This window comes from Pogona vitticeps, chromosome 5 (genome assembly GCF_051106095.1).
Source record: "Pogona vitticeps strain Pit_001003342236 chromosome 5, PviZW2.1, whole genome shotgun sequence".
In the NCBI taxonomy this organism is placed as follows: domain Eukaryota; kingdom Metazoa; phylum Chordata; class Lepidosauria; order Squamata; family Agamidae; genus Pogona; species Pogona vitticeps.
This window is the reverse complement of record NC_135787.1, coordinates 12059405-12180135: the sequence shown is the minus strand read 5'-3', so window position 1 is coordinate 12180135 and position 120731 is coordinate 12059405. Positions and strand designations below refer to the sequence as shown.

Sequence of the window (120731 nt, the reverse complement as noted above, 5' to 3'; positions counted from 1 at the left end):
TGAGGAGGATTAGCCCGGAGGGAGGCGGTTGAGGGGAGGCCTGAGGCCCTGCGGGCGGCCTCCGAAGTTCTCCCCCACCTACCCACCCTCCAGACGTGGCGTGGCGGATCGAGGCCAAGCCTCGGCTAGAGCCCCGTCTCCACCACAGCCAGCAGGGCCAGCCCTGGCTGGCAGGGCGGAGCTCGGTGTGTCCCGGAAGCCGGCGGCATGGAGGCGGCGCTCCGGCTGCCACGTCGAAGCGGAGCGTGGAGGAGCGCCGGGCCCTAGCCAGAGGAGGCCCGCCGGAGCCGCCGGCCAAAGGAGGCCGCAGCGGAGCCTTTCCTTTCCCGAAGAGGGGCGACGGGCCGGAGCCACCCCCCGAGAAGGTGAGGCGGGGACGGGGCGAGCAAAGGGCCTCCGGCGATCCTCCTTCCCGGGACTCCCTCCCCTCTCAAGCCCCGAGGCGGCCGTGGGGAGGGCCGCTTCCCTTTCCAAAGAAAACTCCCGGGCTCTGCATGGGTTGTTGTTGTTGGTTTTTGTGTGTGTATATTTTGCTTTCCGGCCAATGTGGGGCTTCTTTACTCAGCAGGAAATCCTCGTGAGCTCCGTGGGGCTTGTTGTTCCCAAGGAAAAGACTGCGTGGATGAATCTCATGAATTGGGTTATTCGGGGCGGGGGGGGGGTTTGGAGAGAGGCGTGATTTTAATCTTCTATTATTATTTTTTTTTTTTTTTGCATCCAGGAGTTCCTCTTTTCGAGTGTTTCTGGTGGAGGGCGACCTTATGCATTTCCCACCTTAGGCGAAGAGATTAGGTCTTTGCCTTATTAGCCCGGGATCTGTCCTTTCCCGGCCCGTAATGGTAAAGAATGGGGATTCATTTCAGAAAGGGTTGTCTTGTGTTGGAAATTGACAGTTTTTTTTGTTTTTTTTTTTTGGTAAGGCTGCAACCTCCTTTGTTCCGTGGAGTTGGGGGGGGGGGGCGGTCTGGCTGACTCGCCCGGTCCTTGAAAGTGTAAAAAAACTGGAAAAGGCAAAGCCTGGGGTCTTCCAGGAAGGTAGCATCAATCAAGTTTAATATTTGTAAACTTTCCATTTCCTCTTACTATATGGGTTTTGGTTAGTCGAGTGTGGCTATAATGGTAGAAAAGTGGATGCAGCATATAGGCAAAATCATACTGCACTGTACCTCTTTTGCATTCATAAATTAGAGAGAAAGATTTCTCCCTACTGGGCTTGCTAGTTCCAATTTAGGATCCCTACTTAAACTCCTACACATGCATGGAAAAACGGTCTGAAGCATGAACTCTGTCCCTGGTGTTTTAATAGAGAATATGAGCTCTGTATTCCCCCAGAAGGGAGTGGTAAACCTCTTTTGAGTATTGTATACCTAGAAAACCCTGGAGGGGATCACCATCATTCGGAATTGACTTGACAGTACACAGTTGTTATTGTTATTATTACATAATTTTAGCCTATCCTTTGAAATATAGATCTCACCCATCTCTGTACAGTATTAAGAATCCTTTGTAATTATGAGTTCTTTGTCATTTCTCCAAGGCATTGATTGATGTTTTCTTATAATACCTGCAAGCCTGAACTTTTTACTCAGGATTGGTTATTGAGAATAATTTCTGCCTGTTGAGTGCACACAAAAGGTAGCTCAGTGCAAAACAATATGTTCTTGAGGGCTTTCGTGGCTGGGATCTGATAGTTGTGGGTTTGTGGAGCTGCCCTCCAGAACACAGCCAAATAGCCCGAAAAATCCACAGCAACCAGTGCGAAACACTTACTGTACTTCCTTATCCTATGGCTTGGACTCTTGACCAAACTGGTTTAAGTGCATGCATATGAGTATGCAGATATAGGTGAAGACGAATTCTGTTTCTGCAGCAACTCAGACAGTGATGACTGTTTTCATTTAACTTGGCATAGCATAACCAGTATGCAGCACAGGTTTTTCACTTTTACTCAGTTACAAGGATCATTATGTACATTTTGCATTAAGACTTTTTATGATGGTTAGTAGGAAGAATCCACTCCTTCCCCAATTTATTATATGGTGCTTTAAGAATAAACCAGGCATCTGGCTGAATACGTGTCCTTTTGCCTGCTGATCTCACTTGAATGAGAGGCGGTTCTTTATTTGATGCTGTGTCAGTATCAAAGGTTCTCCACTTGGGTGGATCCTATGGAACATTGCAGGCTTTCTAAGTTAGCTCTGGGAATAGCAGGAGACACAAGGTTGTAATGAACGTGCCCTAGTAAAGTAGTAAACTTGTACCATATTATTTTCTGGGCTCTGTTGCATTTTTAAAATATGTTTTGCATTACGGAAACACTCTCTTCTAGTAGAAAGAAAAACAGGCATGCGGATGAATTTCTTTTTTTAAAAAGTGAATATGTGTTTATGGCATGTTACAATTCCAGATAAGCTTCTATATATTTTTTGTGAGATAGACATGCAGCCAACACCTAGATTCCTGTTGCATAATCTGTTAAGCATTCTTATTTCAAGAAATATGATGAAGTTTTGCTAACTGACTTGAATACATGGTGTGCAGAGTTGGGCTCCGGTAACATAAAATAGGATTTTCAAAACTGTAGACGTATTAACTTGTTTCAGCATGTGCAACGAAAAGGAAACAAAAATAAAATCAAAGTGTTATGGTACCTTAAAGACTAATAGATTTATTTCTATGTGTGGGCATTTGTAGATTACAAGCTACTGCCTTTCCTTCTTATGCTTCAGAACATGAGTTGCAGTGCAAAAAAGTTGAGACTGAAATAAATCTGCTAGCTTCTAAAATGCCACAAACTTGTTTTTTAAATTATTTTAGTTTGCTTCTTTAACCCATAAACAGAGTGTACTTGCACTATACAGCTATAGCAGTTGGATACCACTTTAACAGCTTACGACATCATCATAAAGAAGTTTCTTGATATAAGAGCACACAAGTTTGGGATGGATCCTGTCTGTTTGCAAGCTACTTTTAAGAACTCTGTCAGAAGGTAGACAAATGAGAGAAATGCCCCTACTGTGTTAAATGGTTAATTTAAGTCCTTTTGAGGTTGACTGTTGGCTAACATTTTTTCTCTTTGCGGGTTTGGCAAAAGAACTCAGTGCATTATACGTGGACAGTGAAAATACATTTGTGCTTTTATCATATGACATTGTTTTATTGGCTTATTTTAAACGTTTATAGACAATACTTTATCGAAAGATGACATGTCATTAGCAAGTAAAAAACACAAGTCCAACAAGATTAGTGCAAGGTGGCTGCTAAAAAAATTAACACTGTTTTTTGCTGCATGAAGGATAGCACAGTAGTCAGATCATAGGAAGTAATCATTCTGCTTTATTCTGTGAAGACCATTGACAAAGCGGAGCTTGTCCAGAGAAGAGGGCCAGGGATGGGGTGAGGGCGTGAAAATTTAGCTTTATGAAGAATAGTTGAGAGAATATTCTGTGTTTAACTTGGAGAAGGAGATTAAAGAAAAGGAGGGCAGTTGTTCAGATATCATAAGAAGTATCAAGCAGAAGATGGAATAATGGTACTGTATTCTCTTTTGCTCCAGAAGGCAATACAGTGGGGTCTTGACTTGAGAACTTAATCCGTATTGGAAGGCAGTTCTCAAGTCAAAAAGTCTGTAGGTCAAGTCTCCATTGACCTACAGTGCATTGAAAACCGATTAATCCCATAACAGGCCGTTTTTGTTCCATTTTGGTTTTTTTCTGGTCTGTAAGTCAATTCTCAGGCTGCAAGTCAAACCTAAATTTTGCGGCCAGAGAAGTCTGTAATTCAAAAAGTCTGTAAGTCAAGCCGTCTGTAAGTCAAGGGTCCACTGTAATAGAATTGGTGAAACAGGGAAACAGTATCTGTTTTGTAGAGAAGCAGATTAAACACCAGAGAGGTTTCCTAATAGTGATGTTTGGCTGTGGAAAAGACTGTCCAGTACCGTGTTCTCCTTCATTGAAGATTTTTAAGCAGAGGCTAGACAGGCTTTTGCCAGGAATGCTGTGGTCTCATCTTGGATTGTAGACTCTGGGGCAGGAGGTTGGACTAGATGATCTCAAAGATCCCTTCAAACTGTGCTGGTTTAGATAAAGAGGTGAAGCAATCATATAGCTCAAAACAAGGAACCGTATAGCACAAATATTTAAAAATCCTTCATAGATGAAATACTTTCAGGAAAACAAAAGCTTGATAGCTTTGCACAGAAGTAAAAATGAAGATTTTCAAGCTCCTCTGGCAGGATGTTCTAAGATTTTAGGAGCCACTGCTGAAAAGGCCCTGTTACTGTCTCCGGCTGTCCCAGCTTACCACATGGATAGCACAGCGAACTGTTCCATCTGACCTGTCAGCTGGCACACAGACTCACATTCAAAGAGACATCCTCTAGGTGTATAGGTCCAACTCTGCCAATGGTATTAAAGATAAAAGCCATCATGTATATTGCATTAAAATGTAGAAGCACATTGATACCTGATTGAACTGACAAAACAGGTTGATAACAAGCATGTATCTGCACAGCTAACAAGTATGTAAATAGATTTTGTGCAAGTTGAAACCTCCAGTTGCCTTCAGGGTTATTCCAGCTTGGTCAGGGATACCATTGTCAAGTCCTGTTATCACAGAAGAACGCCTTAATGTAGCAAAGTGGATAAGAGTAAGCAGACTGAAGTTCGATTCAGACCTTACTACATTCTTCATCAGTTCTGCAATTTCACGTGTTCCTGATCCGACCAGATAGGCGGGATATAAAATAAATAAATACAGTAAATAAATATTGCATTGCTCTTGATGTGGAGAATGTCTTTATGCCAAATGCAAGTACAGAAAACTAGTCTTTTCCAAGGTGTAGATGTTTTTCTCCGGCATCTTTTACGCCTTGTTCGGATTCAGCCTCAGTCTTTTCCAATCCATCTACTTGACTTCAGCTTATAAGTACAACTTCAGGAATGCCTTAAAAAAAAAACAGAACAGGTTCCCCTCGAGATACAAGAACGACAATTAAGTTTAGTGCTACAGGTTATCCTGTTCCATGATCTTATGCTGAATGATACTCTTTTAGGGATAAGAGCAAGCCCTAACACACTTGGTAAAGCTAACAATATCCTTGATCAACACTTGTGCCCCTCTCAGAGGGACTGCATGGCGTGCACTCCAACTGCAGAATTTGTTGTCTTGAAAGTAGTGTGTTCATTGCATTAGTTATTGCAGACTTTATCCCTTTGTCACTAAGAATAATTTTCCAATAATAATTTCAGCTTGTAGAAGCTGTTCTTAGAAGAAACCCCAATGTCTTTGCTAAAAAAAGAGTTTTTTACAGTAGCCAAGTTCATTTAAGACACTCCTTTCCCTTTGCTTTTAGCCTGTGATGTACTGTAATTCCTCTTCCTGTAAGATCATGGTAGTGTTTAGACATCTGTCAGAGAGGCAACATGGTGTAATAGTCAAAATACTGGGCTAGGACATGCAAAAATCCACGTTCAAGTCTCCAGTGAGTTATGAAACATAGTGAATGATCTTCAGTCAGTCATTCCTTCTTAGCCTAATCTACCTTTCAAGCTGGGTGTTTGTGGTGGAGGAAGCTGTGTTTGCTTTCAGTCCTAAGTGTTTCATTTCTAATGCAGGAGACAACTGGAATTTCGCACTGCTCCAATGGGAACTGTAGCCAGTTCCCTCCATGATGTTCATGTTTCTAAATATATACTTGTAAACTTTTACACTTTTAAGTATGTATCTAAAAATGGAAGTATTTTAGCTAGTTGATCTTCTGGTGGATCAGAAATCCAAGCTAGGTCACAGGCCAATGTAGCATGGGCTGCAGCTAGGCACAATTGCCATTTATACATGTGTTCAAAAACATAAGTTGGAGAGAGGGAAGAAAAAGTGAATCACAAAGCTGGTAATATATGGAAGGAGATCTGGAATTGCAGGGTGGTTGGGGGAAATTATGAGAGGGTAGAAATATGTGTATACATGTTTATGTTGATGTTTGTGTGTGAATACAAGTGGTGCCTCGGTAGACAGTTACCCCGCATGACAGTTTTTTCTCTAGACATTGACTTTTTGCGATCGCTATAGCGATTCACAAAACAGTGGTTCCTATGGGGGAATTTCACTGGACAATGTTTGGTCCCTGCTTCGCAAACCGATTTTCGCTAGACGATGATTTTGACAGCTTCCTTTGCGCTCACAAAACAGGTGTTTTGGGGACCTAAGCTTTGCAAGACAGCGATTTAAACAGCTGATCTGCGGTTCGCAAAGCGGCTTTCCTATGGCCGATCTTTGCTAGACAACGACAATTCTTCCCCATTGGAATGCATTAAACAGGTTTCAATGCATTCCAAAGGGGAAATGCTTGTCGCTAGACAATGATTTCGCTAAACAGCAATTTCAGTGGAACAGATTATCATCGTCTAGCAAGGCACCACTGTATGGATTTTGTGTATCAGGGATGGGATTGAAGGCCCTGAAAGACTGAAAAGATTGGCAAGGAAGTTATTTATATGTACAACCAATACAATTACTGTAATTATATATGAGCCAGCAATGGCTCTTTTAGCTGTTGTTGTGGATTGTATGTGGTGGCTTGGAAGGGGAGGTAGAATAATGTAAGGGAAGGGGAAAGAACAGTCAGTTCTTACCAGCTGGTAGTTCTGTAGTTTATGAGAATTAAAAAGAGCTTTGTTGGATGAGACCTAAGGTCTATCAATTCCAGTAGTCTTATTTCCACAGTGGCTTCTGGAAAGCCTACAAGCAGGCTAGTTATTCAGTAGCATCCTGCCAGTTGCATGCTCCTTACTACTGTTATTCAAAGACACATTGCTTCTGAAACTGGAGATTATATCTAGCCATCAGAACTAGAAACTATCCAGATCCTTGCCATTCATGAAGATGGGAAGTTTTTTCTCTTCCCGTAAAGGATAAATGTATTGAATATGGTTGAAAGTAAGTTGGTTTTGTTTCCCCTGTTGGATTTTGGATGTTGAAGCACCATCTTGAACTTTTCCAGAGTGGATTTGATTTAAATCAAATTGAAAAGCAAATCAATCAATCAGTCTGAATTTTTGATGATTTAAACAAAACTGTTTTAACAATTTAAATAAATTTTATTTTTAAAAACCATTTATTTTATCTGCCCTGATTTTAACACATCTACATGTCTTATTCTTTAGCTTTCAAGAATAGCACAGCATATACTTATTTAAAAACCTAACTCCTGGTTTTGTGTAAATCTTCAAAGGCAAAAAAATAAAGTTATACAGAACTTCTGAAGAGGGCATTCTATTGTTATTGTGACATGTAAGCTTTAATAGAGATCATAGCCTCTTGTTTGCTTTCCTCAAAAATATGTTTGGTATGTTTTTTCCCCTGTCAGTTATTTTAGTGAGTCATGTAGCTTTGTGTGTCTTGAGTTTCTGATTTTCATTGAAGCAAGAAAAAAGAGAAAACAAAGAAGGATGATTCAAGCCAGAATGCCATATGCAGAATCTGAGAGATGTAAACATTTCTTGGTTGTTGTTTTAGAAGAAGTGACTGTGTTAGTCTCTGCTAGCATATCAGGCAAATACGAAAGCCTACATTAAAATATAGTAGTTAGTCTTTAAAGGGCCACAAACTTGGCAGGTTGCTCTTATATAATACCTACTGGCTAATGTGCAGGACTGGCTCTTTCATGTTAATCTGCCTGAGTTTGGTCTAAATCGCTTACCCAGCAGGTTTTGATTATATCTTTAGATATTTAAGGTTAGCTGAGTTTTAGCTGATATCTTGCCTTCCCTGATGAAGATGGCACAGGATATTGTCTTTGAAAGCTTGGACTTTTAAAACAATAAATACGTATTGACACAACTGGAAACCCATGAGTTGTTTACACACAGTCTTTATTTTATATGTTTCTTTTGTTTTTGCCTAAAATTCTTATTTTTTCCCTGCTCCCTTTAAAGGTAGGTATGAAACAGAGAAGAACATTGGAACATAGGGATACAAACAGATGCAATACCTTCTGTGTCTCTCCAGAAGAAGGGAATAGTAAAACACTTCTGAGTATTCTAGCTTTAGAAAGCCCTGAAAGGGGTCCATACAAGTCAGCACTGGCTTGACAGCACATTTAAAAAAGCAAGCCCATGCAGACTTGAAGTGATCCCTTTCAGGGCTTTCTAAAGGTAGAATACTTAGAAATGGTTTACTATTCCCTTCTTGGGGGGGCAGGGCGGGAGAAGGCATTGCGGAGTTGAAATGCCACTGATTTTGCGATAGGCAGATTCATAAGTCATACGATCCACAATATTAGGTATCCAGTGCTTGGTGTCACCTCTGTGAAAGGCACTTTAATTGCTTGTGGATTGCTGCAGCGTCTAGGAATATTTTATTCTAATTCTAGGACACGTTTGTTCTAGTCTGTTGGGCACAGCCACAATAGAAACAAGTCCGTTTCTGTCAAAAAAAAATTACTTCATTTAGTTTACTACCAGATCTGTGGTTTCTCCTTTCACTTTTTTCATACTTCTTAGATGGCAGAAACTGGGATGTGCTTAGCAGAAAGTGCAGGAATTTGGACCTCTTTTTGTTGCTATGTGCCATCAAGCCATGTCTGACTTAGAGCAACTTTGTGAATTCCTTGCATCCAAAAAGCCTAGCAATCAACAGCCCTTGCTCAACTCATGTAAATTAAATGCCACAAGTCTGAGGGTGCATTTGATTTAAAATAAATTGGTTTAAATCACAATTTAAATCAAAAAATTGATCATTTTAAATTTAAATTGTGATTTAAATTGATTTCTTTTTTTAAAAAAATCATTGATTTTTTTTAGTTCCTTTTTATCAAATCAATCCATCTCATGTTAGATCTTTTTCCTTTCCTGGCGCAACCGTCATGTTCAAGGTACCATTTTGGCCCTCTGTGTTTTACCATCAAGATATCACCGTTGCCTTGAGACCACTTTCAGCTCCAGTGTTAGTCTCCTGTTTGAATGCCTGGTGTGTTGTAATAAAGTGCATATAAAACTTTTTTAAAAGTAGGTGTTGCAGCAAGGGGTAGCTGGAACCTGTAAGCCCACTTCAGCAAAACATTCAGCTGCTGCTCCCCCCTCCAGGACTCATTGTTCCCTTGCTCCGACCTCTGCACGTGAACAGGATAACCCACCATAATACAACAAAAATGAGTTTGAGAAACAACTAACTGCAAACTGGAAGGGATGTATCTTGGGCTGATTGTCTGGAAAAGCTATCAATCTCCTCCAGTGTCCAAGGGTGCATAATTTGATCAGACTTTCCAGTTTGCAAAATTATTAACTCTTAGTTTTCTAAATACCAGTAAATAGACTTATAAACAACAGTTTTCCTTGCACAGCTTTATTTTAAATTTTGCTTTCCTTACAGTGTATCAAGTTGCCAACTTTTTATTTCTGTCTAGCTCTGTGCCATTCATTTAGTGATGCTTTCTATTATATTCTCAGCAGGATGAAGTTAAAAGAGATAGATCGTACTGCCATGCAGGCATGGAGTCCATCTCACCATCATCCCATTTACTTGGCTACTGGTAAGTTTTGAAGGAAACTTTTGTTAATGTTAAAATGAGAATGTGAAGATATTTTTTGACTGCAGTTTTAGTTCATAATTGAAGACAGTTCCAGAATCACCTTGAAATTTGATAGCAGTTCTGAGCAAACCAAAACTTATATTTTTCTTATTTGTCTGGTTTGTTTGAGTTTTTAATTTAGTTGTTGTTGTTTAGTCATTAAGTCGTGTCTGACTCTTTGTGACCCCATGGACCAGAACATGCCAGGGAGTCTTCTCTTCTCATGAGATGGCCAAAGTACTGGAACCTCAGCTTCAGGATCTGTCCTTCCAGTGAGCACTCAGGGTTGATTTCCTTCAAAATGGATAGGTTTGTTCTCTGTGCTGTCCAGGGGACTCTCAAGACTCTCCAGCACCACAATTCAAAAGCATCAAGTAAAATCTCTCACTATCTCCATATTTTCTCCTTCTGTTTGCCAGGAGGTGATGGGACCAGTGGCCATGATCTTAGTTTTTTGATGTTGAGCTTCAGACCATTATTGCTGTCTCCTCTTTCACCCTCATTAAGAGGTTCTTTAATTACTCCTCACTTTATGCCATCAGAGTGGTGTCATCTGCATATCTGAGGTTGTTATACCTTCCAGCAATCTTGTCTTAAATAAGAATGTCAGGATTGCTTTATTAAATTCAACCAGCATCCACATAAGCTGATAGTTCTCAGTAGTGACAAATAGCTTCTGTTTCTTAAGAAGGATCAGAGTTTGGGAAAATTAACTTTATTTTTACTACAACTCCCAGAATTCCTCTAGCCTCCCTTGCCATGCTAGCTGGGGGATTCTGGGAGTGATTGTTCATCTGTCTGTCTGTCTGTCTGTCTCTCTCTCTGTTTTCAGAGGAAGTTGTATGTTTTTCATGTACAACCATCTACATTTATTTAAATACAGTCATGTCATCATCTTCTGATTGCTGCACAATGGTGGAGGGTGGGGTTTCACTTAACTGGGGCATATTTTGGGGCAGGGCTTATATTATAAGTATTTTGGAAAATCATACTGGGGCTTATTTTTGGGGAAACAGGGTAGATCAAGTGTCAAAGAAATACTACAGAATGGTCAAATGTGTTTTAAAGTAACAAAGAAGTTTAAAAACAATGGCCAAAATCTTACTGGGATTTTACACAATGTTTGTTTGTTTCTATCTGGTCGATATGACCACATACATGAAATTAACAAGACCCTGATCCACTAAGGTTAGGTTCATTTCCCCATTAAGTGTGGAGAGTTATTTTATGTCCATAGTAAGCAATGTCTCATTTCTGCTCAGGTACGTCTGCTCAACAGCTGGATGCCACTTTCAGTACCAGTGCCTCTCTGGAAATATTTGAACTTGACCTAACAGATCCATCCCTTGATATGAAGTCCTGTGCTACCTTCTCCTCATCCCACAGGTATGAGCAGTTGTAAAAACAATGTGTTTGATAAATGAACAATACATAACAATGTTGAGAACTTGAGCTTTGATTGATAGCTTTTTAAGCCTATAGGATGGATGGGAAACCTCCAGCTCTCTAAAAGTTTCCAACTCCCAACTCCTAGAAGCCCCAAAGCCCTGAGGATTATGGGAGTTGTGACTGAAAAAATCTGGAGGGCCATATGTGACCAATCTTTGGGATACACCCTTCAAGACCTAGAGGTTCTTTCTTGTTTATTTTGATTATTTTGTGGGGAGATGTCAGACGGGGACACTGTCCTGCCTATGCTGTTGTTTCTATATCTGGGGGTAAAACATGTATCTTGGCATCTGTTTCCTGGAGGTAGCACACTTTGCCAGTGCAAAGTATGGCAGAGAAAGAACTACTAATAGGGCCCCAAAAGTTGCTGCTGCATTGTATTTACTTTCCAAAGCAGAGAATTAAGAGGGAAAGTGGCAGGATCTGGGCCGTTTGGTGTTGCAATTGCTTGATCAAGGTTAGCCTGTACATGTCTGGCCGGCTTCTTCCTCCCTGTCAACACTGTTGCCTTAGGAGGACAGATTTTAGATTAGGCAGTCTTGAGAGACATGCTCTTGGACCAGCATCAGGTGTGGCTGAGAAGGCCAATTCAAGAGTGACAATCCCTTCCACACTTGAGACAAATACAATCTGTCCCCTGTCCAGCTCTCTGATTTTGCTGCTTTCAGGACTGCCTCTTTGCCTCAGCCTGCTGGACAAGTGTGTCTTCAAAATGGGAGAGGTCCTGATGCACTGCCTGCCTCCAGGCTGAACGTTCAAATGTCAAGGTTTCCCAACTATTGAGGTCCATTCCTAAGGCCTTCAGATCCTGCTTGCAGATATCCTTATATCACAGCTGTGGTCTCCCTCTGGGGCGATTTCCCTGCGCTAATTCTCCATACAGGAAATCTTTTGGACTCGGACTATCAGCCATTCTCACACATGCCCGAGCCAGCATAGACATCGCTGTTTCAGTAATGTATACATGCCAAAAATTCCAGCTCATTCTAGGACTACTCTATTTGGAACTTTGTCCTGCCGGGTGATACAAAAAATGCATCGAAGACAACGCATATGGAATGTGTTCAGCTTCCTCTCCTGCCGTGCACAAAGAGTTAGCCTGTACGTTTCTGGCCGGCTTCTTCCTCCCTGTCAACACTGTTGCCTTAGGAGGAGAGTAGAGGCTGTAAAGAGCCCCTGTTTTTGGGATGCCTCTACCTCCCCAGGCTGGAAATATGCTCTCCTTTTCTCTCTTTATTTATCAAAGCGATCTTGAATTCCTTCCAAGTTTCCTGAAGCTGGAGCTAGAATGATCCTGACTGTATATTTTGCTAACAGGAAGGACTCCCCACTGACTTCATTAGCAGCACATGCATGAAGCAAATACTTGTAGTTTTTCATGACAGAGCAGCCTTGACAGTGCCAATAAAAGCAAGCGTTTTGCACTTCCCACTGTGGCAGAGGAGTTGAAAACTTCCCACTGAGGGTGGATTGAGTTCATGAATCTTTTACAGCAGATACTATGTCAAAAGGAAACGGTGTGCTTCTGTTGACTGGTTATGTTGTTGCCGGAAGCACTTGGCTTGCTTATGACTGTTGCATTGGTTTGGATTATTTTTAACCTCAACAAATCAGGGCTTTTCATCATAGAATCTTAACAAACTGCATATGGAATCTTGTGGGAAACTGGCATGTTTTAAATTGTAAAGCCTATTGACAGAAACCAGCATCCTAGTGGGGGTACTGTACTTGCAGCTCTGCGCTCCCACTTCTGTGTTCTCCCCACATGGGAATGAAGGCATCCCAGACTTCCTTACACCAGTCTACACCTTACACCAACCTCATCATGGCCTCTTCACAAAATGTTAGCACATCCCTCTGCATTAGCCAGCTGACCCCTCTCTCCCTTTTTTGCGTGATCACATGCCAGTGATTATTTGCCAGTGGGTCTTGTTGTTCAACTAGCATTCAAAAGGATCCTGGCCCTTAAGAATTTAAACTCTGCCATTCTCAACTGTTTTATCTTTAAAACACCCCTGTAAGATAGGTAAGGCCACCCAGTTTGGTAAGAAAACAAAGCCATATTCATCCTATGGGACCCTATGAGGAAAGACAGAAAAAACTGGGCACGTTTAGCCTTGAGAAAATAAGACGTGGGGGGAGATAGGATAGCACTTTTCAAATACTTGAACGGTAGTCATACACAATAGGGGCAGGATCTGTTCTTGATCATCATGAGGGACACGTAATCATGGGCTCAAGCGACAGGAAGCCAGATTTCGGCTGAATATCAGAAAAAAAAACTTCTTAACTGTTAGAGCAGTGCAACGATGGAACCCGTCGCCTTGGGAGGTAGTGAGTGCTCCAATACTGGAGGCATTCAAGAGAAAATTGAACAACCATCTGCCAGACCTGCTTTGATTTGGATTCCTGCATTGAACAGGGGGCTTGGACTCGATGGCCTTATGGGCCTTCCAAATCAGTGATTCTGTGATTCTTTCCATTACCTGAGCATGAAATTCATGCAAGGAGGAGAAGGTTATAACCTTTCCCTCTATCAGCAGCTATAGAGAAAAGCTCTCCGAAACAGAGGGGCTCAGCTGTCTAGTGGAAACACTGACTATGGAGAGGCTAGTGCACTTCCCTCCCTAGTGAATTTACTCGTTCCGGTTAAAGAAAATGTGTCACTTGTACTTGATTAAGGCTTCGGAGAGGGACTCTTACTAATAAATTGTAGCTACTGAAGCATGCTAATCATGATGTGGGAAGACTGAACTTCTTTGTAGTGTCATATGACCGGCAAAAGCAATTTTTTTTCTAAAGTTTTCTCTAAACTTTTTATTCCCATTACCTTTCAGGTATCACAAATTGATATGGGGTCCTCACAAAGCAGGATCTGATGAGAGTCTTTCAGGTGTTCTTATTGCTGGTGGTGAAAATGGAAATATCATTCTGTATGACCCTGCTAAAATATTAGCCGGTGAAAGTGAAGTTGTGATTGCTCAGAAGGACAAGCATACTGGGCCTGTAAGAGCACTGGACGTCAATCTTTTCCAGGTTAGATCTCCACTGGTTGCATATAGTTTATACTGACAAAATAAGAACAGTCAAGATCATGTTTAATTCTTATTGAAATTGTCTGTGTCTTTGTTCTCTCTGTTACAGACAAACCTTGTAGCCTCAGGTGCAAATGAATCTGAGATCTATATCTGGGACTTGAATAACTTTGCTACACCCATGACACCAGGAGCCAAGACACAGGTGCGGAATTGAATCCTGTATAATTTTGCCCTGTTGTGTCAAGGAAGTTTAGGCAGGAAGATTGTACGTGTCCATAGATTGCAAACAAGCTTTGTGTCTGACTACTGAATCGAATGCAAATCCCCGAGTCTGCAGCCCCCAGTTTTCGTTCCACACAATATGCTTGCCAGTGGAAATCTGTCCTTCCTAAATTTGCCTGCACTTAGCATCTGAAGCTTGTTGTTGAGGAAGAACTTAAAAAATTCCAGCTTGCCCTCTGCCTCACGGAGTATTTGCCTCGAAATGATTTCTATGGTTAAAGAATGGATTTAACTGCATTTCATGTCCAAAGGCAATTTATTTGGTTAAAGAACACATTCACTCAATTTCTGGTAAGGCATGCACCTCTTGTAAAGAACACCATTGTTCTTGGGTTGTTTGCAAGACGTTCTGGGAAAGAACAGTATGATAAAGTTCTGGTTCAAGGACACATAATGCTTCCTAGACGCATGGATTCACAAAATTGTGGTTCCCAAAGGATCTGCTATGATTTATTCTGTACCTTTACTGCATTTTTGAACCAAGTTCATCAAAGACAATTTGGCAGATGCCAGTCTTCCTAACAACTGCACTTTCTTATCCCCTCCTTCCTTCACACAAACAGCTACAGTCATGCCCCGCTGGATGATTACCCCATATAACGACGAATCTGTTTAACGTTGAAGTTTTTGCGATCGCAAAACGACGGTTTAATTTTTTTTTCGTTTCACGATGATCGGTTCCCTGCTTCGGGAACCGATTTTGCTTTACGATGATCAGCAAACAGCTGATCGTCGGGCTTCAAAATGGTCGCCGGCTGAAGAAAATGGTCCCCCACAGTTTTTTGGACTGATTTTTCGCTTAACAGGCACCAGAAAATGGCTGCCGTATGGAGGATCTTCGCTGGACGAGCAGATATTCAGCCCATTCGAACACATTGAATGGTTTTCAATGCGTTTCAATGGGCTTTTAAATTTTCGTTTGACAACATTTTCGCTCTGCAGCGATTTCGCTGGAACGAATTAACGTCATCAAGCGAGGCACCACTATATATCTCTCCTTTCCTTCCTATTTGCACTGTGCAACCTACTGCTGCATCCCAGAAGCCTTCCTCTCTACTTTTTAATCAAAGTGCAGGCATGCAGATAGTAGGGACATGAAATATAAACAACTGTGATTTTTTTAGCTCGCATTTCCTCAGTTGGAAGTCACATGGCTGTTTGTGGGGGGATGTTGCATTCCGCAGTTGGGGTAGAGTTACGGATAGCAGATAACAATATGTAAAGTTTAGTCGGCCTGTGTGTCTTGTGTTGTCTGTTTGTCTTCCGTGATGCATGATGAGAATCTGGTGGACATAGACAAACAGTTGGTGTATTTTCTGTTTTGAACAGCCTCCCGAGGATATCAGCTGCATTGCGTGGAACAGACAAGTCCAGCATATTCTGGCTTCTGCAAGCCCCAGTGGCCGTGCTACAGTGTGGGACCTCAGGAAAAATGAACCGATAATCAAAGTCAGCGACCACAGTAACCGGGTAATGGTTCATCCAGTCTCTTGCAAAGCCCACTGTTGGTTCGTGATGCTGGCTTATTACGAGAAGACAAAAGTGCTCACTTTAAGATACAGTATCTGGTTGGCCTAGCATTGCCTTGGTTAAAATCCCATGGGTGCCTCCCTCATCTCAGTGCCTTTCTTATTTTATTTTTGCACTCCCTTCTCTTGCCCTGTTCTTTCTCTCTCTTCCTCTTGGTACTCATTCATTATCAGAGGAAGACCGCTCTCGCAGTCCCACAGCCAACATGATTCCTGATTAATGAACACTCCCCCCCTTCATCCATAACCGTGCAGCATAATTCAGAGCATGTACATTTCTGAACTCAACTGACAAAAAATCTTTTAAAAAGATGTGCCACATGATTTTGTAGGGAATGAAAAAGAACTGGCGTGCTGCCAAAGTCCCAAAGTGATCATAAGGCCTGTGTTTTAAGGAAGAACAGTCTGAAGATGCTGAAGATGGTGACAGTCCATCCATCTTTTTAAGACAAAATAATGGAAGTGTCTTTCAGGGCCTCCAAAGCGATTTTTAATGTAGCCTTTATGTCAAGCCAAACCCTCCCATCAGATATACACATCAGATAGGTGGAAAGCCATCTGTTTTTTAAATTTGTAATGCCGCCCAGAGTAGGCTTTTGGTGTAGATGGGCAGGGTAAAAGTTTAATTAAAATAAATACATAAATCTAGCTCTTTAAAGCAGAAAAAATGAGGTCTTCCTGAGGACCTCCAAAAAGGGACGCGGTGGCGCTCTGGGTTAAGCCGCAGAAGCCTCTGTGCTGCAAGGTCAGAAGAACAGCCATCATAAGATTGAATCCACGCGACGGTTGTAACTAGGAGCTAATCAGTCTCATTGCAGTCTTGATGGAAAGAAAGAGGGACCTCCTTGATGAAGACTGCTTATCCTGTTTCAGATGCATTGCTCCGGCCTGGCTTGGCATCCGGACGTTGCTACACAAATGGTTCTGGCTTCAGAAGATGACAGGCTGCCTGTCGTCCAGGTGTGGGATCTTAGGTTTGCATCTTCTCCCCTTCGTGTTCTGGAAAGCCATGCAAGGTATGTAGGTTTTCCTCTGAAGTTTTACTTTGTGTGTGTGTATATGTGTGTGTTTAGAATATAAAATACTGTACATTCTGTAGGCATATTGCATCAAGAAATCAATGTTGCATAGTGTATCATGTGGCTTGCATGCAACAGATAATACCTTTGGTGACTGAGGCCATTGGTCTCCAAATGTTAATGTCATTTGTGATATGCCAAGCAAGAAATCAGAATAGGATTTCAGCCATTGGTAAGGTGTTTTTTTTTAAAATGGCTGATACTCAAATTACTACATGCCCCTTTATCACTACAGCTTTGGGTGAGTTAGGGACGTGGTGGCGCTGTGGGCTAAACCGCAGAAGCCTGTGCTGCAGGGTCAGAAGACCAAGCAGTCATAAGATCGAATCCACGTGACGGAGTGAGCGCCCATCGCTTGTCCCAGCTCCCGCCAACCTAGTGGTTCGAAAGCATGCAAATGCAAGTAGATTAATAGGGACCACCTCGGTGGGAAGGTAACAGCGTTCCGTGCCTAAGTCGCACTTGCCATGTGACCACAGAAGATTGTCTTCGGACAAACACTGGCTCTATGGCTTAGAAACGGGGATGATCACCGCCCCCTAGAGTCGAACACTACTGGACAAAAATTGTCAAGGGGAACCTTTACCTTTGAGTGAGTTAATACTGTCTGTGGTTCTGTTATAATCTCTTCTTTGAAGATTAAAGTTTTTTGTGTTTTGCTTAGGGGTATTTTGACCATTGCTTGGAGTATGGCAGATCCTGAACTGTTGCTGAGCTGCGGCAAGGATGCTAGAATTCTTTGTTCCAATCCAAATACAGGAGAGGTAGGACACACAAATAACTTTCAAGACTCTGGAATGAAAAATTACTTCTTATACAAAGAGTTTGCTCCTACTGACTTTGCACTTAGTAGAATGCAAATAGATGGCCAGGCTTTCTGGATTCAGAATTGTTTATTTTCAGGTTCCTAAGGAAACATAAACATGGCAGTCTTATAAAGAGTTTCTATGCTATCTGTTGCAAATGGTTCCTCGTTTTTAAGCCTAGTTCTATAGTTTGATTATATTGTTTTCTTATGAGTTCATCTAGCAGAAGTCTTTGCATCCATTTTGTTATGGGACATAAATGCTCATATTACTTTGTCGTCAAATTTGGATAATCAGATTAAAAACTACAAAACTGCTTTAAAAATCAGATAGCAATAAGCAGAACTTAGAAAAGTGACTTTATAAAAGCTCATTACAAAACCCAAAATAATTCATTGCTGTTAATATTACGTTGTCAGTGACTCATTACATTACTAGTTATTGTCATTTGCTGCTTTTTCAAGTATTTAAATTAAGTAAACATGCTTAGTATTACCAGTTGCTTCTTTGAGGGGGGAAACAATCATTGCCATGTGTTCGTTACTTCCAAAGGTAACATCTTACTTTTGGGCAATGGCAATAAATCAATCCCATTAAAAGCCAATGGAAGTTAAAAAGTAGGCTTCAAATAGTTTGAACATTTTTCAGTCCAGTCCAACAAAAGGTATGACACAGACTGGCAGACCTCTCTAGACATAGCCTCACTATTAACAGTGTCACATCCCTGCTCATTATTACATAGGCCTAAAGAAGGCAAAATATAGTCTCTAATCTTTGATTTAACGTGTTTTGTGCACAGCAAATACACACATATGCAAATGAACCCATTTCTTAAATCCTGGGTTTGCATATGTGCTTTACAAAAAATTAGTGGAGATCCATGAGTTGGGCAAAAAATAATGATCCTTTTAGGCAGAGTGGTTCCCCCCCCTTGTCCTTAGCCCCCACCATTTTTTCCCTTGGGTTTAAAATCTAGTGCCTTAATGGTTCATTTTATTGGATTTGATTCTGAGAGATTCACTGAACGGAGAGAGGAAAGAAAAAGAGGACATTGATGCGAGCGAACACGATAATAAAATAAAGTGTTGTACGGCCTGCTGGACAAGGGTCTCTTCAAATTGAGATCCAGGCTGAACGCTCAGAGGTCAAGGTTTCTCATCTGTTGAGGTCCATTCCTAAGGCCTTCAGATCCCACTTGCAGATCTCCTTGTATCGCAGCTGTGTTCTCCCTCTGGGAGACCCTGCGCTGATTCTCAATACAGGAAATCTTTTGGAATCCAACCATCAGCCATTCTCACAACATGCGCAAGCCAAAAACGAAATAAATCTCAAAAAAGGAGATAGCTCCTTTTAAACCTTTTTATTATTAATGTCATTGTATGTTCTGGCAGTTTATATCATTTATCATAGCCATGATGGTTGTTCTAATGAAACGAGCTTTATTTTGGTCGCAGGTGTTATATGAATTGCCTACTACGACACAGTGGTGCTTTGATGTTCAGTGGTGTCCGAGAAACCCAGCTCTCCTCTCTGCGGCTTCTTTTGATGGGAGGATCAGTATTTACTCAATCATGGGGGGAAGCCCAGACAGCTTGCGGCAGAAGCAGGCCGACAAGGTATGTTAAAAAGCAAAGCAGAACTATATCTCAGACGCTGTAGGATGAAGGATCTCGTAAGGCCAAATCAAATGCTTTAAAATACCTTTGACTTCTCAAAATGATGGTAGATCTTTACTGCTTGGTTTCCACAGTCAGGATTCAGATGAGGGTATTCTCAGATGATAGTCATCTTTTTTTCTATCTTTAATTTTCCCCTGATAGTTCTTGGGGAAATCTAAAACAGTTTTCTGTAAGGCTTTGAACTTTAAAGACTTTATTCCGGAAGAGAGTACAGCTTTGCTATGGTTTTCACATGAGCTGATGGAATTTTGACATAAGCTTTTGATTTTTCAATTTAGTTCAACCCCAGGGCACCTCTTGACTTGCAAACGAACTAAATACAAAAAGCAAGCTCAGAAATTGACAGAATTGTTTAGTTGGGCAAACAAGCTCTGAAATCTTCATTGTGTGGTGCACTCAGAGCTGAATTGTGATATTGAACAGGAATTGCATGCCCAGTTTTCTTTCTCTTTTCGGCAGCTTTCGTCGTCTTTTGGGAACCTCGATCCTTTTGGAACAGGGCAGCCGCTTCCTCCCTTACAGCTTCCTCAGCAGACACCGCAGAGCACAGTCCTACCCTTGAAAAAGCCACCCAAGTGGATTCGCCGACCTGTGGGTGCCTCTTTTTCAGTAAGTGGAAGCCTTTGTGATGTCTACTGTATAGGAAGTTATTGATGTTTTGGTCAGTTTTCTGAAAAATGCATTGTGGACATATCTGCTTTTTTTATAATGATGCTATTCTGGAACAGGAATGACGAGCATGTGGCCCTCTAGTTGCTGCTGATTTAGAAATGTCAGCAAGCTGAAACAATATAGTCAGTGTAAAACATGATGGGAATTGTAGTTGAGCAACATCAGCAGAGTCTCACGTTTTCATATCACTGTTCTAGAGTTTCCCAGCAGATCCAGATCCATAATCTCTAAATCAGAGGAGAGCAATTTGTGGGCCTCCAGATGTTGTTGGAATATACATTCCATCATCCTTAGCAGTGATCATGGGAGCTGTAGTTCAGCAACATCTGGAGGCTTGCAGGTCACCCACTGCGACAGTGCAATCTTGTTTCAAGGTACATCATTGCTCCTTGTGAAGAAGTGGAGTGTGACTATCTGTTTTATGTAATCAAGGAATATTGAAAAGTTTAACGTTATTTTAATTTAATATATTTCAGTGTCACCGTTTTGTGTATTTTAAATCTCCATATATTTTGAGAACAGAAGCACCTGTCCCATGCCAGTGTCCTTCTGATGCTTTGGGGGAATTGTAGACTTTTAAAGCCAAGAATAATAGTATAGACACAGTCTTACATTATCTAGTATCGACAGAGAGTAGTAGCAGTCAATATTGACTATAACTTCCTTGTCTTATTGTGCCTTCATCTGAAAACTCTGTTGAAATTAGGCCTTGGAGAGTACAATAGTCAAGCAAGCTTCAAACAAAAATGGTACATATTTTCTGCTTTTAATTACTTCCTGGGCAAGGGACACTCTAGTTTTAAAAACTTTGAAATGTAACTATCCCATATTTTTTAAACCAAATAAATACAGATAAACATAGCCCAGCTATGTATCATTTAGTGCCAGTTCTCTCTCATGCTGAATTTAGGAGTACAGAATGATGGAGGAATTTTGTTCCTTGGAAGCAGTACAGTAGGACCCCCATATCCTCAGGATTGGTTCCAAGACCACCATAGATACTAAAAACTGTGGATAAGGGGGTCCTACCTGGTTCGGGTGCATTTTTTCCTAGCCTCCAACTATCTACCTGTCCTACAAACGTTCCTCTCATTGAGCAAGACAGTGCTAAGGCTACCTAACATTATTGATGCTGATGCTAATTAGTTAAAACTGTTTCCTGTATGATGTACTTAATTTCCAGTTTGGAGGGAAGTTAGTTACATTTGAGAACAGCAAGCCTCAACAACAAGGAGCAGAGCAGCAGCAACTGCGTTACCATGTCTACGTGAGCCAAGTGGTTACAGAGAAAGAGTTCCTGAGCCGTTCGGATCAGCTGCAGGAGGCTGTGCGGGCAGAAGCTTTCATCAATTATTGTCAGAAGAAGATTGATGCTGCCAAGAATGACTTTGAAAAGAATGTGTGGTCTTTCTTAAAGGTAATTTTAGATGTTGTCTATGTCTTAAAGCTCCCAGACATCTTAAAAGTCCAATATTCCAAAACGATGTGCTCAATTAGGAACCTAGTTTAAACATCATTCTAACCACACTTCAGTTGGCACAGGAATGGGGCATGTCTGACTTTCCAGAGGTGGTTTTTTGAGTGCATAATCCATCAGCCCTGGCTAATTATGCCAGTGGCAGGAAAATAAGTACAGTCCCCCACCCCAAGGACCATATGCTGATCGTGCAGGTTCTGCTCAAGGACACAGTCTTACATTATCTATGAGCAGAGCTTTTCATTCTTCAAAACAGAAGATAACTAGGACAAGAAACGAAAATGGGCAAGGAATTAGTAGTGTCTCCTATTTTGACTTTATCTAACCCTGCTGTCCCATCTTCTCTCAAGTGACACGCAGACCGGGATTTTATTTTGTTTCCAACCTTGTTTCCAAGTTTTTAATGTAAAGAGCAGAATGAAAATAAAATAGGGCTACAGGGAGAAAGCTGACGTGTAAATGCTCCTGGTTCTTTACCAGGAATGTTCATAGGAGCTCTATGGTGTGGAAATAGAGACAAACATTCAGGGGTTTATTGCTGTTCTGGCAGGGAACAGTGGAAATTGCTGTGCTTTGCAAGTGTGCAAGATCTTTTTTCCCCATCTCACTCTTAGAAACCTTGAGTACATCCACCAAGTTTCAACCTCAGTTGGTGTCAGTTTCCACCTTTCATCCCTTCCCATCATCCCTTCCCATAGCCTAATGTGAGTGCCCACGCATTTCAGAGGAGGCAGTATGCCTTTCACCTTAAGGATAATTTAATTTATCTGTGGATAGCTTGTGGACGTGTAGGCGGTGCTGCGGGTTAAATCGCAGAAGCCTCTGTGCTGCAAGGTCGGAAGACCACCATTCGTAAGATCGAATCCACGTGACGGAGTGAGCTCCCGTTGCTTGTCCCAGCTCCTGCCAATCTAGCAGTTCGAAAGCATGCAAAAATGCGAGTAGATAATTAGGTACCACTCGGTGGGAAGGTCACAGCGTTCTGTGTCTAGTCACGCTTGCCACCTGACCAAGGAAAATGTCTTCGGACAAACACCACCTCTATGGCTTGGAAACGGGGATGAGCACCGCGCTGTAAAGTCAGACACGACTGAACTAAATGTCAAGGGGAACCGTTACCTAATATTTAGAAGACAATTTGTGGGATTGGGAAGAGGCTAGAAACCTTTTCTAAGATGTCTTCCTTCAAATTTTTCATAAAGGTGCATTTTGAAGAGGATTCACGTGGCAAGTATCTGGAGCTCCTCGGGTACAGGAAGGATGATCTGGGGCAAAAGGTAAATGAATAATGGTTAATATGTTAGATGATTTTTAAAAGAAAATGTATTTAGGCAAAGCTCTCATTGAACTACAAATGGGTTCTGGTGCGGGGACGTTATGAGGGTATTAGTGGAAATTTGACATGATAAGCAGTTGAGTTTTCTGTACAGTGGTGCCCTGCATATCGATGATAAACCATTCCAGAAAAATCATCGCTATACGGATTCGTCGCTGTAGGGGACAAAAAAGCCCATAGAAACGCATTAAAACATGATTAATGCGTTCCTATGGGCTTCAAACTCACCGTTCAGCGAAGATCCTCCATAGCGCGGCCATTTTCGATGTTTGGTAAGGGAGGAATCCGTCCCAGAAACAGCGGGCGGCCATTTTGAAACCGTCAGTCAGCTGTTATAAAAGCATTGCTATGATCGGAACCAATCATAGCAAAGCGAATTTCCACTGCCAGCCAGCCCCGGACGACGCCCGGCCTCCTTGCCGGGGCTGTCCCGGGGCGCACACGGGTGGGCCGGAGGGTCTTTCTCTGGTGAGCAGCGGGCTGGAGGGAAGGAAGGGGCGTGCCAGCCACCGCTAGTGAGCCAACCCCGGACTCCTGGTCTCCTTGGCGGGTGAGGAGGGGATCTCTGGCACGCCGCCCCCCCCATCCAGCCACTGCCACCCTGATCCCGGTCCCCGGTGGGCGCCTCCTCCTTTGCAGTGCCTCCCGCTGCAACTGCTCTCTGGCTCGGCGCCCCAGGGGGTGCTGTGCGCAGGGATCGGGGCCAGGCCCTTCACCCCTCCTTCCCTCCCTCCTCCCGAGGCGCCGATCAGCTGTTTGCTTTGCCTTGATCCGTTCCCCAAGCAGGGAACTGATCATCGCAAAGCGAAATTCCCCCATAGGGAACATCGGAAAATGATCGCAAAAGCAATCACAAAATCTTCATTGCAAAGCAATTTCATCGTTATACGATGCAATCGCTATGCGAAGCACCACTGTATATAGAATTGAAGCCCTAGTTGTATGATTTGGTAGAGTCTAGTCCCTAAACCAGCACATCATTTATCCATCATCTTTATTGGTGAGGAAAGGCGAGAGGCATTTACTGCCCTTTGGATTAGGACTTCATGTGAGAAGGCTTGAGGAATAGGCTTCCTTAACCATCCTCAAGTGTTTCATTTTGCATTAGCTACTGTCATATTTTAGACTGTTGGAAAAACACAGAGCCGTAGATGTTTTTCTGCAGAAATTTATCATTCGGAGAAATGTGTGGGCAAGCACGCTGGTGGCCTGTATATTGATGGCTCTGAATCATTAAGGAGAACCAGCTGGTCGCTCTCTCCTTAAATCAGCTATCCTAATAGCTGTGAGAATCAGAAGCAGTGGCCTTCCTGACAGAGTCTTTGATTTTGGATCCCAGCACCTTTTAAACACTTGCTGCTTTCTATTTATTCCTCTTGCTGTCAAAGCGGGCTCTCCTGCTGTTCTGGTTTTGTAATAAGGGGAAGTAAAACGCAGCTCTCTGGCTTTGGCTCACTGTCAGCGTTGTCAAGATTTGCTAGTGTTTTCAAGCAAGTTGGAAGAATTGGCATCATCAGGAATATTTAATGTGGCACGGCAGGGCATTTGCTAACGTGCTTTTTAATCCTGATTAATTTTTCAGAGGGAAACCAGATGCCCTTTTCATAATATCTTCCCTTCTTAATATTCCAGGGAATTTCTAATTCTTTATAATCTCTGGCATAGAGTTGCTAAAATAACTTCGATTTGCAGAAGTTGTTGGTGCTAAAATATACTGCAGGATCCAGTTCTTTTAATTAGAGATACTTGAGGGATTCCTGCAGTTACCTACTGATATGGGAACACTGCTTACAAACGTGATAAAAGGCCCTTTCTACCCTGCACAAAGTATTTTTACCCCACTCATCAGCAAGAAGGGCTTGTAGAATGGCTTATGTTTGACTGATCAAAACAAGGCAGCCTGCCCATGAGCTTATAGTATTAAAGATAGAGCATGAAAGGAAAAAGGGAATGAAGGGGGGAGGCATAAGAAGGAATTACTGCATCCATTTCTGGCATCACTTCTGTCTTGCTTTTGTGGTTTGTTTAATTTTGTTGCATACGGTCTCCTGACTGGTAAAAGTCGGATAAAAAAAGGTTTAAAAGAAATATATATTTTTTGTAATTATAAAACTACTCCATGGAAACTACTGTGTGAATTTGAGATTGGCAAGTGAAAGAATAAAACCAGAGTAGTAGAGAAGTGTCATGTAAAGAACTGAGGTAGCTGATGTGCTGTTTTATTCTTCAAGAGAAAAGAAGTATTCTCTTCGCCTTCCTTTCAGATTTCTTCTGCTCTCAATAAAGAGCGCCTTCACGGTAGAGAACTAGATCAGGTAAGAAAGAAAATATTACCTTCTGATTCATGCAGATTTTATTCATGTTTTGGAGTTAAGCACGCCTTCAACTGAAAACTTGTTTCCGTGGCATTTTAGTGAATTATACATTCTGTATCCTACAGTTACTCAGCCACTCCAATTAACTTCACTTCTTAGAGATATATTCTCTTTGACCCAAGAAATATGATTTTATCTTGGCAGTTTTTACAATCCTGTTCTAGTCTCTATTGTAGCCTTTTCTGTTGCTGTTTAGGTGCCTGGCAATCAAATATCTCTGTGTTACCTTTTTCAGCTTTTCTGAAAAGATTTATTGCACTTAAGTTTCCACTGAGTCATTGATTCTTCAAATAATAAAAGCTTTTTAAAAAGAAGAAAAATATTGTGCCTGATGTTCCAGTTTGTGAGGAACATGAATTGCAGAAACACAACTAAATCTACAAAAGGAAAATAGCCATGCTTTGTATGGCAGGAATGCCAGCCTTTTGATGCAACAGCCAAGTTTTCTTGCATGAGACTTTATCCTTTTTACCATCTCCTCTGGAGTAGAAATGGCAGTTTAAACTCATTCGGACACTTCCTCTTCTCTTTATGATTAATCACAGTTCTAAATCTAATCTTAATTATGGTGAATTTAGCAAGTGAGGTTCAGTAAATCTACTTTGACCTCGCCTTTTTGAATATAACTAAATATTAACCAGCATGCAAATTTAATTAAACAGGGAGCTGTGCATTTGTATAGGGTTATCTTTTGCTAAGGGTTCTCTGGTATTTCTTTTACTTTCATTCCTCTCTGAATACAGGCTGTGCCTGAAGTTCTTGTGGGCAGTTCCAAACTTATGTGCTGGCCTGCAAGGACTCTCCTGCAGTGCTGTATTGTGACAGGCATCAGTCAGTGTCTGTTAAATCATATAGAAAGGGAAGTAGAGGAATTAAAATGGGTACCCATTGTTGGACCATAGGCTTGCTTGTACTAGGGCTTGCACTTGGCCATTGGGGACTGTTGAGTTTGGCTTAACTGCCCTGGTGCCTATCTCTGCTTCAGTCACTGCAATAACCTTTTTTCATCTGTGAGAAAGGCTCTTGAGGAATCTGACCAGCCTGCACAGATGGACGGTGAGGAGAGTCTGGCTTCTGCTATGGATCAGCTCTTGGGAGAGGTATTAATCCTGTCTTGTGCTAAATTTCTTACCCATGGAGGTGCTTACTGGTGTGCTTCAAGCAGTCTATGTTTGCTCCTGAAAGTGGTTTGTGATAGTTAATATGCACTGGAGGGGGTGTTACATTCATATTTTGTCATCAACTTGTGTACACGCATAGGCACATGCATACATACACACACATGTAAATCAAAAACCTATTGTAGATTTATGCCTGCATAAGGGAAGCCACATAAACTTTGACAGTAGATTTCCCCTTGTTGACAAGGTGCATTACTTGAACTCCTCAATCAGACATGCTACAAAGAATATTACCAACACCTTATTAATGAGCATCAGGGTGTTGCCCAGGTTTACACAGGTGTAATTTGGCAGTAGGATTCTTGTGGTACACAGAAAACAAACACAGAGAGAGAGCGAGAGCTCTGAATATAGTCAGTGTATGCTGGTATGTAGAGGATATACCCGTATTTTTCCGTGTATAAGACACCCCCATGTATAAGACACCCCCCACTTTTCTAATCCAAAATTAAGAAATCTAAGTGGGGTTTAGCAAGTGTAGGGGGAAAGGGATCAAAGCACTGCAAGATCGCTTTGATCCCTGCTTTCCCCTCCACTTGTTTATGTTCTGTCCTCAGCTTACTTCCGTGTACTGTGTAAGATGACCCTCAATTTTTAGTCTAAAGATTTTAGACAAAAGTATAGTCTTATACATGGAAAAATAGGGTAGATATAGGCACAAGGTTACATTGATGAATTATAAACATGCATATGTAACTGTATTCATGTGTGCACTAGGATAACATAAAAGCATGCAGTGATACGTCTGCATACTGTATATTCAACACTTATCCAGAAATCCCTGTTCCGGGTACAAAGTAGAACTTTGCAACTTGAGTAAATATGACAGTTAACCTATATTGCTTATATTTCCTGTGATCGAATCCTCTGCTCCACTGCCAGATACCAAGACTCCCCTAAGGTGGAGATAACGAGGGTCCGGCCCCCTGGGGCCGGACCGTCCACTCACCGTTCTGCTGCTGCTGCTGTGGGCTCCACGCTCCCTTCCGATTGCTCCGGAGCCCACGGTGGATTAGCCGCTCCTGGCAGAAGGCAGGATGACAAGCCAGGTCAAAGAGTGGCTAATCCATCGCGGGCTCTAGAGCGATAGGAAGGGAGTGTGGAGCCTGCAGGAGCCGCAGAACGGTGAGTGGATGGTCTGGCCCCAGGGGGTTGGACCGTCGTTATCTCCACCTGTGTGGGGGGTATTTGTATACGAATACCCCCATCTCTAGCCAGGACTGCCGCTGGTGCTGCTTATGGTGCAGTGGAGTTCCTGAACCCCTTTTTGTGCGCATGGACAGCTTTCTGACAGGAGGGGGCTGCAGTGCTAAGGTGACTTAAGAAAGAAGCTCCCAAGCTCTTCAGAATGTGGTCCGAGAGGTAAAATGAACTGGACAAGATTCGCTGGGCTTCCTTGTTATACCGGACAGAATGGAACACTTGAGTTGTGTTTCCTTTTGTCTGTTATAAGTGTGCCTAAGAATGTGCTTAAGCTCAGAAGGTATATATTTAACTGAAAATTTTTGTACTTGCATATCACCTCCATAAGGATTCTCGCCAGTCAAAAGAAACAAGGCTATTTTTTAAGTATTTTCACATGTGTGAAACAAAGCTGGAGTATATGATGCATTGAGCCTGTTATACCTTAAAAGTCTGGCTGTGGAACCGGAGGCTGAGGTTCCCAATCCCAACTGTACCTCCAGGGAGGAGGCTAAGATCCCGTGGTGGCTGCCACCTGTGTAGCCTTGGACGAGCAGAGTCACCCCAGAAGGAGGGACTGGTCAACCACATCTCAGTACTTTGTATCTAGACAACTCTGCAAGTTGGAATGGATTTGAGGGCAGAAAATCACTACAAGTTGTGCTGTAAACTTGGCACGTGCCATCCACTAAGAAAGCACCTGTGGATATTTTAATAAAAGTGACATGCATTCCAAAAGGATGTATTTAAACATGCTCTCTAGACGACATTTGATGCAATTGCATTCTTCTTCTTTTTGCTAGAATGCGGACGACGAGACTGAAGCCTTTCCGTCCTCAAATGAAACATTCAACATTTCTGTCACTGAAGGTAAAAACAACAAAGACATGTTTTTCTCCCAAAAGAACACCCAGGTGACAGAACATGGATTAAATTTGAATGCTTTACATATACTTTGTCAAGCTGCAATGGCAATAACCAGTTTTTGCTCTCCCCCCACCCCACCCCCGATACAGATATCGATGGCTTGATCACTCAGGCTTTGCTGATGGGTAACTTTGAAAGTGCCGTTGACCTCTGCCTCTATGACAATCGCATGGCTGATGCCATCATACTGGCTATAGCCGGGGGCCAGGAGCTGCTGTCCAGGACGCAGAAGAAATATTTCGCGAAGACGCGAGGCAAAATTACCAGGGTATGTAGGCATTTGACAAAAATCTGTGTACAGTGGTGCCTCGCATAGCGAGGTTAATCCGTTCCGGATTAACCTTCGCTATAGCGAAACATCGCTAAACGGAAATAAAAAAGCCATAGAAACGCATTCAACTTCGTTCAATGCATTCCTATGGCTTTAAAACTCACCGTTAAGCGATCTTCCTCCATAGCGCTGCCATTTTCGCGCCCTCGGTAAGCGAGGGCAGGGCGCGAAAATGCGGTGTGGACCTTCCGGCGGCCATTTTGGAACCACCGATCAGCTGTTCTCCCCCGCTTCGTTATGCGATATTCGCTAAGCGAATCGCTTAGCGAATATCGCAAAGCGAAAAAACGCCATAGGGGCCATCGCTGAGCGAATGCTCCAGCGATGGCCCAGAGCCCCTCGTTAAGCAATTTAATCGCTCAACGGGGCGCTCGTTAAGCGAGGCACCACTGTACTCACAAACTCAGTGTTTTATCCACAAGACCAGACAGAAATCTAGAAAAACGGAGTAATCCAGAGATCAGTTCAAGAGAACAGTATCTTTTCCTGCCCATCAATATAAGATCAGTGGTTAATATCATCTTGGTGGATTTTATAACTGTAACAAGCCATTGTGCAAGCGATTCTGATGTTAGAAAAGCTGTGTCAGCTCATACCCACTTAAAGATTCTGCACATGGTGTTGTACAGTTGGCAGCCCTTCATTCATTTGAACAACCACTCTGTGCATGCTCTGCTCTCATGTAATGTCACATCTTGTTCCGTGTATATGGTTATACTGCACGCAAATAGAGTACTAACACATCAGAGTTTAGGGAGATACAGTGAATTCAAGCAATGGACCATTACTGATGCAACAGGCCAGTAGAGAATGATCTGTGAGGATTGCCTCTGAGATGGCTTTAGGATACTTTGGGTTCCCAAATGAATTCTGAATGCACTTATCTGTATGTGCCTTTTCCCCCTTTTTTTTGCAGCTCATCACTGCAGTTGTGACCAAGAACTGGAAGGAGATTGTCCAGTCATGTGACCTACAAAATTGGAGGGAAGCTCTGGCCGCTGTGTTGACTTATGCTAGGCCAGATGAATTTGCAGCTCTTTGTGGTAAGAAATATAGGCAGAAGTGAAGCAGTGTGTTACTCCCTTTAATTTGAATAAATATCATTCATGTCACATTTTCCTTAAGAGAAATCAAGCATAGGTACATCAGTATATAACTGCGAGGCTCATATACTTCCCCCTTCTTCTGTTTCTCACATGCCAATTCTCTCCTTGTTTTTGTGAGTTTTATAACTGTGGTTTGCTACAACCAGGCCTCTAGATGTGACAGTAAACAATAGTTAGATGAAACCAGCTGATGGAGAAAGGCATGTAAGAATAGGAAAGTGTGTGTAAGTTCGTAGCACATTCTGATCAGATGTTTATGTTTAAAAAATTTTAAGGTTGTCTTGGTCTATTCAGATACTCACATCTTGTGTGTTATACCTGTTTCTTAGATTTGTTGGGTGCCAGACTTGAAAGTGAAGGTGACAGTCTTCTGCAGAACCAGGCCTGTTTGTGTTACATTTGTGCTGGGAATGTAGAGAAATTGGTTGCCTGCTGGACTAAAGCTCAGGATGGAAACAGCCCCCTCTCTCTGCAGGTCAGTGTCTTCATCCATTGGTTCCCTGCGGCCGGGTCTCTGGACATCTGGAAGTGCCTTCAAAAATTTCCATTCTCCTTTGGGTGCAAGCTCTTACCCCAGTGTGCTTTAATGATTTGGGTGCAACCCACTGCAGTTTGACATGCCCAGTAATCCACAGTGGAGCTAGTGGATGTTTGCATGGTGTCCGCTAAAGAAGCATCCAGAGCACAAATTTTAAGCGTCCAAAAAAGAAGACCAGGAAGTTGGCTTCCACAGCAGTATATACAGTATGTTTAAAATTCACAAGGGAATAACCAGCCCTTGACCTTTGATTTGGGAAGTCCTCTATACATTGGCTGCTTGTTCCACTCAGTATTAATAGCATAATGGGGAATCGAACTCCCATGCCTAAACCACTGAGCTATTCATTAGATCACTCATAAATATGTTTGAACTTGCTTATGGGTTCAAATGTAGGTTGCAGAGAAAATGTGACATGTCATGGAAAGCCCCCTAGTAATCCCTTTTCAATTTACGCGTGCCACACATTGTGAGTAAAGCTCTGACTGGAGCTTCTCACCCACGGATGGCTTTTATTTATCTTTCCCCATTTTAACCTTGCAGGACCTCATCGAAAAAGTGGTAATCTTGCGCAAGGCAGTCCAGCAGACGCAGGTGATGGATGGCAATGCTGTTGGGGCTCTTCTAGCTGAGAAGATGACGCAGTATGCCAACCTCTTGGCTTCCCAGGGCAGCATTGCTGCTGCGCTAGCTTTCCTTCCTGCTAACACCAGTCAGGTAGATGGGATTCATTTTATTCTTTGTCTTTTTTTCACTTTATGCTAGATGAGTCCACCTTGAATTTAGCAATGGGGGAGGCATTTTGTAGTTTTGTTGATCGTTGTAAGCCAGAGTCCTTTTTTAAGGAGAAAGGTGGGTTAAAAATATTTTAAATAAATAAATGAAAATTTCCCTCGAAAGTGGGCTTGGGTGGGAGTGGGTGGGAGAGACTGAACATTGCATGATATCCTGCACCAGAAATATCAGTAGATTTGAGGGAAGGGCTTGAAATAGAAGTCAAGATGTCACTGGAATTGTAGGACTTGATGCTAGTATGATTTCTTCGCTATCATAGTTGCACAACTGTGGTACATTCCTTCACCCTTGACTTGTCTCTCTTCCCTTCCCTTTGCTCCCCTCCCTCCCTCCCTCCCTGAAGAGCATCTTCCTCTTTATTGATTATTTTGCTGATAGAACTTCTTCTCTCCCTCTTGCTGGAGAAGATGGAAGAATCTCATTTCCTGCCTTTCACCTTGTGTGCATGATGCTCTTAAGTCCTCAGTACTGTGATCATGAACTGTCCTGTTTTTTAAGTGACTTAATAAAGAATGAAGAGTATATGCACCCTGGATTAAAGTGGTCAAAATTTGGGATACCAGAAGGTGCCAAGCTCGCTCGTGGGGGGTCTGTATCTGTGTGGGTTGGTAGCTGATCTGTTGTTTTCAATGGTTTGCAGCCTATCATTGTGCAGTTGCGCGAGAGGATTTGTAGAGCTCAAGGAGAGCTTCCCAGGGGCCCAGAGGCGCCGAAGGCACCTTATGAAAGGCAGCCTGCAGCCAAGGGAAGAGTAGGCCCTGCTGCGGGCCAGATGCAGATGCCACAAGTCCCAACACAGCAATATTATCAGCAGGTAAGGGGCACCTTCAGCAGAACTGTTAGGCCTGTGATTATGTTGTGGAATGGTTCCATCCAGTATTGTGTGCATCATGGTCAATAGTGTCTGTACGAAAAGCTTCTTAAAAGCCTCTAAAGGAGCAACTTGTGTGCGCCTCTTACAGTTTCTGTAAATAAATCTTGTCCTCATCTTTCTGAAAGCGCTTTAAGAAATCTCACCTACCCGTCTGCCTGAGTATACCTGCAATGACAAACAAGCTTTGATGCATGCAAAATGCACTTTAAATGCTAAGTGTTTAATCTGAAATGTTGCTTGGAAGTTTTCTGTCTGTCTCTCCCCGTCGCCAGCATCTTGCTTTAATTCCTTATGCATTTTTTGGTTTCAGTTCAGAATAGGCTGCCTGTTTTACCTCCAAAACTTATGACTCCTTAGTCTACATAATTGCTTGTAGCTGATTTAGCCCATTTTATTGCAGAAGTCTTTTCTCTTGCTTGTCTATGGAGAGCAAGAATCTTCCCACAGGTTACCAAGTAGGGAAGTGTTTATAAACTGTAATATTGCTGTGCTTCATCATTCAAGCTTCAGGGCACAAATGACTAACACAGTCATTTGTGACCATGTGGTAAGAGACTATTTTTATAGTAACCAGTAAGGCTGTTTTTTGGTTGGAGGAATTAAAACTTGCACCTAATTTTTTTTTCTATTCGCCAACTAAATCATGCAGGGCCAGCATTAGAAGGGCTGACTTTGGAAGTCTTGTGTTTTCCTGTTCTTCTTTCCCCATGCACATGTTCTTGCATGTGAGGAAGGGGCACCAGATAAGACCTTACTTCTTCCGTCCTCCCTTCTTGCTCTTATATCCATTGGTTTTGCAGTTGCTTCTGTTGATACTTCAACTCGAAAGCAATGTTGCAAAACCCACTTTTGTTTTTAAACCTTACAATCAAGTCAGGCAGTATATGAGCAATTCAAGAGAAGGTGCATACACAGCCAAAGGCATGGTTGGGATGGTCTTTTATTGTATCATACAAAAGAACGTGCAGATGCAGGAGTCAGGTAAGCAGTGAACTAGAGATGGACAGAAATCCTGTCCCGCCTACTCCATAGAGTCTGAGTAGGTGGCTCCTGGTAGCAGGCGGGGCTGCAAAGTGCCAAACCCCTGTTCAAACGAGAAACAAGCAGAGACACAAATCGGCAATTTGTTCCCATCTCTAGTTCTGTCTGTAGAATTATCTATTACTGACCTGCATGAATTGGTTAGTAGGTTAATAGGAGGCTGTAAAGAAAAGAGGTGTTTAGAGGTCCAGTCCTCATAGTAGGCGAACAACAGAGTGGTCTATTAGATCAGATGGGCGGGATACGAATCAAATCAAATAAATAAATAAATAAACAATGGAAGTGTCATTAAGGTTTGGAAAATGCCATTGTTGAAGACTACTGTGGATGGCAAGAAAAATTTGGAAGCAGTTAATTAGAACCTTGGAATTAATATAGGAATATGCTAAAAAAAATCCCAAGCCTCTCTTCATGCCACACTATTTTAAATGAATGCCTGGTTCAGATCCTGATGTGTAAAAGTACACTAGCATTAAAGAAACGATGACGGTAAGGAAAGAGTTCCAAGGTAAAGGTTCCCCTTGACATTTAGTCCAGTCGTGTCCGACTCTAGGGGCCAGTGCTCATCCCCGTCTCCAAACCATAGAGCCAGCGTTTGTCCGAAGACAGTTTCCGTGGTCAAGTGACCAGCATAACTAGACACGGAACGCCGTTACCTTCCCACCGAGGTGGTGCCTATTTATCTACTTGCATTTGCATGCTTTCAAACTGCTAGGTTGGCAGGAGCTCACTCCATCGTGTGGATTCGATCTTACAACTGCTGGTCTTTGACCTTTCAGCACAGAGGTTTCTGCGGTTTAACCTGCAGCGCCACCACATCCCCTAAAGAGTTCCTGCTTTCCTCCAAAAGCTCACGCCAGTTGCCTTCCATGATTGCACATGTCTTGTGTGAGTCCCAGGAACTCATTGATCACCATCCATTTCCCCCTTCTGGTGATGCCATCACCTTTATACAGTGTACTTTACACAACAGTTTTTTTCCATTAATTAATAGCACCGTAGCTGACTTTTTAAAGCATCAACAATTTTCAGTGGTGATCTTCTGAAGGATTGTTTTTTGGTAGCAGATGGCTGTATTAAGCACGATGACGAACAGGGTAGCAAGGTTCCTTTGTCGGCTTTTGTTTTTCTCCCTGTCAAGTCTGTGATACAGTGGAGGAAGCTGCCAAGAGACTGAGTACCCATTGGAAAGAAACGTGTATAAAAATGAAGCGAAACGAAGATCTTACTTGATCTTATGTGGTTAGTAGACATTAAAGGAGAAGAAATTCCACAAAGGATAAGATTTCTTTCCAAGGAACATTAGAGTCGATCCTTCTTTGCCATCCTCCAAATGGATGGTTAAAGTTGCCCTCCAACTGCTGGCCCCCAATGTTTTTGGACTATAAGTGCTATCATTTCAAGCAATTGCAACTCTTGGCCCAGGTAGTCTTCAGATACGTTTGGACTACAAGTCCCATCATTCCCCAGCTAACACTGCCAGTGGCAATTCAGGGTTCAATAAAAGATCTCTGGAGAGCACCAGTTTAGGGAAGGTTTGTAGAGGACGTACTTATTCTTCCAGGCTGTCAAGCAGCTGTGGATCTTTTTTTTCCTGATTCTGTTCTGTTTTTTTCTGATTTCTGTTTTTCTGAATCCCTGACTTTTAACTGTAACAGTGCTTTTCCTTCTTGTCAGAAAGTAGCTTGGGGGGGGGTCATTTTTAGGGCTAAAAGGTACCCTATCCCTATTTTTATACAAATAAAGTTTTGTCACACCATTCACAAAAGAATCCAGGGAAATGTATAGTCTTTTCTCTGCTTTTCTACCATTTATTACACGGACATTTCAGAGCGGAATGACATTATCTCAGCAAATGTTACATTCAGCCGGCATTTGACAAGATAATGTTTTAATACAGAGGAGGAGGGGAAGAACAGTTGAAAGAGCTGAATACATAGCGCCTGGAGAGGAGGAGATCAGTGAACAAAGTAAGACAGCTGTCTCCACGTGTCTGAAGGTCTTGCGTGGAACAGATGGAGCCAACTGGTCCTCTGTAGTTGCAGAGGCATGGAAGCAGTAAACAAAGATTGTTTGGGGGGGGGTGTGTCAGTTTCAGCCTAACGGTATGGTGGAACAGATTGCTTTGGAAACGGGTGGGCCCTCTCTTTCTGCAGACATTAAGCAGAGGCTGGAGAGCCATCTGCCAGGGAAGCTGTCTTTACAATGTGCATTGTGAACCTTGCATTGTCGCTAGGTGACCCTGACCGAATTAGCCATTCTTTGGTGAGAGTGATGGATCCTCAATGCTTTCACAGATGTCTGTGCAGTTCTAGTTTTGGCCAGATGTTAAGGGATACAACTCTGATGACATTCAAAGCTTCTTTTAGTGTAAACTTATACAAATAGGGTTTAACTGATCAGGATTGTCCCCATGACCATGGTTGAAGTGTGTTTTCAGATCAGGGCAACTGGGGAATCATGGCTAGCTTTAAACATGCTCCCAACAATACCCAATATAAGTGAAAGACATGTTGCTAAAACAAATAACGGGAGGAAAATTCACACAGCAAAGAAAGGTACAGTATTAGGGACCTCTTCCTCCGTCCTGTTATCTCGGTATCTAGGCTGCTAGTTTCCAACGAGGAATGCTGTGATGCTGAAGGGCAAAGTATGTTATTAAAAACAAGTGATGCACTCAATCTTTGAAGTTATGTGTTTATATTCAGGCTTGAAAGAAAGTATTGATTCCGGATTGTGTGTGTGTGTGTTTGAATGTGAAAGGGCAAATTACAGACACATGCATGTGTTTGAGTTTTCTGTTTGCACAGACTATCAACAAAAATGGTGTGATATTTGTGTCTTTGTTTATGAGATTCCCCCTTCCTGTATCTTAATTACATTTTGCACCGTTTCTTGATTTAAAAAAAAGAGCGTATGTGTCTTTCTGTATTTCGATGCTGTAATCCCACTCAGTTCCGCAGTTACAGAGCAGTCTAGTCCACCCAAATCTTAGCATGATGTCTTTGCTGTTCCCCAATTCTTAACATGCATGCTTGAGAGTTAACAGTGCATGTTAGATTTCCATGTTAATGTTTCATATCGTCGTTCCTCTGTAAGCATGAAATATACATCTAATTACTTTTAAATGTTTTAACACTACCAGATTGTATATAATTATAATATTAACCTATATTTTAAATGACTTTGGATATTGAGACTGCAGCTTGCTGTTCATTTGTGTGCATGGGAACTGGTGGCAAAACTTAATCCAAAAGAAATATTATCATCCATCTGACTTTAGCGTGATTTAGGTTTCTCAGTACTTCAAAGCATTGATGAATGTTTGCTGTCCTGCCACTCGCTTCATTCATGCTGTTTGGCTTCTTCCTAGCATGTCGTGATTGTACACTTTGAATTCTAGTATCTGAATGGCATGAAAAATAGAAAAAAACATGATTGCTTTTGATGCATCTTTGAGCATTTTGGCTGTTTGAAACCCTTGGGATTTATTTTTTATTTTTATTTATTTCTTTTTTTTTTTTTTTTTTCCATGATTGGTATCTCTCTGTTCAATTCAGGTTAGAGTTGCCCCTACTGTCACTACCTGGAGTAACAAAACCCCCACTGCCCTTCCCAGCCATCCTTCTGCAGCCTCTCCCTCTGAGACACAGGTATAACATTAATTATTCCTTTTTGAGCAGGATCTGCTCTCCTTCTATATACCTTTAAAATATGCACACTTGCACACTCACCCTTTGTACACCCTCTACCACACCCCAGCACCCTTACCTTTTTTACAGTCTTTATAATTCTAGTCAGTTCCACGCTGTCTGTGATCCAGTCACAATTCAGTCAGGGTTAAACCCCGCCCGCTCACCCATTGTAACACTTGCTATAGTCTAGGTCTCTTGTGGACACTGAAAAGAAATGTTAGCTGGCTTATGAATCAGATCTTGAGTTCAAGCAAGTAAACAGCATCTTTTCCACTGGGGAACAGCTGGAATGAAATAATCTTTATCTTCCTCTACCATTGCCTGAATTTTCCTTATCAACTTGAATAAATGGATTACTGTAGCTCTTGTAAAACATCCTGAAGCAGATGATAATCTCCCTGTCCCACCCTACCAGGAATGAATCCTGCAAAAGTAGGACTGCACTGTTTTTACCCAAGAATTTGCAGATTAAGCTTGCCATTTTGTTGACAAGCTACTGTATAGTCTGCCATTACAGTTCACCGTCCCCGATGTAAAATATATGAAATGGTTATATGATAAAGGTGAGGAATAAAAAGGAGATAGAAGTGGCCTGTTGGCTGCTTTGAGTTCAGAACCTTTGAAAAATGTAAACTAAGGGCAGTCTTTCACTGCTACTACCAACCAAGCCTAACTTTTAAACAAAATTTCCCCATTTATTTCCCAGGGAGACAACCACCCTCCTCCTCCAGGATTTATTATGCAAGGGGCCATCAATCCTAATGCACCATCACATCAGCCTACACCTCCTGGTTACAATATGTACCCTACACGACAGCCATATCCGCAACGTAAGTACCAATAATCTTTCCCTCTGCTTTTTTTTGTTGGCATTGAGTTAAAGGAAGCATGGTTCTTTCAATTGACTGGATCATTGTGGGATTATTATTATTTTTTTTTTTGGGTAACGCTCTAATACACGGCAAAGCAAGGATGGAGATTTGGCAGTCTGTGGGGTGAATTTGGCTCACCTCTCTCTCTCTCTCTCTCTCTCACACACACACACACACACACACACACACACTGCAATGTTGTCTTACTCCTGGCAGACCCATAAATGTTAATCAGAGGCTTAAATCCTGTTGCGCCAGGTGGCGTAACTTTTGTAAGTGAATTGCTGTAAGTTTTGAAGTCTCCATAGGCTGTTATACACTGAGTTGTGTGACTCAATGTACATTAGATGTCTATGGAGCCTTCTTAATTTAATGCCAGTTCACTTCGAAAAGCTACATTGCTTGTGCAAATGCACAACTGGAGTTTAGCCAGAGTATTGTAAAAGATGAGCCCAGCTAGCAAAGAATTCTGTAGCATCCTGAAGCGTAGGTATTCTTTATTTGTTACGCACATTTGCAGACAGTTGCCCATTTCTTTTGCATCTGAAAAAAGTGTGCCACAGTCCATGAAAACTTATTTTATAAATAAAGCCAGAGCAGTAAGAGTCAGGAATGTGATATTTTAGATAGATACGGCTTATGTTCCAGCTTAAGTAAGTGGATGGCTCCACTCTCAGTTATGCTCAAGGACTGTGGTTCCTTTACAGAATTGAGAAACATGAAATGTTGCACTGATGTTACTGATGTCTCAGACTGAATAACTAGGTAATATCTTGATTAGCTCTGCAGTCTGGGGATTCCCAGAGTCCAGCAATCTTGGATTTCTATCCCCTGGGTATTGGATGGGATATTTGGTTGGATGTGTACTTGGGTGGAGATAGAAAAAGAGATCAGCTTGAAAATAATTAGGTGAGAGACTAGGCAGAGTGCAATTAACTGGTCTCTAAGCCATGTAAAGCTGGCTACATTTGCCAGTCTTGCAAAAAAAATTGTTTGTTTGTTTGTTTGTACTGAAATATCTCCAAAAAGGTAAAAGTAGAAACATATTTTGAACTGGTTTCCAATTCAAATTACAAATCAAATCTTGCATCTCAAGATTACTGTAGTTCTCTAGCCCCCTTCTATTTTTTTCCCTTATTTGTCCCAAAAGAGCCGTGAAAGAGTAAGAGCTAGAAACTCAAAATTTAGCATGGATACTTCTGATTTCTTATCATAAAGAACAGATTTGTTCCATATCAAAACCAAGTTACCCTGGAACCCCTTTTGTTCATTTGTTCCTAAAGATCTCCAAAACAGGAAGGGGGAGAAACTCAACATTTTGAATAAATGCTAGCTGAGTTGAATATATCTTGAAGTTCTTCCTTCAAGGCTCCAGTGAGATCCATTTATAGTTTTCAGTAGTTCCTGGTCCGAGGCATTTACTGGACTCTTCTCGTAAGCTGCTACAAGCTAAATGAATACCAGGGCAGAAGAGATAGAGACACACACACAGAGAGAGTTTGATAGCAATGTGAAAGAATGAATGGAGGAGAAGAGAAGGGGAGGCCATGCTGGTGAGGGTGAGACTCATGAGCTTTTAACATTGGACAAAGACTGGTACAGTGGTTCCTTGCTTGACGAGGATAATTTGTTTCGTTAAAATCGCTGTTAAGCGAAATCCTCGTCAAGTGAAATGAAAAAGCCCATTTAAATGCATTGAAACTGGTTCAATGCCTTCCAATGCGCTAAATACCTCAGCGTCCAGCGAAGACCCTCCATAGGGCGGCCATTTTCGGTGCCTGTAAAACGAGGAATCCGTCCTGACAACACAGCGGGGAGCCATTTTAGAGCCACCAATCAGCTGTTTCAAAATTTCGTTTAGCGAAAAATCGGTTCCCGAAGCAGGGAACCGATCATCGTTAAGCAAATTTTTACCATTAAAACATAGTTTTGTGATCGCAAAAACTTCATAGTCAAGCAGTTTCATTGTTTAACGAGGTAGTCGTTAAGCAAGGAACCACTGTACATTTGCTAGAGGCAAGTAAAAGTTGCTACTCTTATGGTGCCATAACACACTTTGTTATTCTGGTTGCAACAAACTGCAGAACAACTGTACCAACTTTGTTATAAAACCTGACCTGTGTGTTCATACACCCGGTTGTATGGCAAAATATATTTCTGGTTCCTATGCCATTGCCTGGAGAATAGGATAAAACCACCAGCAACCAGTGTATAGATACTTCTGATATGTCAACTTTGGAATTGTTTTTCCTGTCTTATCCTAGTGGCCCAAGATGTATTGGCTTCACTTATCCCTACAGGATAGACAATAGGTTGTCAGATGCCCCCCCCCCGAGCAGCTTTAAGGCGTTAAATAAAAGAGCTGTAGATTTAGATTTCTATACCGCCCAGAGTGGCCTGGGTTGCCAGATGGGTGGTACAGAAAGATGGATGGATGGAAGGAAGAAAGAAAGGAATTTTTTGGTACTTGTTGATTCCAACCCCCCCACCCCACCCTGTTACAGTTCTGAACAGGCAAGCAATTTCTGTTTCTGGGGCAGAAAGTACACAACAAAGTACTGTACACACATTTCTTGGCCAAAGAGTTGCCAACTTGACATTAATGGTTTTAGTTTCAACGGGTAAAAGGATATTCGGATGAATAATATGTCTCATCGAAAAGCTAGTGATAGAAATCTCTCTGTGTATGATGTGTTTTAAATTCATTTTTGTTTCTAATGTTCAGCAGTTACCTAGCCAAAATCTGGGATCTTTAATGGAAGCCCTCTCAGGAAGGAAGGTTGGGTGTGCTCCATAAGAGATGAACCTCCGTTTGATTCACTAACATTCTCCTTTTTCTCCCCGATGTAGCTTGTCAGCCAGCGCAACCCTATTCTTTCGGAACGGGGGGACCGTCGCTCTATCAGCCCCAACAACCACCTGTCGCTGCTCCTCCTCCTCCTCCTCCAACCTCGTTTGCTAACCCAAATCCTCCTTACCTGTCCTCTAATCCTCCCAGTTCTATGCCTTCTCAATTGTACCCTGCACAGCCCCAAGCCTCTCCAACCAGCCTGAACCCGAGCGCTCCGCTTCCTCCTCCTCCTCCTCTTTCTGGTGCCTCCTTCCAGCATGGCAGGCCAGGAGCTCCAGCATCTTCTATGCCGTACGCCATGCCTCCTGGACCCACAGGTACAGAGCCTGCAACCAGTGAGCTCGCTGCATCCCAAAGAACAGGTCTGCGCCTGAAAGAGACCTTTGTGTTTTTGTGGTTGAATGGGGAATGCTTTCTTTGTATTATTGTTTTTGTTATTGTCACATGTTTGCGTTGGCTTGCTGGTTCGATTGCGTGCAACATTTTGGTGTTTCTAAATGCGTTGCCGTCCTCTGCCAGGTGGTCTGGCATCAGTGACTTGCTTATTGTTGATGCTGCTAGCATGCTGGCTTCCACAATGTGAGTCAACAAATCCAGAAATAGTCCGAGTGTCATCCTTTGTGTATAGAAAACAGGCTGCCATTCTGGTATGCAGGTACGAAAGAGCTATGCTCTCCCCACCCCCTGCTTCTTTGGTAAGGCATTCTAACCAGGGCATCTTTGGTGTCCTTTTTGATTAAAGAGCAAGCAAAAATCATGCATGAGACACATTATATGACAGTCTGATTCTTGAGTATTCCTATTGCCCCGATACAGTGATCTTCACGTCTTAGTGGAGATCAGAAGTCAGCCTTGCCTCGTTTTGGTTTGGTGTTCTATCCACTCTGCCTTGATGTTCCAGAGGGAGGTTTCTTTACCAGTGACATATTTGAAAAGTAAATTGCCGGTCCTGGAGGCTTCCAGGAGCTGCAGTTAACCTCCCCCCCCGCCCTGTAAAACAAGAGAGAGGATAACGTTGTGGTTGAAATCTGTGAAAACTTTTATGGGGAGGGCACATATAGCCAAAGACCATCGCTTGCACACCAATACTGTAAAATAGCTGTCCGTGTGAAAGTACAGGAATTTATTTAATTTAATTTTTGCATATGGCATGGGAACACGAGCATTCATAGCCCCACAGATAACGTGTGAAGCATCCGTTAATTGCCCTCCTTTTAGCCCCAGCCTGTAATAAAGATTGTTCCATTAAGAAGTTTTAAGATGACTTCAGCACATTGTGAATTACTTCTTTTAAAGTAAAATCAAGAACATTTTGTTGCCTTTAATCAGGCCACAAAAAGAAGCGACTCTGGAGGCTTTCTGAAAGGAATACTTTTAGCTAAATCCAGTGTAACTCCTACCCATTAAATCAATTTGACTTCAGTTGGTTATGAGTGACTAAAAAGTCCCATTCATTTAGAACAAATACTGAATTGAGTCATTTTTTTAAAAAAAAAATGTCTGCCATGCTTCTGGCCAGGACAGAATGCACTGTCTGGTGATCCAGTATTATCATCAGTACCCTTGTCCATTCATTGCCAGCTAAATGCTTTCTTATAAGGTTGCAGCAGTACGGATGAAACGATTTAGAAACACCTTTCAACTGCATGTTTTAATGTGCCGTAGACTAAACAGCAGCAAATATTCATGACTGGAACTATTTCTCATATGTTTACATTAGCATGGCATGACGATTGAGCAGATGATAACCCAAGGGCTGTTTTTGACCTTGCTTTTTGTTAATCTCCTTACTCCTGAGCAGGGCTTTAATGCATGGAGCAGACCTGTTTCTTTCTTGATGTCTCTCGACCCTTAAAACAAACTGTAACAAATGAGTGTGTCATGATAGGAAGACGTGGATGTTGTGTTTTGTTTTGTTTTGTTTTTGTCAAGGGTCCCTGTGTTTTTGTTTTGCTTATCTTTTTATTTTCGCCAAGAGATGAAAGAGCAAGACTAGGGCAACCTAACAGTTGGGCAGAAATGACACAATGACAGCCTTTGCAGGTGTTGAAGACATTTGATTGTTTGCGGTACAAAAAAAAAAGGTTATGCTTTAGGGCAAAATGTAGGATATCTAAGCTCTCTTGCAAAGGATATCCGTAACAGATAATTCCCTGTTTTGATAGGAAAGTACCTAGAGTTTGCAAAATAATAGTAATCAGTTTAAAGCTGATTGACTGAGGCTGCAGTCCTTATACATACTTTACTTGACAGTTGAGACTGCTGAAGTTAATTCCACCATTCTTCTGAGTATACCAGTGAAGATTTGTAAGAAGATCCACCAGATCTGTGGAGTTTATTCTTTTAAAAATAGAAGCACTAGAGAACAGCAAGGCTTTTGATGCTCCAAATAGGGCTTAAAATGTGCAGTCTTGTCGTATTCTCACCCTCACTTACCCCAGTCCTTCCTATACATTGTATATATGGATTGGTTGGAGAAGGTGCAAAGGAAAGAGTGTTTATCTTGACATGGAAGAAGAATACAGCTCTGGGAGGGCCCAGCTCATCTTGGGGAAGTTAATGGTTTTGGATTGTAGTTCCCAGAATTCCCCAAGCGAATTGGGGGAATCTGGAACTATAACTATAACAACATTACCCATCCTCAGAAGTGAGATGGTTTCCGTCACCTCCAAGGCTGGGCTGATCGCAGAGCTGTGCTGGAAAGTGATTCTACCACACCCTTGATTTCTTTCCTCAGAGTCAAAAGGTCTATACAGTGGTGCCTCGCTAGACAATGTTAATCCATTCCATTGAAATCTTGTGAAAACATCGTCTAGCGAAAAGTGTTTCCCCATTGGAATGCATTGAAACCTGTTTAATGCATTCCAATGGGGGGAAATAGTCATTGTCCAGCAAAAATTGCCCATAGGGAAGCCATTTTGCGAAGCGCCGATCAGCTGTTCAAATCGCTGTCTTGCGAAGCATTGGTCCCGAAAACACCTGTTTTGCAAAGATCGCCGATAGGGAAGCCATTTTGCAGAACTGCCAATCAGCTGTAAAAAGTGTTGTCTTGCGAAAAAACGGCCTGCAAAGCACGGACCAAATCAACGTCCAGCGAAATCCCCCATAGGAAAAACTGTTTTGTGAATCGCTATAGCAATTGCAAAAAGTCAACGTCTAGTGAAAAAACTGTTTTGCAGGGTAATCTTGTTGCGGGGTACCACTGTAAATCCAGTCCTTACCATTAACAACCCATCAGCACAGCCTTTAGAGACAACAACAATTCTATATTGAGTGGTTGAGAGAAGCCAAACTTCAGCAGGATATATGGTGGGGTACTTTCTTTTCCATATGAATCTGGGAAGTGGGGGAAGCTGTTGTGTATCATCTGCTGCTGTTTTATTTAGTGTTTGTTTTCCTTTCACCTGCACTCTGTAATGAATTCAGGGCAGCAGCCATGGAACTATTTCAGTGATGTTGTGAGTTTGATTGGGAGCAGAATAAATAAATAATAGAGGCTTCCCACTAGAGGTACCAGAGTAAACGAGACGCTGATTTTGTAATCAAAAGCTGATCCTGTGTTTGATTGCCAGTGATGGGTGTGTGTTTTTTTAAGAGCCAGATGTGTGAGGTGTGAAACCTGCAAGTAAACCCCATGTTTACCCCCCCCAATTGCCAAACAAAGCTTGCTAAAGTGCCAGATTCAGGAGATGAAAAATGCTCATCTAGGACCACCAGGAGAAAAACCATGTGCTCCTCAGACGCAATCCCAGAGGCAAAGGTAGGTGATACCTTTATTTAGACCACTGAAAATCAGAAACAAAGTCTAGTCTTTAGCCTGTACCACACCTCCATCAGGCTGCACACCACTTATCTGTGAGTCGTTGCAGAAGAAACACAGTCAACATTGCCAGAGGTGGAATTTAAAAACCAGCACTCCTGGGTTGACTGTGGTGACTTCATTTTGAATTTCACTGTAAGAAAAATACCTGGCATGGAAATGTAGCCATGTGTTTTGGAACTCCTGTGTTTTTTCTGTACTGCCCACAGATAAGTGGTGCCGAGCCCAATGGCCTAAAGCTAGAGTTTGTGATTTTTTTTAGTGCTCTAATAGAGGTGTCACTTTGCCTTAGTGCAACACTTAAGCAAGCCACTGTTCCCACGTGAACTACATGATCTAGTTTGACCTTGAGCTTTACAGATGAACAGGAATTTGTAGTGCTGTCTTACTAGTCTAAACATAACACCCTCTCCCTTACACCACTGGTTCTTAAACAGAGTCCGGTGAGAAAACTGTCATCCCTTAGTGAGAATATCCACGGCAAGCAGGTTTCCTTGGAAGATGGCTTGTTCTTCATCCCCAGTCTTCCCTTTAGCCAATTATGTGAACTTTAGATTGAACAGAGGACAGTGGTGGAGGTTCCGTTGAAAGGGGCTGTGTCCAATTTGAACTGAATGAGTAATTGTAGAGTATGACCCCAGAACTTTTCTGTGTGCTTGCACCTCTTTGGCAGGTGTGGGAAAAGTGTGCTAACTACAGTCGTGCCCCGCTTGACGATTACCCCGATTAACAATGAATCCGCTCCACGATGATCTTTTTGAGATTGCAAAATGATGTTTGAATGGGGTTTTTTCGCTTAGTGATGATTGGTTCCCTGCTTCGGGAACCAATTTTTCGCTAAACGGTGTTTTTTCAACAGCTGATTGGTGGTTTTCAAAATGGCCACCGGCTCTCAAAATCCCCCCCCCCGCTGTTTTTAGGAGGCATTTTTCGCAAGACAGGCACCGGAAAATGGCCGCCCTATGGAGGATCTTCGCTTTACGATGAGGTATTTCGCCCATTAGAACGCATTAGCCGGTTTCTAATGCATTCTAATGGGCTTTTTAATTTCGCTTGACGAGGATTTCACTTAACAGCGATTTTAACAGCACGGATTATCCTTATCAAGCGAGGCACCGCTATAGTGCACCAGCCATACTGCTTTGATTAATTCTGTAACAGCAGTTCTCAGATGGGTGTCTTCCCGCTTTGGGCTTCAACCTGCAAAAGCATCAAGTAACACACTGAGTAGGTGATGAATCTAGGAACAGAAATTCCCAAACCCATGGAAGTTAAAGGGTTGGGTATACTGCCTTGTAGTAATTGGTGTGCCCCACGTGGAGAATGGAGGAGGTAAACGTGTCTTCAAAGCAAAAACATCCAGTAAAACAAGATCTCTTTTTTGTGATCCAGCCCAGCCCATGCTTACTTTGCTAAACCATACTCTACGTTTCCCCCCCCGCCCCGTCCCAATACAATAAATTTTAAGCCCCCCCTTTTTTCCCCACTGATAAGGAAGGAAAACACAGTGAAGATAATTTTTTTTTAAAATTGCCCCATCATGTTCTTTGCTATTTAATTTAATATATCTGGTGAAAGTCTAGAGCTGTACAGCTAAGTGGGTGGTAAAAACAGTAAGAATAGACATTTCCAGTCTGCATCTCTGAAAATATTTTCTGGCATACACAGAGCATGAAAAGCCTAACAATAGAAAGCTGTGGATTTTGTTTTTAGCAAAACACCTCTTGAGCTGTGTTTGCATTTTTGTCTACAGAGTATCGATCAATACAGGACCAAGCCATTATCCTAGAAGGTGAATTAGGTATCTTACAAAAAAGAAATCATTAAGGCACAGCACGGAAATCTAACAAATCGACTCTAGCAGTGCATGTGACTGCAAATTCAATACCACAGACTAATAATACTTGTTAAATTCAATAAATTTTAACATTGGTAAGATCTTAATGAAGACAAATGGTTCAAGTCCAATAACAGAACTGGGATTTATAACCACAGATGTGAACAGCTTTTAAAATGACAAATTAAAATATTTTACTGGCACAGTGGTCGTGTTCTGAAACATAAATTCGAATGGTCCTGCATAGTAATGACTGAAACATTTGGTATATGCTGAAGGAGATAGCTGTCTGGTCTTCCGAATATTTCCAATTGTCCTTCCATCAGGATTGTGTGTATTTTGCACTTCAAAATAAAAATTCTGCACCAAAGCAATCTGAATTCTGTACTGGCCCCTCTGAAACTATTTGTGGTAACCTATTGAATGTGAACAGATAGATCTGTGCAAACTGTTAATAACCTGGAACAGATCTGTGTTAAACCGTAACTTACTTTCTGCTAAGCCAAACACATAGTAAGGGATAATGGGTAAAAAGAGCCTCAGAGGCCATGAAAATGTCAGTCTACAAAATAGGCTTCCAGTATTTATTCAAAAACTGCATGGCTTAGAACTCCCCTAAAACCATCCCATAAGAACTCCCAAGCTGGTGAGACAGTGCATATGTTGTTTTTTTTGCTCCAGTAGTGACAACTCCTTGGGAGCAGGGAGTAGAATCTTGTGTGCGACCCGTGTAACCAGGATTCAGAGTTCTTTAGAAAACTGCAGAGAAGCAAGTGGAAAGCGGCAGTGGCTTTCCTTTAATGCAGTGGTCCCCAACCTTGGGCCTCCAGATGTTCTTGGACTTCAACTCCCAGAAATCTTGGCCAGCAGAGGTGGTGGTGAAGGCTTCTGGGAGTTGCAGTCCAAGAACATCTGGAGGCCCAAGGTTGGAAACCACTGCTTTAATGCATCTACATTCCCAAGATGGGTTTAGGAACCAGAAGAAGACTCGGCCCTAAACAGACCATAGATGGTCTTGGGATCACATTCCATTGTGGGGGTAGCTTGTAGTGATAGAGCTGGTCCTCCACAAGGTATTCTCAGTTTCCTGGTAAGCAAGTTATTGGAAGGGGGGAAGAGCTTTTTTAAAAAAACAAAAATCAAAAATTAACCTCCCATATCTCCTGCGTGTTCCTCCCATTATTCTTTTATTTTGCCCATTTATTCTACAATTTCAACCATTTTGGATAATTCTGATTTAACCAGTCCTGCAAAGGGGCAAAGAGCTATGTAGAATACTGAGTTCTTAAATTTTCAGACCTGCCAGCTTCTGAGATTTTGAGCACCCATTTCTCATATATTTCCCATGGTTTTTTCCTGTGGTTTTCAAGGACTAGAACTTTACTTTTTTTTTAAAAAAAGAACAAAATTAAGATTGAGCAAATGCCATTCTTAATACTTGTGCAACACACACAATCCTGCTTTTAGTTGTACATTGAAGATGCACATGGTATATTGACCAAATTTCTCAACAAAATGTAGTAAATTCTAGATTGTAAACGAATAGATATTGCAGTTTACTAAATATGCAGTGCTGTGGTTAAAAACTCCACCTGTAATTGTGTTCACTCAATCAGTGGTGTTTCGTTAACAAAATTGTATTTCTCTCTGACTTGAGTCATAGTCTCATGTTGAGCTTGATATATCTTGTTTCCCCGAAAATAAGACCTAACCTGAAAATAAGCCTAGTATGATTTTTCAGGATGCTCGTAATATAAGCCCTACCCCAAAAATAAGCCCCAGGTAAGCGAAACCCCACCTTCTACCATTGTGCAGCAACCAGAAGAAGATGCCATGACTGTAAAATAAAACATCCCCTGAAAATAAGCCCTAATGCATTTTTGGAGCAAAAATTAGTATAAGACCCTGTTTTATTTTTGGGGAAACACAGTAGCAGGTCTGGTTAAGATTGCCATCATCTGCACACTTGTTAGAAAACATGCGGTTTTGTGAATATGCTGACTATGCAAGAATAAATTTGGTTTATGTTCAGTAGACACACTGAAACAGTGTGCTTTTCACATTTCCACCGAATCTCCAATCTCTCGTGAAAAGTACATACTTGGTGGTGGTAATTGTGTGGATTTGTGTTCATCACTTTACCCGAGAGACGGTGTTGTTTGAAGATGCCTGAATGAGTGTGTTTTTAATGTTGCCCAGTATGGTCATTATGAGAAGTTCTGTTTCAAACAACTGATTTTTCTCTACTGAGATTTGTTTCCCTCCTAGTTTTTCTTTCATAAATTACTCAGAGGCCACTTATTAGGGCTGGGGAAGTGATATAAATATTCTTCATATAATAAATTTTTAAAATACTAAAGTCGTTTAGAAAAATGTTCACAATAACAGGAATGGATTTGGCTTTTCACACTTTCCTTGCAAGTAAACACTCCTTGCTTTAGTCAGGAGCCTTAGATAATCCACACACAGGCACACACAATATCTCTCCCTCTCCAAGAACTACTTTTGGACTTACAGATTTGAGCACTGATTAGGATTTAGAGCAAGATTTCATTAGGCCTAAAAACGAACGGGAGAGAGATGTAGGTGTTCAGAGGAGAGAGCTTAGGTGTGAGACTGTTGTTTTCTGCAGAGGGAGTTCAGAAAATAATGGCAGGTTTGTGTGCTCATGCCCCTTAGGAGTTCTGACCAAGGCGATTAAAATTCTATGTGTTGAGCTGGGTACAGAACCCAAAGGAGCAATCATATTCAGCCACATTAGCTTTCCCTCCAGTTAAGATTATTATGATCTCAGGTGGGAAGATTTGCTAATGCCGTTGCGGGCGATTGTATAGATTTTTGCACAAAATAGTTATAACTCTTAACTAGGTTGCTAAAAATAAGCATCTTTACAGCCAGTTTTCCCCCCTGTTCTTTGTGGTTTAATCTGAACCCTGCTTTTGCTGTTTTTAACGTCAGTGCCACTGTGAATTTATGCTTTGCAGGAGCTTAATGATGTCTTCTGGTATTAATACACAAAATCTACCTGCTTCTTTTTTTGCACTCAGGAGTGGGAAGTGACATTCCGTATGTTTTAAGCAGTACTGTGTATAAACTACTGGATATCTCCCAGCAACATTTGCTGATTTTTGTTTTAACCACCGAGTGAGCGAACGTCATAGCTTCCCCAGCTGTACCGATGTCCAATCTAGTAAAGAATCCTTGAAATTCTTAATGGGCCCATTTCTGCTGTCATTAACACACTGCCCAAAATTACTTTAAAAATCTGCATTCGAATTTTTAAAAATTAAATTATTTTTAACAAAAAACCAAATCGTTTTTACTGATTGGTTTACTCATTGAGTAGATAGGAATGTGTATCATTGAAGTTTTTTTTTTTTAAAAAAATGCAGATAATATAAGTGGTCTACTAGATTAATTCCCATCCTTATGTCTCAGTATGAGGTCTAATGTCCTTTGAGAATGACCAGTGATAGTGTACCTGCTTTTGCAGTAAAAGTGATGCAGTTCAGTTCCTGGCAGTTTCAAGTCAAGGTGGGGGGAAAAGCCTTTCTCTCTTCCTGAGACCTCGAAGATCTGCAGCAAGTCAGCATAAGAGTAGGAAGATTGATGAACTGAGAGCCTAACTGTATGTGGCCACTTCCTGTATTCTCAACATAGTGATTTCAGTACTGAAAGGGCCAAGTCAGCTCAGGTCAAACAAGCAGAATCTTATCTTTTGACTCAGGTCCAGCCTGTGCATAATTGGCTACTTAACAAAGATTCTAGGCTGTCGTTCAATATGTCAGATGCCAGCAACACAGATGTGAGCTGTGGTGGAGCTATATCATACGATGAGCCATTCTTACAGTAATATTCTGTAGTATTGTCTGTTTGTATAACTGCTAGGAAAACAAATTTCTAAATTCTCAGATTTAGTTTAGTAAACCAATGATAACTAATTATTATTATTGAGTGTACTTTACGTACTCATAAATGGCATCTGTAGTTTTTGTTAATTTGTGCCAGTTGGACCGAGAACATTATAAATGGCTGGAAGGTAATATGCATCATAAGAAGTTTTATTTACTGGTCCTTGCTGTGCATAACGCTTTACATACTAACATAAGCAGGACCTCTTGATCCCTGTCTTAGGATCTGTAGTTCTACATGTTGACAGTGGATGACATGGAAAAGGATAACAGAGGGGGGAGGGATGCAGGTTAGTTCAGGAAAATGTCCAGGCTTAATTTCACTTAAGGGGGACAAGATTTAATTTCACTTAAGGGGAACAAGAACAAAGAGCTAGCCTAAAGTCTTAATGGAAGAGGTACATTTGGCAAATACACACCACCACTAGCCCTTCCGTGAAACTTCTAGATCTAGATGAAATGATAACACGCGGAAAGGCTCATGGGAAATTTCTGTCTTCCTTCTGATTTTGTACAAATAATACTAACACGTTGATATTGTCATTGTCGCAGGACCTCAGAATGGCTGGAACGATCCTCCTGCTTTGAGCAGAATTGCGAAGAAAAAGAAGGTACCCTAAAATCAGCTTTTTGTACACTCACAACCCTTCTCTAGGTGCCTCTGCTGCAGAAATGAAGCGTGTGAGAGGGTTCTTCTCAGGGTTTTAAAAGAAAACCTCAAAATGCAGCTTTCCCGATAATGGGCGATAAGTCTTTGTTAAGTTCTAAGTTTACCTATCATTTTCTTCCACAGCTTTCAGAAAGCTGTGTATGAACGTCTGGGTAATTGCAAGATTTGCAGTTTGAACACCAAATTAGACTTTAGTGCAAAGAGCTCTCGAAACTACAGCAGTCATTATCATTGGCGTATATTGACAGTATACGTTTCTTGCAAAAAGAAGCCCAGCTCTTTCTCATTTTTTTTTGTTTCTCCTCCTCAGGTGCCTGACAACTTCACTCCTCCTGTTCCCATCACAGCCCCGATAATGAATCCTTTGTTAGACCCACAAGCCCAGGTTCAGCAGCAGCCGCCGCCATCGTTGCCGCCACCACAGCAGCCGCCGCCTCCAACTTCAGGACCTCCACCGGCCCAGGTTCCGTTTCAGCCCTCACACCCTCCTCCAGGCCAGCCTCTGCTACCGAACCCTTTCCAGAACGTTCCGCAGCCCGGAGGTCACACCATCATGACTCCCACTGTGTCGGCACCGAGCATGGAAGGAGCACCAGGAGCTCCGATTTGCAACACCGTACAGGTGAGAGGGGCATCCGATCGGTCCCAGCCCTTGCCCTTGGTGGTCCAGGAGCGCGCCGGGGCTTCGTGTAGGAGCCTCGTTTGCCATGTCTTACTGCAGAAACAAGCTTCCCACAAGTAGCCTCTTGGACGGCTAGTAGACTTAGCCTTCTCGGGGCCTTGTGGTCTTGCTTTTCTTGGGCTGCTCCAGGCAAAAAAAAAAAAAAATCATTTGACTCTTTCTCTGGCATTATCTTGCCTCTGAGGAGCCCCACCGCCGTCACACAACGAAATGCCAACGCAAGGTTCAAAGAGCACCACAATCGTTGTAAGAGGAGGACGAGGAAGGGTTAGCGTTCCTGTTTCCAAAGTCAGCAAAGCAGAGATAAAGGGCTGCTGTTGACGGAAACCTTGAGGATTGCTTCCCTTTTTTCCTGCTCTGTACAAGGATCTCAATAAATGTCGTCACCGAGGCTGGTTATGTTGTGGGAAAGAATTGTAGCCAGGAAATGAGAGGAAAGAGGCAGCCGTCTAATAACCTTTAAACTGCAGAGGCTGGAAGGGACCCTATGGGTCATCAAGTAGAGCCCCTGTCAAGGAGGCGCAGTGAGGGAATCGAACTCCCAACCGTGGGTTCCTCAGGCAGAGATCTAAGCCACTGAGTTTTCTTCACCAAGTCATGTTATCCCAACACAGTGGGATCCAAACTGTGTTACCCCTCTCTGAAGCAGGGCAGGACTGGAGAACTATGGAATATGCCACGTAGCTGCTTCGATGACATGCACAACCCTTTCTTTCCTCTTGGCTAAGAAGGCCACCCTCCAGTCATGTCTCTTGACCTCTGTGCTACACAGAACTCCTAGACAGACAGCGGCGGTCCCTTTGAATAGGCGACGCGCTGCTTCAGCCTCCCACTTGTGCCGGGGGAGGTCTGTGAGGAACTGTACGAACAAATTGTATATCCTTGATTTAGTGGGGTTTTAGGAAAGGCAAATGATTCCTTTATATTGGCTTGTGAGAGTTCAGTGGGTGGGTTGCGATGCTGTGGAATATTTTGCCCAAATTAAGTCAAACAGAACTTGTCAGTTACAGTGATTTAACTAAAATATACAGTGGTGCCTCGCTTTACGATGGCCCCGCATTACAAAGAAACTGCATTACGATGATCTTTTTGCGATCGCAATTGCGATCGCAAAACAATGGTCTGAATGGGGTTTTTTCACTTTGCGATGATCAGTTCCGTGTTTTGGGAACCAATTCTTCGCAAAACAACGATTTTCCTCCAGCTGATCGGCGGTTTCAAAATGGCCGCCCTATGGGTAAATAAAATGACTCCCTGCTGTTTTCTGGGATGGATTCCTTGCAAGACAGGCAGCAAAAATGGCCACCCTATGGAGGATCTTCGCTGGACGGTGAGTTTCCAGCCCATTGGAACGCATTGAAGGGGTTTCAATGCATTTCAGTGGGCTTTTTATTTTCGCATTTCGACGTTTTCGTTCTACAGCAATTTTGCTGGACCGAATTAACGTCATAATGCGAGGCACCACTGTATTGGTGTTCAGGTAGAGATTAGCATTTGCTTTCTCCATGACAGAGGTAAGGTAATCCTGAACATAGCCACCAATCTATTAAGTACAGAAGTCTATACCACAGTAAATAAGAGCAATTTTTGCTGCCTGCTCCTCCTATTTGATAGCATCATTTTGGAGGATGAGAAAGTTTTATTCATGTTTTTAACATGGTGTGTGTTCCCCTGTGGTACGGTACAGGTAAACACGGATTTTTAATATTTGGCACCCAAAGGATGTCTTGGCTAATTAGTGTTGCCGGATATTAAACTGAAGCATGTTTTAGAGACAAGAATACACTTTCACTTCAAGAAGGCTGACTCTGAGGAAAACTTTAATTGTAGTTCTCCTTTAGTAATAAGACAGTGAACAGTAAGAGGCAGAGTCATCTTCTCAGGCAGAGTCATCTTCTCAGCGAGTCTTCTTTCCTTACTAGCATGTTCAGTCCTTGCCAACAGAGAAGATAACAAAGAAGCCAATTCCCGAGGAGCATCTCATCCTCAAGACTACATTTGAAGCTCTCATCCAGAGATGTCTGTCCTCCGCTACGGATCCAGTATGTCTTTTGTACAACCTGCCATCTCTTATCTTCTTTCTTTCTTCAATGTCACTTGTGTAGTCACACCTTTGAAGCTGGCAGCATCCATCACTGTGTGGCAAGTTACTAAAGGTGTAACCCTCTAACCTGGCTCGTACCAGGTGCTTGTCACAACCAGGTTCTCGAGAAAATTGCAGTGGCCACGTGATTGCATCGGGGAGCGGGGAATGTCATTTTCATGGGACTCCTCTTTTTTTTGTGGGCAGCTTAGGTTCAGATAAGGGCTTCCTGGCCCAAATGGTTCAAGAGAATTTTGCAGACGTAAAGGGGATGTGAAATATACACTGTATAGATAAGGCTGAAATGGGAAACTGCTAAGACTCTTGGGTCACAACCTTGAGTCCCCACCTGGCAGCTTCCATCATTCCTAGCCAGCATTTGGCCCCAGTGGAAAAGGATGATGGAAGTTCGTGTCCAACACCTGAGACACTAGCAGTTGGGAAATACTGAGCTTAAGGTCACAGGTATGAAACTTCTGCCTATGACATGGCAGAGCTGGTGCTGAATGATTAGAATCGATGGCCTTGGTCACTCACATCCTCCCATTTGTCAGGATACTGGCCAGTCTGGAAAAATACGCTGGTTCAGGCTGGATCAAAGAGCAGTGGACCATCAATGCCCAATGAAATCCTTCATTGTGGCTTTGTGTGCAAACCCACTTGTGCTCACTTGCAGCAATCCCAATCCCCTTGCCTTCAAAAGCAGAGGTGAAGAATCTGTGGGTCCCTGGCAGAGGTGGACTTCAGCTCCTAGCTAAGATTAGCTGAAGAAGCCTTTAAAACCAGAGTGAGAAGCCAGTGGCTTTGGGATGTTGTTTAATCTCAAGTCCAGCAAGATCTAGAAAGCCACAGATTCCCATTGCAAGTTTTAACAGTGCAAGCAGCTTGTGAGTTGGCATGAAAGTAGCCTTACAGAGAACGTGGGGCTCCAAATTTCAGAGTTTGTATGTGTCCTGTTGTGATGGGTATCCTCCTCTTGTTCATGTCTCCATATTTGTGGAGTCTGTGCTCAGAGAGAAAACATCTGACTTTCTCCCTCCATACTAAAAGAGATGTTATATTCTGCATGTGAACAGAAGGCGTATCCATGGCCAATATGGTTGTGTGTGATTCTGCTCCTGGTGCAACAGTGAAACATAGAAATGAGGGTTTGGGGTTTGCATCACTAAAATGAGATGGCCATTTTCAGTAACTTTCCATGTTGTGTTCTCTCCTGCAGCAAACCAAGAGGAAATTAGATGATGCCAACAAGCGCCTGGAATTTCTGTATGATAAACTCAGAGATCAGACAGTAAGTTTTATTTGTTCTTATGTGGTCATATTGGCCCTGCAGTTCTGTTGAAGGAGGAACTGGGTGACACTGCAAAGCATTAGGGGCATTGTAGTTTCCTGAGAGGCACCCTGTATGGCGCATGATGAGCACAGGGACTACAGTACCCCTAATGCTTTGCAGTGCCACAGAGCTTAGCCCTGTGTGTTCATCTTCCTTAGAACTAGAGACGTTTGTTTCTCTTTTATCCACCAGCTGTAAATTATATCAAACACCCGAGGGGGCTTTTTCAGGGGATTCAAGCACCTCAAAAGTCTACCTGGGGCATTTCCATCAGACCTCTGGGTGCTGTTCAAAAAAAAAGTGAAACTCCCATCCTTATTCTTAACAGTTGGCAGAGCAGGAGAGAATGTGGGATGGGGCAGTTATTACACCCTCTTGTGGAGGGGCTACTGAGAGCGGAAAACCTGCTTACCTTCCATCAACCTATTGTCTTTGATGCTAACTGTTTCTAAAGAGGGATATGTTTATTTCTTCCCCCTGCAAGTGCTTTGGTCCAATCAGTCCAGCTATGTTGGATCAAAAGCAGAACAGCTTTAAATTAAACAGATGGACACAGCCATTGAGAAGGACCGATCTCTTGAGTGATCATTTGCAGCATTTAACAGAAAGACGGGACATGCTCCTTTTGGGGTGCCACACAGCTTCCCGGTTTCTGCAACCCACGTGACTTAACCTTTGCTGCCGATGGGATTTTGAAAGTTGCGCGTGGCGCTGAAAATGCGGGAGGGGAGATAAACACATAAATGGGCGTGGCTTATTCAAATAATTCCTTCTTCTCTTCCAGCTTTCCCCCACGATAATCAATGGCTTGCACAATATTGCCCGGAGCATTGAAACACGGAACTACGTTGAGGGGCTGAACATTCACACCCACATAGTCAGCACAAGCAACTTCAGTGAGACATCAGCCTTCATGCCGGTGCTGAAAGTCGTCCTCACCCAGGCCAATAAATTAGGCGTTTGAAGTGGGGGAGCAGCATTGCATGAAGTGATAGGAAACTGGTCTATACTGTACCTGCTGCAGTTGAGTTTCATTTTAGGAGGGCCACTGAACCCTGGTGCTTTTCTTTTCTCTCTTTCTCTCTCTCCATCTTTTATTCGTCTTACCTAAGACAATGTATTTAATTACGCCACCCACCCACCCACCCCCATCATCTATTTTAAATGCATGTTACCTGCTGCTTTGGAAGTGGCTTTTAAATACAGAAAAATGAAGGGGGAGAGGGATTTACGTGTAAGGCTGACCTCAAAACAGACACCTTCCACATTCCTTGGCATCATCCAATTAAAAATTCTGGATTCTATTTTATATGTGTGTTATTTCTTCTTTTGTTAGTGTCCTTTCGCGCAGCTATGGTTAATTAGCTTTGTCTTCAGTTGCCCTAAATAGTTCATTTGCTTCTTTTTTGGGCCATGTGAATATTAAGTAGAACTCAGAAATGCCAAATGGCCTTAGCTGTTTCTCCACTTTCAGTTTTCCCAAAAGGCTTCTGCTGATTCCCATTTCATAGGCCACTTCCTCAGACCCCAGTCACTTATTGCACTCAGTAGAAAATGTTGATTAGTACTCTGTATTAATATTTCGTGTCATTTGAGTTCTGTGATGTTCTTTACTCATTCTCAGAGTATCTGTCCAATGCAGGCTCGCCTGCATTTGGAAAACAGAACCTTAATGGGTTTACCTTGGGAAAGTTCCATCATCTCATAGCTTGGGATATGAGGATGCCCCTCCACCATGCCTCCTTTATGAATAAATAAAATGGACCAACTTCAGCTTGTTTGAGATAAAACCTGGTGAGCATTATTCATTTCTTAAACAGGGCAAATGGATGACTCACAGATTTTAACACTAGTTTATATGTGATCAGGTATACTAAAAAAAACGTGGACATGGTGGTGCTGCGGGTTAAATCACAGAAGCCTCTGTGCTGCAAGGTCAGATGACCAGCAGTCGTAAGATCGAATCCAACTTCCTGTTGCTCCTGCCAACCTAGCCATTCAAAAGTATGTAAATGCGAGTAGATAAATAGGTACCACCGAGGTGGGAAGGTCATGGTGTTGCGTGTCTAGTCGCGCTGACCACGTGACCACAGAAACTGTCTATGGACAAACGCTGGCTCTACGGCTTGGAGACGGGGATGAGCACCGCGCCCTAGAGTTGAACACCACTGGACTAATTGTCAAGGGAAACCTTTACCTATACTCAAAAAAGGCCTCCACATTACTTGTTAAAATCACTCGCAGGAAACAACCCAATTACTAGCAAATAACAAATAAGATTCAGGAATCCTTTGTGTTGAATTGAGAATTTTATCAGAAAAAGGCTGTGTGGTCTCCAAAACAATACAAATGCAGGAACAGGTGATGCCTTTATTAGAACAATAAAAAAACAGACAGCTAGCTTTCGATGACCATTCATCAAAATTCAGGCTGTGCAACAAGTTCTTGTGGGTAGTTCCAAAAATTGCATGCTTTTATTAAGTGTCATGCCCATGGTTGGGGCCAGGTTAGCTTCTTAGATGAAAACGGATGCAGTCGACAAGAGGCCGGGTGGAGAATTTTATGTCTTATTCTGGTTTTGCTATATCTCCAACTCTTTGAACTAGTGGGAACAACCCACTTTGATTTTATCCTCCAGATACACATTTGAGTAACACTCAACCAAAGCAAAAGCTGGGATCTTTACAACAAAATATCTTGAAACAGGAGAAGTTAATTGTTTTCTTACCAAAAATAAACTTTGACACCAAAGTCAGGTGTAAATCTTTTCTACCAAACCTTGAACTATCATTTGAGAGTGTGGGCTATTAATAACAAATACGACACAAGACTATGGGAACGGATACAAATCTACATTTTTGTTCTATTTTCCTGTGAAACAGCATCATATTCAGAGCCCTTGCTCTTGCAGCCTTACTGGATGCTCCCTTTGGACAGCCTTGCCTTTATTCCTCCTATTTCCCACCAAGAACACTCTGGAAGGACCATTTACAAACTTTGAAAGTCTTGGTTTTAATTATATGCTCTCTGCTCAGGCAGTTGCCTCTGGAGACCTAGCTGATAATTAGCTGATTCATATAATGGCCTTTTCGGTGCTATAGTTATAGTACATAAAATGACAATTTCCTTACTGGCTTTTTCAGTATTACACAAGAAATAGGCCGCTATGTGTGGTGTTATAATTCTCCAATCAAATCCCGTTTTCTATAGCCACTGAGCCACACTACTCTTGCTCATCCTGGGAATCAGATGTGGTGAAGGCGACTGGAATTGTATCACTCCCAAAACCTTAGTCCCCAGAGTCTTAACATAAAAAAGAATCCCTAAGGCTAGGCGTTTAGTGCTAGTATGCCAGCTTTGCGTGGTAGATGTCACCACTCTCACAAAAACACTAAAAAAAATCCCACTAGCTGGTTGAGTCAAGGACTGGTTTCAGAATGACAAACCTGCCCAGCCAATAATCCAGACAGCTGCTTGAAAGGGTCTTTGTAGTTAATTAAAGAGAAAGAAAAAATGTAAAAGGGCAATGGTTACAAGAAAATGTTTTTCAAAATGTAGGAGCAAATGTTAGAGACAGATGTAAAGGCATTCAAGAGGAACATATGAGAACATAATAAAATCTAATCTATCTAATACACCTTAGTGGAGAAATAGTGTAGTTCTGTGACATACACAGAGCGCATTCTCCCAGCACTGCTATGTAGGATGGCAAAAGGACACAGTTCTCCTTAGAGTCAGACTAAGCCCCTTCTAGATGATCAAAGCACTTTCTCCTGAGAGATAGGCCAGGCTAACTAACCAGTTTTCCTAATTCCCTTTCTTAATCCCTTTCATGTTCCATCAAGACAAAGCATCTTCCTACCAGGTTTTCATTCCCATGACTGAAATCTGCATAACTATCTGGGAAGGAAGTAGACTGGCTCCCTTCAAGTCAAGAGTCACAGTTAAAATATTAGATTTGTTTGGAGTTGCTTCGGTATGTCCTCTAATAAAAGATAAGTATGGATGTGCCAGTTTCTCTCTCAGTCCTTTGACATTTTCAATAAGAGGAGCTAGGTTGCAGGTGTGAATTGTCCTTTTACACGCTGTTCAACCACTTTCCCAGGTACTCACAGCAGAAGCACCAAAGTGACCAACAGTTGAATGCCATATTTCATATTCCCCAGTTCCTCGGTTTCTTCACAAACTCTGGAACTGGGAAGTATGAAAAATGGAACTCATTTGCTGGACACTTGGATGCTTATATCTCTGAGTATTCTCTCTAATGTCCAGAACTAGATCCCAACTGAAGCTGTCAGTGATCAGCATTGAAGTCCAATGCATCTGGATGGCATCAGGTCAGAAATGCCTGGAATAGTCGTTACAGTGGCCTTGGAAGATGAGCCAGTGTATTTTCTCTGTGTTGCAGTGGCTGAGAGTGTGTGTTTCCCCCTATGAAAGAATATTATTTATTTATTTATTTATTTATTTATTTATTTATTATTTATTTACTTACTTACTTACTTACTTACTTACTTACTTACTTACTTACTTACTTACTTACTTACTTACTTACTTACTTACTTAATATCCCACCTATCTGGTCAGTTACGACCACTTATGTATATACTTATGTCAAGTAAACCTTTCAGCTCTGTGGTAAAAGTTAGCTTTTTAGTCAGGGGTTTTCTGGGTTGCAGCCCACTCCCTCTGCCGTTGTGCTTCACTGAAGCTCTGTAAAAGCCACTTTCCTTGCCCCATGTTAATCAGTGGGCAAAATTTACAGCTTAAATCCTATCTTTCTTCCAATGAGCTCAAAGCTGCCTACTTGGCTCTACTCTTCCCCACTTTATCCTTATAATAAAACCTGTGAGGTAGGTCAGGGTGAAAGAGTGACTGACACAAACAAGGTCACCCATTGAATTTCCTGGAACAACGAGGATTTTTACTTAGATCTCCCGAGTCCTGCTTTAATTGAAGGCTATAACCACTACGCACTACAATACACTTGGCAGTCTTTTGGAGGTGAGGAGGCAGAACACCTAAGTACAGTAATTAAGATAGGTATTCAGGGCCTTCTGCTTTCTGTTTTAGATCTGATTAAAATCATATCTTTCCTGACTATGCAAAGCCAGTACTGAGTTTTGACCTTCAAGGTGAAACTTCTGTGACCTTCTAACAGCTGACTTGAGATCCATGCCACTTTGCTTCATAAACCTGGGCCTCATGTTCTAAAAACATTTATTAAACATGGTGTATTTCCAAAATAGATGATGAAAATGAAATTAAAATCTTCAAAGATGAAATAATCTTCCCCATCCCAAGTGATCCAGGAATGTATTAGCTGTTTTGTGACACTTGATCTTTTAATCTTTTGCAAGCATTATAAATTATTGCTGCTAGAGAACTTCTGAATAGCTTAGTTGTTTAGGTATGGTTGGGAGTTCGATCCCCCACTGTGCCTTCTTGACGGGCTGGACTTGATTATCCGTAGGGTCCCTTCCAGCTCTGCAGTTCTGTGATGATGATGATTATACAGTAGTGCCTCGCATTACGATCGCTTCGTTTAATGACAAAATTGCATTATGATGAACTTTTTGCAATCGCTTTTGCAATCGCAAAATGATGTTTCCTATGGGGGAATTTCGCTTTGCGATGATCGGTTCCCTGCTTCGGGAACCGATTCTTCGCAAAACGACGATTTTCCAGTAGCTGATTGGTGGTATCAGAATGGCCGCCGGGTAAATAAAATGGCTCCCTGCTGTGTTTAGGGACGGATTCCTCGCAAGACAGGCAGCGAAAATGGCCGCCCTATGGAGGATCTTCGCTGGACGGTGAGTTTTAAGCCCATCGGAATGCATTTTAATGAGTTTCTATGGGCTTTTTAATTTCGCTTTGCGATGTTTTCATTCTACAGCGATTTCGCTGGAACGAATTAACATCGTAATGTGAGGCACCACTGTAAGTCCTTTGTTACATATCATGAAGGAAAAATTACAGATTGTTGCAGCTGATCATTGCAGGCAAACGAAAGGAAAATGAAAAACAAGTAAAATAAGAATGTACTGGTTGAAGAATCTTGGAGACCTGATTTGCATGCAGATAAGAGAAAATGTCTTTGTTAAGAGCTGTGACATCCAGTCTCTGGTAGGAGAGGAATCGTAAGAAGAACTGGGGGAGGAGGGGGGAGATGGACAGATTGGAATGTTTCAGAGGAGGGCCACCAAGATTGTCAGGGTTGCTGGAGTCAAGCCTTATGAGGAAAGGTTGAAGGACCTGTGTCTATGTTTAGTCTGGATCGCTGGTGTGGAACTTGACGGGTACACATTAGTCAAATCTCTGAAAGGCTGTAACACAGAAGGCGACCAAAACTATTCCAAAAAGTTGAACAAGCCCCAGAGCTTGGAAGAGTTCCTTTAAAAAATGACAACTACCATAATATCCTGATCCACCAGTGGGAAGATCAGAGAGTTATAGGCCAAAAGTTCTAAGCTCTGTCTAGATCTAATGGGCTTAAGTCACTCAGCAAATATCTTGGCTGATCAGGGCTCCAGACCTAAGGCCTCCAACACTGAACAAAAATACAGGTAGCTTAAATTATTCCCCTCCCAAAAAAAAAAGCCAAGGAGAAAAACAGACAAACTTGTGATGACACACATTCCCGAAATGGTTTGTGGCATAGAATATCCTGCAATGGTTTGGGAGTTGGGGTACAAAAAGTAACTTCTCCGAGCCCTTTCCCGTGGGAAACAACCTCTCTAAGCCAGTTCCAGTGAACTATTTTATCTGCGAATCTGGGTCATCGTTTTGATACTTGTGAACTAGGTACTTAGAAACTGTGCAGCGGAATATAGAACAAAAGGAGCCTGTCTCCCTCCCTATCTTCCCCCTTTTGAAAGTACGGCTCTAATGTGGCAGAAGGCTTGAAAGAAATGAGGCCAAAACTGCAACTAAAAATTCTGTGCAAGCAGTAGGGAGCATTAGAAAGAGAGAAATAGATGTTGTCTTTCCTGAACTCACGTCCAATTAGACTATAGCCCCATAGTGAGGGAGAAGCTTGGATATATAAATATGGCCACTGATAGCAAAACCACTATCTTGATAAACAACACTGAGCTTGAAACAGCCTAGCATTTGGGAGGGTAAGACGTTTAGGAGGTACTTTCTGGTCTACTTAGAACTTCACTATCTGTCACAGCCACAGTGAGTTGCATATCTGGCTGTGGGGCCAGAGGATGGGAGTTTGATTTCCCCCCTATGCATATTGGAAGAAGGGCCAGCCTGTGTAGCCCTGGTAAAGCTGCATCATTTTAAAGCAACCCCAGAAGAAGGGAATAGCAGGCAACATCTGAGTACTTTATACCTAGAAAACAATGTCAAGGGTCACCATAAGTCAGAAATGAGGACGCAGGATGCTGACTTACATAATTTGTCTTATGTTGATCTATATAGACAAATGAGAAATCAAAAATTATTTTGATAATTCAAGCAGAATTCCAAAGCTCTGGATTGGAGAATGTGACCATGCCTACAGAATCTGCTATCAAGGTGCTGTGCACTGTGGATGATTGGCATTTCAGTATCCTTAGATTTACCCTCAATTCACACCTGGCCATACACGTCCACCATTATCCTCCATATCCCACACAGCTGCCTGCTCCTTTGTCCAACAGCTTTGTGTATTTACACTTGCATGTTACGCGTTCTCATCATATATATAATTCAATATTTTCTGTATTAAATTGGAATCTGTTACATCTTTTTTTTTAAAAAAAAGTGTGCCAAAACTTAAATCTAGGACAAGCCCAAGATATTTTGCTGCCTGAGCTAAAGGACAAGATAATGTTTCTCCCGTTGTGTGTACCGATGGCACCAGAAATGGCAGGACACTCTCTAACAAGGATGGCGGGACGGTTTCACCCACCACGCCTGAAGGCAGGAGTCTATTGGAAGACAAACCTCGCAAGACACCTCTGTCTCCTCTAACGGTTTGCTATGACTCCCCAGCATTGTTGTACAAAGACACAGCTTCACTCTGCCTTATGGTAGGGCCGGCCTTGTCTGTTCTCAGTCCTCTCATCTTAACAATAGCACGACTCCTTGCAAGTGCAGGGTGGTAAAAGGAAGATGACTCTGCCAGGCTAATAGATGTAGCACGAAGATGTGACGTACCGGCCATTCATAAAGGGATCCACAGTTACCTAGAAGCCTTGTCTCAAACCTGGGTATCAGCTGCCTTTGAACATGCGTCTATCCAGTGTTTCTTTGTTAGATGGAGAAAATATATGAATTCCAACCGGCCAATATGTGGCATTAGTGCACGGAAATGCATCTTCTCTCTCTTTCTTCCTTTCTCTCCCTTCCTCCCTCTCTTCCTCCCCCTTTAAGAGCACCGCATATGATTCTGATTGGCTGTAGCTATGCAGGTCTTTTCTCCCGGTTTCTCTCTCTCTCTCTCTCTCTCTTTCTCTCTCTCTCTCTCTGCCCCCTCCTCTTTTTTTCATTCTCTGTTGCTATGCGGAGTTCAGCTCTCTGACACAGCACCAGCACCAGCATGGATGAGAGGCCAGCAACAGATGCTGCACAGCTAGGCTTGCGTCCCTAGGCAGGACCCAAGAAGGGGGGGAAGATCAGAAGAAGGGACAGGAGAAGAAGGGGAGGGAGCGCAGGGAGGAGGTGTGGGGGGGGGAGAGAGATTGAAAGAAACACCCCTCAAACCCAGCGGCAAGTCATCGCCTCTCCCAACAAGGCATCCAGTCTTGGATCGTCCACCGTGGGCTGAGCATCCTCTTCAGCCATGGCGAAGCAAGAAGCCAACGGGGTAGTGAATGGAGAGGCAACCATGACTTGCCATGGAAAAGAAGAGAACACTTTAGGATCAACAGCAGGAGGAGGAGAGGGGAAAGTTGGAAGGAATCAAGAGATTGTTTGGAGGAATGTCATCTTGATGGCCCTGCTTCACATCGGGGCTGTCTATGCCCTCTTCCTCATTCCCAAGGCCCATCTGTTTACTCTCATCTGGGGTAAGTTGTTCCCTTCTCCTCCATAGCAGGCAATTTCCCTTGTGTCTTTTTTTTTTAAAAAAATCTTTAAGTTAAATTCCATTCCCAACTAGAGTAGACCCATTCAATCAATGAGAACTTAGTAAGTCAACACTTATGCAATTGCCATTAATTCAATGAATCTCCTTTAGCTAGGACTAACTGGATTTAGTCCTCCGGACTGCCGTCTCTCTTCTCCCTGGGGATTAGTTTATAATACAGGGCCTTTTCCCCCCCCCTTCCAAATTTTATTTTGATCTCGTTTCTCATTTCCAATTTTCCTCTTATAACTGAAGATACTCAGCACAAAATTGCTGCTAGATTCAGTGGTTTAAAACATCTGATTTTGTTCAAATGTCATTGTATTTTGGGGAAACGCAATGGATTGACAGATCTGGTTATCAATGACCGCACTTGCCTTTTGTGTCATCTGCGTCTCTTAATGTCAGTTGAAAGGGTCATTCATAAATGGGCATGATCCCAGGATGGAAGGGAACCCATCATATAAGCACCTTGGCTGTTTGAACAAAAGAAGGGTCCAAAGGTAGGCAATCATCGGCAGTAGCTGACGTTGTGAACACCCACTTTGATATTTCTTGAATGTGCCCACTACATACTCTACCATAGGGGAGACCAATTCTGAAAATCTGCAGTTTCTCTCTCTTGTGTTTCTCTGTGTCTACGCGCACACGCACACACAAAAATCCAGGTGCAAGTGTGTGAGAGAGAAAGAGAGAGAATAGTGCAAGGGAACCAATAGTCAGTATTAAAAGTCTTTGGTGCTCCAAACCAAGGGGCAAAGGGCTCCCACTGATTAAGGGATTGTTTTTTTTTTTTTAAATGTAATAAGCATTTGAAATCCAAGTGCTTAAATTATTTATCAGCCGCAGCTTGTTCTTGTATGAGATGTCTTCATTTTTTTTTTCATTCCCTGGCACTGATCCAGAGTACTACTTTTGATTTGCTTCTGAATGGAAGAGTGAATAAATTTCACAGGGCAAAGACTTATGGGTCTGTTCTAAAGTAAATCCCCTTGGGGTTTATTCCCAGGTAAGGGGGTATAGAATTGGCGTGTCAGTGAAATAATTGACAATAAGATAGGATGGGGAGTGGGTGTTGTGGGGGGGGGAGAGAGAGACTTAAAAAGAGAGAGATTCTGATTGTGAGGTTAGCCAGTTGCAACTACTGAAGATGTTAGGAGAATTTTCAGTTCTTGGCACCCTGCAGGATTAAGCCACAGCAATTCGGAAGGAAGGAAGGAAAATCTGATTCCTTGACTACGTATTCCTTTATAATCCCAGTGCACTGGCGTGGGTGAACCTCATCTTTTTGTGGCTTTTGTTCCCTGTCCTCTCCTTTCACAATCTTATTGTTTGCCTTTGTGATGTGCTGTGCACGCTAGTGATACTTTCCAGGGCTTTTTCTAAGGCAGAGAATAGATAGAAGCGGTTTACCATTCCTTTCTTCTGGGAATGCCCTGGGACTGTGCAGCTTGCCCAAGGTCACCCAGGCTGACTTTTTTCCCCAGAGACACAGTGGGGAATTGAACTCCCAGTTTCTGGCTCCACAGCCAGATACATAAACCACTGAGCTAACCAGCCAGCCAGGTGTAGTGTGCACTTGTAGGGTTTTCTTGAATGCAACAATCCAGGTGTTTGCAACGCCAGAGACCGTCCAGGAAGGATCATATATTTCTTTCTTCTGCTTGGTGGAGTGGGTAGAATTCAGGAAAAACATACGTTATTTCTGAATTGCCCGTTTTATTAATGAGATGCTGTGATCTTAACTGTTGTATATAGTTTTGGTTCAAACGTAATTGAATAAAAGCCCTTTCCCTTTCCCAAATCCTGGAGTATTTTTATTTATATTTTATTGAGGATGAAGAACATCGCTGTATCTATCCTGTTGCTGTGAAACTACCCCCCCCCCCAATTCACTGAGTGGACAGGATATTTGTTATTGTCTTTGAATCAGTACGAATAGTGCAGCATTCACTGATTGACAGGATAAGCCCGGTGATCCCCTGTTTAGAGATGACTGGGAGCTCCTTCGCTTAGGGGCACATCCATGGAAGTTATGGTTAGGCAGTGATTTGAATCCCAAGATCCAGGTGTGCCATTAGTATGCCAATGACCTCCATTTCTGTTTTCTCTTTTCTTTCTGAATGAGGTGAGGATAGTGCACGGAAGTATAGGATCCAGTGGCTGGGATCTTATCCATCGAATGGGTAAGAAAGAATCCATCAATGGAAGCTCAGCCCTGACAAAATGGGGAACAGGGTGGGACTGGTCAGTTACTATTTGGAGACTAACTCTCACAGTCCCTGAGTCTATATATCATTATGCCCGGGGAAATTCTGAAAGCTGTTGGCCATACTGGCATGGTTGCCAGTAGGTGGACGTGACGGATAGGTTGATAAATTAAACCTTCTTGTGCTTTAGATATCATGAATCCCAAACTCCATAGATGAGTTATGCACTGCTGTTCTTTTGTCTGTGACGTTTTCAGTGACCGGCTGCCTGAGTGGGTTGTTTTTTTTTTAATGGACTTTATGGCATTGAATATATTGTAGTGTTGCTTTTGTTTACTCCCTTTTTCCCCCCCAGTGTGGCATTCGTGTGGATCCTTTTTAGTATTTGTATACTTAGTGTTTTTTTAGTTTCGACGGTTGCCTTGTAATGATGTAAACTCCCTCGAGTCCTTTCTCAGGAGAAAGGTGGGGTAAAAATACTCTAAATAAATAATCCTCAATGTAGTGCCATAATGTAGTGCTTGATCATATCATGAAAGAGGGAGAATGAGAAACCTCTCTCTCTGCGGACAAGATATTACAATTTTTAAAATACTTTAGCTTGATAAATGGTACTCCTTTTGAGAAAAGATAGAGTAACATTTTAAATTACTTTTCAAAAGCTTTGAAAGAAATTATTAAATGCAGTAGGCTGACCATATACACACAACTGGTATTCATAGTTTCAGTTATCTACGGTCAACTGAAACCCTATATGCAAGGGGGTGGGTCTTGTGGCCGTTGTTTCTCCTCCTCGTGGCCTTCATTCCGCCTCCTTGTATGTTATCTCTAGGGTTCAATACTATCCATAGTCTCAGGCATTTATGGTAGATCATGGAATGGAACCGCAAAATGAGAAATGATATAAAATCAATTACTACATAAAAAGAATGTCAGACTGCTGGATTATGGGGAAAAATGAAAGCACCACAATAATCGCATACTTCCTAAGCAGAGCTGGTTTCAAGTGCAATTCATCTGCATATGTAAAAATGCAGCAAGTAGACAAAATAAGATTCTGGATTTGCTAATGTCACCTTCTGTTAATGCATCCTAAAACAGCATTTGCCTTTTTTGCAGCCACATCACACTGTTGGCTCATATTCAGCTTGTGGTCTACTACATTTCCTTCTGTTTCCCAGTATTACTGAAACAAGTATTTTCCATCTTGTAACTTGGCATTGATGGCCCCATGCCACCCCATGGGTGTAGAACTTGACACTTATCTCTGTTAAATTTAATTCTGTTGACCGCCCAGAACTTGAGCCTATCAAATACTTGGGATGTAGCAAAAGCTTTTATGACAAACGGGGGTCCTCAGTACACCTTGGAGGATTCATACAGGAGAGAAATCATAGAAATGTTTTGCTTCTGCTAAAGCTGAAATTTTATCAGACACGAGAGAACCTACAGGCGCAAAACTGAGTCAAGGTGTAAGAAAGCTCCCGTTGCAGCAGTACATCACTTACTGGATGTTAAGAGTTCACACAGCAGAAAATCTCTGTTAAATGCTGAAATCATCATCATCATGTGCCATAAAGTAAATTCTGACGCATAGCGATCCTTTCCAGGGTTTTCCAGATAGAGAATACTCAGAAGTGATTTATCCTTCCCTTCTCTTGGGGACATCCTGGGACTGGGCTGGTTGACCAAGGCCACCCAAGAGGCCTCATGGGAGAATCGAACTCCCAACATCTGAGACCTAAACCACTGAGCTATCCAGCCAGCTGTTGACATTATAGCAGAAGCTTTTATTATTAAAAGAAAACGAATCACACTTGAGGGGAATGTAGGAAAATCTTTAACCTGGCTTCAAATGTCAAAAATCTTTTTTTCAACAACATCCCCCCCCCCCAAAAAAAAACCACCACACAACGGCATATGACAACCTGTGGATGATGCTCCAGGTTTTAAGAACTGTGTTCTCACTTTCAGGCCAGGGTCCCTCTCTCCCTGAAATAAAAAAAAAACTGTTTCCTTAGCAGGAAAGGAAATAAAACAAAACAACCCTGGTATTATTTGTTTGTTTATTTGTGTAATTTCTATACTGCCCATCTGGCAACCCAGGCCACTCTTGGCGGTTTACAAAAGACCACAAAACAAAATATAGAGACAAGACAGAGGAGACAATAAAATAAAATAATCACTACAAAACCAACAGATTAAAATCAATATCAGTAGAACATTGAATTAAAATAAGCATGGCTTTTCCGTTTCTCTTTTTCTTTCTCCGTTTGGTCCCTGTGTGCCCACCTACGCTTTTTATTTTGGGAAGGTTCTTTTCTGGGAGGACTGATCCATTTTTTGTATCCTAAAGAAGAATGGAAAACTGAGAATGGCGAGAGCCTTCTGAAGCAGAAAGAGAGGTAGTAAAACGCTGCAGGTTTTCATGCAGATGGAAGGGATTTTTGATACTCGTGAGCACTGAAGACTTTACGGAGCAAGTCTAAAAGCCTTCCAAAAGCCACGTTGCTGAGATCTTATGTCTTTGGCTCAGTCAAGGGCAGAAGAGCCCCGTCAGGATGGAAAACGTGACAGCCAATCTTGTTAGGCGTTACTCGATCATGCTTTTCCTAATGCGAAGACTGATTCTATATGCTTCATTTCTGCCTATCACTCAGTTGAGAAAGGCACAGTAGTTTTCCCCAGCAAAAATCGAAATGTCCCTCCCAATGGATCCTGCCTCATTAATGCCAATTAAGTCGATGAGAAACCATAGTTGGTGCTTGCTTCCTTCTCTTCTCGTCTTGACACTCTTCTCTTTGACTTTCACCGACCTTCATATTTTCTGTTCCAGAATGGATGGGTTTGATAGTCCTTTTAGGCGGAACTCCGCAAGAATGGTTTGCACCCAGGAAAAGGGAGCATCATAAAGGTTTCCTGTAACATTTTCCATCAGGGGAAAATACAGTGAGGACCTTTTAAGAACATGTGCAGTAAATATAGATAGCATTACATGCATTTTACAAAACAGTGGCAATAAAATAGATATTTCAAGTAATGAAATATCTATTTGGTGGTAGCAATAAAACAGATATTTCTTAGGCCCCTCATATTTTATATCCAGCTTGCTCCCTTGTACGGTGGGAAAAGTGTAGGCAGAGGACTGAATGCCATGCTAAACGATGACGTTTCTAGCTAGATGCCTGCCATTCTTACCCCTGCTAATCTCTGGGCTTCCTGGCAACCTTCTGATCCCACCCCTTTTCTTCCTCACATTCTGCCACCTGCGATAGAGGGCAGTAGAGCAGGAAACCAGCCATGTGTTAGATTGTAGTTCAAATCACTGCCTAACCATAACTTCCATGGATGTGCCCAGATTTTCTTGGACTAAAACTCCCAGAAGCCTTCACCACTAGCTATGCTGGCCAGGATTTATGCGAATTGAAATCCGAGAACATCTGGCAACCCATTGCTCTATCTCTTCCTTGCTGAACCAAGGCAAAATAACCATTTCCCTTCCAAGCAAGATCCATTTTGCTTGTCTTTTCCTTTTATTCTGCCACTGCTTTGTACAGCTGCTTTTGTTGTATCTCAAAAGATACTCGTAGTTCATGGTTTTAGGTCCCAGCTAGAAAACACAGTGACCATGTTGTTAGAAGCGGGGCTCCCTGAAGTGATAAAAGATGCCTAATGGTCTGAGCATAAGCTTGCCTCACGCCATATTCAATATGTTGGTTTGCTTTTGTTTTGTGTTATCATAGGCCTAAGTTGCAAGTCTAATAATTCTTTCAAAGATCTGTATGGCTGGAGGGGAAATGTTATACAGTAATAACAGAATTTCCCTTTTCCTTGATTTGACCTCTAGAGTTGTGATCTTAAAAGTGTATTTTTATAAGTAGGCACTTCTGTAAGGGCGGAGGGGTTACTTTTTCTATTACTATTACGTAGCGGTTCGAAAGCATGCAAATGCAAGTAGATAAATACGGACCACCTCGGTGGGAAGGTAACAGCGTTCCATGTCTAAGTCGCACTGGCCATGTGACCACAGAAGATTGTCTTGGGACAAACTCTGGCTCTATGGCTTGGAAACGGGGATGAGCACCGCCCCCTAGAGTCGAACACAACTGGACAAAAACAAATTGTCAAGGGGAACCTTTACCTTTTACCTATGTTCAGATGAGCATATAACTCACTATTTGGGCTGTTTTTGGTGCTGTTTGGTTCAAATCAAATTACAATGTCCACACATGTTTTGACTTAGAATGATCCATCCTTTTTAGAGCTGTCCTGCTCCTTTTTGGAACAACTCTAGTGCTACAGTTCTTTTGACACGATTCAGAGCGTTCCTCGTTGTCCCATTCTGTAGCCTATGCAGACAGTTGGCACCAAAATAGAACTGTGGATGGTGTTATCTGAGCTGACAACCTTCTGCCATACAGTGGACCCTCGACTTACGGAATTAATCCGTATTGGAACGGTGGCTGCAGGTCGAAAAGTCTGTAGGTCGAGGCTCCATTGACCTACAATGCACTGAAAACCAATTAATCCGTAAACGGCTGTTTTTGTTCCGTTTTTGTTCCATTTTGGCTTTTTTTCCAGTCTGTAGGTCGATTCTCCGGCTGCAAGTCGAACCTAAGTTTTGCAGCCAGAGAAGTCTGTAACTCAAAAAGTCTGTAAGTGGAGCCGTCTGTAAGTCAAGGGTCCACTGTATTGGCACTGACGACATAGAAACCCCCTCTTCTCTTTTCATTTACTCTGCTTTTTAATTTTTAAAAACTATTTTCCTATTGATTCAGTGCTACTTGAGATAAATGAGATACATTGGTGATATTAGATGTTAGATAGATGCATTGCTGTTTCGCTATGTCACTTTATTTAACAAAGAAAGGAAAATCGCTGCATCACACTGAATGGCAGTTGTGGGAAAAGGTGGGGAAGGGCACAGGAAGGGGAGCATCCTTAATCAAAAGGGGGACAAAGACCTGTTTGGACCCTCATGGGAGAGAAAACGTCTATCAGTCTCCATGGAAGCATTGCTCAAGTGAGAGACAAAATAGATTGCACTAAAGATGAGAACCTTTTAAGCACAAACCAGACCATTCTAACTTCCCCCATCTGGAGGTGCCCCATTACTATTGTTATTGGTGGCTTTTTCCCGTTACTATTATATTTTCCTCTGACATTTCATGTTGTGCTCATGCCTTGCCTCTGTGAATACAGGTTCATTAACGGCATTTGGTCTGTAAAGGTGCTGCGTATCTTTGTCCCATTTCGTATGACCTAGCTTGCCAGTTTAGGACATAAAGTGGTACAAACACAGATCAGATGAACCAGCCTGCCATCATCCTTTGCCTCTCCCTCCTCTCCCTGTCTTTGTATTGGCCTGGAGTACTTCTGCTCAGGAATATAGATGACTTCTTGGAAAAGTTCCCAGGACAATTAATTTTAAAATGCAGTAAAATTCCACAGTGGAACAGAGCCAAAGGCCAATTTGTCAACAAAATTTAGTTGGTGGAAAGGAATTGATCATAGGAAGGGCATCTTGGATGAGTTTTGCAGGGTACTTGGAGGAAAACTGCACGTTATACTTGAAATGTGCCATGGAGCTTGTACGCCGTGTTTTCTTATGGGTCGTGGAGACTGAAATTGCATACAGCGCCTACTCAATTGCTTCTGTGTTTTAAGCTACCCTGTCCTGACGTAGCTTTCTCAAAATTTCTTGTATCAAGGGTTGTTTTATAAAGTATAATCAACTACCACACCATCTGGAACACACACATTTCATTTGATTTTGGAGGCTAAAGAGAGCCAGGATTGGTCAGTGCTTGGAGGGGAGGCCCATGAGGTAACCTGAGGGACCTCCAGTTAGGGCTCGGATGGACTCACATTAGTAGAGTTGGCAGGTCTTGGGGCACCAGCTGTGAAGTCTCACGAAGTTGCTCTCCTTCACCAAGTTAGGAGAACCCCAGAAGCCAGAAAAATGCAGGTAGGATGCTCTGAAGGACGGTTGGTGCCCTCTAGCAAAGATGTCATCTGATTGTTGTCTTTAAGAGCGTCACAAGCCTGGCCAAGCGGCACCCCAGACAGTGGGCTCAACAGCCAGTGTAGTCAGCCTCTGCGATGGTTAGGCGTCGTCTCCCTGTGAGTGTTTCCAGTTTCTGAGGCAAGGAAGCGATGCTCCCACACAGTGGACATTCTCATTGGGTGCACACTCCTTCTAGAATGTTCTCCTTAGAAAAGTTCACCTGACACCTTCTAGTTTTGCTTTACCTTGGTGGCACATGACCAATTTTTCTATTTTCACCCCTTTCTTTTAGGCATCATGTAGATCCTTATTGTCTTCATCTAACTGTTAAGATTTTGCTCTATTAATTCTCACATAGTACTTGTTACTATTTCCCGTTCCTTTTATATGTATTTTCTTCAGTATTTTAATTTTCTTTTTATAAAAATGACTCCAGCCATTTTTAATCTATAACTGTTAAAGTATTGGTTTCCTACTATGGACCACACACCCCTTGGATGTGTGATGAAATTCTCAAAGGGGTACCTGAGACTGTGATATTTTCATTTATATGTATACGTATAACATATACATATACATATACATATACATATACATATACATATACATATACATATACATATGCATGTATAAAATCAGCTTAAGCAAATTACCTGTTATATATATTGGTACGGGCTAGATTAGATTATGTATTAGATGATGGTAAAGGAGAGGTGGGGATGTTTAAGAGTTTCTTGAAACTAAAAAAGGGAGTGGTACAAAAACATTTGGGAAGTCCTGGGTTAAAGATTTACATCTGCTGGATAGCTCAGTGGTTTAGTTATTGGGCTGCAGAACCAATGGTTGGGAGTTTGATTCCGTACTGTGTCTCCTTGAGAGGGGCAGGACTCAGTGATCCAGAAGGTCTCTCCCAGCTTTGCAGTTCTAAGATGATGATGATGATGATGATGATCTACTGCAGCCAAACGTAAACTATGCCATCAGTCATTTTTTAAGATGGACTGGTTTGTCTCTCGAATTGCCAACTGCCTTTAATATAGCAACCAGTTTCTCTCGCATAATATAAACAGCTTTGAAATTAAGGGATGTCCAGAACTCGTTAAACCAAATGCCAGCATGCAAATATAATTATAAACATACCTGGCAACTCTTTGTTTGTTTCTTTGTGAAGAGGAGAGAGAAGGATTTGCAGCGTGAGTTTCATCGTGGACAAAAGCATCTGATTTTTGCTTTAATCCCGATGCTGCTTTTTAGCAACCGGAAGGTCACACAACTCTGCTGATTCTCCTGCAGTCAATGATGCTGACGGCAAGAGTACAGACACTACGCACACATTAGATGGATTTTTGTGCTTTCACAACACTCCTGAGACGTAAGGACACAGGGCAAACTAAGGGGTAACAAAATGTCCTCCAGCAGCCCTTTCCAGTTTGGTGCCCTCCAGTTATGTTGAACTACACACCCCATAAACCCCAGTCAGCATGGCCATCAGTGGCAAATTTTGGGAAATGTCATTAAAAAAACCATCCAGAGGGCATTGGTTCCCTCCCGCTGGCCTCCCAGGATGCTGAGGGAGGATGAGAGTGAGGAGAGAGGACAGAAGATTGATGTAGGAATCATGGTGCCCTGGGACTGTGCAGCTTGTCCAAGGCTACATAGGCTGGCTCTTCTGGGAGGCATAATGGGAAATTGTTGCCTAGCTCATTGAACTCTCCAGGCAGTAGGAAAGGGATATGAAATATATGCATTCAGAAGCCAAACTAAACTAGGCATTGTAGGATATCATCTAGGAGTCAAACTGAATGTTAAAGGAAAGGGACATTCTTTGCAATTATCTCATTTTTAATTCCACAGTGTGATTTTCTCAGATACACGGGCACCAAGACAATCACATTGGTGCATCAATGCTTACCTTCCAGTGACCAATGACAAAACAAAGCACGCTAGAATGCAAGATACAGGGGTGATGTGCTCTGACAAAACAGATGTCTTTTACCACTTAAAGGAGCACTGCTTCTAAGGCACATTAAGTGTATCATCTAGGGTTAATCCAAATCTTCATGCCTTTCTGGGATTATCAATTGGGGAAAAACATATAGGGGCACCAGTGCCAGCTGTCTAGTTTCTCCTTACTAGACAAATAATCCCTGTGAAGCCTATGATAAACAAGAAAAGCAGTACGGAGAAGGACCGGACTCTGAATGCTGGGTAGTTCTTGACTCCTATGATATGATGGTGCTTTTTGATGAGGGATGTGGTGGCGCTGCGGATTAAACCGCAAAAGCCTCTGTGCTGCAAGGTCAGAAGACCAGCAGTCATAAGATCGAATCCACATGACGGAGTGAGCTCCTGTTGCTTGTCCCAGCTCCCACCAACCTAGCGTTTCAAAAGCATGCAAAATGCAAAAAATGCGAGTAGATAAATAGGTACCACCATGGGGGGAAGGTAACGGTGTTCTGTGTCTAGTTGCGCTGGCCACGTGACCACAGAAGATTGTCTTCGGACAAAACGCTGGCTCTATGGGTTGGAAATGGAGATGAGCACCGCCCTCTAGAGTTGGAAACGACTGGACAAATTGTCAAGGGGAACCTTTACCTTTACCTTTGAAGTTCAGGTGTTCATCCCGAGAGTCTTTTTCAAAGCTCCGAGAAAGCCCATCAAATCAGTTTGCAATTTGAACTTCTACCTGGAGCGGGCCTTTTTGTAAAGCTAATGGGTCTTAATTGCCTGTTTGGTTTCAAAATGGCCCCAGATCCTTTGACTTACAGCAAAGACGGCTCATAATAACCTCTTCCTTGCTACTATAATGATTGCAGCTATGCTCAGGGGACATGAGAGGGTCTGGTGACTTGTGTCAGACCGGACCATTCCTCCTACTGAAAAAAAAAGGCCAGTACTTAGGGCTCCACCACGTTGCTCTCATTCTTCTATCAGTCACGAGTGGCCAACTCTGCTGTTCCTGTGCATGTGCACAGCTGTTGCCTGAATACTGAAGGGAACGGAAATCACACAAGTTAATCTTCCCGTTCCAGCAGATTCTCGGTTGCTGTGCAACCCATCTCACCGCCGGTTCAGAAGCAGGCATGCGACAAGACAGAGCAACGCGGCCGAGCAAAGCGGCCACTTCTGCAGCATCCCTTCCAGTCTACGTTTAGGCGACAGGATACACGAGCTGTCGTGTTTTAACGTTGTTCCTGTCCAAAATAAACTTACGGTATAAATAAATAAATAAATAAATAAATAAATAAATAAATAAATAAATAAATAAATAAATAAATAAATAAATAAATAAATAAATAAATCTTAAGATTCAAAACCACAAAACCCGGAAAGGTAACTCCATCTGTAGCCAATATTTGCAGGCATGGCTGAATCGCCTTGTTGTATCGTCTTTCACGGACTGGCTTTTATTGCAAAAAGACAATAGGGCTTCTGTTCTTTCATCCCACTGCAGACGATGGCTTTATTTCACCAGCTCCGTGTAATTTATCTCAGATCGCTGCTCTCCTAGGTAGGTATGGAAATGGGCAGATGAAAACTGGTGAGAGCAGCTTCTCGGCATGTTTGCAGAGAGGGTGAGACGGCAGGATTTGGGAACACAGACGTCCTGTGGGCTGGAGAAGCTGACTTTCATGTCAGACATAAGGATGGGGTTTTTTTTCTCCCTGTAACGAGAACCTATAGTATTTCGGGGAATGAAAAAGTAAAAAGAGGGGGAGTCACCATATCTCAGCTGGCCATTATGTCTTGCTTGTGTCCATAGCTCTGACCAGCTGACAGGTTGTGTAAACTGAAGGAGGAATGAATGTTTTCAGAGACATTGTTCCTCTCTTCTTTTAAGGAAATGTTTCACACAGTGCAACCTGCCGGGTCATAAAGAGAATAGAAGTCTTTTTCATTTGTCCATTCTAATCCGGTGCCATCATGGCCATTCCCAGGCAAGATTCCACCTCTGTTGGAGAAACAATTGTATTTGTCATTTCCTTCTTTTCCTCTAAAGAGTTCAAGCCATCGTATATGGCTCTTTTCACCTTATTTTCCCCCCCACTTCACAACAACTGTAGGCGAGATTAAGAGACAGTAACCGAACGAAGGTGAGCACAATGGATCGTTGGATTGTGGATTTGAATTCAAGTGTTTCGACCCATGATCCAGTGCTTTAAGTCCAGGGGGAAGTACATTCAGATATCTAGCAGCATTTATTATCAGCCTCGGCCAGAACAGCCCATACTCCAGGATTATGGAACGGCAGTTTAACAACATCTGGAACATCTGTTTGCTCACCACTGTTAGAACCACTAAATCAGGACAGGACACGTTCAGTGTTCTAGGGTCCACACATGTCAATGACTAGACCTTGGGCAACTATATATGCCCCACACATCCACCCACCACATATATCTTAGAATTAATTACTTTATAGGGAAATATAATAAGCATTTTAGAACTGCAGAGCTGGAAAGGACCCTATGGGTCATTGAGTCCAGCCACTCTCTGTAAGGCATCAATGAAGGAATCAAATTCCCAACCTTTGTCTCCACAGCCAGATACCTAAACGACTGAGCTATGAAGCAGTTATCCAGAAAGACGCCTTTCATTCTCTATTGGCTGCAGGAAGCAATTGGGTTGTTGTTTTTTAAATAGGTTTGTGTGTGGATTGACTGATTGATTTTATTGGCTATTAGACCTGGTCACAGGCTGTCAGTTCAGCCAGGGGCCGAACAGCTGAGCCCTTTCAGCAGGCACCCACTCAGAAGCCGCCCCCTGGCTTCTCTGGCACACTTCGTCCAGGCATGCCTCTTAAGTGGGCACCTGCCAAGAGGGGGTAGAGAGCCGAACTGCAGAACACCGGTTCAACCATTGGCCAGATGGCCACAAGCCACCAAACAGGCAGTGGGTGCCCATCTCTGTTTACTACTGAGCTGTTCTAAGTGACTTTAGGTCTGGTAAACCTCTGTTGCCTAGACATTTTGGGTTAAAAATATATACTTTAAAAATAAATACCGTATTTTTCTGTGTATAAGACTATACTTTTGTCTAAAATCTTTAGACTAAAAATTGAGGGCCATCTTATACATGGAAGTAAGCTGAGGAGAGAACAAAAACAAGTGGAGGGGAAAGCAGGGATCAAAGCGATCCTGCAGCGCTTTGATCTCTTTCCCCCTACACTTGCTAAGCCCCACTTAGATATCTTAATTTTGGATTAGAACAGTGGAGGGTGTCTTATACATGGGGGCGTCTTATACATGGAAAATACAGTACATTTTGGAGGGTAAGGATGCAAAACAAATGCTGGGGGAAGCAAACAGTGACTAGACCCTTGCGGCTTCCTCTCTTGCAACGGTTGACAGCAGTGAAGAAAGAACTTGGTGGTGCCCTGGCTTTATGGATTCCCATAATACATGGTGGTCTTTACGACCATCATGCTGACATTAGATTTCCTATTCTAGTAATAACAATAACCTTCAAACTGCAGAGCTGGAAGGGACCCTATGGACCATTGAGTCTAGCCCCTCTCAAGGAGGCACAGCAGGGAATCGAACCCCTAACCTTTGTCTCTGCTGCCAGAGACCTAAGCAACCGAGGTGAAGTTCAAGTGGCCCCCTTGTTTTCGTGTGCTGCTTTCTGCTTGTAGGTCAGGATTCTTACATCCATCGTTTTGTCTAGGTCACAATAATAATACTTCCCTCAGTATTACACCTGCAGAGATGTGGGTGTTATGGAATGCACGGTAGTTGCTTAAAGCTTTCCTACCCCCCACGACATGTATTTTTAAATAGGTAAGCCTAACCTTCACTGGTCTCAATTTTCACACAGTGACCTCAATGTAGAAAACCAGGCTCCTGGGAAAGCATCATCCTCATTTTAAAGAACGAGCAATAAGAAGAATGCTGCATATACATGAGTGGCTACAGCTGAAAATATGGTGTGTAGGTGTCATGTTGTACGATGACAGAGAACCATTTTTGGAATAGTTTCCCCTCAGGAAGGCTCTCAGGAGTTCCAGTCTAACCATCCTGGATGAGGCTGAGGACATGGGGAGGGACCACAGCAAAACAGGCAGGCCCGAATGTAATTCTTATGAATGTGTACCTTATCCTACCATGAAAAAAATGTCCAACATCCAACTTACACGTGTTTCTCTTGCTCGTCATAGTGAAAGCTCATCATCAGCCAGAAGGGCCTTAGTTATGCCAGCTAGGCCATGAAATAGATGCTCTTAGGCTGTTTGTAAACCCTCAGGCTAACCTGTCTTGCAAGGCTGGTCTGAGGATAATTTATTTTTATTTTTAATTTTTTTTATTTATTAGATTTATATACCGCCCATCTAGAATGTGTGTACTCTGGGCAGTTTACACATGCTGTAATATAAAAAATAGACTAAGATAAAATCCATATTAATCCAAGATGGGAAAGGAAAAAAGAAAGGGGGAGGAGTAAGAAGAGGGAAAAGGAGAGAAAAGGAAAATAAAAAAGGGAAGATAGGCTAGGTCAGTGATGGTGAACCTATGGCACACGGAGATGTCTCTCTTGGCACGCAAGCAGAGTGCTACCCACCCCCTGCTACCACCCCATCTCACCCCACCCCCACAGCCGAACCTCAAACTGCACCATCATCAGCCACCTCTTCCTGCTACTTTCCTTGGTTCTGCACTCCTTCTTTAAGAGATCAGAGATAAGCCTGCTTGATTGGTTACAGCTGTAGAAGGGGCCCCAGGCAGTCAATCAATCCAGGGCTTGTGAATGATTGCTTCCACAGGGAGGTGCCTGCAAGCAGGAGGTGGAGAGAAAGGCTCCAGTTGAGGGAAGGAATGTGCAACCTCATCAAGCTTGTTTACATGTATGTACAAAATGGAGGGAGCAAGGATGTTTGTTTGTTTGTGTGTGGGAGAGAGAGAGTGTATGTGTGTGTGACTCAAAACTGAAAAAAGGGAAATGATGGAAGGAGGGAAAGCTCCAGTTGAGGGAAGGAACGTGCAACTTCATCAAGCTTGTTTACATGTATGTACAAAATGGAGTTTGTGTGTGTGTGTGTGTGTGTGTGTGTGTGTGTGTGAGAGAGAGAGAGAGAGAGAGAGAGAGAGAGTTAGAGACTCAAAACTGAAGAAAGGGAACTGATGCAAGAAGGGAAAGCTCCAGTTAAGGGAAGGAACATGCAACTTCATCAAGCTTGTTTACACGTATGTACAAAATGGAGGGAGTGAGGATGTGTTTGTGTATGTGTTTGTGTGTGAGTGAGTGTGTGTGTGTGTGTGTGTGAGAGAGAGAGAGAGACTGACTCAAAACTATTAATCTCCACTGCATTTAGCTCTGCAGTTTCTGTTGAGAACAGTAGAAGTATGAAGTGTGTAGCAATCGTGTTTCTCTATTTATCATCCCCAAAGCAGGCAAAAGTATCACATTTTATTCCCAAAATCTGAATCCCAGTCTTTCTGCTTCTGGTCCTACTTTGACTGCAACACTAACAAAAGACTGTGGGTTTCTTTATTTTGTCAATCCATCTCATGTGCAGTCTTCCTCTTTTCCTACTGCTTTTCACTTTTTCTTGCATTGCTGCCTTTTCCAGACAGCTTGTCTTTTTATGTTGCCACTGTAGTACAGTACCCTTTGTTTGGTTATTTTAGCTTTCATGGAGCCCATGAAAGTAAAATCTGTCACTGCCTCCATACCTTCCCCTTCTATTTGCCAGGAGGTGATGGGACAGCACCCAAGGGATGGATCGGCATCCACTGCAGATGGAAAAAAGGAGATGTAGAGCTGGGTGTCATTAGCATATTGGTGACACAAAGCTCCACATTCCCGGATGACCTACCCAACAGCCTCATATAGATGTTAAATAGCATTGGGGAGATGATTGAACCCTGCAGAACCCCGCAACTGAGGGGCGAAGGGGCTAATACATTCTCTCCAAGCTGCACTCTCTGAGGATGGCCCTCAAAGAAGGACCGGAGCCAAGCGAAAGCAAGGCCACCAACCCCCAACTCAGAGAGCCTCCCCAGGAGGATACCGTGGTCAATGGTATCAAAGGCGGCTGAGATATCAAGGAGGACGAGCAAGGACATTTTGCCCCTGTTGACCTCCCTAAGTAAGTCATCCAGCAGGGCAACCAATGCTGTTTCCATGGAGGCCTTAGATATAATCTGTCTTCTGTTTATCATGATGCCCTTTCATCCATCCTCAGAAAGATCAGGAGTCAGGACCACACAACAGAAAGACCACTGTTAGCTACTGTTAACGACCCCTAGCAATGGGTGGAGAAGGACTGCAGAAGTAGGATTAGCCCTCACCCCTTTGTCCATCTAACGAACCTATTCAGATCAGGGGGAAGTGAAACCAGAGTGGAGGATAGATCAGGAGTTTCAGACTGAAGTAGCTACTTGGATGAGCAGTGAAATGTTTCAACCTAATAGGAAAGAAATCCAGTTGCCATGACTCAACTTCCAGATAACATCACCTGGACGACTGAGAATCCTCACAGATATAAAATGGCTGTGTTTGCATGAAAAGAGCATGTGTGCAGCAGAAGCAGCAGCAAAGAGAGGAAGATATTCTTGTTCCCAGATGATGAAAAGAAACTCACCAGATGCTGATTTCTCTCTTAGAAGCAGTGCTTCCTTAAGAGAGGAAAAAAAAAACCTGCCTCTTTGTTCTAACATAACTGTGCTAGATCTCCATTTGGCAAATTGGGCAGTTTCGTTTTATAATTATTCAGTTGGAAGATAGCAAGCCTGTAGGTTCAGATCTCATTTCTGAGGGTGGTGGTTGTTGTTGTTGTTGTTGTTCACCAGGCGCAGTCAATCAAAACTATAAAAACATTGACTGGTGTTTTATCACATTCAAGTTTTAACCAAAAACCTAAGTGTCTGTTAAATATCAGTGCAGTATGTAGGATGTTCCTAATGTTGCTGTTTTTTGTAGCTCGGATGGTGTGATTTCTGAGACCTGCAACTGCTTATACTGTGTGAAATTTCTTGATATTGTTCCCAAAGCCCCAATGACTACGGGGACCACTGAAGTGTGTTTCTTCCAGAGGCGAGATGTTTCAATTGCGAGGTCTCTATATTTTGTTATTTTTGCCAATAATTTATTTTCAACTGTTGCATCCCCCGGAATGGCAATGGCAGTGATCCAGACATTTCTTCATTCTATTAACTGTGTCTGGTGTATTACGTTCAAGGCGTCTGTCCATTTGGGTCTGGAAATCTCACAAGATCTTGACTTCCTCATTTTCTGACACCTCCTCTGCCTGATGTTTCCATGGCTTTTTGGAGACTGGCAAGTTATATTTTTTTGCATAATGACCAGTGCACAAATTTTGCCACTCTATGATGTCTCACTTTGTAATCTGTTTGAGCAATCTTTGGACATTTGTAGATGAGGTGTGACAGAATTTCATCGTTTTCTTGCCAAAGTCGACATTTGCTGTTAGCACTGATTCCTTTGACCTTAGCTTTCATCAGGTTGATTTAGAGAGTTTCTTTCTTAAGGGCCCCCACTTTTAGCCATGCCCATGTTGAATTATGATCATGCTTTCCATCAATATTTCTCAGGTGTTTTCCATGTAGTGGTTTATTTTTTCAGCTGTTTAATTTATTATCAAATTGTTATTTCTTACATTGAACCTTTGTATCTGTTGTTTTCAAAATATTCTCCATTTTCACTGCCTTAAGTAATTTTTCTCTGCTTGTACTGATATAATCATTTAGGCTTCTTTCCCCCTCCTTTACTACCTGCTGTATTTGCAGTAATCCCTGGGCTCCGGTTTTTCGCGGTAAATGTAATCTGCCTACATCGCTTTTTGGAGGTAGTGCATTATGCATGTTCAGTAGTTTCCATGTTTTCTCATCCAATTCTTCTAATCAGTTTTGAGCGCAATCTATTATTCCAGCTAGCTATCTAATTACTGGAACTCCCCATATGTTTATGGCTTTGATTGAATTTCCACTACTTAATTTTGATTTTGAGTTTTCTGCAGTCTTTTGATATATTCCCTTTCTGTCAGTTCTTTAACTTTTATGTGCACATTGTTATCTGCTTCTGTTGTTGTTGTTGTTGTTGTTAAAAATGTGGTAGAAGTGGTTTGGACATACATTTGTTCTACTCCAAGGTCATTTGTTTGTAGGATGATGAATAGGTATTCAAATAGCAGTACCCAGGGCTCATTAAATGTGGCATGGTGACCAGCACAGAATAGATCAATTCTGCTTTAGCCTCCAGAGGCAGACCTCAGCATGAACATCAATCTTAGGACTTCCGCTGCTTCAACAACTCCTTGTGACTTAAACCCACGTCTATTAACTGTTGATTTCTGAAGAGGGGTGTGTTGGTTTAAAGAGAGAGAGAGAGAGAGAGAGAAGGTTTTTAAATTACTATGGTTCAAAGCACTTCCCCTCTGGAATATACATTTGTTTTCATCAAAGGTTATTGTCGGAAAGGTTGTGGCTTCGGACTACAGTTCCCAAAATTCCTCAGACAGTATAGACTTTGGTTGTGCTTACTGAATTGGGATGGAAAGTTCAAATTAAAAAAAAACTTTTCCAAGCTTTCCTTAAGACAATCTAATAGAGACGGAAGTGCTGTTAGTGGGTGCTTCGCCGGACAGGTTGGAGGGCCATTTCCCTGCCCTGAATGGGGTTACACTCCCCCTTAGGGGACAGGGTCCACAGCCTGGGGGTGCTCCTGGACCCCAGTCTAACTCTGGAAGCCCAGGTGGACTCGGTGGCCAGGGGCACCTTCCTTCAGCTGCAGAAATTGTACCAGCTACAGCCCTACCTGGACGAGCGGAGTCTCATGATAGTTACACATGCACTGGTAACATCTCGTATAGATTACTGCAATGTGCTCTACGTGGGGCTACCTTTGAAGACGGTCCGGCAACTGCAACTGGTCCAGAATTGAGCTGCGCGGCTGGTGAGTGGTGGGGCCGCTAGAGAACACATCAAGCCGATTCTGTTTAAGCTACATTGGCTACCAGTTGCTGCCCGGGCCCAATTCAAAGTGCTTGTTTTATATAAAGCCCTAAACGGCTTGGGCCCTGTATACCTGAAGGACCGCCTCCTTCTATATGAGCCTACCTGGCAGTTAAGATCTAGCCAGGAGGCCCTTTTGAAAGAGCCGTCCCTTAAGGAGGGGCTTGTAGACAAAGGCCCTTTTCGGCAGCTGCCCCCAGACTATGGAATGATCTCCCAACTGAGATTTGTCTGGTGCCGACATTGACATTTTGGCGCCTGGTCAAAATCTTCCTGTTCCAGAAGGCTTTTAATTGAAATAACATCAACTTCCTATCCATACCATTCTTTATCCACAGTCGAATTCTGCCCAAATGGTTGATGTGTGAGGGGTTTTTTTTTGTCTTCATTTCCCCTCTGTGTGTACGTATTTGCATTTATAACTCTTTGTGTGCACCAGACCTAATGCATCACATTTCTGGAACCACCAGTGTTGACCTGGTTCCAGTTGGTTACAGGCATCTCTTCAACTATGAAATGTTGTGTTTTTCACAGTGACTGGAATTTTTAGTTACAAAGCTTCCTTTCCTGATTCTGGACAGACCTTGGAGAAGGATCTGGGACAACAGTTCCCAGAATCCTCAGCTAACATGGTCCCTGGTCATGCTTGCTGGGGGATTCTGGAAGCTGCAGTCCACTTGGATTACTTTTCTAAGCTGGTGGAGTAGTCTGTTGTGGGATTGACTGAACTCTAGCAATAGGGCTGGCCCTTCCTTGCAAAACGGGTGGTTGCCAAATTTTGCAATATCTCAGGTATGAATCAGGACTTCAGTCTTTAGTCTCAGACTCAAAGCCAAGGGCACGACCTTAGCCAAGTATGTTGATTAAAGATCTGTCAGGTTCCTTGTAACAGTAGCTGTGTTAAGCTCTTCTGGATCAAGCCCAGGGACAGTAATTGCATCTTGCCAGTTCCATGAGAACCTGAAGCTATTTGTCCGGCAGAGAGTGGCCCCTCTTTTCTCCCAGCCCTTCCGTTTGTACTGTTTTGTGTCAACTTCCTCTAGGAAGGCAAACCAGAGAATGGATTTATGACCCATCCAAAAGTGTTGCTCATCTCTGGTGCAAGAAAGGGGATTTTAAACAGTGATTCCACCCATAGAGTAGGTTTCCTCCTAATGCTTTACCCATACAGTGCTTTTTAAATTGCTGTACAAGATCACATGAATGTGACCTGACCCCAGGAGGCAATGGAAGACAGGAGGGCCTGGCGTGCTCTGGTCCATGGGGTCATGAAGAGTTGGACATGACTTAACAACTAAACAACAACAAGAAGAAGACCACAGGCAATAGCTACACTAGCAATTGTGAATATGCAGTATGAGAGATCAGTGTGGTGTAGTGGATAGAAGGTCCAGCCAGTACTCAAGAGACCTGGATTCAAATCCCGGCTCAGTTCACAGAAACTCATGGGAGGAAGTAGCAACAATTTAAAAAAAAACCCTTGAAGGTCTCACATACCTCTCCCCCCCCCCCAATTTACTGTAGGTCTCTATAAGTTGGAAACAACTTGACAGCACATAAAACATTGGAAAGTACAGCAAAAACATTTGTGAAAATTCTTTAACTATTCCAGATTTTACATAGTTTTTACAAATAATTGCATAAAAACAGTGCTGGGATTAAATGAGCAGCCATGCTAGCTGGGGATTCTGGGAATTGTAATAGAAAAATAGTAACTCTTCTGGAAGCCTACAAAACAGGATATGACTGTACCGGCATGTTCCCAATTATGTTTTCCCCCAACGGACACTTAGAGGCATAGTGCATGTTCTACTGGAGGTAATATATAGCTGGTAGCCTTTAATGACCTCCACAATTTTTTATAATTTAGGGTGGCCATATATAAAACAGTGTATGTGTTACTTTGACAGAATATGAAACAAGATACTGTTGCGTTTTGGAATTACTGTATATTCCGAGTCCAAAGAAGAGCAACTCCATGAAAGAACAGTGAGCACAAGAGCCTCCTGCTACAGCAGTTAAATTGCAGTACTGCAGCCAAAACTCTGCTCATGATCCAGGTTCAATTCCAGGTAGAGCCAGTTTGAGGTTCGCTCAGTCTTCCATCATTCTGAGGTCGGTGAATAGTTCACTGGAGGGAGGGGGGCAATGTATAGACTGCATAATTAAATTTTCTAACTGCCCAGAGTGTGCTCTAAGTGCTATGGAGCAGTAGATATAAACAGCACCCTTTGCGCTCTTTTTGCTGCAGAGTCATTAGATGCAACGATGCAGGATACATTTTCTTTCTCTCCCCCCCCCTCCCCGCCACAGTAATGGGCATTTTAGTGACATGGAAATTCTAATGCAATTAAGTTTAGCTATCCCTGAGGGGAAATAAAATCTCTGCAGCTTTGTCTTTCTTAAGAGAAGAAGAAAATAAAATTTAAAAAAAAGAAGAGTTCATACTTAGAAAGAAATGGCACAAGTATCACTTATTAAGTACTGGATTCTGCCCTTCTCAAAAGCATCACCAAAATTACTGCTACTTCCCCCCCCCCTTTCTTTCAGTACAGAAAAGCTTCAAAGCATTACAGAGGCAGTGTGTCACCCTATACTCATACAGGAGCTAATTTCCAAGGGGCCCATGCTCTTTGAATTCTAAGTAACCCTATCTTGTCCTTGTGAAATCAGCACCAATAGAAGTTTGCTGAATGTGTGTATTTAAGCAAAGAGGACACCTATCTCTTCTCTGTTCAGAAAGTAAACGCAAGACGTTGGAAAACCAATCAAGAATGTTCATATAGCTCTCCCCATCCTTCTCAGTTTAAGCGTGCTGTTCAAAAAGTCTGAATAAAGCTGCCACCTGACACAATGAATGCCGATGAGTTGTTAGTGCTTTCTATTTGTTGTTGTTTTGACATATATAATTCCCTCAAGCTAGAGTTGACTGGTTTATAAAATAGTTATGCAAACAACACTTTGCTCCCCTAGTGATCTGGATACTTATTTTACTGACCTGAACCCATCGGGACCAAAGTCAGGGTGTGAGCAGAGGTTTGACTGCAGCTGTTATTGTTTAGTCGTTAAGTTGTGTCCGATTCTTTGTGACCCCATGGACCAGAGTACGCCAGGCCCTCCTGTCTTCCACTGCCTCCCAGAGTTTGATCAAATTCATGTTGGTCCAGCCATCTCATCCTCTGTCGTCCCCTTCTCCTCTTGCCTTCACACTTTCCCAACATCAGGATCTTTTCCAGGAAGTCTTCTCTTCTCATGAGATGGCCAAAGTATTGGAGCCTCAGCTTCAGGATCTGTCCTTCCAGTGAGCACTCAGGGTTGATTTCCTTCAGAATGGATAGGGGACTCTCAAGAGCCTCCTCCAGCACCACAATTCAATAGCATCAGTTTTTTGGTGGTCAGCCTTCTTTATGGTCCAGCTCTCACTTCCCTACATCACTACTGGAAAAACCATAGCTTTGACTATGCGGACCTTTGTCGGCAAGGTGATGTCTCTAATTTTTAAGATGATGTCTAGGTTTGTCATCACTTTCCTCCCAAGAAGCAGGTGTCTTTTAATTTCATGGCTGCTGTCACAATCTGAAATGATCAGGGAGCCCAAGAAAGTAAAATCTATCACTGCCTCCATATCTTCCCCTTCTATTTGCCAGAAGGTGATGGGACCAGTGGCCATGCTCTTAGTATTTTTTTTAATCTTGAGCTTCAGACCTTTTTTTGTGCTCTCCTCTTTCAACCCCATTAAGAGGTTCGTTAATTCTTCCTCACTTTCTGCCATCAGAGTGGTATCATCTGCATATCTGAGGTTGTTGATATTTCTTCTGGAAATCTTAATTTCAGTTTGGGATTCCTCCAGTCCGGCCTTTCGCATGACGTATTCTGCATATAATTTTAATAAGCAGGGGAACAATATACAGCCTTGTCATACTCCTTTCCCAATTTTGAACCAATCAGTTGTTCAGTACTGCAGTTTAGTCCTTGCACCAAGAGACTCAGTGGCCCTGATAGTCACATGGCCAGTAATCTTTGATTTTGATAATGTCCCAATAATGCTTCGAAATTCCTAAATTCAGACTTGATTTCCCCTGTCTTCCTGCAGGTTATGACAAAGTCATAATCTCCTTTGTCTTCCTTAATAGTTTCATTATGTATGAACAAAGACTGGAAGAAATGAAGCTGGTAGGCTGACGTACTGGTGTATGTTTTGATGCCAGGTTAAACTCAAACCCCATCTTGGTCCTGGTTTCAGAGGGCAAGAAAAAATATAAAAATAAATAAAACTCAGTGCACACAGCCTTCTCCTTTAACACTTGAAACAAGACGATGAACGGCAGTTCTTTTATTCAAAGCCTTCCCGTGAGCCTCTCTGTTTAACAGCTAACAATCACGGAGGGATCAGCCTGCTTCAAAATACTGCTTGGGTTTCCTGCCTTCTCTTGTTTGCACATGTGATACGAGTTCAACTATTTCAGTGATTTTCCACAACATACTGTACGTAGATGACTTATCTTTTGATCTGAGGAGCTGTAGGTATGTTTTAATGTGTTTTAATTTTTGTAAGCCGCCCCGAGTAGACGTTGTCTAGGGGGGGGCGGGGTAAAAATTAATTAATTAATTAATTAATTAATTAATTAATTAATTAATTAAATAAATAAATAAATAAATAAATAAATAAATAAATAAATAAATAAATAAATGACACCTTCCAGAAAATATTAAAAACTAATTTGATAATAACCTGTAGATCTAATATAATGTTTCAATGCGTTCTTTTTCAAACAGTCCATTTAAGACAGGGGAGCAGCAGCTGTTTCTTCCGCTGGTTGTTTAGCCTACAGCCTTGGTCAGCTCTAGCCAGAATCCCCGGTGAAGAAAGATCATGGGCGTTATTGTCCAAAAAACATCTGGAAGGCAATATCTACCCATCCATGATGTAACAGAACATTAACCAGATTATACAGGATGTGGTTGTTCATTTTTATGCCCCCATCATACTGCCCTCAACCCCCACATTATGAACTTCTAATATTTTTGCTATTGCCAAATACTGTAGCATACAGCTATCACAAAGGCTGAGCAAGGGGGAGAATGCACATTTTTGCCCGGTGTAAGAATGTTATAGTTTGAGTCATGAGTCAATGGGACATTTCTGAAAACAGGTATGTATTTGAGGAAGTACAGTTTATGTACAAAGGGTCGTGGCACAGTGATTGGACTGCAGCAGTGCAGCCAAAACTGTGTTCATGACTGTGTTCAATCCCAGACAGCCGGCTCAAGGTTCACTTAGCCTTCCATCCTTTGGAGATTGGTAAAATGAGTATCCAGTTCGAATGGGGGCAGGGGCAATGTGTAGCCTGCTTACTAAACTTGCAAACCATCCAGAGAGGGCTTTAAGCGCTATGTATAAGCAGCACACATTGCTTTTGGCTTTTTAGGCACAACAAATGAGATAAGTGTCCATTTCTTGTTCAAAATGCTGCGTTTCTGAAAGGCCTTCGGGTAAGGGAAAAACAAAACAAAACAAAAGTTAAACAGCCTCCCAGGGAGTCAGTTTACTCTGATTAGGGTCCTGATGTGAGACTGGTTCTCTGTGTTTTTCAGCTGATTGAATCATTGCACCAATGCTGCTTAACACTTGCCCATTGAAATGTTCTTTAAAACTTCAATAAGGAACTTCCGGATAGCTCAGTGATTTAGGCATCTGGTTGGGAGTTCAGTTCCCCACTGCACCTCCTTGACAGCAGCTGGACTCAGTGATCCATAGGGTTCCTTCCCAGCCCTGCAGTTCTAAGATAAATCCTCTACAGTGACATTAGGAGGGAGGAGAGAAGATGAAGCTTTGTCACATGTATATTTAGCCGAAGCCACAAGCTTCCACTAATGGAAATATACCAATGCACTCTACTGGATTCTGTGCTTTTCTGCAGTCAAGCTAATCTCTGCAAAGCTGCGCATTGAGTCCAAAGCCCTCCTCATTTATACCGTTCATGGGATGCTCTCTGAAAGCAAGGAGATGGGGGGGGGGATATAAAAGGCTTTTTATGTTCAGCGGCAAGATCTCAGACACTATTGATTCTGGAAAGAGGAAGGTATCATCATATCCCCTGTTGCTTATAATGTTTCTGATCAGACACCGAGTTAAGTGGTAGATGCACCCTGGAGTGCTTCACAAAGTCACATTGAGAAAGTGGCTCCAACTTCCCAGATATTATTTTGCAATCCACCCATCTCTCCATTCTCGCTTGCTTCTTCTTTGCTTCCTCCATTATATGCTGCTTTGTATGTCCGCAATGTCACTGCAGGACAATTCCATTGTTTAAAGGCTGGTTTCTCAATAGTCCATGGCTCCAGCAGAGTAGATCTGTGTCTAAAGCACTTGTCAGCATTGCTTCTGGCTCCTGCTGTAGCGCCTTGAATATCTTGATTAGCTTGTGTTTGCAGGTAATGCTTATTTCCATACCGCGGAAAGCTCTTTGATTAAGCAGCTAGTGTAGCAGGCTGGATAGCTTCCCTGTTACCTCTGAGCTTAGCTCCAGTTTTTCCTGCAGTTGGAAGAGAAAATTGATTTTTTTAGGAACAGTTACAAGCTATCCCTGTTTTAATGCAGAGTATTGGAGGGTGGTTTAGCCTTGAATAAGTAATCAAGAGCTATTAAGCTTACAGAAGGCCTGCTCCCCAACGGTTCATTTGCACCAATCCAGTGGCCTGCATGTTTGGAATCTGCTTATGGGGCAGCATGGCTCAGGGGACTTAAAATGAGTACCTGCCCTTCAAAACTTCTCTCTATACCCCAGAGTTGATTTTCTAGCCCCAGGGACAACATTGAGTCGTAGATGGGTCAAAATCCCAAACTCTAGAAAGAACAAAACAGGAATCATACTTTTGGTTTTGAAGAATGGGTGTTGTGATAAATTGTGAAAGGCAGTGCTATGACCTATGTTAAAAAGGAATCAGAGGATCGCAGGAGAACCAGTACCTTTTTGTTGTTGTTGTTGTTTTGCTGGAGACTTTTTTTGGGGGGGAGGTATGAGGATATTGTGGGGGCATGGACTGCATTACAATATTTAGAGTTTGCATATGGATTCAGAACTGCACTTTGCCCAACTCAGCTGTAAATGATTTTATATTCTTCTTCTTCCTCCTTTTTTTGAACACGATGCACCTCATTTAGGAAGGCTTTTCCTAGAATTGGTGGAAACGAAATCTTCTCACACTTCACAAATGGTGCTCGGTGATTGCGACTTCGTTTTCCTTTCCACAGATGATGAGCAAAATGGACACATCTGGAATCGGAGCACGGATGAAAGCCTTTCTGGTGACGCTCACGATGCCGGAGCACAGGGGGGCTTTCATGCAGTGGCGTAAAGCTATCTATTAAAGCGACAGGGGAGCAAAGCAGAAGGCAGAGATGCGAAATAGGTTGCGGGCACCTTGATCTTCAAACTATTCTAGTGTCTTAAAGCAATTCTTTCTTGATTACTGGGAATACGAGGGGATGGAAGATGTATTTTTGGGATCGGCACATGTGGACCTCCAGATATTCTTGCACTGCAGCCCCAATAAGCTTTACCCAACATAACCAGTGGTTGAGAGATCATGGGAGTTGCAGTCCAAGAACTTCTGGAGGCCTGGGCATAAGCTATGTATGCTGTAAATTCTGTTCTGATGGGATAAGCATGGGGAGATTATGCTCCATCAGAGGCAGTTAATGTCTTTGGGGAGGATTTGTTTACGACAACGATCTCTTGTAATCAGTGTAGATGCTAGCATAACAGGAATCCTGATGTAAGACCCAGGCCCTGGAAAAATGGCCTGTTTGGGCTTTAACTCCCCAATCGGCATGGATAGTACCCCCTTTGACTTGGGGACTTTAGTGACATGCAGTCCAAACAAGTCGGTTTTCTAGGACCCGACAAGAGCTTATTTGATATTTGCTAGTTCAGAATTTTGCACTTTTAAAGGAAACAAGGAAGCAAGACCTGCTAGCTTCGGATGAATTGGATGTGTGTCCTTCTGCTCTCAGACATTTCAGCAGCTCAGGAATGGAGGCATTTATCAACGGCGGGAGCCCTGCGCAAGGAGACTGATAAAGGGAACGAGAGTCGTAATAGCCTTGCCCTATGTGCATTCTTTCCTGGGGCTTAATCAGAAGAAAAGCATGCCAAAATCTGAATGGAAGAAAAATATCTTCTGAACTAAGAACTGTAGTTGCACAACATAATACAGGAGGGGAGAACACAGAGGTGGCCTTCAAGGCTGTTTTTGCAGTCTCTGGATCCCAGGATTCTGCAAACATCACCTTCCCCAAGCAAAAAAAAAAATAAAATAAAAAGATATCCGAAACATAATAAGATATGTTGATGTTTTTGAAAACTTCCAGGACAGGTATGTCACCTTTTAAATAGGCTGTAGGCTCCCTGTGTGCTTACAAATATTTATTCACCTTTCAAAACGAGAAGTGGACTGCTCACTTTGGGTTTCTGTTTCTGGGTTTTTTGGTGCCAAAAACACGGGGGGGGGGGAGAGAGAGGGGAACCTGAGTCTCATAATCTGTCTGAGTTGCCTATCCTTGCAGTACAACTCATTGAGAGATGAATGTTCAGGTAGTCTATTCGGCATGCAGGTAGTGTCACACTAGTTCTGACAAAATATGGATCCAACCAAGTGTATTTAATTCTCAGCTAGGCAAGGCTGCCAGCAAGCTATGTTCAGGAGAGGCCAAATATACTGTATAAGACAGACAGACAGACAGACAGACAGACAGACAGATATTTTCCATCCCACCCCCAGTATGCACATAGCCATTTAACAGAAACCCAGTTACACAAGGATGCCTATTATACTATGTACCTGTAGCCCGTTCTCTAAACCTGCATGCTTTGTCGCTGAATTGAATCGATTGTTATTTTAAAAACCATGTTGGGGGTTTCTTTTAAGTTCTTCTCGCTGCTCCATTAAAACGAAACTATCCCAGTGCCAATGATTAGAGCAATGATAACACAATTTTGAGACCAGCACATGTGCAGAGATACAATATATCACAGAAGTGAGTACACCCCCTCACATTTCATTAGTATTTTAGTACATCTTCACATGATTTGGCTACTTGGGCCCAATTTGGACATTGTCACTTAGGGGTGTACTCACTTTTGTTGCCAGCGGTTTAGACATTAATGGCTGTGTGTTGTGTTATTTTGAGGGGACAGCACATTTACACTGTTATACAAGCTGTATACTCACTGCTTTACATTGTAGCCATGTGTTATTTCTTCAGTGTTGTTGCATAAAAGATATAAACGTATTTATGAAATGTGAGGGGGTGTACTCACTTCTGTGATATACTGTATTTTTTCCCCTGCTACAAATCCAGGAGGAAGCTTTCTGAAGGGACATATTTGCAAGATGAGGCTTGTTGTAAACTCTTCTCTTAATTTGGAGGGTTGGGGAGCTAGCTCTGAAAAAGAGCTAGGAAATAGGAAGAAAATGTTCTGTTGCTATTTCTTCTTGCAACTACTGACTCACTTCTAATTATATATTTTCCAGTTCACTGTTTAAGTTCCAGTCTCAGAGAACACAAGCTGTCTAGCTTTCTAGACCAGCCGTCATAAGATCAAATCCATGCGACGGAGTGAGCTCCCGTAGCTTGTCCCAGCTCCTGCCAACCTAGTGGTTCGAAAGCATGCAAAATGCAAAAAAATGCGAGTAGATAAATAGGTACCACCATGGTGGGAAAGTAACGGCGTTCCGTGTCTAGTCGTGCTGGCCATGTGACAACGGAAGATTGTCTTTGGACAAACACTAGCTCTATGGTTTGGAAACGGAGATGAGCACTGCCCCCAAGAGTCAGACACGAGTGGACAAATTGTCAAGGGGAACCTTTACCTTTACCTATGTATAAATTGCTGCAGTAAATTGCAGTTAAATGATGAGGTGCCTTGATTATGCCTGGGCATGTGTCTGATGTGCCCTGGCATCTCATCAGTTAGTCACAATTAGCCACAGCAAATTAAGCAAACCTTAAATGAACACCAATAGGATTCAAGTTTTTATTTTTGGAACATATCTTGTGTAAGGGAGACCAATGTGTTTATGTTGCATAAATAAAATAATCTGATGACTTTTAAGTGCTGGAAGAGCTAGAGTGGTGTCAACGCAACACAATCTTATGGCCAGATTTCAGAGAAGCAACTTCTGCATTTGGTTTTGTGCAATCTGGCTTAGACCCGTTAATTGTAGCATTATAACCCTAGCATGCTTCATGGAGGATAAGCACGAATTCCAAATTCCATTTCTGGGAATTGCGGTCCTCAAAAAAATAGCTTCTCCAGCTGTGTTTTAATCCTTTTCTTAACCTGACTAATGGAGGGTCAGATTATGTCCACAACATCTCCTTTTTCCGAGGAGAAAGACATCGGCAACGTGAAGGGTGATGATGAATTTGCAGTTGAGCAAAGGAAGCAGTCACTTCTTACGCATCAGTTTTATTGCAGGCTGCGCTAGATGTGAAAATGCAGGCAAGGGAAATTTTCAGCCACTACTTTAGTAGAATCAATGGACAGTGCCTGAAATCTAAAAACTAGATTTCAACACACTACAACGTGTTTGGTTGCCACATTCTGTATTTTTCACAACATGAAGATTTTTGACAATATCTGCATTTTCTCTGCATCGCTTCATGCCCTCTGCCTTGAATTTTCTCCCAGAACGTAGATGCAGTATGACCTTCAATAGGCTGTTCACTGGCTGTGAATGTTGTATGTGCTCATATAAGTGAAGAGTGGCAAAAATGAAGCAAGAGATCTTCTGCAATTCACAAATCCTCCTCACATGACTTGGATTCTAATCTTCCAGGGGTTTAGACTCGCATGACGGTTGTCCACAGATACCAGAGATTGCTCCCCCACTCTTCATACTTGTTGAACTCCTCATGGAGGAGGGCAGTGAAACTACAACCATACAGCTGGCTAGGTGATACTAGTTACAAGGATTAACACACGTGATCAGGGCTGTCTCTAGCATTTGACAGAATAAGGTGAGTGTGTCGTGTGGCAGATGCTTGGAGGTATCAGCAAGATGTTGGAAGACAGAGTGCTCTGGCATACAGCCTGCTCTCTGCTCTCCAGTCAGTCTTCTGCCTTCAGATGGGGTGCAGGATACTGATCCATCATTTATGTTAAGGAGAGTTTTCACTGCCAGTCTAGTTGATATTTGAATGTGGAATGGTAGGGGTGCCATTTTGTTCTTTGCCTCAGAAGACAACATATGGACAGGTTTTACAGGGTATATGTCCACCTCCTGGCAATGGGGACACTAAAGAGAAAGTGAGCTATATTTTGCCATGGATAGTGGATATGCATATATTTTACTGTGGGTAATGGGTATACAGTCTTTGGACAAAATGTGTGAAAACAGACTAGATGGGGTCTCATGAAGAGTCCGTGAGAGGTTAGCTTGAATCAGATGTGAGTCAGAGGTAGAAACAGTCAGAAACGGCTTCTTCTGTATATTATTTTAAATCTGTCATCTATTCTACAGTTTCAGTCGCTGTGTGTTGCCTTGGGTCCCCTATGGGGAGAAAGGTGGCATATGAATAAAGAAATACCATAAATGAATAAATATTTGTAGTTTTGGGGATGACATAAAAGTAGAGCACGCAGCTGCTGGTTGTGTGCCCCCCCTCGAGATCCTTTGTGATTAATCTGGCACTGGTGGAGTTAAACAATAAAAAAAAATACTTTAATTTTGAATGAGGAAGGAGAAATAGAAAGGAATGCAGAGGGAGACTGTTGACAGCTCATGCCAAAGGAAAAATGGGAATGAAAACAGAGTTCAAACTCCTGGATGGTCCAAACGCTAAAGTGCTAGTATATGCTCCAGCTGATGTCACTGGGTGACAGCATATCCCCTCGTAGCTATTTGGCCAGCCATTTTGCAAAGCTGCAGGGATAGAAGACGGACTTGCGTCATCACTGCTAGCTAGGATTCACATTCTAGAATGTTCTTCTTTTTTGTCTATCTCAGCTTATTAAACTTTGCACTGCTTGGACTGAATGTGTGCGCCGTGTGGATGAATGCTTGCATCCTTCTTGGGTGGGCTTTGAGTGGCTAAGTGACAATCGGTGCTCTAAAGTCTGTCTTCCTCTCCTCGCACCTCTTGCTACCTTATTTCCTACTTGTTGGTAAGTAACTCCCTCTGTGCAGACACCACAGCCGGCTGACTTTTGCACCATTGCCAGAAGGGTGACTGTGAGCAGAAGTACATTCCTCCTGGATGTCTCTCTCTGAGACATATAAGGTCTACCGCATCCCTGAAATTGATGGTGCTTTGTTGTCCCACCTCCTCTCCAAGTCATTTATGTTTCTCTGTTCACAGGAAAGTGTTTTTTGCATGGTGATTTGAAAATGCCCTTTTACCACAAGGAGTGGGTCAGAATTCCATTGAAAAGGCATAGGGGCACGCACCAATCTGTTCATCCTGATTTGGGCATGGGCCGGGTGAGGGGACTAGTGTATCTCTCTAAAATCAGCATAATGGGTAACACCCTTTCTCTTCTCTGCCTTTCAGCATACTTGTGTTTCCTCATGTCTGCCCTGGGGGTGACAGCCGGCGCTCATCGCCTGTGGAGTCATCGGTCCTATAAAGCCAAGCTGCCTTTGCGGATATTCCTGGCTGCGGTCAACTCTATGGCATTTCAGGTTAGCAAATCAGCTCCATCTTGTCTTCATGTATACAGCAGGACCCCTGTCTCCAAGCCCCCTCTGCAGATGCTGAAAAACATGGATTATAGGGAATGCTGTTCTAATAGTGAATGAAGAACACTATACAGTGGTACCTCGATTTATGAATTTAATGCATTCTCCAGGACGTTTCGTACTGCGAAAAATGCGTAAACCGAAATGTAGTTTCCCATAGGAACGCATGAACTATAAAGCAATGCATCCTGGCATAACTTCCTTCGTATTGCAAAAAAATTCATAAACTGATGCATTGTTTTTAATGGATTTTCCTTTGTTAACCAAAAATTAATTAACCGAGGCATTCGTAAACCGAGGTACACCTGTACATAGCATGTATGTATGGCTCCCTCTAGTGGCCAATTCTGGTAACCTCACCTTTAGGAACCCATTTTTTCTAGAATTTTTCTTTTAATATTTTTAAATATTTTCAGACCTTTGATAAATGAGTCAGTGGATACTGATCCCACGGATAAGGGGATCCTACTGTATATATCAGTTCCTGTTGTGGTGGTTTATGCTCATGATATGAAACAGTGACCATACTCCCATCAACCGGTGTAAAACAGCTGGTTTAAATCTTGGTGGCTAATTATCACAATCAAAGACGTTAGGACGGACATTCGCTGTTGCCCACCAAGTCAGTCCAATTCTCTTCTCTCTTTGAAAGGTGCCATCTTGTCTGTCACTTGAGACACTCAAATGGACTGGCTCTGCTGATACCATTTGGTTCCCCCCCCCAATTCTGCTATGGGGAGCTATGCTAATGGCAAAAGGCAAAGGTGTGAGCTAAAGATTCTGAGGCCTAGAGTGATATGAAACATTAACTAGGGCTGGCCCTGCTGTTAGGCAGTGTGGAAGACATTGCCTCAGGAGGCTGCTTCGGATGTCAAGAAAGATCAGCAAGTGATTATTAGATTGGTATACATTTTTATTTTCTAAAGCAGACCTAGGGAAAAGTGTGGCCCGTGAGCCGCTCCTGTCTGGCCCGCCGGTCGTCTCTCCAGTCCGGTGTTCAAGCATTTGTTCAAGCCCAAGACGGACTGGATTTCTCTCACTGAACAAGTTGAACATCAAAACCATGTATAGCTTTTTGTCTAAAGTTGATCAGTTGCTTATCTTTTATTTCAAAGTAAAGTTGGTTCGGCCCCCGAACACAGTTCAGATTTTTCATGTGGCCCCCCTATAGAAATTAATTGCCCACCCCTGTTCTAAAGAGAAGACATATGAGGCATGTCTACTCAAAACCAAGTTGTATTGAATCCAACGAGTGCCTGAGGGATTTTCTGCCTCACGTGTCAAAATAAGTTGGCCCAGCCTTAGGTACATGGGCAACTAAGGCGAGGATTACCCCTTACGGAAAAACCAGGGAGGAAATGCAGGGAGGGACCTCCCCAGTTTGTCACAGGCCGCTTACGGTTGGGTGTTACGTGCACAGAAATATGAGGGAGGGGATCCTTGGCTGTTCCCCTTCCGACAGCCAAAGGTCTTGGATGCTGACTGAGTTCCCTGAACCTTTCTTGCTGCTTGCCTTACAGAATGACATTTTTGAATGGGCCCGAGACCACCGAGTACATCACAAATACTCAGAGACAGATGCTGACCCCCACAATGCCCAGCGTGGCTTCTTCTTCTCGCACATTGGCTGGCTGTTTGTCCGGAAGCATCGAGATGTCATTGAGAAAGGAAGAAAGCTGGATTACAGTGACTTACTCGAAGACCCAGTTGTTATGTTTCAAAGAAAGTGAGTCACGTTAAAGTCAGATCTTGCACGAGTTTCTTTCTAGCTGACAGATTAGGGGAGTCCTCCCCCAAAAAACTGGCGACACCCCAATTTTCCCTAGCTTGGAATTTGGGACTGAGAAAAAACAGCAAATTTCCTTTTCTCCCACCTTTAAACATTTTCATGTTCTGTCTTAAATATAAAGAAATATGGGGATTTAGGGCAGATTTCCCCCCCAATAATTCTGTTTTACAAAATTCTACCCAGTATGTACTGGCCAAATGCCAACTGTGGAGAAGATCACTTCTCAAATACTTCCCACGGAGTTACTAAAGATTGAGGAGCTTTCTAGTGAAAAGGATGGCAACTCATAGTCAGTATTAACAGGTTGAAGATACAGGGATAGGAAACTAGACTTTTATGAGAGAAACATATTTCTGGGCCTGGATAGAGAAATCTGCCCATTTGGGTTTCTCTCATAATTCCAGTCAATCCCCACTTTTGTTCTGAGCACACTATAAAATTTTGCACAAGATGTCTCATATAAATCATTTAGGGAGCTAAACAGAATGATGTGGTTCACATAATAATCTGCCTTGGAATATTTGTTGCAGAGTTTTGAATCACTGGTAAAAATGTTTTGTGCTAAGCAGAGGAATTACGGAGATTCACAAAGGAGAAAAGTTTCAAGTTCCCCAGAGTCTACCCCTCTCTCATTAACTGGCACTTATGGTCTCAGTCACTCACTCTGAGACGTTTGTAGGAGAAAGAATAAAAACATGTCATTACTTACAATTGTGAACAAATCAACAGCAAACTGACAACACAAACTGCCTTCAAAAGACTAAGGAGAAGGAAAGGAACACTCAGCAGACAGGCGGGGTTCTGTTTGAATTCAGAAGCTAGAAGAAATTATTGGGATACTGGACTTCTCTGGTGGATTTTGGTACACATAAGATAGGCAAAGGTGGGGGGAGACCAGAAGAGTGGAGATAACACACAGGAGCTGTATTGGTCCTAACTGAGTCCATCTGTTTTGTGCTGGTTTTGGTGGTGGTGATGGTGGGGAGCAGCTGGAGGTAGCATACACGTTCAGAGTGGGTGGATATTGCACCCTTCCACTGCAATCTTTTGAACCCTCTAAATTCCAGTACAGTACTTTGAGTAAAAGCCCTTGTTGCTTTGTTCTATTTAAAGTTCTGAAGGCATCCTTCCCCCCTCCCAAAGGTCAGACTAGACAGTACGTTTAGCACGTTTTTAGAAAAGGTGCTCCTTCGAGTGGTGGAAACACATCTGTTTGTCACAGCATGTGTTATTCCTACACCTATGTGATATTCCTGGAATTCCTAGTACATATTGGGGCAAATACATTTTCTAACTGGCAACTAGGACAGTGCTTGGCCAATCCTAGGCTGTGTAGCCTTTCAGCTTTTCTCTGGGTGAACACAATTTTGTTGTGTGTCCAGCAGGTGGAATTCCAAGAACGGAGAATTCTGGGAATTTGAGTAGCGATGGTGCATTAACAGGTGGCATTTACGAGGGTCCAGCCCCATGGGCCCGGGCAGTCCACTCACTGATCCATCACGGATATGGACCGCGCGATTCTACCAATGGATCCTCAGCGCGCGATCCACTTACCACTCTTTGACCTTGCAACGAGGCTTGTCCTCCTGCCTCCTACCAGGAGTGGTGGCCGGATCGCACACCGGAGATCCATTGGTAGAATTGCACAGTCCGTGTCTGCAGCAGATCAGTGAGTGGACCGTCCAGTCCCATGGGGCTGGACCCTCGTTAATGAATACGAATACCCCATCTCTAATTTGGAGTCCTGAAAGAAAGAAAGAAAGAAAGAAAGAAAGAAAGAAAGAAAGAAAGAAAGAAAGCTAGGTGCCTGGTGTTTTGTATGATAACAGCTGCATCACTTCCAACCTTCCTTCACAGGCATTATAAGATTTCAGTTGTGCTGATGTGTTTTGTCGTACCTACTCTCGTGCCTTGGTACTTCTGGAGGGAGAGCTTATGGAATTCATACTTTCTTGCATCAATCCTCCGTTACACCATTTCACTCAATGTTGCCTGGTTGGTCAATAGCGCTGCTCACATGTATGGCAATCGGCCCTACGACAAGACCATCAATCCCCGGCAGAACCCCTTCGTAACTTTTGGAGCCATCGGTGAGTACCCTGGGGGGGGGGGGCAAGGACTGGTTCCTCCTTGGCTTCCGTGTCCAGTCTCAGGCTGTCCCCAAGGGAGGAAGTAAACATAAGAAACATTTTCTTTGACTTTGAACACCTTTACCCTTGCTTTTCTCAGTAAGCCGCTAATATCACCCAATGCAAATGTAAATAAGGTATTTCAAGTGTAGACTACTTTTTTAAAAAAAGCAAAATATGCTGCTTTTATACTGCCCCATAGCACTTACAGCACTCTCTGGGCAGTTTACAATTTTAATGATGCAGCCTGCACATTGCCCCCAATCTCTCAGTGACCTGGGTACTCAGTTTACCAACCTTGGAAGGATGGAAGGCTGAATGGGGGCATGAGCAGAGTTTTGGCTGCAGTATTGCAATTTAACCACTGCACCATGAGGCTCGGTTACACAGAAGGCTAGTAGTCATCTCAGGCAGTAGAGTTTGAACATTGTGAAAGAGCAACAAATTGTTAAGTTGTTTGTTGTGGGTTTTTCGGGCTTCTTGGCCGTGTTCTGAAGGTGGTTTTATCTAACGTTTCGCCAGTCTCTGTGGCCAGCATCTTCAGAGGACACAGTTTGCTGTCCTCTGAAGATGCCGGCCACAGAGACTGGCGAAACGTTAGGAAAAACCACCTTCAGAACACGGCCAAGAAGCCCGAAAAACCCACAACAACCATTAGATCCCGGCCGTGAAAGCCTTCACGAATAAATTGTTAAGTTATTTAGTAAAGGTTTCCCCTTGACAATTGTCCAGTCGTGTCTGACTCTAGGGCGCAGTGCCCATCCCCATTTCCAAACCATAGAGCCAGCGTTTTGTCCGAAGACATTTTCCGTGGTCACGTGGCCAGCACAACTAGACACAGAACGCCGTTACCTTCCCACCATGGTGGTATCTATTTATCTACTCGCATTTTTATATGCTTTCGAACTGCTAGGTTGGCAGGAGCTGGGACAAGCGATGGGAGCTCACTTCGTCACACGGATTCGATCTTACGACGGCTGGTCTTCTGACCTTGCTGCACAGAGGCTTCTGTGGTTTAACCTGCAGCGCCACCACGTCCCCATTTAATTTGATATTATTATGATTTACTGCTAGGAATGTGGGATTTTTTGCCATAGGTGCCAAAATCACATGACTGAATTTGGGCACTAAGAATCACAGGATTGGAGGGAAGGCTATTGATCAGTCTATCAGAAAGCTGCAGATACGGGAAGTATAGGTTTTCGACTACAGTTCTCCCTGCTCAGCCACTGAGTGGTCAGCTTCCAGAGGCGGAAAAGGGCAACCCCAGTTCCTTGCCCTCACTGACCTCCTGGCCCCGCAGAAAGAGGACCCCAGCGGTGTGCAAGGTGTGAGTGGGCCAGCTGGCCAGGGGGTGGGCGGAAAGAACATGCAGCACCTGTAGTGCTGTGCAGAGGCTTTCATAAGAAGGGTCATGGCTTAAATCATGCCCATCTATTGTACCCAATCGTTGGGTCGATGGACCGAGTGCCCTGCCGGCTATAAAGACAATGCACAAATACTTAAACCAACGAGCCAGCCAACCCTATGAGTGCAGAAGGAAAGTGATGTCCAGAAAAGAGGACAGCTCAGAAAGGCTACCATTTGGACTACAACTCCCAGAATCCTGGGCAATACTGAGGGATGGGGATTCTGGGATTTGTAGTCCAAAAAAGTAACTTTACCTAAAATGTACAAGGAGAAGTTGGGACAAAGTACCCTTTGTTGTCTAACCTATTGCTTTTTTGCTTCATAACCTCCTTCTTCCTGACACTGATTTCTAGATGCCCAGTCCAGACCTCAGGCCCAGTCTTGAGACACAGTTTTGCGTTCTTGGTGTACCAGCTATTCCATCAGTGCTCATTTTCTTTATTATGCTTAACAAACATAGGCGTATATTTGCTAACAGAATCTGAAGCAAAGAAGTATATTTAACAACAGGTACCATAAATCAGAACTGACACGGTGGCATATGAGTATTGTTATAAATATTAAGAGCATTTTAAGCTTTCAGATACATTTCTTAGAATACACCGACATTTGCACTCAGTCGCTAACTCAATTTTGTCTGTTCATCGTTCTTCGTCTAGCTTCAGTTCTCTTGGCAAACTGTGATCGACACTGGGTTTTTCCACCAGAAGTTTGCATTCATTAAATGTCACAGTACATTATTATCTTCCTTTTCTTGTTATCCTCTCAAAAAACTGCAGCTTCTTGGCCATCGCCACAAAAGCACAAATAGTAGACCCAGATACATTCCAGTCATAAGACAGAGTTGGGGAAAACTGCTAGTCATAACTGGAATACGCACACACGCACAATAGCTTGTTTGCTTCCTTAACCTGGAAAGGTAGATTTTCTTATATAGTATATGCCTTGACATTAATCTTTGTCATTTAAAAACAAAGTACTGTATGATTTCCCTTTTCAAAACAATGAATTTGTTTGTACCCCCAAATTCTATGGTGAATTTCATCAGATTAATCTTCTTTAATTAATCGGCTAAATTTTCCTTAATTGACTGACAGCCCTAAAAATAAACCACGTACACAAAAACTTACAGTGCAATCCCTGTCTATATTTATTCAGAATTCCCACTGCGTTCAATGGAACTTGTTCTCTAGAAAACAGATTTCAGCCTCAGTGATGAGGAGGACTGATAAATAAATTAATATTCCTTAGAAGTACTTAATGGTTATATTAAGAATGAAGTCCTGAGCACATGAAACTGTGAGTAAGTGCCATTGAAGTTTGTGGGACTTACCTCCAGGAAGACATGCATAGGGTTGCTCTGTATTCTTATGGAATGCCTAAGATTAGAATCACAATCCAAATTATTCAAATATTGCTTTCATAGAATCATAGAAAAGTTGGAAGGGGCCTACAAGGCCATCAAGTCCAACCCCCTGCTCAATGCAGGAATACAATCAAAGCATATCTGCCAGGTGATTATCTAAGTTTCTAGTCAGGATGATTTATTAGAAGCAACTTTCTTCCAATAAAAACTATTAGTACTTTTGATTTCATTTCCAAAATAATGGAAACTATGTAAATTGTTTTTGGGGGTTGTTGTGTTCTTTTTTGTATGTAAACAAATGTACTTAACTTTTTTTTAAATGTACATTTCCAGAATCAACTGTTTCCTGATAGCTGTTGAATTCCGCTCTTCTCTTGTTTTCTTCTGTTCCTTCTCTTTTCCAGGTGAAGGTTTCCACAACTACCACCATACCTTTCCATTTGATTATTCAGCGAGCGAGCTTGGCTTGAAATTCAACCCGACCACATGGTTCATTGACTTCATGTTTTGGTTGGGTTTGGTCACCGACCGGAAGAAGACTCCAAAAGAGATGGTCGAAGCTCGCAAAGAGAGGACTGGAGATGGCAGTTCTTGAAAAATCAGAAATACTCTTAACATTGATGCTGCTGTATGTGTTGTTTGTATTTTTCTTCATGGGGGAAGAGGGGGCTGTCCACCCCCAAATTTCCCCTTAGGATGGAAATAGTATTTCTCATTGAACATAGGCCAAATTAATTCTTGGATTAATTCCATCTCTTTTTTTCTTTGAATGCAATGGTTTTCAAATTTATTAAGAGGCAGACAACATTTTCCATACTAGTTCATTTTTTCAGAAACTCCAGAGAGTTGCAGAGAATTCTAGGGCCGGTGTCCAAAGATGATGAAGGCGGAAGCTTGTGAGATCCATTTTGCTTTTTTTACTAGAACTTTAGGACCTGCCAAACAAAATAATTGCTGAGGCAGATCCAAAGCACTTGGAAAAAATAGTTCCTTTTTGGAACTGCAATATCAGTACAGTATCTTCCATCCAGCATGGCCAGTTCCAAAAAAAAAAGTAAGATATTCAAGTGCTGCACATGGGTGACACCAGTTGCTTACTGTGTCTTGTCAGACCTACACAAGTATGCATTTTACACACACTGGAACAAATCTACATTTAAATCACCCACAACACACTCTTAGGTCTAAATAATGAAATTGCCTGACAGAAATGTGCAAAGAACCGGTGGAAGGCGACATGCTTGAGGATAATTTAAAAATGAAACAAGAAAGATAAATGGTTAGAACACGGCAAGCCGCAACAGAGCTCCCCCCCGCCACTTACTTGAAGGATTGATGAGTCTGTTACCATAAAGTTCCCTTTTATATAAGAGATACATAATTTGTATTCCTGCTTTGAGCAGGGGGTTGGACTCTATGGTCATATAGACCTCTTCCAATGTCATTATTCCACGATTCTATAACCTGCCCAGGGATCAGGGAATTAATGTTCAGGGACTGAAGCGTTTCACCTGTTTTCATTGTTAAATCATTGGAAGTTTTTTTTAAAACCTTGCTGGTTTACTGTTAGATCTACTAGCAAAGTCTCATTTACTGTCTGCCCACCTTGGTTCCAGAAATATACTTACAGCACATGCTGGTTTATGGCTTTTTTAAATTTTTATTTTATTTTTGGAGCCTGTATGGACCCATCTTGGGGCTTCCAGATATGGCTGGACTATCTCCCAATTAGCTGTCCTGACTGGGCCTTCTAGCAGAGGACGTCCAACAATACCTTGCAACTCTAGAAAGCACTCAACACCCGCCTTGAGACGGTGCATCACAGCAGCAGAAATAACCATGGGCAAGCTTTCTTCATGGGTAGCTTGTCTACCGCTGTTGGTTCTTCTGTTGAGGTTCTGCTAACATGTTCCCAAGGAATTTGAAGGGTCTTCGGCAATCTTTTTGAAAACCATTGCTTTGGTGGAATTAAATCTTGGATAGATATAGCCTATATTCTTAGCTGTCTTAAGTACAGTGTTTTTGGAAGGTTGCATATTATTTAATATTAGCGTTAAATGTTGTAGATCTTTTGACTTGATTGAGTCGCCTTGTGCCCAGTGAGTACGCTAATATGGCTGCCCATGTAAACTCTTCTCGACATAATGGGGGGGGGGGAGCCGACTGTTCTTCAAAGCATGGTTTGAGCAAGCAAGTATTTTGTTCAATTTAAAGTGGTTCTGCCTAATACTTCTCCTTATACTCTGATCTAGCGGTTTCTTGGCAGCATGGTGCTTGTCCCCTGGAAGGACTGTCCCACTTATTTCAGGGAAGGGGTACCTTTGCACAGACAGAGGAAAGGAGGGACATGACGTTGGAGCCTTGCCTTGAAGCAAATGGGAGAGCCTCTTCTCCCAGGTCATAGAGACTTACGTCTAGACATGGGGCTCACCTGTCTACCAAGTAAGAAAGGAGATGCAGAGGAACCTACTATAGGGGCAACCATTCAAACATGCAAAGAAATGAATGTGAAAACTAGAACTTGGAAAAAATATTGATTTCAGCTTCCGGAATCTTCTTTCTGGGGTTTGTCATTCAAAAGTAACTTTTTTTCAAGCTCTAGTGACAATGTTGATGGATGTTTTCCCCAAAATTTGGCGTGCTGCCATTCAGTATTGTTGCTGTTACCCTTTTTTCTTCAAAGATTGCCTGCACCGAACGTCTGTCACCCTTTGCATTTCCAGCGCCCGATGATCACAGTGATCTGTCCCACTGTCTATTTCTGCATGTAAAAGAGGACGGAAAGAAGAGATTTAAAAAACAATGAAATTTATTTCATGTAAAAGGAAAGGAGGGGCCCACACTCAAAAAGTATGTGTGGGAGTAGAGGAGAAGATTACAGTTGAAAACAATGGTGCAGGTCTGTATCTCCCAGCTTGACCCTGATTTTTCTGGATAACTGGAAACAAGTGCTAGGAAAGCAAACCATGGAGTTTGGGAAAGGTCCTTTTTAACACTGCGGTGCCCACAATCTGGCATGTGGATCCTGGGAGTTGTAGTCCAAAAAGGGGAGCTTTCCCCATTTCTGCTTAATCAGAGGCAAGACAAAAACAGCAGTTTCCAATTTGCTCTGAGTTCTGAATTGTTGACCAGGCTCTGCCTTGAAGGGAGGCTGATAAATTCTCATTTGCAGATATTCCAGCAAGGGGAGGGTTATCTTTCATCTATTATCCTTCCCTCATAGATGAGAGAAGTTGATGCGGAGGGGGAGGGGAGCTGGCATGGCCTTTTTATTGATCTCTCCTGTTCCATTGGGTGTCTTGTGGCTCTTAAATGCATCCACCTTCAACCGTTTTCTCTCTGCCCCAGCTTCTTGCCTTCATACCTTATATGAGGTTTCTCACATCTGTGCAGAGCGGCTGTGTGGATTATAACAGCCAATACCTCTCACACACAGGAGGTATTTTCAAACCATTCTTAAGCAGAGTGATCACTACCATGACTGAACAGAAAAGATGTAGAGATCTCCCTTCTTTGCAAGGATGATTGCTTCTCTGATTTTATTTTAATATCGTTTTTCTTGGGCTTTGTTTTAGTTATTGAACCTACACTTTTATCGAAGAGCAGGCACTTATATTAACATCTATATGCTTCGTGGGCCAAAAATAAAACAGATAGGTTTAGAGATTATCAATTTTATTGTCACATAGGCATTGTTGTTTGTAAATGTCTACAGCTAAATCGTGTCTTAAACCAAATAAAGCTTCATTTTAAATGTTTGGATACCTAATTTATATTCTAACTGCTCCAAGTTGACCGAGGTATATACATTTGAAGTATTCTGTACGCAGTAGGTACCGTAATCCTCCCATCCCTACAATGTTTGACCAGAGCTTAGAAAAAATACTTTTTTGGCTTCCTGTGCTGGCTGAGGATTATGGCAACCGTAGTCCTAAAAAGTAACTTTTCCAAGTTCTGTATTTACCCATAAGAACTGGTTATAAGCTGTGTCACTGCTTCAGTAGCATGCAGTGTCCATTTGATGCCAGATTTTAAAATGATATATTTTAAAATTATTCTTCTGTATAGCTCTGGGATCTACTTGATGCCTTGTAATACACATGTTAGCTTAAAAGGACCTATGAGAAGCCTGCTCTGTCCAGGAAAGGTAAATGAGGTGAAATGAAACTGATCGCCAGCAGATTTCCAAAATTTGAAATGTGGATTTTAGAAATGCAGATCACACTGTGAAATATCTAGATGTGACTGTGATTCTACTTGCCCCATATCTCTTTTCCTTATTCATCATATTACAATATCACAAAAAATTATATCCACAGCTCATCTGTAGAAAGAAGAGTACCTAGAAGGCTGCAGTGCAATGCACACTTAGCAGACGATAAATCCTCATAGATGCCTGCTACTGAGTAGACATACTGTAGAGCCAAGAGGCTGAAATCTATACAGTTTTGACGCTCTCAGTTCTACTGCACTCAACAGGATTCATTTCTGGGAAGATAAAGGATAAGGATTGCCCTCCAGCTGTCATGTTTTGCTTTCTGGAAATATGTGAGCCATGCTCCAAAAGACCATGAAAGTGATCTCATGAACCATCTAGATGAGGTTCTAGATGATGGTCTAAATCTAACTGTTATAGTGGGCCAGGTTCCCATTGATTCAGTTGAGTTGGGGGAAATATCTGGAAAGGAAACAGTGGTCCTTCCTTCACTGAAAATGTTCAGGAGGAGATGAGAAATTGCTAAAGAGGAACAGCTTAGATTTGGCAAATCCTTCTGTTACACAGGGATTGTGCCATAGCTAGAAAAAGCTATTTGGGGGGGTGGGGGTTTGAGACGAGGATTGCGAACTCCCAGACTCTTCCAATTAGTTTATCATGTCAACCCGCTGGCTCAGAGATTCTGGGACTTGTGGTTTTAAAAAAGTAACTTTTTCATGCTCTGAACATCGTGGCAGTCCACCAAATCACCTCCAACCATTGTTCTCTGAGTTTTGGCTCTAGCAAGCTTTTAAAGGTAGAAGGTCTGCCTGTATACTAAAGGCTACCACTAAAGGCTGTATGCACCAAGTAGAATTGTACTCACTGTACATTTCTTGCATGCTATTCATTAGGACCAACCAAAATGCCTAAGAAGTGTACAAGATTGGTTCTAATGTGGGTATTGACTGACTGCAAATTTGCTTTTACTCACGAACCAACGCAGCTGCCTTTGTCCTCTATCTATATGAACGGTTAAATCAAAGACTCCTCTAATCTTTCCGACAACAATAGCAACCTTTGCACTTCCTCTCCCAATGGCCTGATGTAGCAAGCCCACTTTGGCCAGTGCAGAAGAATTCAGGATGTCAAATGACAGATACTAAGATAAGCATCCTTAGTTCTGTGCATGCACGTTGGTCATGCTACGCTTGCACTATCAACTCTAGTGAACGTGTGCAAGGTGTCCCATAGACCAAGAGGCGTGGAACTCAATGTATCAACTCCGGCATTCCAACACCCCATGGCAGCTGCCTCTGAACCAAACAGACAAGCTAGGAGTGGGTGGAGAAAGAGCTAGTAGGTGTTACAACCCCACAGCATCAAAGGAGCATTGACTTTTATGCATGTAGGGTCCAGGATTGATGGTGCTGCTGCTGATATCCACCCTGATCAACTTATTCATGAAGGAAGGCGAGCCTGCAAATGTTCCATCTTCCCATATGCAGAATGTTTGATCAGCAGGAGAAGCAGGAAGATGTGTTGTCTGTGATGTGTCCTCAGTCTCAAAAGTGTGGGGAAGGATGGAATCTAAAAGTAGAGTGGCAGGCAATATAGCTTAGTTTTCACTTGGGAAACCTGCTTTGCTTTGCTTTGCTTTGCTTTGCTTCGCTTCATTTTGCTTTGCTTTGCTTTGATTTGATTTGCTCTGCTTTGCTTTGCTTTGCTTTCCTTTCCTTCACTTTGCTTCACTTCTGGGCATGAATACAGTTCCCAGATTTTCAACCATTAGTGGCTGGAAGATTCTGGGATTTGCAAAACAACAACAATAAACCACAACAACTGAAGGCCCTGCTGTTTCCATTTCTACAGAGGCACCAGGTTTTAGCCCGAAGTTTACACTGCTGTCCAAGGTGCTGAATCCCATCCCGAAATAGTTCAGCAACTTGGATGGCACCTTCAGCATTCAGTCTAAAACTGGAGTTGCCAGTATATGCTGCAAAAATGGAACTTTGGGAAGCTTTGCTGCCACAGCCCTTGTGATTATCTGCATTGGACAAAGCTTCCATGCCAGTTTGCTGAATGTAGTCACCTTATGTGCCCCTACAACGCACACAAATATACAACTTATGGAAGGCCAGTTTGATTACAGCAGAGGCAATGCTTGTTTTCAATCTGTGGATAGCTGGTGGATGGATTGAGCCCAATGCTCACCTTTTATAGGTAACAATATGAGCTTGTTTACAGCCCTGTAGACTTGCCTTGAGCTTCTTGGGAGACCCATGTGTAGTACAGAGCGGCATCGAGGCTAGATTCCTTGAGATGGATGTTAAATTTAATGTTTGATTTTCAATTTTCTAAAGCCTTTCTTTAGTTTGTTAACGTCTTTCCATTTGTTTGTTAAATGATGATTGTATCTAAATCTTTCTAGACTTTGCCCAACTGGTGTTTATCAGTGTTGATATGTTATGAATGATCTGTCAAATGCTTGAATGATTTATAATAAACACTTATGAATGAGTTTGTCTTAATGTGATCCTTATTTCACCAAGTGTGGGTCATTAATCAAACTAATAATAATGTAGTAGGGTGTGGTGTCACATTTACCTCTCTAGCACCCTGATCCCTCTCTATAAACTAGATTTCCATTCTGCATTAATTCAGTACAGGACAATTGTTTGGAATCCTAGCTTTTCTCAAATCTGAAGGTGAAATCCACTTAATAAATTTAAATTTTAGCTTTTTTTCACAGAATCATAGAAAAATTGAATTGGAAGGGGCCTACAAGGCCATTGAATCCAACCCCTGCTAAGTGCACAGATCCAAATCAAAGTAGATATGACAGATGACTGGCCAATTTTCTCTTGAAAGCCTCCAGTGTTGGAGCCCTCATCACCTCCCAAGGCAATTAGTTCCACTGCTGTACTGCTCTAACAGTTCAGAAAGTTTTCCCAATATTCAGCCCATATCTGACTTCCTGTAAATTGGGCACATTATTTCGTGTCCTGCACTCTGGAATGGTTGAGAACTATTTCATCCTTTCTCTAAATTGTTCATAAAGGCACCTGTTTCTTCCAACCCCTTCATCTTTTACAAGCTACCCTGTGGGGTAGATTAAACAAAGATGAAGAAAAGCTGATTGGCCTAGCTCAAGATTAGCCACTAGGGGGTGCAAACTCAACTAGCCAAGATGACTCGAAGCCATCTGGGCTGGCACAAAGCCAGCTGAGGTTGTGTTGAATCTAGAACTCTTTCCAACTAAGGATGCTGGGAATTGCTTAGGATTATCCTGATCCAATTTTAGGCCAACACAGTGGCTTTAGATCTGGTGCAACTCAGCTCCTCCCCTGCTCCAACCCATTTTGGGGGGTGGTCTTCTGCCAATCTAAAAAAAGGAAAGTTTCTTATCTTTGAATGGGAGTTAATGTGCTTCTGTTTATAGCAGCTTCCTCCAACCTGGCATTGTTCAGAGGTTTTCGACATGCGAATTAGGCCATCAGTGTAGTGTAGTATTTGATGTGTTGGACTGTAATTTGTGAGACAGAGGTTGAAGTTCCCTCTGAGCCATGAAATTAGTGGATGCCCCATCTTTGGGTTAGTCATATTTGCTTGGTCAGACTGACCTCACAGAAGTGTTAGGAGGATAAGTGGGGAGCCTTGAGCTCATTAGAGGAAAGGTGGGGTGTAGCCGTAACTTACTAATTAATAATGGAAGTTATAACCCAGCACATTCTACACAGAAATCAGCACGTGCAAAAATGTTGCACCCTCTGTCCTCATATGTCCTGTCTCTAGCAATTCTTAAATAACTACCTTACCCCACAAGAGTTGGGGAATTTACCTTTTCGTGCATATTGCTATTAAAAATCGGGGATATCATTCCTGAAGGTTCCTGACAGGACAACTGGCCATATGTTAAACTCATCATGAGAGTAGACTTTCAGGTTTGTTTTTTGGCCAGCTAGACCCTGAAATGCAGCAGATTTCTAGAAAATCAAAAGAAGGGACTCAGACATGAGCCTGAAAGGAGGAGGGAGTAAACACACTTTTGAATGGCCTGCTTTGGATATCAGCTGCAACGACTGAGTTGAAGCCTTTTCTGAAGTTCAGGAACTATGGATTCTTGCTGTTCCTCTTCAAGCCATTTATTCTAACTCCTTGACCTTTGGACTGTCCAAAGTTATTACAAAGCAAAAGCCTCTAGTCACCCTGAGCTTTGATTGAAGCAAAGAGAACCCCTCAATTCAGTAGCAGCATACCTCAGATGATTAGATTATGAGGACAATCAACAAGCACCATGCTTCTTGGGGGAAACCAAATCCTTCTTCGCCTGATCCAATAAAACCCCCTTTTTAAAACTCCTTAAAGATACTGATTCTCTCCCTTCTAAAGGACGCTGGGGCTTTTAGGATGGATGGGGAATATGTGGCACTCCAGATGTGAATGGGCTGGAGTCATTGTCTTCCCTCACCACTGGCAATGCTGGTTAAAGGTGGTGAGCGTTGCAGTTCAGCTACATTTGGTGAAGGGCCCCGTGTCCCCCTCTGTTGCTGAAATGCTGTTTGAACTGTTCCGTTGCAGGAAGACAAGAGTAACTAATTAATATAGACGAGTCAGCACTTCGACTGAAGCAGCACTTTCTCCCACTTTGGGGCAAAAATTGGACCCCACCATTCACCCAAGATTGCCTTCTGGTGAGCAACGGAGATAAGTGTGGATGCCACCCTGAGGGAATTGCCTTCAGCTTCTTATCTGAACTGCAGCTTTCAGTATTCAGCCTCTCCGGGCAGTGAAAACATTTGCGCTACCAAATGCAGAGAGAATGCTTGTTTTTTTAAAATAACCCACTAGGTGGCAATCTTCATTCTGGGTGAACGTTAAATTTGTGTGCCTCTGCGGCTGTGGCAGAATCAAAAGGGGCACTGCAAATGGGATTGTGCTAAAATTTGGCTGAAAAGGCTGAGGCTCAAGTCAGAGCCAACTTATAAAAGCTTTTATTGGGCTTTAATGGTAACTGAGATATTTTAAGGAGTGGTTTTACCACTACACACACGCACACCCAAGGGGGTTTCCATGGCCATGTAGGGATTCAAACCCAGGTCTTCTGAATCTTAGTCTGTCACTCTTTCCTCTATGCTACACTGAGTTTAATAATACTTGGTGTATTTGTGGCGCTGTGGCCAAAAGGTCCCATCAGATTTGAACAGCTTTTGCCAAGGGTGAAGGACCATGGAAGTATCTCTGTAGGAATATATTTCTTGTGTGTATTTATTTACTGATGAGACAGTGTACCTGGCTCCCCTCCTCCCTAGTTTTATCATCACAACAACCTTGTGAAGTAGGTAAGGTGTGGAAATGGTGACTGGCCACCCAGGAACACCCAATGAGCTTCATAATTCAGTGAGAATGATCAGAACCCAGACCTTGCCAGTGGCCGCCATGTGCTGTAAAGACTGCAGTGCGTTGGCTTCTCTGCATCCTGGCAAAATCTGGACGGGTCCAGTGGCTCCCTTCTGATACCATACGTTCCCATCCAGAAAGTGCTTCACCTTATGAATCCTTACTCCAGTCCTGTAAAGGAGGTCAGCATCATGACTGTCGCATTACAGAGGGTGGAAAATGGTATAGGTCACGGCATTATTTTAAAAATGAGTATGTTCCTCTACTTAAAACAACAACAACAACAACAACAACAACAAAATCCCCAATGATGCCAAAATAAAACATACGCACAGAGGGATCGGGTAGATTACACTGAACAGCACCTTACTGTGGCTGTTAAATCAATCCTTGGCAAAGAGCTGCATCTTGTCGTAGGTAATGGACATTACTGTTTCACCAGGTTTTCCTCTTTGTCTTTCAAACCCATCCATGAATCATACAGGTAGGCATGAAAGACCTCATGCTTATATAAGAGGTAAAAGGAAACCAAGCATTCATAAATAACTAATTCTATGTTATCCCTCTCTGCAGTTTCCTTTGCTATGCCAGTCTTCCTGCCAATGCTATTTTTCCTGTCCTTGGTCACCGCCTGTCTATAGGGTGATGGCTACGGCACAGCAACATAGATATGAAATGTTAACCCAGATCACAGTTCTAAAGCATTAATTACTGCACTCGCTGTTGTTAAATTCCTTCCAAGTGATTTGTCCATCATTCAGTACTGATGTCTTCCTTTTCTAGTACAAGAAGTTGGTGTTCTGGGTATCAAATCTTCTGTGCTCTGTTACCTGCATTGATTATCCTGGAATTCTTTCCGGCATCTCAAAATGGATCTTGTCGTTCAATGCAGTTGCATGAAAATGGTATAGGTCACTTCTCCTGCCAGGTTTTTAATGAACTGATGATGATGATGATGATGATGTGGAAGCAAGAGCAAGTTATCCCCTTCCCCATACTACCTTCAGCAAACGGACTTTTTCCAACCTCTACTGATCTAAAACAACTACCCAAAGTTGCTAATTTGCTCCCTAAAATTTAAATGAAAAAAGAGTGACTTTCCACACATGCCACCTCACCTGCAGGTTTTAAGGACGAGGCTCCTGATTTCTAGGCTTGACCCTTGGGTCTGTCCCTCTGCACCAGCAATGCTGAGGAACCAGAGGTATGTTCATCATAATAATTAAAAAGGGCTGAGAAGAAAAGTTATTTTTTAAAATTCAGAAATTATACGGTCACTTTCACAGATTTAAGAAATAAGAAAATGAAAGAGTGCTCTCTTTCAGATGGCCGGTGCCTTCTCATTCAATAGCACGTTGTGCTTGCACAGAACTCAGTAACCCTGCATTTAGGGAACTGAAAGGATAATAAATCCCATGATCTAGCTGAGCTACTATCAGGACCAAATAGTTCCCCAAAACGGAGACAAATGTTAACTCCTCAGAGTCAGAAGAGCAGAGGGACCTTCCCCTTAATGGCCACAGAGTCTGAAGGAGTCAGAATCCCTCAGTAACCATGAAGAAGGCTCACTATTCACTAAGTCCAGTGTCTTGAATATAACCCCTTGCCAGAGCCTAGGAAAGCTTACGCTTTGGACTACAACTTCCATAATCCCCACCCACCCCGGACTGCTACCTACAGATTCTGGTAACCATACTGCAAAGGGTCATTTCCCCAAAGCTTTTCCCTCATACTTGGCTTTCCCCTGATCCAGAGGGTGTAATCGCCACGAACCTAAGATCGAAGATGATGATGGTTTACCAAGAGAGAAGCGATCATCGTCAGAAAAGTATCCTCCTACAAATGTGAATATCAGGCAAAAAATAAAATAAAAATAATAATAAAAAGAAGACCAAAACAAGTGTACTTCCTCAGATATGGGCCATCTATCTGAGAAAGTTGACTTTTCCATGAAAAGCTCACATTAAATAAAATATAGTAATTAGTCCTTAAAGGGCCACAACATTCTGGGCTTCTTTATTTTTTTCTTTTGTTTTTGCCCAATACGCTAGCACAAACTAACACAGCTACCTCTTCTAAAACTTGAAACATGAAGGTATTCTGCTCCAAGCTTTTGACTTAAAAGCTTTAAGGATCAGGGCCTCCTCTGATGTGCCACGAAGAGTAGATCTGCAGGGGCCAGCCTGTGTTACCTTATCAAAAAAACAAGGTGGAAATGTCATATCATTATGAGACCACTAAAATCTCACAGCCAGAGGACAGCTTTCAGCTCCACTCAAGTTTTTATAAGGCTGGACATTACGGATCTGTGGGTAGTGCAGAAAAAACAAACGTTCCGAAATCCACGGCCAGATGTGCAGGTTGGGTTTTTGTTTAAAGTAAACTCTACAATGAGGGAAATCACTCAGAGATGATGGGGCTCAGATTTTGCCTCTGGCCATGGGGATTAGAAAGTCCCATGCTTCTGAATGTTGAGGGCTTTTATGTACTTTCTGTATCACCCCCCATCTCTTCAGTGCTCAGCCTGATGAAGATTTGTGCAGAGTTGAAGTCATGTTGGAAGAATGTGTCACATGGAGAAGCAGACGGGTCTACAGAGAGAGACCTCCACTGCTTGCTGATCAAGAGAGGAGCAGTCCAGTTGAGGCTGACTCCTATATCATGGAAGCTGTGAATCCACAATGGTTTTTAAAGCCTGAACTTTAAAGGAGCTGTCCAAGTGCTGAGCCCCATCTCCAATATAAACTCAGAATCTCAGAGTTCCTTTCAAGTTCAGATTAAAACCCTAATTAGATCCACACATGCACACACATGTGCATCATTGAAGTCAACAGCCTCCTTTAAATCTTGTTTCCTCTACAGTATTCAGGTGATGGGTTCAATCAATGCCCAAGGCTGATTTGGACAAAAATCTTTAATCTTACCACAATATGAGAGGGGAATACAATGTTTTTGACTACAACTCCTAGAATCCCACAGCAGGCATGGCCATGTTCCTCCCATCTCTGATTAGACCGAAGATCCAAATTTAATCCCAGCAACAACGGAGGACCCAGTTTTCTGCATCTGTCCATCTTTCTCCTCTTCATCCTACCGATCACGCACATGGTTCCTGCAACTTTAACAACTGTGTAGAAGTGCAACTCATATTGGGTAGCCTGGCCCCTAGAGTTGAGTTCCATGTGAATTTAATACTTTATTACTAGAGTAATGCTTGTCCTTACAAAGTATGAACCACATCAGCAAGAGAATGGGTGAAATAGTGGTAGTGTGAAAACCTCCTTCATCTCTACAGAGGACCTTTGTGATTCAGCAGGTCGATGGAATTGCTTTGACAAATGATGAATTGGGAAGAGCTTGCAAAATCTCTTTTCTTTTCTATGCTTTCCTTTTCTCCCTTCCCTATTTTTTTTATTTGACAGAAAGCTTGCACAATCTTTCAGTCAGTGTGGCTTGCAGCCACGTTAGCTGAAAGATTCGTGGAGGTATTTGCCAAGCAAATAATGTGTCCATATTTAAGCAGCCCTCGCTTGGCCTGCTAGTCATGAGCATTTACTTCCTTTGATGAATCTCTTAACCTAGTTTGTTACTGCCTTCGTGTTAAAAGAGATCTTGGCTATGTAGACTTGACTTAGGAATGTAGAGCACATCAAGAGTTCAGGAAGACACTACTTTAAAAACAAAACAAAACCCCAAAAGGATTATGTATGGCAATTTGGAAGCCAAGCCACTGTTTATGTAACCCCTTCTACCACGGCATCATGAACAATCAGGAAACTGGAGTTTCAGGAGGATGCTGAGAATTCATTTGGGTTACTATCATCCAGCTTCTTTCCCAGAATTGATGCTAAAGTTTCTTGAGGAAAAGAAATCTAAAATGACTAATTACAGTGACTAATAAGAAGCATCTGTAGTGCAAATGCTTAAGCAATATCTAGCTCAACATTTCATGAGAAAAGATATTTATTTCCCAAACTCAAGCAATTCTTTTCATTATACATCTTTTGTTTCATTGGCTCTTTTTAAATAAATGTATATATTCATCCCTCCAGTCACAGCACCTAGATTCTCTTCCATTGGCTGCTCACTCTAATTACTTCGATATGTTTGATCAAGGCTTAATCATGCTAGGGTTGTTAGTCTAACTCAAAACAACTTCCTACTGTATTTAATCTATTTAGAGAGTGTATATTTGTTCTGGATGGCAACTGCTTCCTACTTCTGTTTCACTTTGTTCTATCTTCCACATAATTCTGAATGTGGTCTTTTTATTACATATATTTTATAATGTGAGGCTGCAAGGCAGGGAGTAAGTACAATCAAATTCAGCAGGGTTTTGTGGTTGCTATGTGCTGTCAAGTGGGAAATGACTTATCGTGACTCTAATTGGCTTTCAAGGTAAGTGTGATATTTAACGAGTGGTTCTGCCAATTCCATTCCTCCAGTGAGTCTCCATGGCTGAGCGGGGATTTGAACCCAGGCCTCTTGAGTCTAAGTTCATCACTCTATCCACTATGCCACACTGGGTTCCCCCAACAGTGTTTAGTTCTGAGTAAACATGCATAGATTTCATTTCTAAAGTCCAAATACTTAGCCCAAGTTCTATTAATTAGCAACACTTGGAGGAATTACTCGTTTGGATTATAAATCCCCATATTCCCATTCTTAAAGCCACGGTCTTTGATCCCCAGGGGGATTCTGGTATCTGTAGTCTAAAAATGTGGATTTCTCCGTCTCTGCTATTTACATTTCCAGAATCCCATTCATTCTCTCCATTAATCAGTTCCTCCGAAATGTAGTCTAATTTGAATCCGAAGGTCACATCTGCATGCCGTCCTCCCAAACCGATCATTAGATTTGAATTTGAAGGTCACATCTGCATGCCATCCTCCCAAACTCTTTGTATGGCACTTTAGGATTAAACTGGAAGTTTCTTGGAAAAAGAAATTCGTGAAGATACTGGAAGAAACCAACTGTGCTATAGACTACCTGCAAAATATAAAATAAAACAGAATCCTTAGAGTGTAAAAATTATTTCTTGGTGAACATATCTCTTCAAAAAATAAGTTTTTGTGAGTCTCACCAGACCCTCCCTGAGGAATAGATGATTGTACTTCCGTCCTAGTCTCTGTTGGAGTTTGTGCATCCTCACTTGGTGTCTGGAGAAGATGTGGCTGAGCTGACTGTCAATCTATTCAGCACTAACCAATTGTTCCTGAGAGCCCCGCCTCTCTGCTCAGTGTCTTTCCTCCTCTCTAGAGTTTGTTGAGGTCTGTTGCTGAAAGCAGTCATGTTTGTCAGTTTTCTGTTCAGTGCTTAGTCCCAGTTGCCTTGCCTTCCACTGGCTCCTTATAGGGAAGGACGGTATAGCCACAGTGCTGACAAACCAGTGGGTGAGTTTTGGATGGCAGCTTAGACTGATCCTGATTCCTGCGTTTCACTTCAACCACCTCCTCTCATCCCTGACATTTGCGGGTTTCCTTTCCTATACCAGCCTCTACGCTGTGATGATCTCATCCTTCTCTCATCTTTCCTTACCTCTTTCTTTTCCTTCCCAGTTAGAAGGCTTGTATGGGACCCTGATATTCCCCCATTTCTCCCCTTCTTCCTTTGGGGCTCTCAATTGTACCAGCCCTCCGAGCGCCCCTGTCCTCCTCGCAGTTCTTCTTTTTCAGCAGTGGAGTCACTTTGCCTTAGTTAAGAAACAGAACTAGGGAGGAACATTTTGCCTATATTGGGGAAATTGACAGAGTAACGTATTTATTAAAAGCTCTGCAGGTTTCCTTGACAACTGTACTCTTGGGTCTTGGCCTCAAAACCAGCAGCATAAAATAGGTTGGCAACGCTGATAATAAATACCTTAAACATTCTAAGTGCATGAGATTCACAGCGTGATTTTGTCTATGCCTGGATGTAAATCTCAGGGACTTTGGAAAGACTGACTCCTAACCAAGTATGCAGAGACTTCCAGTTTACATGTCCTTTATTAACAGGCTAGATTTTTACTCTAAATAACACTCTCTGTCTTAAAAGCCAGAATTACTAGCTTTTATGCAATCTTGGCATAAAGTGTCATTTTTTTAATGCTGTCATCTCATACAACATTTAGGACCGTACAAGCAGGGATTAAGATTTATAAAATAAGCAACATCATACCAGGCTGGATGAAAGAGTTTATCGTAGCGCATCAACATTCAGCAATGTCAGGTTTCCTCATGCAAAGCCAGAGGAAGTTTACGGATACTAGGAATTTTTGAGGGAGGTAGATGAGACCCATCGTGAATGTAATGTTTCCAGTCTTTATACAATGGCTAAGGGAACCTAGGAGACTGTCTGAGACCTTCTTACTTACTGATCACCATAATCACCCATCTCCTGAAAAGGACAAAAGCTGATCTCACCACCACAAATACTCAACTCCCAAACAAACTGCACCAGAGCACAGAGTGCTACTCTAGTCCTCTGAAGGTGCTGGCCACAGAGACTGGCAAAACGTTAGGAATAACAACCTTCAGAACATGGCCAAAAAGCCCAAAAAACCCACAACAACCATTAGATCCCGGCTGTGAAAGCCTTCACAAATATCTTCTTACTCCTTTCTCTTGCCCTCCTGTGAGAATTCCCCCTTCCCAATTTGCTTTAATTACAAATGACCATACAGAAGTCAGTCCCGGGTTGATGCAAACTTCTGTATACTTCATCCTATCATTTAAATTGCTCCTACATTTCAAAGAAGAATGTTTAATTATTCTGGGAAGTGTTTAAACATCACACAGTCGTTCTTCTCCTTTATGCTTCTCTGCCATTATTGCTACTGGCTTAGCCACCTCTTTTACAAGCATTGAAAGCCATTCTTTATTTAAGCAAGTGAAATAGTGCTGAGCTGATACTACAAGCATTTGAAAGAGTGGTGTATCAGTTCAGCACTATGGCTATAGTGCTAAACTATAAGAAAAATGCCTTTAAAAATAAAGTCTACAAATTGCATGGCAGTTGCAGTCCTTACCAGTGCTAGGAGTAGAGTTCAATCCCACAAAAACAACTCATGTATCATCAATGATGTCATTTCAAAACACCCAACGATGGCCCTAAAGGACCCAATACAGGGGATCACAAAAGCCAAAAACAAAAGAAAATAATGCAACTGGAAACACTACCAAAAACTACAAGCCCTGCCTGCCAAACAGAATATATCACACACTTACGACGAAAGATTGGATTTACTCATGGTTAATAACACTGATGTTGTAAAGTTGATGGAATAAATATTGAAATGAACAGTGAGTAACATGGTGCACACAGTGGGATAAATACCTATTTCGTGAGTCTCTATGACATATAGTGGTGTCTCGCAAGACGAATGCCTCGCGGGACAAAAAACCCGTAAGACGAATGGTTTTTGCAATCACTGTGGTACCTTGCAAGACGGCTTCTTCTATGGCCATGCTTCGCAAGATGAATGTTTTTCACAAGACCGATGCCTCGCAAGACAAATTAATTATTTTCGTCTTGTGAGGTTCTCATACGAGTGCATTGCAATGCATTCCTATGGGAAACCGCTTTTTGCAAGATGAAAATTTCGCAAGACAGCGCTACTCGCTGAACGAATTACTTTCGTCTTGCGAGGCACCACTGTAGTTCTGTCTCGGTAATGATACTAAGGCATATGACATTCAGAGGTGACCCAAGACATTTTTCTAAAAATCTTCCCCTCCTCAAAATCAAGGCATATAACATCCAAACCCAACTGTATTAATTTACCTTACAGGTCAAGAAGACTGACATGTGCTTCTGCTAGAACTGGCAGCAAAAATTCAATAGCAACAAATCAAATCACTTTTGGAATCTGCAACCTGAAACAGCCACATCATTGTGGTTAATGGTCCTTTCACTAAAGATAACCTTTAAACCAGACTTTGCTTCCTGAATTTGAAGACTGGTTTTAAGACTCTCTTTGTGTGGTTAACCTTGGATAGAGACACTACATATTACACTATGGTTAAAGCAAACTATGGAATAGAGCGATTAAATGAAGGAGGGACAGCATGAACTTTCAGAGCCTTTGCGTTTACTAGGCAGTAAAATATAGTTCTTTCCAGGCTTGCGGCTTGAGATCCATTATTTATTTTTTACAGCCTGGCTCAATAAATGTCATCTTGAATTGGTCAAAGATAAACTTTTTGGAGCAAACCTCCTTCAGTTGCTCTTGGAAAGTCCTCTGGAATGCATTGAACCCCCCCCCCCCAATCCACTCATTTGGGAACAACGTGGAAAAGTTCCTTTTGGAGGCCATGCTTGCTGGTGCATCTTCGGAGCTACCATGCAGACAAGCAACTTCTCCATGCTTTGCATTTGTCATCACTGGTGTCACTGGTGAATACCAACACATCTGGATGGAAGGGCCCATACCAGTCTGAGGATTTATAAA

General features: G+C 42.4%; 2 protein-coding genes across 19 annotated transcripts; both read left to right on the top strand.

Annotated features, from left to right (window-relative positions):
- Window positions 1-227: 227 nt before the first annotated feature.
- Window positions 228-56328, top strand: SEC31A (SEC31 homolog A, COPII component). Of its 18 annotated transcripts, none has more exons than XM_020801778.3 (29): window positions 228-365; window positions 9447-9529; window positions 10831-10954; window positions 13855-14053; window positions 14162-14257; window positions 15667-15807; window positions 16740-16882; window positions 17610-17709; window positions 19206-19367; window positions 19890-20039; window positions 21286-21519; window positions 22782-22856; window positions 25180-25230; window positions 26310-26390; window positions 28457-28523; window positions 28670-28848; window positions 29828-29954; window positions 30347-30492; window positions 31099-31272; window positions 31991-32164; window positions 36826-36918; window positions 37667-37790; window positions 40683-41000; window positions 46257-46295; window positions 50804-50862; window positions 51232-51543; window positions 53526-53645; window positions 54906-54977; window positions 55804-56328. In XM_020801778.3, the coding sequence occupies exons 2-29, from the start codon at window positions 9451-9453 to the stop codon at window positions 55981-55983; spliced, it is 3819 nt and encodes a 1272-aa protein (XP_020657437.3). In that variant the 5' UTR covers window positions 228-365; window positions 9447-9450; the 3' UTR covers window positions 55984-56328. The 18 variants fall into 18 exon arrangements, with proteins under 18 accessions (XP_020657437.3, XP_020657434.3, XP_020657433.3 ...); XM_020801775.3 differs by having other exon boundaries at window positions 46257-46304; XM_020801774.3 differs by having other exon boundaries at window positions 40683-41045.
- A 3243-nt stretch (window positions 56329-59571) lies between these two features.
- On the top strand, window positions 59572-109423 carry SCD5 (stearoyl-CoA desaturase 5). The gene is made up of 5 exons (XM_020801736.3): window positions 59572-64021; window positions 95827-95957; window positions 97535-97740; window positions 99661-99893; window positions 103113-109423. The coding sequence occupies exons 1-5, from the start codon at window positions 63796-63798 to the stop codon at window positions 103301-103303; spliced, it is 987 nt and encodes a 328-aa protein (XP_020657395.2). The 5' UTR covers window positions 59572-63795; the 3' UTR covers window positions 103304-109423.
- The last annotated feature ends 11308 nt before the right edge of the window (window positions 109424-120731 follow it).

Coding starts and splice junctions, on each gene's coding strand:
- SEC31A (XM_020801772.3), top strand. CDS start 9,451: ATGAAGTTAAAAGAGATAGATCGTACTGCCATGCAGGCATGGAGTCCA. Junction 25,231..26,309: donor ACGGTAGAGAACTAGATCAG/GTAAGAAAGAAA, acceptor TCTGTGAGAAAG/GCTCTTGAGGAATCTGACCA. Junction 28,849..29,827: donor CGCGAGGCAAAATTACCAGG/GTATGTAGGCAT, acceptor TTTTTTTTGCAG/CTCATCACTGCAGTTGTGAC.
- SCD5 (XM_020801736.3), top strand. CDS start 63,796: ATGGCGAAGCAAGAAGCCAACGGGGTAGTGAATGGAGAGGCAACCATG. Junction 95,958..97,534: donor TCAACTCTATGGCATTTCAG/GTTAGCAAATCA, acceptor CTTGCCTTACAG/AATGACATTTTTGAATGGGC. Junction 97,741..99,660: donor GTTGTTATGTTTCAAAGAAA/GTGAGTCACGTT, acceptor CTTCCTTCACAG/GCATTATAAGATTTCAGTTG.